Source organism: Tyto alba, unplaced genomic scaffold (genome assembly GCF_018691265.1).
Source record: "Tyto alba isolate M040663 unplaced genomic scaffold, T.alba_DEE_v4.0 Super-Scaffold_2, whole genome shotgun sequence".
Lineage (NCBI taxonomy): Eukaryota > Metazoa > Chordata > Aves > Strigiformes > Tytonidae > Tyto > Tyto alba.
Genome location: NW_024881282.1, coordinates 41,512,725 through 41,656,903, shown reverse-complemented (window position 1 = coordinate 41,656,903; position 144,179 = coordinate 41,512,725). Strand labels below are relative to the sequence as shown.

General features: G+C 36.2%; 4 protein-coding genes across 4 annotated transcripts in view; all 4 read right to left on the bottom strand.

The window, feature by feature from the left end:
- EPYC (epiphycan) overlaps nucleotides 1-878 on the bottom strand; it is a 24,294-nt gene extending 23,416 nt beyond the window's left edge. The window contains exon 1 of the mRNA XM_009974681.3: nucleotides 731-878. The gene's annotated coding sequence lies outside the window, so the exon portion shown is untranslated. The remainder of the gene's footprint in view (nucleotides 1-730) is intronic.
- A 20,184-nt stretch (nucleotides 879-21,062) lies between these two features.
- KERA (keratocan) lies at nucleotides 21,063-30,894 on the bottom strand. The gene is made up of 3 exons (XM_042793430.1): nucleotides 30,833-30,894; nucleotides 28,427-29,319; nucleotides 21,063-23,109 (listed from the first exon to the last, which is right to left on the bottom strand). Exons 2-3 carry the CDS (start codon nucleotides 29,310-29,312, stop codon nucleotides 22,937-22,939), a joined length of 1,059 nt encoding a protein of 352 aa, XP_042649364.1. The 5' UTR covers nucleotides 29,313-29,319; nucleotides 30,833-30,894; the 3' UTR covers nucleotides 21,063-22,936.
- Nucleotides 30,895-42,309: 11,415 nt separating this feature from the next.
- LUM (lumican) lies at nucleotides 42,310-53,821 on the bottom strand. Its single transcript, XM_042792638.1, has 3 exons — nucleotides 53,107-53,821; nucleotides 49,086-49,982; nucleotides 42,310-43,358 (listed from the first exon to the last, which is right to left on the bottom strand). The coding sequence occupies exons 2-3, from the start codon at nucleotides 49,960-49,962 to the stop codon at nucleotides 43,204-43,206; spliced, it is 1,032 nt and encodes a 343-aa protein (XP_042648572.1). The 5' UTR covers nucleotides 49,963-49,982; nucleotides 53,107-53,821; the 3' UTR covers nucleotides 42,310-43,203.
- A 17,493-nt stretch (nucleotides 53,822-71,314) lies between these two features.
- DCN (decorin) lies at nucleotides 71,315-112,985 on the bottom strand. Its single transcript, XM_009974684.2, has 8 exons — nucleotides 112,797-112,985; nucleotides 108,485-108,717; nucleotides 91,989-92,101; nucleotides 80,216-80,429; nucleotides 79,914-80,027; nucleotides 78,625-78,718; nucleotides 73,946-74,084; nucleotides 71,315-72,852 (listed from the first exon to the last, which is right to left on the bottom strand). The coding sequence occupies exons 2-8, from the start codon at nucleotides 108,687-108,689 to the stop codon at nucleotides 72,658-72,660; spliced, it is 1,074 nt and encodes a 357-aa protein (XP_009972986.1). The 5' UTR covers nucleotides 108,690-108,717; nucleotides 112,797-112,985; the 3' UTR covers nucleotides 71,315-72,657.
- Between the last annotated feature and the right edge of the window lie 31,194 nt (nucleotides 112,986-144,179).

The following is a 144,179-nucleotide window of genomic DNA, read 5'->3' as shown; positions in this document are numbered from 1 at the left end:
TCTACTTTGTCCCAAAATATGAAATGTAATAAAGTAAAATTAAAATGCAACTAATCTCTAGAATAAACCGAAGTATACTGGACTGTGTTTTTTTCTTGTCTTTATATTTTTTGCTTCCTATTTTTGACAGGACTGTTTCTGATCCTGCTTTTCTTCTTTGCATCATTTATCCCAAATGATTCAGCTATGAAGGACGTTATTTATTAACCCAAAATGTAATACTAACATAACTAGAGTAATTTTTCCTCTGAATAAACAATTCCTAAATAAAAAAAAATATTCATGCTTCAAAATTATTTTCATTTCACATTGCCTAGAAATAAAAGATTTTTAAAAGGTACTTGGGTAAGTATTTCATTTTGTATACATATAGACAAAACCAGCAAATATAATTATAATCTCCGTGAAAAAAAAAAAAAAATGCCTATGACTATAGGTTCTGCACTAACTTTCAGAGTTTGAATGTTTCTCTGCTTTCCTTATGTGTAATATATTGGAACACACTGTAATGATATTGGCATCTGCAGTAGCTGTAAGATCAAATATTTTGATGAAGATTATGTACTCTTCTCACAGGAAGGAACTAAGACATATCCAGAGAAAAATAAATAGTCTCAATCTGCAGCCTTTGAATCAGTATTATGCATGATAAAATAAAACAAATACTATAAAAATATTTCCAGCATTAAAATCCAATTAGCTATTCTAAGAAAGAAGTGCCAAAACTTACCTTTAGCTTCCAATCTCTCAAATGGGATGGAGTTACTCAGAATGCAGAGCCAGTGGTATCAGACCCTGACCAATGACAGTGGCATTCTGGGGCTGTGGGAGGTGGTACAGCTTCTATCCTCAACTGGAGACCTCAGCTCAGGGAGTTTCTTGGACTTCAAACACCTTTATATTTGATCTTGCTGAATTGAATTTTAGCAAGGTCAAACAAAGTTTTGTTTTAAGCAAATGGCATTTATTTCACATCACTGTTTTTTACTCCTTCCCCTCAAATTTCTTACTGCTCCTACCAATAACATTCTTATTTGCATTCTGCAAACAGTCTTTTGGGTGTCCTAATAATCTAGAAATACATATTTTTCCAACATATACTGCTTAATGCTTAATGAATTTCCACCTGCTGTAGATATTATTTGGTATACTTTAAAGGTACTTTTTTTCCTTTACTTTTTTGTGAGTACTTATGAGTCAATATTCATAGGATTTACTCTTTCCAGTATGTTTTCCTCCTGAAGGAGAAATACAACTTCCTTAATAGATATGAACTGCTATAATATACTTCAAATGATGGGTATACACTGTAGTACCATGCACTTTATTACACCACAAATAGGTTTTACAATGTTAGCAGAAGTCAAGCTATCTCTTTTTCTTATTGATGGTATTTTCTTTATTATCAGTTCCTACTTAATTTTGTGCTTACTTTCATATTACTGGTATTTTGTACAACATACAACCATTCTTCTGAAATTTTTCATCATTCCTCCAACTCTTCAATGTAATATACCTAATGCCATCAATGTCCTATATCAACAGTTAGGAAAAGGCAGAATCCATTCCTTATCTATGGAGGAATATAATATTCGTGGAGAAAATTCCAATATGCTATGCAAATATGATTCCCTTTATATAATTTCCACACCAAATTTTTTCCAATAAGAAGACCATCCTAGAAGGTCAAATTTGTATGAGACACTGAAAGCATTTTAAGAATTTTAAGCCAGCTCTCAATAATTTGAATGTCCAACATCAAAATTCTAGTGCTAGCCTAGGGAATCCAAAAGATTTGAAAGGGTTTGGCAGATAGATAAGTCAAAGGGCAGAAGAGCAACAGCTCTGTTAGCAGATGGGTAGAGGGTAGGATATTGTAGGACATATCAAATGGCACTAGGTATCATGTGCTATTTTGGAAATTGAGTCAAGTCTGCAGTACCTTACAGTACTACAACCAATCCTGGATAATGGACTTATTTCTAAGAAAAGTTCAGCATGATTTTCTTCTGTGAAAATGGGGACCTTGAATCATTAAATCAGATATTTTTAATTTCCTTATTCACAGCTCTTTACCACTGTAAAAACAGCTTCTTCCATGAAGAATCATGTCAATAAGTGCAGTGGGAGCACCACAATATTGTGTCCTTTCTTTTTCTTCAAGTCAGTAGCTTTGGCCTCAGTTTACTTCTTAAGTTAGTGATCTGTTTGCTTTCAATGCCTATGTACGCTCCTTCCTGGTATCAAAGCAAATTGCTATATCTTCTGCAAGGAAATGCATCATTTCATCTTTTTATTGCTACTGGTAATTTTTATACTGTTACGTGTTTTAAAGTAATTAACATTATTTATCTTTTAAGTATTTTAATTTCTGATGTGCTTGGTCATTTAAGATTTCCTGTACTAAAACCTCACACCCAATATTTCTTCTTCATTTATAAAACATATTCTGGATAGACAGGCCCAGTGTTCATTGTTTTCACTTGTAAAAAAGACCCTGATATTATATTCTTTTTTGAAGGAAAATTCTTATCTACAACAAATTCTTCATATCTGTATTAATGTTTTTTCTTCATTCTTTCACAACTAAGTTGATTTGGACCTACTGTGACCTGTGGCCTGAAACATTCGTATCTTTTGGCCTATAGGTTTGCTTTTTTTGTTTAATTAAAACCAATGAAGCTCAAACCACTTTGGCACTGGATCTTAACTTAATCTTGATTTTAGTGACTTACTGTATTCCTGTTAGACTACAATATGCATTGCTGGTCTTGTTAACCAGAAACACTAAGCAAATAAAATTAATTGAAGGCAAATGTCAACTTACAAACATTGAAATTGCTTCTATTTTTTTGTTAGATCTGTGAAAACTTATCTGGAAAAGGATATATTTTATACAAATCATTTTACGAGTTTATAAGCACGATGTTTCATATGGCACACAAATTTTGCCAATAAGACTCAAACAAAGAAAATAGTTTTGTTTGTCTCAATTTATGATTTAAAGAACTAGAACTTGAAGATGAGTGGCATATCTGTAGGGGACAGAACTTAAGTTGAAGCTGGAATTAATCTTTGGCATTTTGTTTGAGCTTGGATACTAGCAGTCCTGATGCTACCGACCCTAGACTATCTAGAAACACAAGAGACTCAACATTTAAGCAGTTGGAGAATATTATGCCATTAGAAGCAAAGGAAAAGAAAGACTACTTATAGTTCTTGTGGTGTTGCTGAGAAGACAAGCATTTAAAAAAGACTCACAGAAAATTTATGCTTGAGCTAAGAACTGATTCAGATCACTGCCTTGTGCCTCCTGAATCCTGTTATCGCAGAAGATAATGAAATTCCTGAGTCTGACTGAAGGACATTTGTGAGTGAGCTTTTCATGTCCTCTAATTAGTCCCTTCACTGATACTGTTGTGGTTTGTTTTTTTTTTTTTTTTCCAGATCCTCTGGCTTTGTGTAGTTTAGAGTTACTGCATACTTCCTCAGTTGTCTCTAAATCTTGCTGTCTGATTTAGTAACTTGGGTTTGATTAAAAGCTCGGTGAAGTTAATGGAGAGTTCCATCACATTCAGTAGGTTTTGAATCATGACTTCAGCTGGAAGCTTATCCAGCTGTAGTCATTGCCTAACACATTCCTAGCTAAAATGCATTCCCATTGTATAATAGCTGGCAGTACTAAATGAATTAATTTATTCCCTTGTTTTTTGAGAGGGCTTTGTTTCCATTTCAGTTCTCCCAGTTCTTGGAGGTGCAATGACTCCTAACTGTGTTCTTGAACTCAGTGCCAAAGCCTCAGGGTTGTCCTATTCTTGTTTTTCCAAAATCTTGATTATAAAGCACTAAGACTTTGATGCAGACTGTCAGCATCTACTTGATACAAATATAATTTTTTCTTTGCTTTGTTTTCTTTCAGGCCTCACAGATTCATCCCCAGGAACTTGTGATAAGAAAAAATGTTTGAGAAAAATACTAGCTTTGCCATAAAATGAAAGATCCCGTCTGATCCTCAGAAAGAGTTTGTGTATGGTACCAAGTTTCCCTCTTGGCACCTTCTCAGTCTGCCAGCCTGAACAGAAGGACAGGTCTTTAGTCTGCTGTGTCATCTCTGGAACTTTCTAGTGCTAATTTTTAACAAGGAAGACAAGTTAATATCCAGATTGGAAAGCAGTGGCAGGGGAGTCCCAAAACAAATCATTCATTTGGTTGTTTCTGCTTGGCACCAGACTAAAAGATGCTCCCAATCTGATACTATAGAGTAGGAGCGATAAATGAAGATGCTGATGTATTTTCATATAAAACATTAGTAACAAAATGAAAGATCACCTTCTTCTGGGCCAGGGACCAGTGTACATAAGGGAGAGGAAACACATGAGTGTTCCAGCACCAGTGACAGGAAGTTCAGCTGCTTGGGGTACACAGTCTCTTAAAAAGAGACATTGGGTTTCCTCCAACTCTTTTCCACTTTCTGTGACCAGAAGTGCATCTGCCAGATGAACAAAATGGGGTCACTCACATTATGTGATGGGGACAATTATATTTTGATCATATGTTGGAGGTCCATAAGTATTCATTTCTCAAGATATGCTTGGTCTCACAACCAAAATGGAGGCAACGTCAACATGTGAATGTTAGCATTAGCTTGTTAACATGAATGTTAGTATGAGGAAGTGAATGTGGGGCACTTACAAAAAAAGACAGCAAAAAATAGTCAGGTTGAATAGGTATGAAGCACTTAGTGTGAGACAAAGGCTATAGCATAGACTCACCAAACAGCGGCAAGAGCCATCTATTCCAAATAAAGTTGCTTTAAGAATGTCACCTCAGTAGGTATAGAAAACATTGTTCTTAAACTTTAAAATTGATAGTTTTGGCAGATTCTTTATATATTTAAACTTATGCAAGGACAATTTTGAGAAAAAGCAAGTTTGAGTTGTTTCCCTTAAAGCCCTGTATAATATGTAGTTTATATTTCATATACTAGGAGAGAATTCATAGTTGAAGTAATAAAATGTCATACATTGTGTCACTTAAGTTACTGATTTATATATACTATTTTTGAAATTTTCGCTCCTTTTTAAATGACTATAAAATGTTATTTATTTAGGTCAGGCTTTGGATTTTTTGGTGGTGGCAAACATGTAAACTTTGTTAATAAAATGCCCATAATGAATGATTGTTTTCTTTGACTTTACTGTAGGTAAGAGACCATCAAGTAGATGTAACTCCTGCTACAGACATCCTGAACTATTTGGAAAAACACCTATTATTGTGAATGTATAAAAATTTTATTTTACAATTCAAAATATGATTTTTCAACCAATACCCTCTGACCTGCATATATGTACCTCAACTTAATCCAATTAGATACTTTTCAGTTTTCTAAATAAAAGTAATATTTAGCACTCTAGACTATGTCTACTGAATGTTCATGAAGAACTGTATTAAGACACAAGAGCTTTCCCTTTTTGTACCTGGATCCAACTTCTTTGACATCCTACTTCCCTCAGGCCTTTAATGTTAGAATCCTCCAACATTTTCATGAATGTTATATACTGTACCAGAGAGTCTACTTCATATCTAAATGTTTTTCTCAGCTTGTTCTTGGTGTGTGATGTTATTATTTACTGAATCGTTATTTATTTTTTATTTTCCAGTTTTAAATACGTGGTCAGAATTACACTGAACAAAGAGAAACCATGATCCTGGCATTGAAGGATTCCTATCCTACAATCAAGTTCAGAGCTAAAATTCAGGCCAGTATTTTAGAGTGTTTCCTTCTGAGGTACTGGACACCCTGACTCTTCTTTCTGTTTGTTCTAAAGGCATAGTGAGAGGATGGAGAAATAGGAAGCTGCTTTGATACATCCCTTGCCTGTCTCAGTATCACTTGCATTTCATAAATTGCTGGACTGTGGAACCTTGTTCACCCTAGGACCCCAGGAAAAGGAGCACATCATATGAACCTCGCTGGGACTAGGGAACAAAGGCTAGAGAACAGAAAAACAAATGTCTCAGAGAGGAGAAAGGAAGGAAATCACGTGCCTGCAGAAGGGATTAGCATTTCCATTTTGCTCATCAAAGTTAAACAAAGTACAAAAGAAGGATTTAGAGTGCTCCAACTGTTCCATCGCTTGTGCAAATCACCATAAACATGAGGAAAAAGAGAGTTAAACAGAAAATGTGAGATAGCTACAATTGTTTTTACTAGTAAAGCCTTGTTTAGGTTTAATTATTTCTGCATAAACAGTGAATGGAAGGGAGAAAAGCTTTTTAGTGAGTCACAGAAATAATTAGAAACCCTTATATATGGGTCAACGCAAGTGCCTTATTTCTCACCTCAGTTTGCCTGATTTTTGGGTCACGATGTAGAATTCCCTTTCAATTCACATACCCTTAGAAGCTGTTATTCTTTTCCTTTAAAGTACTTTTATTGTGACCTCTTACTTCCGTGGTTGATGTAGGCAGATTAAAGTGTCAGATCTTGTAGTCTAAGACTTATTTTCCTGTCATTCAAATATTGATTGTTGTTCTTTTATACTGCCTGTCCAGACATTTTTTGTTGGTTTTTTTTTTGTTTTTTTTTTTTTTTTGTTGTTGTTTTTTTTTTTTTTTAATCTCTAAAAAAAATACGTAACATGCCTATTTAAAATTTGTCAGATGTGTGCTGGATCTGGTTAATATTGATTACTAACAGTGAAATATCAGAATATTTTCATGCAGTCTGGTCTACCAAATGATGATGTTTTTCTAAGTGAGCACCCAGAATATTGGGTTTTTTTTTGTATTTGTAAAGCCCGTATCTACTCAGACTCTGATTCATCATTGCATTCCATATACCTGGAATTTCTTAGTTTTTAAGCATCAAGCATTAGCTTTAACATGGACCATGCACATTTACAGTAAAATCAAACAACAAATCCATAGTTACAATAGCAGGAATCAATGGCTCCCACTTTTCATTTGGAAAGGATGATTTGGAATCTCCAATATATGCTTCTGAAAATATTAAACTTTTTTGCAAACCATGAGCATGATCCAAAAGCTATTACTTTTAATCATCTTTAGCCAGGCTTGCTGGTATGACTGTCCTGTAAAATTCAAAGATCCTCCTTAAATACATTTCCAGTTTTACCTCTCTAATATTTGTTTGTATAATCAGCCCGTAAGTTAAATCCATCACCACATGCTGTTCACTCTCTGTATGTTATAAATTTTCAAGAAGATGAAAAGCTTGTCAAATTATTACTGTATATTATATACAAATAAAACATATGGTTAGCTTATAAAATCAGAGAACTCTGATAAAAACAGGTTTGAAATAGCCTTTATAATAAACTATATACCTTGAACTTCTTTTTATTTGATTCAAAAGTCTTGAGAGAATTTATTTTTCTCAGGTTGTTTAGTAATTTGGTTTAGACACAACTGGCAGGTAATACTGAACTAAAATTAAATTGAGGTTGGTACTTAAGACAATATTTTTCCTTCTTCCATGTAAACATGCACAGGAGAGATGGCGAGATGCATTTTCTGAAGCTTTTGCTGAAGAAATCATAATGGGGTAGTTTTTTTCTACCTTGTTAATAATCCTTTCATACTTTTGAAATTAATTGGATGACAGCAGATGTGTATTTTGTGCTCCATTGGTCTATCAGCTATGTGCACACACACAGATATGTGCAGGTTATACTGTAGCTCGTTAATGAAGGCAGTCTCAGGAATTTCCACTGAGGCCAAAGACAGGACTCAGAGCTTCAGACTCACATACTTATATTCCACTCACATTAGACAGACTGCCATTCTTCTAAAACCAAATTTACAGTTTGCTGTTTAAGAGGTATAATTTGCATCAGTTTTGAGAAGGAGTTGGGAAAGAAATCTCTGTTCTTTCTTTAATCATAGTTGAACATAAGATAGCACTGCTGAGTATGCAAGCATGTGGTGTCGCAGAATGTTTTTTATTAACATCCATAGCTATTGTCTGCTGTTCCAGCCCAGCCTGTGGACTGGTGGTGTTAGACCCTTTCAGGAAAATGCATTTCCCGGCCCCAGAGATGGAAAACTTCAGAGTGTTTTTGCTTAGCTAAACAAGTACAGTTCAGAGCTGGGTTATCATATCTATTACTAAAAGATCTATGTTGTTTTTCTTGTGATGGAAAAATAAACCAGAAACAGGGTTCAATAAGACAAGGATTTGGAATTCACTAGAGCACAGGCTTTGTATTGTATATTGTATGTTGACATACCCATTTATTCAAAAGAAATGGTGAAGACTGTTATATTTATTTAATGGATAGAGACTGTAAAAGATTATATGTAGCATAATGAGGGTCATAATGTCCTCAATATCCTGATTAAATCTGAAATTGAGGACATGGCTTAAAGTTGTTTTTCTTATTAGCATAAATTTTACCCAGTTTCCTGTGTTTGAGTATGAAATTGTATGTGTGTCCTTAGGTTTACTTATTGTGTCCTTAATGTCTCCTTTTTATTATTTCTTCTAGAAGAAGCTAAGTTAGTGGTTCTGAGGACACTGATCTCAAGGGAAGCTCTACTGACATAATCATACATTTCTCTGGTCTGGTATTTGGTAAATATATTCATCCTCTTAATATCATATGGAATCAATGTTTGAATATAAAAGTGTCTTCCCCTGGAATAAGAAGACTAGGAAAATGCTTGTTATAAAGCTGGAATATGAACTGTAAAATATCTCCCTTTTTTTTCCTCCCAAATATTTTTACAGGGTTTTTGTTTTTTTTTTTTTTTTTTAAAAAAAAAAAGTTTTTCATCTTAAAAGCTGTTTTAATATTAAAAAAAAAAAAAAGCTATCCTGTTACAAAAGCCATGAAAATAATGTATATAATATTGGAATATGTTTCATAGGATTTTATAAAATAATAATAAAATTGCATCCCTACATTTAGTCTGCAAAGCAGATTCTTTTTCTGAGTTTAATTGAAATATATACACTGTAAAATAGAGCTGCAGGTGGTAGCTGAAGGTGACTGTAGCAAAACAGATCTGTCAAGATATCCAGAGCTGAGCTGAACTTCAGTAGGATTGCCATTGCCAGTCCAAATGTCTATCTACAATTTGTTTTCTTCCCATTGCTCTAATGGAAATGTTTTTTTGAAACATTTTTTGAAGTTTTCATAGCATAAGTTGTTGAGGTTTTTTTAGTAAATTTCTGCCTTTATTTTTTGTGTGTGTTTTTTTTTTTGTTGTTGTTGTTTTTTTGTTTGTTTTAGGTTTTGGTTTTTTTTTTTTGTTTGTTTGTTTGTTTGTTTGTTTTGTTTTTGTTTTTTTTTTTAATTAGTTTTTTTTGTTGTTGTTTTCCATAACAGCCTCCATTCTATGGGAAGTTTTCTTTTCTGTTAACTAGCAATTTCTGACTTTGAAATATTTGATTAGAAAAACCTACCATGGTCCAGATTTGCTTCACAGTGGCTGGTGTAGCACCAAGAGTTTTAGACAAGCTGTAGAGGAGGGGAGCACCTTCACCACCATGGCCCATGGGATGACTTGGGGCATCAGGGAGTGGGAAAAGGGGGGAAGGGAGAAGGTACACCAGCTGTAGTAGCCCTCCTTACTGCACCTCCTGGAAAAAGGCAGCATTCATAGGTGAGTTCATGTGAAAGAGGAAAGACTATCCTACTTCACAGATGCCTGAAGGTAGTTTGAGTGATACAATGGCAATATCCACACCATTACTAGGTCATCTGGTGGGGGAGTGACCAGGCTAAAACTAAAGATGTATTCCCCAGCAGAGCTTCTGAGAGAGTATGGATCCTGTTAGATGATACAACCTCCACTACAACACAGCATTTCGAGCTTTCTTCAGCTTTTGAATGCCTGGTTCCAGTTGACAGCAGCCAGCCAGCTTCGACTGGCACAGTTGGGAGGTACAGGAGGGACCGTGGCACTCAGTGGGGAGCGTGGGAGGTGGGTGCTGCGATCGGGGAACGTGGGGAAGAAGTGAATGGGCCGGTCACACAGAGTGAGGCAGACATAACTGGTCTGTGCCACAGCGAACTACAGCCTGACTCCAGGACCTCTGGCACTGTAAAGGGACACACCACCCTTCAGCCAATATTTCTGTTTATTTGTTTTGAATTTCTGCTTTAAACTCACTTTTTTCTGAGTAGACTTGGAAACGTGTCCTTTGAGATACTAATGCACAAAGAATGTGAGAATCCAGATTTTTCTCAAAGGCTTTAAATAAAAATATTAATTTTCTTTAGCTGTTAAAATTACCGTGGTGTTTTATCTATTATCTATAAAATAATGTGAATGTAAACAAGAATTAAATACAATGTTAGTCCGACCTCCACTTCTATCAATTAAATATTTGAAAACCATCTTTAAAAAAATATTAGCCTGTATCAAATATCAACCCAGATAGCAGTTCAGCAAAAGTTCAGACTGATATTAGTATGACAATAAAGGAAACTATCATTGATTGAAGAGCAACGTGAATTTCTCTACCATTTTACATGTCAGACATTATTCATATTTTTAAAGGCAAGTATCCAAGAAAAATACCTAAATTCTTTGTGATTATTTTTGGTTGAACTGAGGTATTAAAATGTTTCTTTTCAGTTTCTATTTGAAATGCATGTGGCATTTTGCAAAAGTGTTTTTCTAATCTATGCACACATACATACACACATAGAGACACACAGACAGATCCTGGTAGTTTCACAGGGCCTCAAGGTAGTGTAATCAAATGGCTTTAAAAGGTCTGATTTGCAGGATTGTCTTTTAGGGGGCTTTGTTTGTTTTGCTTCATTGGCTGCACAATGTGTCATTGACTCTCACTGCTTAAAATTAAACAGCAATCAACATTTGTGCAGCTTACCATCTGCAACAAGTTACCATGTGGTCTCTGCTCTGTGAGCTCTGTCATCTCTGTGTTGTCATTAACAGAAATGGGATCAGAGTTAGTCGATAAAAGACCTTTTATCTAGCACAGTCAATATAGCTGAAATACAAGTAAAATTCTTTGTTAAGTGAAATTTCACTACTATATGTCATCTAGAAAAGATAAACCAAAATTTAAGCACCAGATCTAAGCAAGTGTTGGGAAGATACACAAGGACTGGATGAGTTGCGAAAGGGAAAAGGGAAGTTTTAGAGTTCAAAGTAACTGCAGACGTAGTGTGTGTCTCAGTGTTATTTCAAGATTGCTAATGTCTTTTTTTCACAGAAAGCTGTGCTGATGAACGTGTAAGGGAATCATTCATGGGGAAGTTTCAGCTTGTCCAAATTTTTTGAAGTCAGGAAACCCAGTTTAATCCAGATTCATCCAGCTTTAGGCTGAGGGAATTACTCCAGCTCTGGTGCGGACGAAAATTCTCCATCCAAGCACAAGGGAAACAGTGTTAAATTTCATTGTATAAATGGTGCTTTCTTTCTGTTTCTGTCCTTTGATGAGCAATGTTGTGATTATAGTGCTGTTTGCCCAGATGCCCACAGTTATTTTGTTGATTCCTTTTGGTAGTCAGTTGGTCCACTGTAAGTAACCAGGAAAAAAATATCTGCTGGCACCATGGCAAAAGGGCCTACATGAGCCATGTATAAACTCAGGTGGGAATTTAGAAGTTTTCTAATTGTAAGAGCAATAGATTCTGGAGCAACTGTCCAGTGACAGTGAAAAGCCTTTGGTAGTTTTAGTGTAAAATCACATAAATTAATTAATAGGATTATGTGATTACAAGTAACTGAGATTTTTGCTGCAAATAAAGAAGTCCTACATGAGGATCAGAAGCTTGAATTTCATCAGCTGGGGAAAGGAAGTAAGTGGAAATGTTCAGATATAAGCTGGTGTGGTCAACGTGATAGGCAAAGAATATGATTTGAAATTGTACATTTTTAATATATGAAGTGTATCTGAATGATCATGTGTGAGGAGAGAGAAGGAAAAAAGTAGGCATTGCTGTACTGGAGGACAGAAGTAAGAGATTCTAATAACCAAGCTTTATAAAATACTGACAAAAGCCATGCACAGAAATAATAGTTCAGGCATAGGAAACAGTATAGCATGTAGTGCAAAATTCAGACCACAGCAGGAAGAAGGAGGGGTCCAAAAGAAGAGTGGGAGAGAAATTAATAGCAGTAAGAAAGACACATAGATAGCATTGTGGAGAATTACAGAAGAAAAATAGTAGGTTCCTATGTTTTTCCATTCCATATTCTAGTTTCTTTAATATAGCTTTCAGCAGGAGATTGGGGAATCCTCACCACAGAGGTTAAAGATCAAGTAGAGTGAATGAATCGTCTTGTCTAAGAAAATGTGCAATGGGAGATCAGCAGGTCATGGAAGAGAGTGAGGGAAGGACTAAGACCTACTGAGGAATCACCTGAGATGCAAGAGGACACCCAGGAATGGATGTTGCTGCTAAACTCATAAATAAGATGCTGAACCACTAGTTGCTCACACAGTCATTTTCTGGAAGGAAAATGGAAATTTCAGTTTATCTCTGTTCCACAGACATGTGAGTGTACATCTCATTTGTAATCTCTCGCATTCATAGATTATGTCTTCTCCTTAATAAAGTCTGAGGAATGCAGCCGTAGCTGGTGAAAATCAACAGATTTTCATGTCAGAGTGCAGATTAAATGAAAGTTGAGTCCTGAACATTTTATGGTGGCTTAATGATAGCTAATACACAAGCATGATATGCCAAAACTAAATATAAATTGCAGAACAGTGCAGCATGACCTGTAAAACTCCATTACTGAACTAAAGCCATTTCTGAGGTAAATCATTTGGAGCCCGTGGTAAGCTTAGTCTGCTGGAAAAAAGTCCTTGCTTTCATTTACACCTCTGAAACACCATTAACAAAGGCAGATTTTGGCCCACATGCTACTTTAAACAGAACTTGAGGGCAGTAAAAAAGCTAGACATTTCTATCATTAAAAAGAATCCTGCTGAGGGGACCAGTCTGTTTTGGTTGCTACTGTATAGTGCCAATGACTGTCACTGTGTCAGCTGCTAGAGAGAAAACTTTGTTCCTGTAGGACTTTCTGCGATAAAATTTGAAATGGTTTCATTTAAATACATCTGGGTAATATGTCTGCAACTTTAGATCATTGAATAAAGATAATAAAAGGGAGCGGAGGAGAACTACATAATATACTGTCTGAGAAGAAGAATAACCAAAGGCAAAAAAACCTTTCCCGTTGGCAGTTAATTTTTTCCCTTTTACTCCATGAAACATGAGAACTTTTATTATATAAAACTGTGCTTTCTTGTGATTTTTTTCCTTTAGCCTTGCCAATGAGAGATGATGATTTAATTCTTTCCAGATATTCAGTTGATTTAATATAATTTCTTTCATGTGGAACAGAAAGGGATAAATGGGCACAGGTCCTAGAATATCTATTCTTTTTCACAAATCCTTAAGGGTACATTTAATGGAATCACAACGTATTTTTGGCATTCAATTCTTGCACTAATTACATGGTGTTTGATTATAACGCTGTTTATTGAAGATCATATTGTGTTTGTCCTCTGTGTTTAGCCCTGGAATTTTTCTTTGTTTTAATGGACAGAGATGTATGTTTGAATTGAAAATACTATTTAAAACAGACATATTTGAATAACAAACCCCCTTGCCCAGGTTCTCTAGACACAGCTGTTACTATTGCAAACCCAGAAGCTTTCATGTACCTTATTCTTATTTAATTTCTCTTGAATTATTTCCGGAATAGCTTGAAGCATTGATTATGGTTAAAAGTTTCATTTTTCTCTAACTAAAACCAGTTTCATGCAAGTCTTCACTTCATAATACCTTTTATTCACTCCTGTGCTGCTTCTGCTACCCTGTGTCTTATGTGTATGCAGTATGTTTCTTTTGTGTGCTACACATATATTCAATTGGAAAACAACATACTGAAATGAGCATACGTATCACTAAGTCATGTGCTATTGACACAAAGAACAGCCCTACAACTGTGGGATTCTGGCAAGAATATGTGTAGATGTGGAGAGGGAAAGCATGATCCAGAACTTTTTTTTTCCTTAACTAGATTATGTATTGAAATAAAAATGTCGTTGTGTTAAGATTGAGCAAAAAAACAATACTGTGGGTAGAGGGGTTTGATGCGAGAGCTGTTGAGTCCTTTCTTCTCAGCTTTCCCTCCTGTTTGTTACTGAAATTCAGTCCTCAAAGATAATCTCTTTTTGCACTGTTATAGATATTGTTAATGTAGAAATAGACTTAGGGAAATTTACACAATTTTCCCTTTACCCCTTTCTTTTCCCTTAATTTTTAAATAGGAGTCCATAAGGTCACCCTCACTGCCTGGGAACAACTCCTTCACTGACTTCATAGTCCAGGGTGAGGGAACAGCTGAATTTTGTTGCTATTGCTGTCATGGCCATTTCAAAACAGTGCTGCTATTTTCACTGTGAATTTGTTGACTGAAATCCATCTGGGACAAAAGCAACCCAATATATCCATGTAATAAGCAATTCACTCTTAGCTTCCTGGAACCCCAAAGGATGTTAAGATTAGATGTTTATAAGCCATTAAAAAAACAAAACAAAACAAAACAAACCTGAAAAATATTTATCTGGAAAGGTAACCTGTTCTCCGGTGAAAAAATTCCTGTGAGTTGGATTTCTGATATTTTGCAATCTGAATTTAAATTTTAATTTGGTCCATATTAATCGAAATTAAATAACCATTTATCTACCTGTCATTAATAAAATGAATTTACAAAGCCATCCCATTTACAAGAGCAGAGATGTCAAAGATTTTATGATTAACCAGTGTTGGGACTGTATTTAGAACTTCTTTAAACATTTTTTCTATAACCATCCAATGTTGACTTTCTTCTTCAGCATGGACACTTTCTTCAGGTTTTCCTAGAAAAAATAAGGACTTTTTAATTGAATGATGTTAAGTGGAGGCTAGCAAGAAGCAAAATGTTACTTTTGAGCTTGTAGTACATCTGAGCCATGATTCAGCACTCGAAAATATTTAAGGGGCCATAGCACTTCTGAAAAACCCAACAAATTTGCATGGCACTGAAAAGTAGTAGACCACGGATATTATATCAGCCAGTGTCTGAAACATTAACTGATAAAACTAAGTACACGGAGAAGCATATGGTTTTCAGAATAAAGGTCAAGCCTGAGAACACTGCAGAGTTGATTTGCCAACTGACATTGCCTCTTCATGTGGTTTCCAACAAATCTTTAACAAAATTCATGGTTGTGGCATATTACCATATTCTTTCTGGAATTCATTCTAAAAAGCAACTTCACATCAGAATGAAACAGTGCACAGATTATAATAATGCATGATCTGAAGAAAGCTCATGGGTGTTATTTTCACATTGGCACAGTTTCTTTGTGTTTGGATAAGGCTCAAATGTTGGATTACGTATTAATCACAGTGATTTAGACAGCATTACAAATATTAAACACTTACTATTAGCTGTTGATGTCCTGACAGTTCCCAAAAGAAGTAATACTATACTAGGCTGAGGCATTATAAGCCTCAGGTTTTAGGAAAGACCACAGAACTGCTACAAGAGGTATTGTGGACCAGTAGTTTCCAAGGTTCCAGGCTCTCAGTTTTCCTCCTGAAAAACATCTGAGCAATTTGTGTCTCTTGCCCCCTCCTTTTACTGCCATGAGAAAGGATTCTCAAACAGGCATCTCTCAAGCTTCCTTCTTTTCCAAATTAGTCTTATTTTCTTTATTCCTCTGTTATCCCTCCATCTCAAATACCTTCTATTCTTTTCCCTCCCTAGTCTTCTTTTTCACATCTCTCATCCTCTCCCTTCTAGTATTTGACTTCCTTTGTCTCCTTCCTTATCAAATTGTGGTTATATTGGTGACATGACAAATGACAAATACAGTTGTTTTGTTACTTGGCCAGACATTGGCTGCAACAAGAGCTTTTTCATGTATCTGGGAGTACTGCGTAAAATTGATGCCAACTACACCTGGAGCTCCTGCAGAGATTTTTGAAATCTCTAAGAGTTCTCCCTAAACAGGAAGTTTTTCCACAATTACAATACTATAATAGGGCTTTTTTTTTTTTTTTTTTTTTTCCCAGTGGGAAAGACCATCAATGTGTCAAAAGCTAATATACCTTCCTATGTAAAGAATGCCATCCACAAACACCTTGGCTGCAGTCTATCAACTGATTTCCCATTTGTTCGTATGACTGGGCTTTAGCACATCACTTACCTTTCCACACTGTTTATATCTGCTCACAGTTCAGCATCTACTGGCAACATAAATCCATGATCTTGTGATGCAGAGGAGGGAGCACCACCTAATCCTGGCCAAGGGCTGTATGAGCTAGTTAAGTTGCAGTGACAGTGCTTTCAGCTTTTTTCGGCTGTAGAAAGCACAGGACTTCAGCATGTCTCGGTCATCTTTAGACAAGTTAAGAGGCTTTAGTCTGAGGGCTTACTCTCTTGAAAGAATAGGAATTTCCATTCCCAGGAAGCAAGTAAACTGCAGTCACCAGCTCACATGATTCCCAGTTCCTCAGTCATTTTGTTGAGTTTGAAAACAGTCTAAAAATTAAAATATGTGTCTGTGCACAGAGCACACCTGTCTTGTGCTGGATGATTTTCTGCTCTGCATGGTTATGTTAAAATATACTTAATTTAGTTGTTGAACCCCTTTCAAGTCAATTCAACATCTTCATCAACATGAGCTGCTGGTCACTTGCTTCAGCTCCTTAGGCATAGGGCCCACAGGCTGCCATTCCTCCATTGGCTCAGATGGCTTGTGCAGCCCAGCAGCAACAGGGTGTATCCTGCTCCTCCCTTCACGTACTGACATTGAGAAGAATCCCTACATCAAGGTAGTATCAAGCCAGCAGGAATAAGCCCTATGAGAGCTTCAGGAGGTAAGCAGTGGATGTCTAAATCGAGGAAAGCAGACACCACAGAAAGCCTTGAATCCCTGGAAGCACTGCATTTCCCGCACAGACATCTTGCACAAACATTGATGACAGTTGTGGTTGAAACAGCATAAAAAAGGGGGCTTGTACACCGAGGTCGCAGAAGTAGGAAAATGCAGGCATAAATCTTATTGCTGCTTTGAGGATAATAAGAAGCATGCATAATATTGCAACTGAAATAATTCTCAATTTTCTTCAATACCTGATAAGTCTGTTACATGATCACAGACAGAATGCAAATGTGAAAAAAGAACAATGGAGAAAAAAAGGAAAATCTCTGCTTGAGAACAGAAAATTGGCTTTACTGTTTGTTTGTTTGATGGACAGATTAACATAACATTCATGTTTATTTGACTAAGAATTAAATATTTTCATCTTCTTTTCTTATTGAAATGGAAAATAAACTTCAGACTGTGTTTTTATGTTGTATTTTAAACTGAATGTTAAAGAACTTTCATCAAACCAAAACAAACACATAAATGACTTTTGAACTTTTTAAAAGATCCAAAACATCACGACCTTCAGAGAAAATCTTGACCAACATTTGACCAGTAATTCAGAGGCAGGGAATTTTGGGATTCTTTGCCTGGCATCTTAGGCACATTTTAGATGTAACTCCTGCCTATTCTGCTCCTAAGCAATGTTGAGACGGGTTGCTATCGGTCTTTTTAATTTGAAGCAGTTCCAGTCATTAAAAGAAACAAAACTTAAGATTCACAAAACAAAGTGAATCTCTAGTCTGGTGCTCAAAACAACCTCCTCAGAGAATAAAATCTACACTCTACTCTGCTTCTGATTCAGACAAGGTTTTAAGCCTAGATCCTGTAATACCATGAAGGCTATCCTCACTTCCAGTATAGAGAATCAGTGACAATTTCAAGTCCTGTAACAAAGCAGAGCATCACAAGGCGATTAACCTCCTTGAAATAGGCTTCCTAGTAGTAGGAATATGATTTCAGACAAATTCCGGGGTTTCATTACCTGGAGAAGGGCATATCATGCTGCATGGATGTCTTAGTAACAGGATTATTAAATAAGAAGCACGAGCATTGCTGTAATTTTTTTTTTCCCCCATGGCTGAAACTATTTGCATATTTTTTTCTGAATTCACTAATAATTCATAAAAACTGTCATAGAGCATATTAACAAATAAATGATTTATTGAAAAAGCTTCCCTGGGAGATGTTGGTTCCACATGTAACTTTAATTGCCCCAGCCCCTACTTAGGAACAGCTTTTGTTTGTGGAAGATGTGATTCCAGTTGCTTCACTAATTTTCCTACAAAAAAAAAAAAAAAGATTGGGGGGCTGGGAGGGGAAGTCTTGGAAAAGAGATTTCCAGATATACCCCATCTACATGACAGTGCTGTGCGTGCGCAGGAGGAGGTGTGGATGCTGTGAGAACTGGGACACGCTCTTCTGCTGTGGTACGTGTGTGGCAGCTAGGACAGCACTTCCCCTAGAGAAACCCAGATGCAGCTGAACTGCCAGAAAAAGAGATGAAATCAGAGCAGCCATTAGCGCAGCATGCAGAAACAAGCTTAAGCTAAGAACCACTGAAGAAACAAAACTAAATCAAGCTGACAGGCAGATAGGTCAAATGCACATGCTACAGAAAGCAAGACAAAACCAGTAAGAGTACCCAAGCTGTTGGCAGCAGTGCAGGGGGTATAAGAAACAACTGCATTGGGAAAGGTTTCAGATTCATTATAGTAGAGATTTGTCTGAACCAGCACTGAGAGAGCAAGCACAAGACTCAGAAACAATTTTACCTCTAATGGGGAAGAAGGTAAATTAGCTAAGTCAGAACATGATTCAAATGATGCACATTGCTTCATATGCTTGACCTGAAGTGGTTAGTACTACTATCATTACAGATAATGTGGTGCCTTATAGAGCTACCATTTATGTTTAAATGGGTAAGAAATTCTGGGGAAAAAAATCAATTTTGGAGGAGACTTTCAGTCAAGAGGAGGATGTTTACTTGCTGACTTCCAACGATGACAAAGATTCTCTGCTACACATGGCAAAAGTTGGATATTAGCTGTTCAACAACCAACACAGCAGTTTAGGTGTTGCAGTAATCTGATTCCAGATAGATAATGAAACTAGCTGCAATATATTATTAGCAAATAGTTTTTCTAGACTGGAAACATGACAGAAAGTGTTTGTGGCAAACATTGGAAACCATTTGGATGTAACAAGAGTGAATGAAAATCCGTTCAGTGACACAGGATATGTGTTGGAGTTAGTAATTACAACATGCAAATTGGCTTTCTAGTTGTCTTCCAAATTTTTTACCTTTTACTGTTTGTGTTCCTTCCTTCAAGTGTCACGCATGCTGGTATGGTCACTGGTGTATCTGCAGATGATTGTTATGGTGGTAGTTTTCATTAAAAATTTTGAAGAAGAAAGTGGTAGCAAACTGTTTGGAAAATTGAGAAAGAAACAGAAAATGCCAGAGAGAGTATGGAGCAGGGAAATTCATGCATATGGCTGAATTTCTAACTATGCTGGCAGCATCTATAAAGGACTTTTCTTCCTGCAGAGCCAGCTGTGTTATAAAACCACACAGTCTTTTGATAACCCAGCATCCAGCCTCTAATCAAGCTGACAGATGTGTCAGAAATATCTGAGTATTTCTTAGTTCTTCAGCCTCTCACTTTACTTTAATACTTTTCTTTACAGAGCAACTGTCTGTACCCTGGGATGAGGTGATAGCACATCTGTGTTAATGACCACAATTTCAAAATTAACTCATACGTAATATGCATTTCTGGCAAAGCACTAGGTGTTTGTGATTTGGCTAGCGATTGACCATAACTGCATTGTGCTTAAGGTGACCTGCTTTGTTCTCAATTTATATTTGTAAATATCTGTTTCTGTATATGACATTCCATTCAAAACTGCTTGCAATATGCTCTGACAATTAAGTGAAACAAATGTCAGCTTTATGAACACAGCTGTGGGTTCAGACAGGACAGCTGAGAGAACTGTTTCTCCCTTCTTGCAGTGGAAGAGATTGAAATTTTTTCTGAACCAGGAAATATCAGTGGGGAGTCTTAGACCAACCTTGGATTAGGAAGAATTAACATCAGACTTTGAATCACAATGATGTTTTTTACATTGTTTTAGGGATACTTTTAATGGGGAAAATGACATAGTTTTTTACATTTTCCTTTATAGTCTTCTGGCATAGAGAATGGATTGAATGAGGTGTGGCTGAAAGCCTACATTGTTTAGTTCCACACAATAGTGCAATTTAAGCCTGTGATTGTAATCTGAGGGGAAATTTCACCAGCTTTCCCAGAATGTTTAAAAACATTAAGGATGTTGCAAATAGGGATGCTCATGTAGTAAAACAGATTAAACCCCAGACAGGGTTGGTTTATCTTGTGAAGGTCACTGCAGTCACATAACTAATTTTCATTCTACTTCATACTGTCAGTTCTGGGAGAGGGAATCAAGATGGGACAAATTAGCCTGAATGAGGATACTTAGGATTTTCTATTTATTCAACAGTTCCCAGATGTGGAGTCAGTGGATTGCATCAAAGGTGTAGAACACAGAGCACTTGGCAGCAGCAGCTCTTCAGCCCAATAAAAGTTTGCCCAATGATGTATCATGAATTTTTGTCTTCACTCAGATTAACTGGGGTTTGACAAGGACAAGTCTTGAGCATCAATCTGCATGTGTCCAAAGAAAGATTGCTCCATAAGATAGTTCTGACCTTTGAAGAACTAATTTACAAGGCTTTCCACCCTACAGTGGATTAGAAAAATCCATTAATATCAGGACAGCTGGTGAAAATTACTCCTAAAAGTGATTTAATCAGATTATGCGCCCCTGATTTCATCACATAATGACCCAACTGAGAAAAATTAGTACCTTGATGCTCCAGTGTCCCTATAAGATTTTGCATGTCATCCCTTCTCATATATAAGCTTGATACCTCTTTGGGGAAGGTTTAGTCTTTTGTGGTTTATAGTGCCTAAAAGGGTCATAATTTTTGGCTGGAACTTTAAGACACTTTGCTGTACAATCAGTTAGAACTTTAAATAATGCTATTAAATATGCAGATAAGCCTGTGAATATTCACTTTGGAATATGTCTATTTGTTCTTTGTTTAAAGTAGAAATTAATTTCCAAGTACAAGTACATAATTATTGTTATAATTTAATTAGTAGTGATGTCACTTTTTTTTTTCAAAAAAATAAATTATTATGCTATTATTGAGTAAAGAGCATATGTAAACATGCATACATATTGTAGAGACTTTTAAAATCTATATTTTTTCATATAGGGTGGACACAAAGGTACAAAAAATATTTTGCTAGAAGGGAAGGAGGTTCTCATCAATCACATAAAAAGAAATGCAAGAATAAATGTTTTTGTGATAGGATTTCTGAATAGGTTATTTATATGCTGGGTTTCTATGCTGGATTCCACAAGTGCACTGGAGCAGCATAAGGCCTGATTTTCAAATAAAAAGCATTTGAATGTTAGAAATTGCAGTTCTCAACCCTTTTAAAAATCTACTTTTAAGAAAATCCTTTGTCTTTAAAGAAAAAATTATACCACATGCATAGTCTTTAAATGCTGGTTACTGAGGCCAGTCTTAACATGTTAGAAATAGATGCAAGCTATCAGAGCAACTAATTGCTTCTATCTACAAATACAAGAAGACTAAAATAATATGATTGATGGATAGTCTGTTGTGCTGGCTATCAGAAGTAAAAATATCATACTCTCCCAGTGAATAGTTGACTCTAATACTCAAGTTGTGTATTGAAATCCCAATATTGTCTTATAAAATAGAAAACAAAGCAAAACAAAATAGATTTCCTAAAAAGATGCCCACTGATATCTCCCTTGTTAGTGAATTGTGAATGTTCTGTATTCTAAATACCTGGACTTCTCTAAATTCCAGTGTTATGTTCATGTCTATGAGTGAGCAGACAGCTAAATACTGCTCTGAATTGATTGTACTTGCTTAAATTCATACAATTCCTTTGCAAATATTTAGCTACTTTGGTAAATATCTGGGAGGGGATGTATCTCTTAAGTTCTTAATTTTTTCTTTATCACCATTATATTAACTAGCCATTCCAGTTTTTTGTGACGTACTTCGTCTGTGAAATATGTAATCATTACCGGTTTTGTTTTTATCTCCATAGAAACTAAAATAAACCAAATATTTGATGACTATCCCAAAGCTACAGAAAGAAAAGGTGTCAAAACTAGAAATGGAATACTGAATAATGAAACAACAGAAAATTGGCATTTTGATAGACCAAGATTTCATCTCACGTCCTCTTGTCCCTAGATTTGGGTTGGATCAGTGTATTCCAATTCTGAAATCATATGCTGAATGAATCCATACAACAATATGTATTCAGGATGTTGCTTTGAACTCTGAGCTTCATATACTTCATGCCTTAAAGTATCAGTCTTCAAAGGATGACAGCTATTTATGAGCTATTTACATGTTAAGTGGTTGTTCACCATTAGTTACTATCTTAAAAAAGACAGTTGGCAGTTCTGATAACTAGTAGTCATACAATTCATGATTTTTCTAGCATATATATTTAGCCAAGTGCACCCAAATTCATTGTGTTAGTTACTATATAATGAAACAATGAAATATAATTTGTATGTAGCAATGATGTTAACAGGATAGACATTGTAACATTTGACAAAAAAGATGGAGTAGAAAAGAATTTGCTTTGAAATATTCGGGATCTTACACAGATGATTTTCAATATATTTGCATTAGGACTTCTTAGGTAAAGTATTAAGCACATGTTTCATGTTCATCCAAAATCTCTTTTGAAATAAGAAGAATCTTTTCAGCCGTAGAGAAGATGCAAGCAAAGAAAAATCTAAAGTCAAAATAAAGCTGTTGTTTCTTGATTTATGAGTTAGAACAAGTTTCATTCCAGCAAAACTTGTATCTTATCACTCTTACAGCACAAGAGTGACACTGTAATATCTTTATATGACAACCGCTTGAAGTAGTCGGAAACATATCATGATGTCCAATGGGATTGGAGGTTGAATTTCATTTCCATCCAGGCGAAGGTATCTGAGGCGAGGGATATTGCCATAAAAACCATAGTCTTCTGCTATGGCAATTGAGACTGGGCATATCTGAGTACCGTTGACACCTGAAAATGCAGATCAACATGTGAGATGATTTCCATGGGAAAGGTTCATGAAAATAGAATTCATTCAGAAAACAAATAAAACCGGCTTCTACTGATATTTGTATCGGAGACACTTGTTCTTCTCAGAGTTGGAAAATACTGAATTAACAATTCTTTTTTGATCAAGCAAAAAAGCATCTTAACATAATACAACCTAGATAAGTAAATCACATATTTAATGTGATGAAATTATTAAAAAAGGCCACTACATGCATAATTTTACCTTGGACAGAGAGGAAACTAATTTAGATAACTACTGGGTAAGTATTCATTGAGAAATAGCTCTCTGAGAGCAGAACAAAGTTAATGCTGAGGGATTTTAAACATCTTACTGCAATGACAGTACACTAATTTTAGGTAATATTCCCTAATGAAGATCTTGTATTCAAAATGATAACAGTATTGAATCAGATGAGCTTTTAGTATAGTGTCTGTAACTTTTAACGTCTGTATTTTCCTGCTCTCAAATTCTTCATTACAGTAAGTTTTAATTGCAAGAATATAATTTGTGCAATGGAATATTTTTCTTCCTAATCTGAAAGCTAGCAAGTCCATAAAATTCCTTATAAATCAGACATATCTTCTTTCAATTAAGATAAAAGTTGAAAATATGGCCTAAATCATTACCCATTTTCATAACTGAATAGATTAGGTTCTTTATATTGACTCCCTTAATCTACCTCTGCCCTGTCACTTGGCTAAAATATTTTTTATATTTTGTCTTCAATTGTTGAATATTGAGGCTGCTGCTGCCCTATTTCAGCCTCAAAATGGCCTTATTCTAGAAAACACTGAAGTGATGTTTAACAAAGATGTCAAATTCCTTTGACCAAATTATGGAATTTAGTGATTGGCATGACTGCCTGAGGATCTTGTTGACCCCAGACCACCTGCAAAAAGTGGTTGAATGGAGTATGTGTGTCTAACAGATTTTTTTTTTTGAGTACAGGTTTTTTAGCAGCCCAGAAATAGGAAAAGAAAAGCTTTCTACCAAAATATTTCTCCCCTTACATATAGCTGTCAGAATATGAACACATCTTTTAATTACAATCCCCAAAATTGTTAAAATGTTATGATGGGGAAAAAAAAAAAAATTCCCAAAAGAAAAAAACCCACCCTATTTTGAAAAATTGGCCAGATGTTTGCAACATCTTGAAAATAGACTTTATCTTTGTCATGGAAACTGGATAAATATATCCAGTTGGCCAAGGCCTAAAACTTTTATTATATCCATTACATTAAAATGTATTTGCCTATGTTGTAAAATTCATTTAATGTTTGTAAAGCATTTGATATTCTTGGAAGAAACAAGCTACAATGTACTTTAACTTACTTTTATGTGTGAAACTATGAAGCAGGAAGCTTGAGAGTGAGGTTTCATTATGAAAGCAGTTATTAAAAGATTTACAAGTGAATCAACACTATGTAGCAGAAAATATCTGCCTTTTCAGGTCAGCACCACTGTCCTTAGGAGGCATGACAGCTTCAAGTGTGTTCTAAATATCTGTTCTCTGACATAGAAACTATCCCACTGCACTAGTTTTCAATGGGTTCATTACTTCAACCTTAAGGTGAGGCAGCATTTATCTAACCACAGGCCACCTACAAAGTTATTTCCTGATGATGTGTGGTATGAACTGGTTTGGTTTTTTTACTATTCTCTTCCCATGATGAGTAAATCCTACCCAAACCATCACAGGAGTAAAAACCTCTCTCCCCTTGTCTTGCAATCCTGTTCATGGGTATATTGCTGAATTTTGCTTAAGCGGGAGCCACGGGGCAATCTATCTACAGGGGTACAATTCACCCTACCTAAACTGATCTATGTAGAGTGTAAATATCAGTCTAAGTAAACCATCTAGACTCTGTTTATAAACTGTGGAGAAAGATGAACAGTGCCAAAAAGCGATTCACAGCTTCTTAAGATGGGATGATTTTCCCTCTGCAATTTTGTATCTCTTTCCATTAATTGAGTATGTGGCCTGCATGACTAACCCAAATTAGATACAAAAATCTAGGATAGCTAATTCGAACAAGATGAATTCCACCTGTTTTCAACAGTATTGTTAAGTGGTGTAATATTTAAAAATGAGACCCTGGAGCTGCTGTAGGGGAAAATTGCAGAAGAGGTTCTCATTAATGGCTAATACTGTATGTCTACTGAAGAACTGCAGAAAATCCTGCTTCTTTTCCAATAAAACTCATGATTTAGAAACATTCAGAAAGTAAGTTCGATCTAGAAGATAAATGTGTTCTGACATATATGAGTGTGAGGGTACCTCTATTCTTGTAACTCCTAGCTGTACTCAGTGTCCAACTTGAATAGTTGGACTCCTCTCATTTTCGCATAATACTTAACTGCAGCAGTCATGCATCAGCTTGGAATTCCGTACCTTTCTGGGCTCTTTCAGCAAACAAGCCAGTAACAGATATAGTGCAGGGGTCTGACAATATGTCAGGATGTGTAACTTCAAATGTTTCTTTCCAAATATCCTATAATGGATTCTGATAGACTGTCATAACTACTTGGCCCAAGGACTTCTCTGTTTCTCTTCACATGGAATAATATTATCTTAGAGAAGCTATCCCAGTCTCCTGGTGTTCATCTAGGGGAACTTACTGTTCACCCCCTTTTATCACTCCTTTGATAGCACTGTGATACCACCTATTTACCCTTGCTCACTTGGTACATCATTGTTTCATGCTTTCTCCTCTTTTTGCTTCCTCTAACACTCCCTTTTCCATCATTTGACATCTCCTCATAGCCTCACATGTGTACCTTATCAGTAAATATGTAAACATGTTTTAAAATGCTATGGAACAAGTGTGGTGTATATCTGCTGTAGCCATAATTCATTTTGATTTTAAGTTGATTTTGCTTCCAACTTTCAAGCACTTCTTTTTTTTTTTTCACTCTGTGCATTGAGTTCCTTGAGGAAGGGACCACAGGTGAAATCCTGGTTTCACTGAGACCAATGATGAGGCTATCTTCAACTTCACTGGACTTCAGGATATTGCCTTATAACTTCATAAATGGTCTCTGAAGAAATAAGGCCTTGGACTTATATGAAGAACTGATGTTATACAATAATATACAATTAAAAGTAAGCAAATAGTATTTACATGAAATTTTGAGCTCTTACAGTGCCAGCAGTGCAACTATGAACAACCAAGAGAAAATAAAGCAGCAATTGACAGGTGTGCTGGGGTATCTGAGAATTAATATCATAGAAGGGGCTTGTAGTGTACATGTAAAAGTAAACTTTCAGGAGGACTCTTTTGTGGAGAAACCAATATCTAGGCTTTTACAGTTACTTTTATTTCAAATCTTTTAGCTTATTTATCTTAAAATAATGACTGATCACCAACTTCCTGGGTTTAAGAAGACAAAAACAGTCTGCATAATTAATGCCACATCTTATTACTCCTGCCTGATAGAATTGCATTCCTTGTTTGCAAACCTAAAGACCCTTTTTGATATCGCCTATTAGGGCACCGTCTCATGAAGACTATGTTGTTATCCCTTACCACTTGACAATTATGCTGTATGGTAGAATGTGCCTTACATAATACTTGCATTTCATTTAAGGCCTCACATTGAGGTTGTTAATATTTTTTTGACTATTTAATATGTAGTTACTAAGAACATTTTTAAAAATTTATTTATTAAAAGCCTTGTTGCTCTTAAATTAATAATAAACTTTGAAAAGTGGTAAAGGCATTAAGGAATATAAGGCTTTTGGAAAACTATTGTGATTTAGGCTTATGCGTACTCATGTGTCATTGGAAAATGGAACTTGAGTTTGCACATGCTACACAGGTTGATTTTCATGGTTTTAACCTTTTTTGAACTTATTTAGGAAAGGAAGATAATTTGGCATCTCTTTAAATACTCTCTAGACACAAAACACTTCTTAAACTGGACAGGTTACATTCCACTGATTTAAATTTACAGTCCACTTAAATTGACAGGAGATAAAGCCTGCACCTGAGGCCCTGTATTGAAGCAATTAAAATAAAACCCTTTGTAACCAGGGGGAAATATGTTCAGTAACAACATATGTCATAAGCCCTAATCATATTAACTGTTAGACTTCTCACAGGCCACTTAAATATGTGCCAGTTGTACAAAATAGATTTTTCTTTATAAGGTTTCATACATTTGTTTTGCAAATGCAGTGAATTAACCTAAATTATTAATAGGCATCTTCCTTTGATATGTCCTTATTTCATATAGAAGCCAAACCATTATTTTTAGCATATTTGTGAACTAGAGTGACTCAAAACAGGAGTAAACAACCATTTATTCAATTAAATCACCATGACAGGAAGACAAATATAAAGACTTAGTTACCATCTGTGCAATGAAAAATAGAAAGTCATCACTCTGAGTTTGGTTTTTGGCATGAAACAAAGGATTTGGGGCCTGTAGGATTTACTGAGCAGATACTTTACCAGTGTGCCGAAGCACCACATCCCTGATGTACCTGGGTGAATCTGGAAGCAGTGCTAGATGACATGACAACAGGCTTCTATTGCCTTGGGTACAATACCTTGTTTTATTTATAAAAGTGGAAAATGTTAAAAGACGTTTAAGGAGATAAACTTTAGTAGGACAAAGCTTCTGTAAAGTCAGTTAAAAGATTTTTCATTAAGACTAAATTCAAGTATCTGCATTTTGTGCACAATAAACAAAAGATGGGGAGGCTATTTGAGCCTAAAATATTCAACATCCACATTCTAATTAGTTACATTTGAAATAGATTGTGTTGACTACAGCCAACATTTTATTTTGTTTTAAGGGTCCCTCACTTTAAGCTCCTACTACTTAATTTAGGTGGGCAGAGAGATACTCAGAAGAACTGAGAAGGCAGCAATACTCTTGTGCCCACTTTTTTATCATTGTTTCTTATTTATTCCTAGCCTTTCTGTGGGAAACTTAATTTGTTCCCACAAAATGGTTACTGGTGTGTATGTAGTGAAATGTGAATGCACAAATTCTTCTTAATCCACTCATATTTCTGAACTGCTTGTAAAGTGTTTTTTCTGTATGTATATGAACATTTTTCACATGTGGTATTACTTCCATGCATATATTTGGTTGTCATATTTTAGACATGACTTGAAAACTGGCCTGTGGGAGGTCCTCTTGCTCATCTCCCTATAATCTACATCACATTTTTAATCTCTTTATTTCAGAGAACAGGTTTTATATTTAAGTAGACATTTTAAAATAATTATATCTTGGTAGAATCCCGCACTGACAATACACACTTACTTTTGATTCTGTTGTGATCAAGGTGAAGATGCTCAAGATGAGCATTGATTGGTGGAATTTTAGTGAGCTGGTTGTGAGACAGCTGTAGATCTAGAATAGATGAAACATTAAACCCATTTGGGGGAATACCATCATCAGATAATTTATTGTAGTTCAGCCTAAGGAAAGTCACTTTGGGTATTGCACTGAAATAGTTTTCTGGTATCACTTCAATTGAATTGTTGTCCAAAAACAGCTGCAGTGTGTTAGCTGGAATACTTAAAGGCATTTTCTTGAGTGAATTTTTTGCTATGTTGAGCTGCATAAGATTGTTGAGTCCTTGGAAGGTGTCACTTTGAAGAGCGCTGTCCAACAAACTGTTCTGGTGCAGGTCTAACATAGTAAGGTTTTCCAAGTTGCTGAAGACTCCTTCTGGGATTCTGGAGATTTTGTTTCTAGCCAGTCTTAGCTGTTCCAGGCCCACTGGTAATGGAGCAGGCACTTCTTCCAATTCGTTATCTTCAAGGAATAAATAAAGCAGCCTTTTCAGCTTGCTCAGCACACCACTCTCAATTCCACTGTTGGTGATCTTATTCTTGTTCAGATTTATCCACCTCAGATGAGTGGCGTTCACGAAAGGTTTCTCTGAAACTGTTTCAATTTGATTATTTTGAAGATAGAGGTACCAAATTCTTGCTGGGATTGCAGGTATTTCTTTAAGTCCTTTGTTATCACAGTATAATGCATTGGGGAAACTAGGAGGACAAAAGCACTCTCGTGGACACTCAGAAGTGTAGTGAGACCAATGCTCAGGATCCAGCTCATCATAAACTTGTCTCACAGTTCGAGTCCACACAGAATTGACCAAGAATAAGAGTAAAAGGCTTGTACAGACTTTTAGAGTCATTGTTTGCCTTGGAAGGGGAGAAAAACAATTAGCTGTCTCTCAACAGAACTCTCTAACATCATACTAGATTAACAAAGCAGTGTTACATAGAAAAATAGTATTTTCTTTATAAACAGCCAAATTCTGTCCTCTGTGGTATTATCTATGGCATATGAAGGAAAAAATGAACAGTAGTAAGATGTATAAACAATTCAGTGCTACATGTTGAAGAACATTTTCCTGATTCAGTTTAGACTCCACATTGGCTACCAGCTTAACTGATATTCATGCAAGTGTAATTTCAAAGAACCTGAAAACACAGATCATTTTTCTGACATTAAATCAGTTCTTCTTACAAATTTGTTTAAGTTTTCCTGTATAGAGCTATAAACTACTTTATATAATGTACCATCTTCATTAAAGGTATTGATGCCATAATGATACTAATACTATTGTACTCAGTGTTCCTCCTTTTAAAATTATCCATATCCTCTTTTCTGTTTTTCCTCTCTCTTAAATTATAATGGCATCTGGATCAGATTTTCCAGGGTCTTTTCTCATCACAGAAAAGTGAAAGATCAAAGAGTGTTTTAACAGCTGTTTGTTGGGCATGTTCTTAAAAAGCTTGGAGGGAATATGTTTGAGTAATCCATTCCCCTCCCTCATTCACTCTCTCATACCCAAAGTTATGAATTTCCTTCTCTAAAGCAAACAGCCAAAACAAATGCCTGATCTATATGACACAAAAAGTCTTAACCAAATTATATCATATACACTCATGCATCTTCTATCTGGTTTGCCTACTTAATTATTTACTTTATTTAGCCTCTTCCCCCATTAAAGGTTGAACAAAATCATCAATGATAATTACTACAAGAGGAAATATCTGTGTTGCACAAAAGCAGTGCTTCACAAACTGTTAGTTTACTTTCTGATGAAGATTAGCAAGCATTTTGCAATGCAGAGGCAAGAGACAGCTGAAATTTCTGGTCAAAATTAGGAGGTTAGTTTTGGCAAAACATAGTATTTAAATAAAAAGTAAATTCTCTCATAGGGTTAATGCACCAGTAAGGTTAATAACTTAGTTAATCTGCTGCATATGATATGTAGTCATTTAACAGTTTTCAACGTTGTTGTTAGCGATAACAAGTGCAGTACTTGTTCTTCCAGGCTCAGAAACTACTATCTGGAAGCATTCCAAAAAGGACAAATAAAATATTTCTAAATAATAACATCTGTAACTTACACAATTAAATTGTACCTTATTAGTGTGTAAATATTCATAATCTTCGTAACATTCTTAAAAAGAAATATAAAGTAATTTACCTTGTTAGTCAAGTTCCTGGAGCTATCTGAAGCCAGTTAGAAATCACTGTAAATCCACAGCCTTTGGCTGCTAACCACTGTGTTTGCTTCCTGTCCTCTTAAGAATTAATAGCATATAAAACTTGAAGTACATTCTAGTATTCCCAGATGTATTACCATACACACCTTATTAGCTATTGTTTCTAATTTGACATTGCTTCAGAATTTGGGCTTACCTCAGCTTTCTTGGATCTTCTTCTCTTTCTATTGGTCACTGTTGTTAGACTGTAATAGCTTGAGTCAGGCTACAAGCCGTCTTCTATGAATACAGCCTAATATATACGCATCAGTGGCTACAGCTTTTAACCCCTAAAATAACTAAGGCACCTCAGCAACTAAGCAGGAAAAGACAGGAAATCCTGACTTTATTATCAAGTAACCACAAAACAGAAGGCATTTGATATTTATGTTTTAGCAGATTAGAGGAACTGGTCTAGATGAAACAGTTAACACAAAATGTACCTTTATTCAAAATTTTTCTCAGAAGGTACTTTACATGCAAAGCTCACTTACATCATAATTCATTCTCATAATACCTGAACTGGCCACAAAGAATTAAAAACAGTGCCATCTGTTTCTACGGAAATATTTTATTTGATTTTTATCAAATGCAGATGCTGCCATGCCATTTAAAGACATAATTCTTGATTAGGAGAAGAAGATAGCAGAAGCATTTGCTAAGAATTTTTTAATAACATATTTTAATTTCTTTAAAGATTAAACCATACCTTTTCCTTTTTGTTCAGAGAGATATTTACATATATTTCTACAAAGTTATCATATTCTCCAGTGACTCCTGCAGTGAGGTCTGGTTTTAATTATCAAGGCACCAAGTAATTATCTTGTTTTATCATTGATCTAAAGCAAACTCTTTCCAGCTAGCTTGCTCTCCAAGCCATAGACACATATTTCTCACATTAAGTATTTTGGAAGATTTTTGTTTTCTTTTTTAATCCAAACTTAAAGTAACAATTTAGTATCAGGAAAACTAGCCATGTCCAAAGCCAAAACAATGGCATAAGTATTCTAAGGAAAAAACTAATGAAAATACTGAAAACTTAAAATATATCCTGGTATGTTTTATGAGGGTATATTAGTTTTAAAATTTATTTATGTAATTATTTTAATTCAGTTTAATCTGATTTACTTTAACAATAACATCTCTGACAACTTATTTCACAATGTTTAATGTTTTGCTTCCTAAACTAAGAATGACTCAAAATAAGTTTAGGAGTAGATACAAAGAAAAGTAATCAAAAAAAGAAAAACAGCCCTTAAGTACATAGACAGCTTCCACTGACTTCAGTAAGGCTAATGTTAATCACATCATAAAATTTTTTTCATAAGTATGTGTTTGTACTACCTTCTTTTTTATTTAGGAAAAAGTGCATCCTTACTACCAGTAATTTTTACACAGATAAAGTATGTGCTTAAAAATAAGACAACAGCTTAAGTGTTTTACTCTGCTAGAACTTCATACTCTTCAACATCTCTAAGAGATTATTAGGGCTTTATAAAACCGATTCCTTTGTGCATACTAAGCTGAATATTTGAAAAGTTCCAATTAGGTGTAATTATTTTACATCTATACCTAAAAATAAAGGTTCTAACGTTAAGCAGATGTACTAATTATAAGCACAAAAATTATATATAATGTATTAACCTTTTCATTACGAGTATCATTTTAAACACCTAGGCTTTAAAACTTTTCCTTTGACCTCCCGAAGCAGACATGGTCCCACATATTAATGACAAGGAGGTTTGTCAGCTGGAGTCCACAGAGGTGGGGGGAGAGGCCAGGGCATCGCTGTATGAAGGTTAAAATAGTTGTGTGTTCAGTTGTGAGTGATTTAAGGAGGCTTCACCATGAAAAGTGCATCTATGATTCTTGTAAAAACCAGGCAGTTCAACGTAAAGCTGGTTTGAATTTGTGCTAAAACTGCACAGCATGTGTAGAGAGGATATGGAGGCACTGAGGTCTATTCACCATTAAAGAATGAGCCAAGACCTTCAAAAATGTTATAGCGAAGGGTTTAAAATACTAAGTCCTGGTGACAGCTATCTGTTGTGACACACTTAAATGCAAGATGTCATATGTTCCACATTTGACACAAAAAGAAATATTGGTTTATCATATGCTTCATGGGGGTCTGAATTTTCCCTTTAACGTACTAATCATATACAGACATTCATTATGTTATCACAGAAGTCTCTGGCAGAGGGACTTGCTGGTTACCTTGTGCCAGGCAGTGTGACTATTTGCATGAACTACTGTTCAGCAAGGGAGAGGCATGTCACAGTCTGCCCTTTGTGGATTTAGAGGCCAGATATTTAATCCTTATCAAACACATATGCTGCCATCCCATTCAAAGAAGCAGTTCTTCACTAGGAGAAGAAAACAGCAAAGACATTTGCTAAGACTTTCTTGATGACATGAATTTTCATTTCTACTGATACAAAAAGCCGAAAAAAATTATAAGAAGTGTCCTCAAAATCAGAAAGAAAGCGTGTGATGACTGCAGTATAAATTCTCATGTGCACCTAAAAGTTTTTTAAAGATCTCTGTAGGAACAAGTGAATACTTGGGTGCGCAAGCAGGCTTTACAGAAAGGCCTGCTTTCCATGAAGCCTTCAAGATTACACACATATTCTCCATCATGCATTTGTTTCGTTCAGTCCTCCATCATCTGGTGTTACTATTTATTATTTAAAGGGTGCAATATATGGTGATAAAGTTTTACAGGCTAATAAAAGATCACGGCCAAGATTTTCAAAAATGACTAATGGTTTGGGAGGCTTTTTGTTTTGAGTATCCAACCTGAGACACTTTCCAGGACCTCATTTTCTGTAAGAGGGGGATAAGAATTTAGTGTTAATGAGATAATTTTTAACTTATGAAGCTAAGCAATCAAAAGCAAATATCAGTGAAACAAAAACTTCTGAGATCATGAACAATCTCCCAAAAAGTAACAGTATGCAAGGTATTTGCATGACAATAAAAAGAGGTGGAAAGATTATTACAGTAAAAATACTGTGAATGCCCACTCAGGGAATTTTGGAGACATTTTAAAAGATACTGTTGGGAGTATTCTAGTTTGAGGAAGATGTCTCAAGCCATTACAGGATTTTTGCTCCATATGTCTCCTGGCAATCAACATCGTTAATCAATGTAATAAGAGAAACTGTATTAAAAAAAAATCAAGAAGTGAGAAGCACCAACAACTGTAGAAGGTGGTAAAATCTCTGGGGCAGAATGATGTACATGATTGAGACTAGAACAGCCCACAACCCTGAGAAAGACTGTAAGTGCTAAAAAGATAGACTAGAAAGATCCACTGGGGGGACATATGGACAACTGGGAGTGCTGTAAGAGCTGTTGTTCTGTTTCAGCATCAAAGTTGCTGACGGTGAAAAAATGCATTGCTTTCTTTCAGTAATGGTTGCCATATGTCTCAGATTTAATACGAAGCAAGGTCTGTTAAACATCAAGCTTGTGTATAGTTCATCACCAGCAAACCTAGGAGTATACTACAAGCAGAGCTAATTCACTAGCCCTGTAGATTGCTCCATGTAACAGGCTGCACTTCAGTATATCCAATTTGAGTACTACTCTACTAAAATGCTAGGTGTCTTGCTCCAAAGGACAATGAATTTATCTGAAACATGCTTTTAAATTCCCTTAATGATGACTAGAGAAAAAGTGATGCTTCAAAACCTGAAGAAGAGAGTAAGTCCAGTTTATGTACCCTTCACCATATATTCTATTGATAGTTCCAGACAGCCATGCACACAGCTTAAGCTGGGTGTTTACATTTACTCAGGGTTCAGTTTGCCTCTTTCACTTATGAAGATTGACATGTAGTGATAATTGCTCTATTTCTTGCATTACTGCTTGAAATAGAGAGTAGGAAGCTCTGAGTTTTACTCAGAGTCAGAAAGACAAAACTTCTATTTCCAAACAGTTCCCTGATCACCAGACAGTGATATATTCCAATTAATGATATCTGCTACTCCTTTTAAAAAGTAGCCACAAAAGGTTGGCAAGACCAAAGAGTCTAAAATAAAGCAGATGCATGAGCCTTTCAGGCTAGCCCAAGGGACAATGCAGACAGATCAAAGGGGCCAGCACAGATGTTCCAGACCTTGCTCCTACAGATGCATTTTACTTTACATCATTCCTGGTGAAAAACTGAAAACAAAACAGTCTTAGGAGCAGGAACTCTGCAACTCTGCTAGAAGCCTAGAATTGCCTGCCTAGACCTTTCAGTGGGAGAAATTTCACCTATTTAAATAGGCATTTCTCTGTGTGTGCAGGTAGTTAAAGGATAGTTTACCTGAGGAGCTTCCAGGTTAGATTAGGAGACACTGTTTAAAAGAACCCTGGAAAATAGTTGGGCTGTCTTAATTTGTGAAATGTGAATGTCACCTGACCCCTTGTTTATGTATGAATTAGGAAGATGAGATCCTATTCTAAAAGTCCAGAAACAAAATTCTTGCAGTTTACTTTCTGCACATCTTCACTCCTTTGTAAAAACCACAGTGAGAATTGAGTAGCTCAGCTTAAAGTGATTCTTGCAGACCAACGTATTTCAGAACAGAATAACTATGGAAAAGGGCTCAGCTTTTATGGGAAATATAGTGCTCTCCTGCATATGCTTCATTAAGGAATATTTGGCTGTCTATTCCCTTTCTCTCTCTATTTTGAGCTCTTTACCACAGTGACACCATAAAGGTTCCACAACACAATGCCAAGATCTGGTATTTATCTTGGCTAGCTAGGTTTAGTTTACCTACTATGTAAATGTGGGTGTCAGTCTCTTACTTTAATTTGTTCTTATGCTTTCAACAATTTCAACACTGAAACAAATCTATCCATTTTTAAAATTCTAGATGTATAACCATATATGTTAAATGAATCTTAAGTTAAATATCTAACGTGCATTTGTCTATTACCCATATACATTGAGTTCTTGGGCCTTCATGTGGCTATTTAGATGACTAATATTTTCCAGGCAACTAATGGTAAATTAAAACATGAATTAGTCATCTTATGCCTATTCTGTAAACCTGCAGTTTTGAATAGTAAACCATCGTGTATTAAATATTCTAAATAGCATAAAGATAGTGAAAACAGGCTGTGAAGTGTTGGTGTTACTTTTGTACTCTTATTTTGTTCTGTTGTTAAAGAAGTCCAAAAATATTTGAATTCATCTTAATTTTAGATTCTCATAATAAGATTATGAATTCCAAGAAGCTTAGACTTATTGAAAGATCTGTCCTCTAAAATAAATGACAAGGGTTTCAAAAATTACTCCCACAACTTAATGAAAAAAATATTTTAGTACCCTTACAATAAAGGTCTGCTATAGTGATCCTGCCAGATGAGAAATTCAAGATTCAGATGCTTTTTTAATATATAAAAAGAAAAGCCAAATGGCATAAGCTATATGAAAACCCAGCCTTATTTTATTTTCCATGTGATTTTTTTTTTTCTTAAACTGTCATATTGGTCATAATTTTTGAGAGCTGGCATTTTCCAAAGAACTCAAGTTTTCTTCCAAAGTCCTAACCTGAATCTAGAATCTCATTCACCATGAATACTCCAGTCTCTAATTATCCTTTCAGATGGAACATGTTGAAACTAAGTCTTCATACTATAGATGAAAGTCCTCAACACCCAGCACTTTTGTGCCAACTGACACCACCTTTTTCTCTGAAGACAGCTCTGGAACACAGATCCAGGGAGAATTCATGTATCCATCCCTATCCAAACACCATGCAGCACTCTAAAGGCCCTAAACAGTCAGGGTTGTGCTCCAGCATTGCCTACTCTTATCTTAGATGATTCCCCAGTCATCATGGTGGCTGCAGTGAATCCCAGAGGTAAACGCCTAGTTCCTTTCTGCATTCTGTATATAATATTCACCTCATCTTTTCACCTCAAGGTTTTGACTAGGAGCAACATCCTTGTCATCCTTTTGAATTTAGGGTGGGAATGAATATACTGCAGGGGATAACTTTTCTTACCCAGACTTGGTAACCTGAACAAAACCATCTAATTTTTACACATGGGATCACAAATTATTTTTTAAATCAATGCAACACTGCACATTATTCTGAGAACTTACTAGTCTTCCTCAGTTGTTTTGGTTTATTTTTTTTGGCAGCAAAACAGTCATAGTGATGAAGTCTAAATGTGAATTTCAGGAAACTTTTACTTATCTAGTTTGGAAACAAGTCTACAGAGTAAGATGGATGTCAGATGCACACAATGGGATACTGGGAAGTTGATGAAAATGGGAATTTTGAGACAGCACTTGGCCTTTATCTTGAGGACAACTTTTATTAAATTGGTTTATGAGGTATGAAATTTCTAAAGACTTTCAAGACTTCTGCTGAAGTCTTATGCATGTTTTAATAAAAGCATTATCTTCAGTAGAAATTTATTTTTCAATGTATTCCAGAGTGTCTGTAATTTTTGGAATATGTTCTCTAGTCAGGTTGACCAGACAACACTGCTGTCTTGAATGCTTTTCCCATGTTAGGAGACAAGGGATAAAGACAAAAATACTATTTTGCACAGTGTAGCTGCCCATGTAGGTAAATCTAGCAGCCTATTCTCTTTGCAGGTCCAAAAACTACATGTTAACTCCATCACATCTGTAGCTATAAACTTTTATGCTAACTGAGCAATGCAAGAACTGTCTGAGCTGCAGTAGGAAGCATAGCAGGGGCAGCAACCTCCATACTAGCATGGAACTCCTGGCATGGAAGCATCACAGGTCAGTGATACAGAAGTATCTCTCACTGCTGAGTGCTGGTGCATCAACCCCAGCAAGGAGTCCATCTGTCTATTAAGAAAATGTGCATTACCTGCCTTGCAGGCAGTGCAGCTGTGCCCAGAGGTGGACCTAGCAAGCAGTGCCTCGAGATGTGTGAGGTTTTGCAGGTCTGATGAAGGATAGAAGTCTAAAGTCTGCAAATTATGTATTATTAAGCAGCTACTTATGTTTCCTGCAAAGAAACGTGTAACAATTCAAATTGGTAACCCTGACTTAGTTTGCTTTCTCTCACCAACATTCATGCCTGTCCATTGGAGAACAAAAAAAACCCAACACTTGCAGGATCCAATTCTGACTAAATATTTGGATGACTTTTCCCACCTCCACTGATGAGATACAATAGAATACATCTCTCTGCAACCATAAAAGCATGATCTATGTGTTAATTAGAATGATCTTATGGTGGTTTAACTGTTGCAACCAGATCTGACAGAAGGTATTAAACAATGGGGGAATTTGTCATGATCATTTAAAAATATTTTTAAACATCTCATAACAATGGATTTAGACACTATTATTCAAAATGTGACTGAAGATTGCTTTATTGGAGGGAATAAATAACTCTGCAATCCTTTATATCTTTCCCTGTGAGGTGGGTTTGATTTTCCCTCTTTTGCCAGAAGAGTAGTACTTTTTCCAGAATAAAGTTTTCCTCTTGTTCAGAAGTCAGGTGTATTTGACCAAATCCCTGTCATGTGGACTATAAATAACATTTCTTCTTTCATGTATTTGCCTCATTTCTTCATTGCCTTCTAATTAAGACTTTTTTTTCTGCTTTTCTTTAACAATTTCAGAATAAAAAGATATGCTATACCACAGAGGTACTGCATAAGGGGGATTATACTTAAATAATAATTATTCAGGTAATCAAGACTTGTTATAAATGCCATGTTTTCTGATCTGCAGATTAAGATTTCACATTCTAAAAAGAAAGATAACAATGCCCAAAAAACATGTAGATGGAGTTACACCCACAAAGAATCATGGTTTATAAGACTAAAGAGTAGTAATATGCAATTTTTCATCTGTGATTCCACCCACTGAAATCCTCAGCTCCTGATGATATGCCTATACCTTCATATACATTAATGGAGGGATATAGATGCCAACAAAAAAGACCCCAAACTTCAGTGTCCTGAAGTAGAGTTAACACTACTTTTTTTTTCTTTGTGCTAAGTAATGTTGAACTGTTCGCACTAAGTAGAAATTATTTAAGAGATATTTATTAATGAAAGCTATATAGCCTACCCATATAAGTTATTTTCTTATAGACTGAGAGTCTTTTATCCAATGCCTAAATCTGTAAAAGTTCAGAACCAAAATGTCCTCCATGAGCACTCTGTCCACTGGGGACTGGAATGGTAGCTCATACACTGTTTCCCTTATTTTGTGTAGTCATCTAAGCATCTTTACCTGTGCTGCCCCACATGGGAGAGTTAGCCTTTGGCTTCACTGCCAGCACTCAGTAGCTCACAAGAGTCAAAATGGGAACAGATTTCCACAAGTCAGCTGCAGACATCTGGGCACTGAAGAAAAGTTTCCACAGTTTTTACCTATGGAATCTATATCCAAATGTTAGCTGAGTTATGATTTTGTGAGTATCATGGGAGTCAGAATTGTGGACTGGAACCTGAAACAATAAATTTTCCACATTAATTTAATGCAAAACTCTTTCAGCTGTAGAGCTAGTTATGAAAATTGATATTGTCCCCCAATGATTACTAGTATTCTTAGAACCACAAGTTCACAGAAATCATAAGTTTGAAGAAACATCTGAAGGTTGCTTAGTTCAACCTCCTTATAAAAATAGGGCTAACTTCAAAGCCAGATCAGTTCCTCAGGACACTGCCCATGCAAGTTCTGAAAATCTCCAAGGATGGAGAGTCCACAGTCTCCTTCATTGTGAATAATTTCTTTGTAAGTCCAACCTGAATTTCTCTTTTTGGAACTTTTCCTTTGCCTTCTTGTCCTTTCGTTGTGCACCCCTGAATCTGGCCCCTTTTCCTATAGTGCTCTTTTAGGTAGTGGAAGTCTGAAATAAAATCATGGAACTGAGGCATATGGTATATTCAGAGAGGCTAGGGGAAGAGACTTGGCAGAGCTTGGAAAGGAGAAGGCTGAGGGAAGTTCTCTTTGCAGTCTTCCATCTTAGTGGCTCTCCACTGAACTTCATTTTGCTTTATAACCTCACAGTCTCTACTGTCTTCAGTATATGCTTATTGCAGCTGTACATATAACGGTTCAGACTGCCTTTCTTAATGACGTTTTGCCACCTTGTTCACAGTTTTCAAAATAATTTGGTTTATGATAAGCAATGACCTATTTATTCCCTTTCAGTAAAACTGAAGGTTTGTGAGTCAGGATGGGACCCTGCCCGATTCCTTGCACTAGAAGAACAGCTGTAACCAACCACTGCTCACTCCGTTCTTGATCCATTTGACTCTGCTGGACTCTCTATAGCAGTAGAGGGCATGTAGAATTTATGCTTCTGGTGTATGTCCAGAAAATCAATTGAGTCACTGCCTGTTCCTTCTAGGGAACTTCTGTAGTTTAATCTAATATGAAAACTGTCTTTTAAATCAGACAATACTTGCTTATTTGGAAGATTACTCTATATTTGTGAATGGCTGCATAACATACTTGCAGACCAGTTCCTGAAATTTCATAGGTATGGTTTTTCTCTGTTGATTTTGTATATTGTAATACTGCTTTTCATGACATTAGTAAAAACTTTCCTTTTTATGTCTTCTTTCAAAGTCATGTCTTTCTAAAAGATGTTGATTTTTGTAAATTCTCCCATATGAAATTTCACATGAAAGTGTCATAACAAATTAATCCATTTTCAGCTGAAAGGAGGGACACGTTGTAAATAAATTGTATAGCTATACTATAGGCTGCATATTATGTAGCCCTAAGCAGAGTTTACTTCAGGCTAATTTACCCACTCCACTGTCTGCATGCTACTGCAGCTGTCTTATTATCTGTTCATGTCTTCCTATTTTTAAGTAACATGTTTGCACCTGTATACATAAGTATTTTATAATATAATCAGGTTAGGGATGTATACATCATGTTTTTCAGTACCCAGAATGCTGAGGACTTTATAACCAATGTCCATCACCTCCCCTTCCAGGAAGAGCAGAAATTGCAAGTTACAGTGACTCAGTTTCCAAAGCTCTAGCTCTGTTAATTATTCCCAATCCCCTACGTTTCTGCCTAGTGCCCAGAAAATATTAATGTAGCTTTCATAAACTGAGAATTAAGGCACATGTATATTGTTGCCTATTTGTTTCTTTAAGACATGTAGGGATTAGGAATTTAAAGTATTTGTAGTCATTTAGACCAAATCATTCACGGAGAAGCAGAAACCTGTGCTTCTGTGTCTCACAATATGAAAGCAAAGAGGCACAGTATCCCATTTCTCCTTTTGGAGAAAGACCTCCTGTTCTAGTTTTTCAGAAAATGTGAAGAGCAAGCTGTACAATATTCTCCCTCTCCAACTAACAGGGAATTTCTGAAGCATAGGAAAGAGGTGTTCAAGATAAAAATGTACTGCCAAATGCCATTTTCTCTTAGTTGTCCAAGTGCTCATTGCCAGGTGAAGGTTTCCCATTTTCTGAAGGAGGTCACTGGTACTCTTAGCTATTTTGACAGAGGCTTCCTTCTACTGTATCCCTTGAACAGAACTTCAAAATGCCTTGTGAACATCTGTGGATACTTTATTTGCAAAACATGGGTATGTAGAAAATACTCTCATCCACGGGTTTTAATCTAGCCTAGGGTGGACTGTTCTCAGTCTCACTGTTCACACTGTTTCATTTGCATAAATATAACTGGTTTGCTGAAACAAACTGAAAACAATACATTTCTGTCCTGTTTGCTAGATCGCAGCTATGTGGTGACATGTATCAGTATGTGCTCTTGAGGCCTTAGTGTTTAGTGGATTTTCCTGTGAAGAGGACAGTTGGTTAAAATCTCTCTGGAAAAAGGTTGAATGTTGTTTCCTATATCATTTTCTATTCATTGGAGTTTTTTGCATGCACTTCTTTCTTCTTCTCCTATGTTATAGTGCCTAGGTGCTATTCCATAGTAATTTGCACCCTGATGTGTTCAGCAAGCCCCAGCTTTAGACTTTATTCTTCTATGAAAATTGTAGCTTACTTATCACAAAGGTTACTTTCAGTCTTTCCTGTATGGGGATAAAAAAAAAAACAATAACACTTATGAATTCCAAAATTACAAAAATGAGGAGGGAAATATTTCTATTGTCTCCTGCATCTCTCCTCCTGTTTCTTTGTGAATTGTGTACTGATTCTGAATATCTGCAATTGACAACGTGCGGACCAAACAGTTTGGTGTGGTTTGTTTTTTTTTCAGAGGTGATAGTTTCTGCTTTTGCTACAGAAACTAGAAGAGCTTCTCTGTAAGTGTTTAAAAGTCTAGTACTTGAAAGGAAAATAGTACCTGTGGGATGATCTGTGCTTGCAGGCAAGCCATTTATGGCTTTTAGTTACTAACACATTTATTTTAGTGTGTGTTCCAATATGCTGACAATATTTGGACCATTCATTCCCACACAGAATATACTACCATCTCTCTATCATGAGTAGCTAGGCCTACATGTTACTCATTGCCTGTGGCTTCTGAGAAATTTCATTGTTCTTTTGACAATACTGAGAAACTAATTTGCAGTACTTCATAGTGCTTTGACTCCTATACCACAAACTTCATAAAGTATCAACTTCATGGCCAACACAAGTGCAGTGGAATATGTTAAATTATATGTTTACAAACATATTGAAACTTGAAAGTAGAGAAAACAGTTTATTTAACCTTACAATAAATTTTAATAATAATAGATTAGTTTAGATTATCTTGTTTTATCCTGAATTTTTTTTTTCAATTTATAAAAGACTGAAACATAGTTGACAATGATATAGACACAAAAATACTATTTGCTATGTTTTATTTTCTACAATCTGGTTAAAAGTAGCATGCAAGTAATTGAATAAAAATACTTGTATATATGACTTATTTTGAAATAACAATTATACAAGCAATGGATAAAAATCTTACCACAAAAGTTTAAAAGAAAGTATGAAAAAAAAGAAGAGTAAACAATTTTTTAACCTGAAAAATGTTTGTTTCCCTGTTATCTTTCACATAGTCCATAAATTCAATAATATCATGGGCTCTGAAAACATATTTTCATACATTTTAAATTGTTCTTATATTTTTAAATCATATTTTTCATTGTAATTGATAACAACATGAAAAAGGCATGAATAATTAAGAAAGCTGGATTGGTTAGAGAGGAATCTTGTATTTACACAGGCTAGCCCATACATCTCAGCACTCTGATGAAACCCTCCTAAATTCCATGGACATCTGGTACCAGCTGTCATGTATTGCATGTATGGACATAGATTTCTATGAAGTTGAATGCTTTTCATCAATTTACCTAGACAGATTAAGACATATTTTGCACCACATTTGGTCATTCTTGTGCTTTCTAAATACAACCATTTATAAAAATATGCACAGGTTTCCTTAAGGTTGCCAAATGCATGCTAAATATTAACAAACAGAGTGGATAATATACAGATTGACACTTTTTGAAAGACATATCCTAATTTTAAAGAGCTATCATGATGTAATTCCTGTAGCTACTGCCCCTAGAAAAGAAGTGGATGATCCCAGGTATCTCACTCCAGTGAAATCTCAGCAGCGACCCGAAGGCAGTTGTACATCTCCTGTGGCAGGTCAGCTCGAGTGAGATTGTTTCCATCCAGGCGCAAATGTGTGATCTTGGAATAGGTCATTGGCCCAACAACCTTACAGAAGCTGCTCAATGGGAACTCTGAAACAAAGAGAACATGAATAAGAGAAAGCATTAATAATTAGGACAAAATTATTATTTTTCTGCTCTTTAAATTTTATCTGGAAATTGTGACTTCAAGTTTATTCTAATATTTTTAAATATTTTGAATGTCCATTCATGTAATTCCTCATGAGTTTACTGGAACTTGAGGGGCTTATGTTAGGAGAGGTCCTTTCCATTAGCTGTGAAAGGTTCAGAATTTCAAGACCAAGTTTTTCAAGTGCTATGTGCTCCCAGTACCCATTTGATTTTTAAGACTCCATATTTTATACAGAGGTCTAATACAGCACTTAGAAAAAATAAAAAGACTGAATCTCCAGTAAGACTGGAGATGCAGAGGGAGAAATCAATCATGCTGGGTACATTATGATGGAAGGATAAAACAGTGCTACATAAGATATAGAAGGAAGTAAAAAGTCTCTGGAGAAACTGAAACCATGATACAGCCTTACCCTTAAGAACAGGCAGTCCAATGGGTGTGTGTGTCACATATTATTTTGTATGTGTCATTTTGATATGCTAGTTTCAAAATGAAATTTGGGGCTGGGGTTGGGGGAGAGTATTACATTTAAATTGTATAGTTGAACATTTCCAGAACAGCAAGATTAAAAGGTGAGTATAAATTAAAAAAAAATATATATATATATATATATGTATATTTATTGTAATTTATATATCATTATATATGTAGCCTCTATTCAGCTGAAGTATTATTTGATTCACATAACACTAGACAGGTCTTGAATGGAAAGCTATGTCTTGTATCTTATGAGCAGTATTAACTGTAAGCTAGAAATTATATAAAGCAAAGTATTTCTGTGCTCAGTATACATAAGTACAACATATACATATTATACACCTTTGTCATGCAGAGACGATCTATCCTCAAGAGAGGATGTATATGAACCTGATTTTCCCTGCATATCACACTGTGTAATTCTTCAAATAATGTCCTTCATTCTCACCTGTGTTTCCTTTGAGTCAGACAGAGGCTTAGTCTTTCAAAAACCTCTATCACTACTAAAGAAGTAGTCTGAGAGTCTCGTTCTTCTTCAGGCCACTGACATCAATTGAATTCACATAAAAAAATACTTTAAAGGGACTCCTTCAACAAACCCATTCACAGGTATGTAGATAAATTTTGTATCTGCAGTTCCTTTTATGTTGCAAAGGACTAGCTCTCATAATCTCTCAGAAATCAAGGTAGTGTTCTCAAAATTGGATGCCATTTTAACTACCAATCATAGGTCATTCATGGACTTTTGAAAACACCACCTTATATATCTATTTAGCTCATCTAAGAAAACACGATGACCAGCTCTTTAAAGCATAGAGTTTAGGTATTTTTTTGGACACAGAGATAAGATGTTGAAGTAAAGATTTGTGTATCCTTCACAAAGTAAGTTGTTTTGAGTAAGGATTAAGGAAATGTATTTCAAATGTTAGATCTTGATCACAAATGTGATTAAAGCAGATTAGAGTAATTTCCTAGATTTTTTATATTGTACAGCCTTCTTTTGGGAGGGTGAGAGATAAAACACATCCTTAATGGCACATTTATTGGCCAGTCCATATTGTGATACAGTATAATTTTAAGACTGTAGACCAATTCAGATACTCTTCCAATTCAGAATGTACCAACTGAAGTGAATTGATGATTCTTGTGAGTTAGGATCATATAATCCAAGAGATGTTTATAGGATTAAATCTACGTGGAGTTTTGCTGAATGAAAACATAAGTTCCTGAGACTTTGAACTCATTTGCTTGTCCTACAGGCTATGTCATTAACTATTTTGGTCCAGTTTTCTGCAGATAATTTTGGTGTAATTTTTAAAGATTAAAATAAACATGGATTATATTACAGATTTATTTTTCCATTTTCTTGTCATTCAGGAATGACATGGGAAGTATATTTTGTTAAAGGCAGACATTTAAAATGTTTCTAAATTTACTTATTTGTTTTTTTCCATATTGTTATTTTTGAGCATAAATACTAACATTTGCTTGCAAATCAAGGTATGCTTATACTAGTTGAGTAGATGCTTAACTGCTCAAAGTACATAAACTTCATGCATGTAAACCACACAATCTATCTGTGATACCAAAATACTCATCTGTGCTGACTATGAGACTGAAACCACTTTGGAACTGGATGCAAATCAAGTCCTCATGGAAGTCAAAGGAACTCTGTCATGGATTTAGTGGGATTTGACTCCAGTATTTGGTCCATACTCTTTGCAATTGGGTATTAATTTTTTATACAGTTCACATTATTGTCATATGTTAGAATCGTATTAAAAATGTTTGTTTTCTAATTGCAGTCTCCACTCGCAGGTGTGGGCCATGCACTTGATGTGCTGTTATGTATATGATCTGTATGGGAACTACAGTCAGTTAGACTAAAGCACTGTTGCATAAAATATGTCAGTAGCTTACTTCCTCCTTTATTACACTTATTAATGTTGCAGGTGTTAAAATGACTTCCTGAATTTATAATATTTAGGTTCAGAGGCAGTGTACCTGGAATTTTGCCACTAGTGTGGCATTCATATTTTCCCAACAAAAATCTCCTGCATGAGCAAGACATTGAGAGAATAAGGGTTAGATGAAATTAGGATTTTCATCTGAACAATTTTCCCACTAAAAGTGTCTGTCACCATAAAAAATTTCTCCTCTCCTCTCCTCTCCTCTCCTCTCCTCTCCTCTCCTCTCCTCTCCTCTCCTCTCCTCTCCTCTCCTCTCCTCTCCTCTCCTCTCCTCTCCTCTCCTCTCCTCTCCTCTCCTCTCCTCTCCTCTCCTCTCCTCTCCTCTCCTCTCCTCTCCTCTCCTCTCCTCTCCTCTCCTCTCCTCTCCTCTCCTCTCCTCTCCTCTCCTCTCCTCTCCTCTCCTCTCCTCTCCTCTCCTCTCCTCTCCTCTCCTCTCCTCTCCTCTCCTCTCCTCTCCTCTCTCCTCCTCATATACACACATACATATATCTATCTATATATAATCCCAAAGGCATCTTAAAGCATGGTACCAAAACACTGTTGTTAATACACAGAAAATTCCACCCTTAAATTACTAATAATAAGAAATATTAAAAAAAAAAAAAAAAGTTTCAACTTAGAAGTTACGGGTTAGGTTTGAGGTATGGAGAAAAGAAAGGCTTTTATAAACCTTCTATGGTCCTATGCTAATTTGAAGATCAAACTAACCTCAAGTACAGTGGATGGAGTATAGAGTTGATACCTAACTTAAATTCAATATAATGAATGTGCTTCAATTTATTAGTTCGAAATCAAAGGAGTTACTCTGAATTTGTCTTCATTCCAGTTTGCTATCCACTTTGACCACTGCTCCTTGTATCACAGATGAAGACAAAATATACTGAAGTGAAGCCAGTTTTTTCTACAAATGTTTTACATGTATATTCATCAGCTTTTTTAAAAAAAGCTCAAAGTCGTTCAAACAAGGGTATTTCTCAAACAGGTTATTTTTTATGTATGGCAATGCATGTAGCAAGCCCAGAATGAAACTTATGGACAAAAACTTAGAGAATTATTTCCTTTCTTTCTGCTAATATCAGAAGGGTTGGAACCAGATTACTCTTCCTTAGACAAATATGAATCTTAATTGCTAGCCTAAAGGTACCTGAGAAAAAAGGGAAATGGTAATAAATTAAGAACTCTGGAGAAATATATTTATGTTAGGTTTCAGTAGAAGTAAAAACTTTAAACTAAGTAAGCATAATCTGAGAGTTTATATGTTCTGTACATTTTAAGACAAATTATCATTACCACAAGTACAAAAGTCCCTCTCTCACAGTATATGTGTACGATGGGCCATTGCATGGAAGGGAAGCTGGCCCTGTTTACAGTCATCCTTACACAAATCTCTCGCAAATTTGTTTGAGGCTCAAATACTCAAAGGTCAACCAACTCAATTTTTAGAAAGACTAAGCACTCATAGGTCAGGTGCAAAGAATAATGAACTGCAAAGGCTTTGATCACTCTGTATCTGGTACTTCATTAAACTGAAATGACTATTGTTAAATTAATTTGGTTGCAAATTGTCAGTTAACATCTTGGGGAACACAATATTATGCCTGTGAAATTAGATAGTCAAGAAAGATTATTATTGAAGTCTGCTAGATTTTACGATTATCAGTAAACCAGAGTTCTCTTGCATCAGTTCATAGGGTAGCAATGACAGCACAGCAGTAGTCGGTGCACACCCACACATCACACCATTCCCCTCTGCTGCTGACTAGTACTCTAGAAATACAGCTTTCATTGCAAAAGTAAATTGTTGTCATAGTCCTCAACTCAGAAGTCCTTGGAAATGTGAATGGAAAGCAAACTTGGTACCTGGATATCTTGCAAAAGGCTCCGAACTACCACTCTAAGCAGGGAAAATTGCCTCATATATCTCATGAGAAATTAAACATCATCATATTAGCTCCTTTAGGAGAGGAAGAGTATCTGATAGAGTTCTACAGGTCAATGTACGTGGTGCCTCAGGTGGAAAGCATTAACTCATTGTTTTCCCTCATCAAAACAAGGAACTGAGATGTAATAGGAAAAAAAAAAAAATATAACATTGAGGAAAATGTGAAGCATAGTAAATACAAAACATTTCAAAAGGTCTTGCCCTCTGTTAAAATCTGCACTAAAATATTTGACTTTAAAGGCTAAATCTGTATGGACATAGCTGTGTATGGAACAGCTAACACTGATATCCTAAACCCCTGATAGATACAGGGAGGTAAACAGAAGAGAGGGTTTTATGGTTTACTTTATTCCAGCTAGTCAGATGATGTATGTCCTCCTGCAGAAACAGTGGGGTTTTTGACAGATCTACATCTCCACCAGGGGCCATCACCAACAGAGGTGCATCTGGAGAGCTTCTGACATGATGGTGAGGCATCTCCATCTCTCTAACACCTCCTTCCCACCCAGGATTAGGACAGCCTTGTAAAAGCCCTGTCTCAGTAGAAAACTCCATGATCTCATGCAAGGTGTGACATTTATTGACTTCAGAAGGTATGTTTTTTCAGATAGTGACTGAATGGAGACAAGCTTGCCACCTTATCATACAATGTGGGAAATGGGAATGAAAATTTAGAACAACAAGGGCAATTCTTTGGATTTCAAGATGTGTTTGGAGGGATACTGAATGAGAGAAGGAAAGAAAGAGAAAAAAACAGCTATTTTGTTGTATCTTTTTCACTGCGACTTGTGCCTGATACCTTATGAATTTGTTGTCTTCTCCCTCACTCCTCCCTCCATCACTTTCACTACCAGTCTCCTAAAAAGTTATACCATAGTCACATCCTCAGCTGATATCTGTCTCTTTTTGCTGACTTATGAATTCTGAATATATTCCACAATGATCAAACTTTCTCCACTGCTTTTTCCTCAATTGTGTAAGACTCCATCAGCTTCTGTGGAGTTACTCTAATTTACATAAGATGAGAATTTGTCTAATAATACCCACATTAGTATGAAAACAGAGATTTCTCTCTTTAAGGTTAATTTGAGTAGCTATCAGATAAATGTCTGCCTTTTATCAATAGTGTGGACAACAGTCAGAGAAATGTCAGTGTGCTAACACTCTAACCAGTACCAATTCTTCAGACTGGTTGATCTATCCCTTCAGGTACTTGCATTGACCATCAGTGTCTAGACTGTGGTAAATATCAATGAAAATATGCCAATATAACTCACTGTTAATTTTGTTGACTTGGAGGTAGAAGTTTTCAAGGTTCTCACTGACAGTTGGAATGCTCTTCAGCTGATTGAAGGAGAGATCCAACTCAACCAATGATGTGATATTGAAGACATTGCCTGGTATTCCAGAATCTGTTAATTTATTGTGGGATAAACGTAAGTATTGCAGGGCTTTAAAACCTTGGAAGTACTCATCAGGAACATTGGAGATCTGGTTATTATCAAAGTACAGCATGAGTAAGGAGTGAGGCAGTCCTGTCGGTAGCTTTGTAAGTCGATTGAAGCTTAAGTCAAGGTACAAAAGTGAATTCAAGCCTTTAAAAGCCCCAGAAATAGAATCTGCTTTCAGCTGATTGTTCTGGAGATGAATGACAGTGAGATTCACCAGCCCCTCAAGTGCACCGGGATTGACTTTTGTGATCTTGTTGTGGCTTAATTGCAGGTCATCCAGAGTTTTGGGGAGTGGTCCAACAGCTTCAGTCAAATTATTGTAGTTAATGTGAAGTTTCTTCAGATGTTTTAGTTTAGAGAAGACTCTTCCCTTAATTTTTGAATTTTCCAAATGGTTGTGATCTAGAATCAGCCACTGTAGGTCTGTTACATTATCAAACGTGTTCTCTTCAATTCCCTCAATCATATTGTTTCGAAGATAAAGATATTTTATTCCACTTGGTACAATTGGAATGGTTTTCAGTTTAAGATTGTCACAATACATGGCAGTAGGGTAACTTAAAGGACAATTACATTCTGGGGCACAGACTGCTGAGGATGGCCCAAAAGGATCATAGCCATAATCATCTCCAGGACCATAGTCATACTGGCAAAAAATGCCACTAATCAATAACAGAAAGACAGGTAGGGAGTTTAAAGTCATCTTTGCAATGTGTCTTGTCCCTGTATGATAAAAGAAAATAAAAAAGTTATAACTTTAATTTTTTCTCTATTTCAGCAATATTTGAAATTTTACCACTTAAAGATTGTAATTTAAAAAGCTAATTAATTTAAGTTTCCTGATTAAAGATATTAATTAAGAAAAAAAATACTAGTTTGTTAATATTGCATCGTTATTATTAGAAACTTACAGTTGTGTTATAATCTGTCTTTGTAATGCAAAATTGCAGGCCATTCTGCTGTTGTAAGTAAAACATTTTTTATATCTTCCTGCATTCATTCATTAAGTCACAAGAAGGATGATGAAGTCCAAGTTTTTTAAACCTAGCACAGAAGAGTTTTCAGTTTTGCTGAAAGCCATGTTCAGAGACAGTTCTGCCATTTAAATTTGATCAGGCATTCCTAAAATACTGATTTGCCTCATATTTAAATAACATGTGGCAATTTGACTTAAGTTTGAAAGAGCCAGGGAAGTTACAAGCTGAGGGTAATTATCTGCTGTATAGTGTGTTGTTAAGATGCCTGTAGCTTGAAATATCTTCTTCTCATGGATCATGTCCAGTAAAGCATGGTCCACTAAGTTTCATATTCACCTAAAGAACAAACTAATAGAAATATATGGCATATGCTCTTGGATATGTCAAACATCCAGCACTGCGTTTGTGTGCACGTTTATACTCTAATATGGATCTACTGTGGATCTGAAAAGACTGGATTTCAGATAGTGCAAATGTTCTTGCAAAATCTATATGTAACAATAAATGTGGTGATTACATTGTATGACTATTGTAGATCAATAGAACAATAAAACATTGACTTCACATAGCTAGTCTTCCAGTTCACATACAGCAAAAGGACGTTCAGTGCCCTTGGGGATGTTTTACTGAGTTCCAGTATGAGTGGACACACCTTACTTTTTAAGGGCATACCTTTCTCATCAGATACTCCACAACATGCTAATCTGTAAATATTAGTGTCTTGCTTTTATTTCTTACTACCTAGATAGATATTGTGTTGGAAAAGTGGGTCTAGCATCACTGAAGTCAGTGAGTTTACTTTGATTCTCACCAGTAAAAGGCAAGACTCAGTGTATTCAACTACTGTTCAGAGAGTGAGATGGTTAAGAAAATCCTTAGAACCTCCTTGAGTTCTCAAGTAATTTTGTAAAGTATGTGAGTATGTGAAGCCTTTAAACAGACCACCAGATATTGATCACAGATCTGGGCAATCTTCCAGAAGAGTAAGTTAGTCTTGCTATTGTCTTTGGTGAGTGTTAAACAGAATACACTGTAAAAATGCAGGGCCATAGCTAATTCTAAATTTCCTTGCTTTTATTGACTTGATAAAAGCCACATCTCATTCTAGTCAGCTAACAATCTCAATTAAAGTACCTTTAGACAGGGCCTTTTGATCTCATGCAGCATAGCACAAAGATTTTTTAAAAGATGTTGTCATGTTATCTCCAGTCAAACACCCACAAAGTCCCTCTGTGAGATATTAAGATACTGTCCCCTTAGCAAAGAAGATGATTGCATATATTTTCCATGGTGTTGGTTGCATCCTATTTGCCTAATTACAAACCATAGGCTAGAGCAATCATTGAAATATGAATTATCAGTGTAATTTCCTTTGTCTGTTCTTCATTACTGCATGAGAACATACAAACTCAACCTTCAGTCCCCTACTGGTATAAATAAGTACAGGTCCTCTGAAAGCAAAGGCTGCAGTGAGACAATACAGCTGAAAATCTGGTCCTATTTAGGTACTAAACATTATGGATGCAGGACTAACTGCTTCTGTATTCAAAGTATAAGACAGAGTGTAATGAACCTTTGGACTACACTCTTTGACCTTACAGTGACATTTTTACACATCTGCATCCTTTTATAGTCTTACTGATAAATTAGCATAAATATCTTATTTTAAATTCAAGTTCTATTGTTTTTCTAGTTTAAAATTATATTTGTAATGCTAAATTTTGTTATTGATATCATATGCTGACAGTTCTTTTAAATAGTATGCAACATTTAAATGCTCTGCAGAACCTTGGAAGTAATTAAAAAAGTTAGATAGCAAGTGTTTTGAATTATTTTATCAACAAAATTTTAAAATATAGGTGACAATTCTGTAGTACAAGAGCATGTGAACATGTGTGTGACATAAAATAGCACAGTAAAGTACATATGTAGTGTAGTTAACTTGTTTTATTAATGGATTTATCATTCATATATCTAAATATTTCTCTGCCAGAAGTGTAAAAGGTAAACAGATCATGTACATATTCTTGTCTCATTGAATTATTTGAAAACAAAAGATAAAATCAGAATACATTCTTAGACGTTTATCTTATAACATAAGCATGCTTGAACTAATTGTCTGTGTTTGTTCTAATCAGTTATGTTGTAAAATACCTGTGAAAATATTTGTGAAGTTGCTCAGGCAACTTGCCAAAACATACTAAATGGCAAATCCATGATTTTGGAAAAATGCTTACTACAGTAGAGTAGACAAACAACTCAAACTATTTTGGAGCTAGTCTATACTACCTTAATTCTAAAACTGTTGTGAAATAAAATAAATATAAGCTTATCATTCAATCAACTTTAAATGAAATATACCTTAATTCTGCAGCATAACAACTTACACACTTTGCAAAATATTTTATTTTAAAAAGTTTCAATAGTATATTTAAAATGTGTTTTGAAATTAACTGAAAATTTCAAAATACCTATAGTTTTCTTCTCATTGTTTATGTGATTAAGTATATAAATATCAGAACACCTTGTCTTTTTTGTAAAATGAAGCAAAATGATTTAACAAATGGAGTCTGTGGAGCTCTTACTAGTAGATTCTGAATGAATAAGTAAGCAGTGAGTAGTCTTACATATTTCTTTGTACTGTACATCAACTCTTCTTCTGAAGTAGAGCAAAACAGACTGTAAAAAACTGCAACACTGATGCACAAAATATGTGAGGTTGTTTTAAGGAAACTGAGAAAGCAAATCCACTAAGCAACTGTTGATTTGTGTTCAATTTACAAATTGGCAAACTTATCCTGACATGTTTTCCCATTACAGCTACATTTAAATAGCTGAACATTACAGTTAAAACATGCAGCAGCACTTACCTTACTGCCTTGAAGCTGCTTTCCTTAATTCCCAGAGCAGATGCAATAAGGGACTGTATCGACCAATATATGCTGTAAACAGTGTCAGGAGGTAAAAGTCTGCCAGATCCTCTGTGTTACAAGAGAAAAAAAAAAAAAAAAAAAAAAAAAAAAGGAAAAAAAAAAGCCCTAGTCACGCTGTTCTCTGAAGCTGCTATGTCATCATGGTGATCTTGTGGTGTGGCATGTACAAAAATGCAGCTCTCTAATGAAGTGCAGGTGGATACCATATTTTGTACAAGGACAACCCATCTGTTATTCCTGTGGGATGAAAAAATGATCAGTGTTCCACAAACCTGAGAAAGTTTAGACCACTAGCCATAGCCTTATACAAGGAATTTTTGTATTTTAGAGGGGAATCATTTTAGATAGATTGTAAAACAAATTACAAACAGACTTTTGTTTTCCAACTAATTTTATACTTTAGACATGAGCTAACAAATAGCACTCAGACCTCAATGCTGCTGTGTTTCTTCAGCCAAGTGACTCATTCATTTTTCTGCCTTTTTCTTTAACTATCTTATGTCCACAGTAAAATATCCTTAATAAAAGTTTAAGTTTAAGGATCAGAACGAAAGATGCAAGATTATCTCTTAATTATAACCTTTTCCACATTAAATACTGAGTTCAAAATTTCTTCTGCAAAGCATTGGAATTTGTTTGGTCTGGAGATTTTCTTTGGTGATTGGATGTATGTTTGTTTAATAAAAACACATCCCAGGAATGGTTTTTCAGCAGTTACTGTAAACTCACTTTATACATTTGTTCATTTTTGTACTTAGAGCTTTCTCCAGCTTTTCAGAATCTGGAACTACTCAGCTTTACGTTGTCTGCTTCTTATTCCATGGATATAGTTCAAGAATGCATCTTAAGGCTTGGATGAGATGTTATTTTCACCAGGCAATGCCAAAAAATAATGCACTGAGGCAATAACTGTTTAAGGTGGGTCTTAATGTTTCCATAAGAACCTTCCCGTATCTCTAAATGGTGGATGTCTTCCCTTTTAATGGGACATAAGCTCTGTCTTGTAAAGTTGGATGGGGACAAATGTGAAACATGAATATAGAAAGCATGCACAAGCCATTTTAAATTGTCTTGTGTGTTTAGTTGGTTTTGACTGCAATTGTTGTGGGGATAGATTAAGTTTTTTTTGTCTGTTATCAACTGGGTATCTTTTTGAAATGTCATGGTATAGGATGTGTCAGGATTGGAGAACCCTAGCATCTTCCTGAAGAACAGGAGACTGGATGTGGGCTTCCTCCCACATCTGCTGGATCTGATGGATCTGGATCTCCATGTCAGTGTAGGTTACTGGGAGCAAAGAAAGGCCTGGCATAATTCAGTGCCCATCACTCAGAACAGGAAAGATGTCAATTGATTACAAACCTCTGTGCTTCTGCAATAAAATAATTGGCAATCAAATTTGCTCAAGACAGAGTTCCAAGTGCCAGTGCAGCCAGTAGGGAATGGATGTCACTCTTTTGATGTTCTGACATCACTCCTGCCCCCCTGAGGTAGGAGAACCACTTACACATTAGGAAACATGCTGATGACAGACCATAACTGCATCACTGTTTGAATGATGCAAATAAATGCATGTGAAGCAGTGGGATTACGATAGTGAATTAAACTAAATAGGTGAAGAAAAGTGCATGGTATCAGAACTGGAAATGTGGAAGTGGACAAAGCTGTTGTTGTTCTGTGTGCGGACAAAAGGAGACCAGATGGAGTTTCTCATGCACAGTATGATACTTATCTGAAAATTATTTAATTAGTTTCAGCTGACCAAGGAAAACCTAAACTGTAACCTTGACTGCAAATGGGGCAACAAGCAGGAGCATTTAGCAAAATATCAGCTCGAATAAAGAATATATTTTTAATACAGAGATATTTTTATACAGTTATTTTTATTAAAGAGATATCCTTTAAAGCAATACCAAGGTTTGTTCTGTGAAGAAAGTACAGCAAGCTGAGAAATGGAGCATAATGCTTGTAAAAAGAATTTTTAAATTCACAGGAAAGGCACTAATTATGCTTTCTGTGATTAAAGATTTGTTTGGAAGGACAACCTCAATATTATAACTAATACATATTTTGATCTTTCAGTAATAGATGTAGTTCTACACTTGCAGTACCAATAGAATTGCACATTGGCTGCAAATACAGAGTAGTGCAGGCTTAATATGTTTTTGGCACAGTTATATCTATGCACCACTTGTTTATTACATTGATTTTTTGTAGGTCCAGTATACATCTCTTTTCTCATTCTATTAACAGAAATACAAAGCATGTATGTCTTTATAAATTGTAGAAAAATATTATTAAAAAAAAAGTGATGATATTTTGCAATTAACATATGGTAAAATCTTGGGTCACATAAAGTTCAGCATAGACATTTTCATTCATATAGTTCCGGTCTTGCTGACTGTTTTATGAGCTATATAAATTGCACAGTCAGGATGAAGAATCACATGCCTTCCAAGGATAAAATATAAAACAATAGATTTTTCCTTTAATAAGATTATTGCCATCTCTCCACTTAATACTGTCTCTTCATCATCATTTTATATGTTTTCTTAATCTTACTGTTCTGACTCATGAAGCGCTCACCTCATAAACCTCTGTTTGGGATAGCAGGCAGAGACTAAAGCCCAGCAAAGGGAGTTATGGCTTCTTCTGCAACAAAAGGTAGGAAAGTGGGTGGGTGATTTCTTCTTTCTGGCCCTATTTTGTGTTTTAGGGTTTTTTTTGGGGTAGTGCTCAGAATTAATTAAATGGCATGTGAATATAGTCTATCTAACTCCCAAAGAATACAGAAAATAATGTTTAAATTTACCTGTGACATCTAAGTTGAAAACCAGTTATGAATATACTTCATACCTGGCAATGTCAGGACATCTTGATATTGCACCTTTACAGCAACTGTTCCTGGTTAAGCCATCTCAGTTTGTTTTCTTTCAAATTAATTTTCTTCTTATTCCTTATTGATTAAATTTTCTTTGATATGACATGTGATCAAAGCCTATTCTCATCTGGTTTTCTTCAGCTTGTGATACATGAACAGAAATATTCCTTTTATTTGATTCAAATCTTCTTTCTTGTTAATTCATATTTTCATGGATGGAGATGGCCAAGAAGTCTGGTAGGTTGTAGTGAAAGTATCTGAAAGCAGAGCTCACTGCAAGTATATCACTTTGCCGTGGGTGAGATCTAGCCTTGAAATATTGTCTAGTTACCATGTCACTATTTTCTCTCTTCACTCATCAGTGATATGCTTTCTGCCTTTTCTCTCCTGTAAACCTATCTTCTTTATAACTTCTACACACTTCTGTATAAATGAAAACTCCTCCCAATCTGTTTGCTTTTAATCTCCTTTTTCCCAAAAGACTCAAGTCACTAAAACCTAATACATATCTAAGCCAAATGATTCCTTTTAGTCTCAAGCTTATGCACACACCTGGTACACAGATGTGTACCCTAAGAACCAAGAGATTTGGGTGTCCAAAATTAAGTGTAGGATATCTGGCTCATAGGAGCATATAGACCCGGAAAATGTACTTGTGGAACTTTTCACATGGCCACATAAAATGAGTAGTGTGGTTTTGCACTAATCACTCATAATTTAAATTAAATATTTCTCTCAAGATTAAATGAAGGCAAGTTCATTTTAATTGGCTACCTGCAGTAGAAGGTAAAGAAATTTCCATTAAGGCCATTCCATGGGTACCATACAGCAAACCACTTATAAAGAGGTAGTGAAGTGTTTATGCATGATGTTTTCCATATCTCTAAATAGTGAATATATAGACTGTTAGCCTATATATAGTGAATAAACAAAAATATGATATTGAGTCAAAATTCCAGTAGTAATTAGTTAAATGTTTTTTTGAAGTCTTGCAGCATTTTAAAAATATTACTTAAGGCTGACTCATATCAAATGGGTTCCACTAAAAACAGTTCAGTTCCAGATTCTGAAGGCTGTAGGTGCTCATTATTTTTTCATCTGAAAACTTCCATTCCTCCAAATTGAAATTTTATTTGTTCAGCCTCTACACTGCACTTACATGTTAAATGGAAAGTGTTAGAGCACATACTATAAGCATTACAAAATTTGTGGTGATCCAAATCCTTTTTTTCCTTTCTCCTAAAAAGGAAATAACAGCTTTGGAAATTTACAAAAATGGTAATAGTGGTACAACCTATTAGCAGACCGCAACAGATATTTTACTGGAGCATGAATCTTTGGTTTTGTCATTCTGAAAATTTGCTCACTGTTTTGCTTCAAACTTGACAGTGTCTATATTATGCTAGTTAGCTTCCTCTCTATTGCTTTTCACACTGTTTTTGTACTAGACTGCACTTAATTGGATTCAAATTGTCAATGGCAAAATTCCTTTGAATTGATTCAAAGCTTGATCAAATCTCTTTTATGATAAGAACTGCACAGAGGAAGGCAAGATGCTTTTTTTAAAACAGTTTTATATATCTATATATATTTACATACACACATTACTTTGTTTCATAGCATTTAAAATATTCTGATCTGTGTATAAGAGAAAGTCAGGTGACCCAGGAACATGAACCAATTAAAATAATTCCTAATGTAAAGAATGTAAGTGTATCTCAAGGAGTTGTTGAATTTGTGGGAAAGTTGTGGTTACAGGTAAAAATTGCAGTAGCAGATCTGTATTTTAATCAGTACAGATAATTTATATGAAAAGAAATAGGTGGACTTGGCAAACTTGGCTAGCTTACTGCCTATGGTTTGTATATACTAATGCTGTATCGATGTAGACCTCCTTTGAAAATCATTGAGTGCTAAACATCTTTCCCTAATCTAAACATGAGCCTGTCTGATTTCAGATCACTACTGTTTAAGACAGAAGGGATGTTGCATCATCTACCCTGACCTACTGTATAAAGCAAACCATTAAACTTCATCCTGTTACTGCTGTACTGTGTTCAACTTTGCCTACTTATGCTCCAGACAACATACAACCATGATCTAAGACATTAAAAGTTTGGAAGTTTTCTAGTTTTGTGCAAAAATTTGTTAGTTTTTGCCCAGGCTGGTTTCAGGATCTGGCAGGTTATGACAGGCACTCAGCACTTTCCTGTCTGTGGGCAGAGGGTTGCATCTTGGGGTAGCAGCTGACATAATTTGGAATTCCAACTGAATGAGGCTTGATTTATCACAGTTTTCATCCCTGTGTATGCTAATGTGAACTTGAATGCAGCAGTCAGAAGTAGAGGGCTGGTTCCCAGGCTGGTAGGAAGGAGGGTCTGCTCAGTTAGCACAGACCAGGGTATCCCCACTCAGTACATTAGTCGTCTTCCGTTTCTCCTTGAAGCATGAACACCAGAAAACTGTAGGCTTATGAATTCCATAGGGTTGCCAACTGGTAGAGGAACAGTAGCTTCCAGCTCTCACGGTGTATGGTGAGGTCATGGGGAGTTGGCTGCTTCTGTCTGTACATGCAGCTGCAGTGGGCAACAGCTGCTGCAACAGTCTGCTCTACGAGACTTCAGTGGGAGTTGGAACTGCTGCCTCCTGCAAAGCTGGTGTACTGTATCGTTCTTTTGCACGAAACACTGCCTCCCAGCGAGTTCCTACAACTACAACCCTTTGCCTAAAGTAATACAGCAGTACGGTGCTATATGGTTTAGTTTTAGGTAGTCCTGCGAGGAGCAGAGAGTTGGACTCAATGATCCTTACGGGTCCCTTCTGACTCAAGATATTCTATGATTCCTCGATTCTGCGTAGAAAGCATTAGTCTGGTGCATGGACACATATGCGTTAACTTTGAACATGATGTCCAGGCAACCAGCACACAAGCATTTGGCCTTCTGCCAGTTGATGTTACCCTCTACTGCAACATATCCACTTGGTAATAAATTGTCTTTGCCATGAAGATGGGTCAGTCTGGGAGCCACCGAATGTGCATTTTTTTAAAGTACTGCTCACTGGTATTTTTAAAATGAAATACCTCAGAGAAATCTACTGCTACTACAGAAGACTCTGTTATCTACCAATTTACAAGCTCATGAGCAAGTAAAGGCTGCTAGATAATAGCTATTATATCATTAGTTTCCTATTAGTATATATTCTGACATTAGCTATCACTAAGTTAATTACCAACTGAATGTTGTATCAGATTTTTACATTATTTTTCCTGAGACTGATGGCAGGTTAATAGCCTTGAGGTATAGGATCTACCTATTTGTAGTCTATGAGCAGTAATAATACACTGCTGTTCTGGCATTCCCAGGCTTGTGAAAATGGGCTACAAATGAACCAAAGACCTCTTACATGACCTCCTAAGACATTTTGACAACCCAATTTAGAAGTGTTTACCACTAACAAATATTATTTAGTTTTTTCCCTTTAGACAGAATATGATAGTTCTCATATGATAAAAGTCTATCAGTCTGATGAAATTACATCAGTCTACTCCTTTCCAAATGCAGAGAAAGTGTTTGCTGGCTTTTTTTTTTACATGTTTGATTTCTACCCATTGGTTTGTTTCTGTTTTGTTGTGGTTCTATAACATTACTAGAATTTATTTTCCTCACCATGAACTTCAGCTTCTTTCAACTATCTTCAAACATGCTATCCGTGCATCTGTCACTGATATCTTCAGTGCAACTCAGCTTTATTTTTGTCTTATTACTAATATGTATAGATACACCATTATATATACTTTATATTTCTTCATTCTTTGTATTTCATACCTTTTTTTTTTTTCTCTTCTAATTGCATTTCACTTTTCTACTGAAACATGTAAGCTGACTGCTAAAATTGGTCTTTCTTGTTTGTAAAATCAGGAGGTGAAAGGTATTTGAGGACAATCTCAAATTCTTTTTAAGTATAGGTATTCTTATTTTTCTTCTAATTTTTTCCTCCCAGACAAATTTGCTCATCCTTTTCCTGTTTGGGGACATTGAGATCCTCTGAAATACTGGATGGAAATATGCTTTTGACCAGATTAAACGGTCAGCTTTGACTACCACCAGATTCCAATCCAGTGATTAACTTCTCTTTATTTATCATAAGGAGGTCCATAGTGGATTTACCTCATGTTGTATGCAATACCTTTGTGTTAGGAATTGTGCAGTGTTGAGAAACTCTACTAATGTTTTATTATTGGTTGCATGGCACTGCTAGCAACATCTCACAAAATAAATTTTTCCATTAGTAAAGCTTTTTATTTCATAAGTTACTCCATCTTATATCCAATTAAGATTACTTCCACTTCTCTGTGAGATGCAGACCACCTTTTTTAATAAATTGTCTCAGATGCTGTATCTCACACTTTGGTCCTGAGAGATAGCAAACAGATGTCTACATGTATGCTAGGAGTCCAAGCATTCCTCATGGTCAATAAGGATCTAGTAAATAAAGTTCTAGAGCCTAGGGAGTGATTCAACTCTCTTACACAGATATCATAACAGTATTCAGTTACCGAAATGTAGACATCTCATATAATTTGGGGTGCTCTAAAGTATCCAGCTCATCTGTAAAGGTTATGAGAAAGGATTTAAAGGCCTGTCCCCTTTTCAAGTGGCAGCTGATGACAAATCACAGTACTCCACAGTGCCTAATAACAAGGCATCTGCATTTAGGTAATTGCTTGTTGTCAAGAGGCTTCAGTCACCTGGTGATGCAAAGGCATCTACTTCTGTCTGACATGCCCTGGACCAGAGAGCACATCCCAGTGGGGCTGGCTGCTACGACTCAGGATCTTGAGGAGACCTATCCTGTTCTGAAGTAGTGGCAGGAGGCCAGGCACATCTAAGCAATCTAGAATGGCATTAGACGCATGTTTTTGTGCCTGAACTGAGCCTTTGAAATGCCAGACCAGAAGATTACCAGTCTCCTAAGTGAAGTAATATCCTCACTTTGTGTAAACTGTCTGAAGAGTGTTTTCTCCAACTATTTTCTCTGTAGACTTCTCTTAACTGAGTATTCAGCACAATGTCTGCAAAGACATGTCACAGAAATAGAGCCAAGCAAAATGAGATGTACAATTCTGGAGACAGTCATGATCTATTCCCCCACAGGTATTTTCCATTTTCTTACCACTTCTAAACACCATAATAATAAAAAAGCCAAAATAGGGAACTTTTTGAAAGGCCAAATGAAAATTTAAAACAAAGTCCTCTGCTTCCATTAGATCATCACCTGAGTCTTCACTGAGCAGTTTTCTTTTGTTTTAATCAATCAGTGTTTCAATAGATTTCATATATAATTGTATAAGTTATAGACATCAGAAAGGAGATAAACAATTTAAGAGATTTTGCATCACAAGCTTTCATAGGCTTACTTTGAATTAATACAAGAATGCTTAAAGTCCAATTTGCTCTCAATCCAATCCAAGAAGGGACAAGCTGTAAAAACATTTCCTTCATCCTGTGTTGATTAAGGAGAATATATCACTATTCAAGTATTCTTGATCACCTTCCATAGATTTTAGACCTCTGTCTACTTAGCCTGAGTCTTTTTTCTGTAGCTCATCATAATTTTTGGACTTTAGTAATCACTTAGGAATTGTATTTGGATAATTATGTATATGTATATTTATACATATGTATGTGTGTTTGCTAAATGGCAAATTGATTTGGACAACAACCTGGAATCAATGTCTATCCCTTTAAGTTCCCAGTAGTCTTTTTGATGTTTTCTTATTATTTAAAGTTACATTTGCTTATATAGATACATTATGCTACAAAACAATGACATTTTCAAAGATGCTGCACCTTTTAGGAATAGTGATATTAAGATAACCTAGAGGGAATTTCTTTCCTCCCTTTTTCAAATGCTGGGTTGTAATTTCTTTTAGATTGTAGGTATGGAAAGTAAAACATTATAATCAAATATTGTAACTCCTTCAAACTCTCAGTCAGATCAGAACTCTATGTTACTGGCTGTTCAAAAGTATAAAAAGACAGAGATAAACTTCACCATGAAGGGCTGAAGAAAGCATTGAAACCGACTGAGAAGAAACAATAGAAAAGCATTCAGATAACAATCAAGTAACAGCATTGCCAATATTTGGGTAGATAAATGCAAAATATTATTGTCACCATACTTTATTGTATATAAACAAATGGATGACTTACCTTCTCTTTAGACTGTACCTGTACTAGTAAATCACATAATGCCCCTGGCACTGGCAAGCCATTTTTTATAGTATTAATATATCAGAATGGGCTTTTTCCATTATTCTAGCCTGAACTGAAAAATTCCAGCCAAGGTTTGGGACTTACCACTCTTAACAAAGAGTTTAAATGAAGCTACCCTGTTTCATGGGGTAAGATAGCCTTACAGTAGAGATGGCACTAAGTCATGCAAGTTGGGTCAGAGCTGGAAAATGGCACTATTTCACTTAATAATACAGTTGCAGCTTTAGACTAGAATATAACCTGGGCCATCATCAAGAAAATAGACATCCATGTTCTAAGGTCTGCTGACATTAAATTATCCACAATTTGAATTTTATCAAATTATAATTTCATTGTTTTCATCACTTTCTCACAATGTATGTGCTTGGATGTGTGTGCACATCACTCTTGCTTTACACTGAATTTTTGAAGAAGATACATGGATTATTTTTCATTTTCAGAAGAGAAACAAATATGTTCCAGACATAAGATCTGATTCCAAACTTTAGCAGAGTAATAATCTTTATGTGGAAAAACTGGTTTTGCATAGAACTGCTGACACAAACTTAGCTACAGCAGTACCGGTGTTCAACACTATAATTTAGGTCATGTTCCTATCCCATAGATAACTTTGACAATATGGCTAGCCAGCTGCGGTATAGCAAAATCCATTGCTCCTATTCCAATAACATGAAAGCAGAATGAAACCTTCTTGTTTCCAGAGTTGAGCATCACACATTTATAATAACTTTCCTCCTGAACAGAAGAGTTTTACACTGTGTTTTAGCAGTTAAATCTTTGCATTTATTATGGAACTTTTAGCACAACAATAATTGAATAAGCCTGAGAGTACTTGGAATCAGAAAACAATATAAACAAGATAATCACATTAGAAAGACTCCCACTTTCTGTAAAAGAGTTTTAGTGAGGCTTTTCTGCTTTTCTCCTATTCTACTGAGGTCTCTGTTTCTGCGACTTAGTAAGAGGGCTTTTTGAGGCATACAAATGTTGATAAATGAACAAGCTGGTTCTGAACACATGTGAGCCTGCACCTTCATGTCTCCTACATCCAAACCCATCAGACAGAGATTTGTATTTTCTCAGACTGGTGACTTTTATAGGGAACCCACATGAGGGTCATTCTTTCAAGCGAGTGGGGAACAGATGTACACGTGATAGCCCACAACATTTTGATTCAAAGAATGGTGAAGGGAAGAAGGTGTTTGCTTTATCAATGAGCATGATATCCTTCTCTTGAAAGCCACCACTAATGCCTTGTCACATACTCACATGTGAAAATATTTTAAGAAATCTGCGTTCCAAGGTCTTGGGAGAAAGTGTTTGGGCTCCTAATTCACTCATGTGATGTTGAACATTTTACTCCATGCCTGTGCCTCTCAGCCTGGTAAAGGTCATCTTTTCTGTGTCTGAACTGCCTGTTAACCTTGGAGCTGAGTGTGTCCTCAGCAAAGAACTCATTTATTTCCTGCATTTCAAGCCTGCAAAAGAGGCCATTGTAATTACTGGGGACTTCTGCATGCTCTGTATGTGACAATACGCCATGTTCAGGGCTCTGAGCACACTAACAGGCTCTGATTGGCCTGACCAGCCTCATCCACATTGTCCAGACATGCTACCTCCACCCATTGGCCCAGCAGCTGTATTTAAGATGAACCCTCAGACGTAGCTGTGTTCTGAGTATGCTGTGCCTGGTTTTGTACCTGGCATTTTCTTATTGACTTGATATCTAAGCTTGATCTTGGACCTGCCTCCTTAGTGGACATTCGTCACTGGATGGTTGGCCAGCCCTGGTTACAGTCACCAAACCAGATCTGCTCTTCTTCATTAGGTGCTGTGGGACTGTGCACCTTGATCATGAAGTTGCTGCCCTGCCTTGTGTAATCACTGGCTCCCAGCTTGTCTTCCTTTCAACAGCTGCCCTGTCTTGCTGAACCCCAACAATAAGCTCAGGTAAACAACAAGGACCTGAGCTGAAATGTACCTCCTGGCACAATGAGTGGTAGATATCTAGGTAGGCAGAGGTTCTGAAAAGATATCATCATGGCAGCAAGAGTCTCCTGGTGTATTCAGGGCTTTGGTACTGCATAGGGAATCACAGAACATTTTGAGTTGGAAGGGACCTTTAAAGATCATTTAGGCCAATCCCCCTGCCATGAGCAGGGATACCTTTTACTGAATCAGGTTGCTCAAAACCCTGTCCAACCTGGTCTTGAACACTTCCAAGGAGGGAGCATCCATAACTTCTCTGGTCAACCTGTTCCAGTGTCTTGTCACCCTTAATGTAAAGAATGTCTTCCTTATATCCAATTGGTATCTACCCTCTTTCAGTTTAACACCATTGCTGCTTGTTCTGTCACTACAGCTCCTGGTAAAAAGTCTCTCCTCATCTTTCCTAAAAGCCTCTATATATTGAAAGGCTGCAATAAGGTCTCCATGGAGCCTTCTCTTCTTCAGGCTGAACAATGCCAATTCTCTTAGCCTTTCTTCGTAAGAGAGGTGTCCCAGCTCTGACCATTTTCATGGGCCTCCTCTGGACCTGCTCTAACAGTTCCATGTCTTTCTTATTCTGGGCACCTCAGAGCTGGATGCATATCTTCAGGTGAGGGTCTCACCGGAGCTCAGTAGAGGGGGACAATCACCCTCCTTGGTCTGCTGGCCACACTTTTTATGCAGCCTAGGATGCGATTGGCTTTCTGGGTTGCAAGTGCACATTGCTAGCTCTTAGTCAGTTTTCCATCCACCAGTATCCCAAAGTCCTTCTCAATCCACTTATCACCCAGTCTGTACTGATACTGGGATTGCCTCGGCCTTCAGGTTTTTCACATATGTTCATGTATTACCACACATGATCTCACACCAGCCCAGAAGTTGTCCATGAGGTAGCCAAGTGGCTAGAAAGCTCTTTTACCTCCTCTCTCTCACTTGAATTGTAAGAGAAGGTGGAGAGGGGTAGGAGGCATCCACAGCTTCCTCCTCTGTAGGGCACACCTTTGTTAAATGAGACATGTCTTCTCCAATTCTTATTCCGCTGGGTTTTTTCTTTTTCAACTCTACAGAATAATATAAAATCATTGTGCAGTTGTATTTCTCCATAGTGTGAGTACATTCCCACTGACTAAGATGTAAGGAATACAGAAATCCTGTGGGTCAGAATTCTGACAAGGAAGTTCAAAGGAAATATTACCATTTCACAGTAATTTAGTCTTTTGACAGCAGTAAGGAGCCTAACTACTTAACTTTTTCCATAACAATCCAATTATCTACATCTGTTGAACAGAAGTTCACACAGCCTTCTCTATCTCCCTGTGACATACACATGAAGCGACTCCTACTATATATCAAAAATGACTGGCATGTCTTTAAAGAACTTGGTACTGGAAATGACCAGCAAGGCATAGAAGAGAAAAAAAAAAAATACTCCAAAGGTTAATCTTTTAATTTCATTTTAGATATGGCATGATGAAATATTAAATCTCCTGAGCTTTAGGATCTCTCAGTCATTCTCCGTTAGCCAACACTTCAAAACCAGTGCTTTGTTTCAAGATTTCATTGCAACATATCCACTTTCTCCTTCGATATTAGAATGATGCGTATGGACAAATCTCTGAAGGATTATTTTCAGAAGTGAATAAGCCTTTTGAAGCACTTTGGTGGTCTAGAGTTTCTAACATAGCCAAGCAATATTTAGAATGATTCTGTCTTTCATGTCAAGATTAGTTTATGTGTTTTGAAATTGCTACTTTTTTTTTTTTTTCTGCACTGTGGAATTTGGTTTATTCTTTATAATCTTTTGATTCCTGCTAAGATTCAATACCTTGAAATTAAAAGATGAAAGGATTCATCAGTAGAATGATACATGATTAGCTTAATTGGTTCTGGGTTTTCCTGTTGAAAGGACTTTCTAACATGCATTTAGTAGCAGACACATGGTCCCTATTTTCCATGTCTTGACATTGGGATTTGAACACTTTCAAAAAGTTACTGTGTGGAGGAGCACTAGCCTAATACATTTAAATTAAAGTCTTCATCTGGAAGCAATAATATAACTTGTCCAAACCTGAAGTTTGTAAAAATAGTAGCAAAATCTTTAAGGCTTTTTTGTTCAAGTATAATATGTAGTTTAATACACTGGTTGTAAATTAATAAAACTTGTAGATGTGTTTTATTATATATTTTATATTTCAATGCTGTTGAGTGAACAATATAAAGAGCTGGGGGAAAACAAAAAAACAACAGCAAAACAAACAAACAAACAAAAAAAACAAAACAACAAACAAAAAACAACAACAAAAAAAACAACAACAAAACAACAAACAAAAACCAACAACAACAACAAAAAAACAAACAAACAAAAAACAAAACAAAACAAAACAAAACAAAACAAAAAGAAACCAAACCCAAGCAACTGGAATTTTGTTTGATTTCATGTTAGATATGAAAATAGAAAGTTTTGTAAATTGTAACCATCTATCCAGAATAAAGCATTACATATTCTACTGTCTATTTTGTCAAATGCTAGGATCAACAAAATCTACTGATTAATGTTTGAGCACATAAGCAAAATATCATGCCATTTACCACAAGAAATCATAGTTTGCAAGTATTTGTCTTCTCTCCATCTGAATGTGAGCCAAAGACTGTACCTGGGACAAGTCGTTTGATTAAACTTTTCTGGATGGAGGTGGTTTAGATAGAGGGTTTTTTTCATTTGTTTAAAAGCTGCCTTTTGTGTTCAGACAGTGGATGGCATCTTTTGCTTAATTTCCCTTCAAAATTTAGTGTCCATCTGTAGCTTTCAGTTCCTCTGACTGAAAACACTGGAACTATTCATGTGGGTAAATGTTAGCAGATGCAAAGCCTACATCTATTATTTTCCAAAAACTTCTTCACTGTGTTGTTTTCTGCAGCCATACATGGGGATTCAGAAACATGACTACCACTGTTTCTCATCACACTGCAGATTCTGATTTTGTTACTAGTTCCCTTTTTTTATTTTTTTTTAATATTATGTTATAATGTAAAAAGATACATGCATATATATATATATATTTATGATTTAAACAATAGCATTTTTCATAGTTTTGTCTATTCATTCTGCCACAGATTTAAGCCCCAGTTTAAGCAGGCAGTAACAGAGCATTAACATTCTTCTGGTCTGATGACTTAAGACACCCACATAGAGGTAATCTCCGGAGCTTTCAAGCAGCATAATGTACACACTGAGTAAGAACATCTTGACAAAGCAGTTTTTAAGAAACCACACCTTTGAAACACAGGAAGGGAAGTGTGGAGTTTAACAGGCAGGGTCAGCAGCCCTCTCTGGTGCCTGCATCCAGGCCCATCCTCAGGCACTTGGGGTACACTAACAGCTCTGAACTTCCAGAGCAGGAAGCAGGGCAGGAGAAGGGCAGGCTGGTTTATGTCGCTTTAAATGTATCCATTGATGAGTCTAGCTGTTTTAGTGTTTGTGTTGAGTTTAAACCAAACACTACAACAGTTTTTGTGCCTTTTCAGGAGATGCACAGATAATTAGTTCTATTGCAGCTGGAGCTTGGTAATGGTTTATGCTAAAATTTATCAACTATTTTTAGTTCCACACTCTCAGTTTGAAGATGATGCACTTTACACTGGACATCTCATAGCCCATGTTTCCCCTTCAGTGCTGTACAAACTTGTCACTAACTTACTCCTTAATTTATTTTTCTTTTTATTGAATAAATACTTCCAACTAAATTAGTACTGACTAAATCTCTTCAGTGGTTTAAAATTTTGAATGGAAAAAACCCCAACCACCTAGCAATAGCTTGGTAATTACAATGGAAAATAAGGTCACATCTTTTGAAAAAAAAAAAAAATTACAGAGATGTAAGCCAGTCCCTGTAGCAAAACTGACTTTAGAGCAATGTGTACGTTCAGAGAGGATGAGCAAAAGCATGTCCATGTGCAAAGCAAGCATATTTGACCGTGGATGTACAAAAAGGCTATTGATTTCACAGCTATGCACTCTGACTTAAAAGTTAAAAAAAAGAAAAAAAAGCAAACCCAAACAGCAGAGTAAGCATGTGAGTCTGTGTAACCTCTTTTCATAAAGCCTCATAAATATCTTTCCTCCTGTTTTTTACAATAAGTGAACAGTAACTTTCTTACTGTCCCTCAGTGACACTAGATGGCACTTCAGAGTAGTGGTGGGATCAGAAAATCTTTTGTAATATTTTCTAGTTATTTTACGTATGATATTACAGATTCATGAAATTAATGCTTGCATCAAGCAAAATAAATTTCTCAGCTTTCTGCTAATTTGTATGTATGACTGTGTGACTACCTGTTTTAAAAAGTGTAGCAAACATAAACAGAAAGAGATTATAACAGAATGCTTCACTAGTAGGTCAAAAAAAAAAAAAAAAAATTATGGGTCAATGAGCTGTTGCCAGACATTGTGTTTAGAGGATTTGAGAAACAGTTTGTGGAGGGAACTGAAAAAAATCTATAGGCCTGGAAATCAGAGCAACACATTGAAGCCAGGGGTTATTAAGAGTTGATCCTTTCCTGGAAATAAAATTAGATATGATGTCATTTATACATCAGCAATAAAGTGTATGATGGCTGCCCATAACCTGGTGCACTTTATGAGAAACTAGTCAGCTCGCTTCTGGCCTTAAAAGACAAGTATGTTTTAAAAAGCTAATTGATTTTTAGTCACGTTTTGAAAAATAATATTCCTTAGCAGTATATGTGTTTGCTAACAAAAACTGTGCATGTACTTTTGGAAAATCTAAACCTGAGGGATATAACTACTTACAAAAAAAAAAAAAATAAAAAACTTGGAAGGGTTCTGCAAAAGTGAAAGAATAAATTTACAGTATTGCCATCAAGCTGCAGTAAAAACATCTCTTCTTCAAGGCATCATTTTAATTTCCAACGTGTTTAGTCAATTCAGTAGAAAGCAGAAGGGACTATTTACTTGAAAACCTCTTATAGGGATTTGAATTAACACTTTAATTAGATTCATGGCTAGGGGAAAAAAATTACATTTATGTATGTAAAAATAGCAGAAAATATTGTCTTTATCATAAAAAGATAGAATTTAAATGATATTATTAGAAAATTTCTTTTAAAAAACAAAGGCAAGTAAGTGCTATTATTTTAGGTTGGATTTTTTATGATGGTGGAATAAATAAGAAGCCACTGTATGTCAGTTTAATTCTTCTATCATTCTCACATCTGAGGAGCTGTCACTACACCTTTTCACTCTCATATGTCTTGTTTCTACCAGCTTGAATTTTCCAGTTATTAGGATACGGGTTTTTTCAGGCTCCTTAGGAGGGTCTATTTTCACACCTGAGAGACAGTCACACCCTTGCCTGCAGTGACCTCTCTGTGGCCCAAGGATGCAGGAAGAGATAAAATTCCTTAGGCTGCACCAGGAAACAAGGGGTTTATTCCTTTATGTGTTTGAGTCTTACAGTTGTGACTGTTTACTATCTTCATACTTTATGGAGGAATTGGAGACATTCTGTTGAGCCTAAAAGGCTTTCTAATTTAGCTCTTATTTCTTTCCACCCAACTGTTTATAGTTTGTTTTGTTCAGGTTTGTTCTTTTTTCCTGTCTTTCTTTTTCCTTTCCTTTCCTTTCCTTTCTTTGCCTTGCCTTTCCTTGCCTTTCCTTGTCTTTCCCTTTCATTGCCTTTCCTTTCCTTGCCTTGCCTTGCCTTGCCTTGCCTTTCCTTGCCTCTCCTCGCCTTCCCTCTCTTTTCCTTGCCTTTCCTTTCTTTGCCTTGACTTGCCTTGACTTTTTTTTTTTCTTTTGTGTGTATGTGTGTGTTTTTAAGTGGAAGAGCCATCTGTTCTGTATTTATATGAAAACAGTTTTTAAATTATTGGGCTTCCCTTTGCTTTGAAGTCTTTGCAGACACTGTGTGTGGATAGGGTCCCATCAGTCAGGCGTTATAGCTATGGCTGCACAATTTATAGAAAACCAACAGTGTGTTTACCTTTTGAATTTGTCATGATCTTGCTGAGGTTTCATGTTATAGGATTTGCTTATTCTGTTTTACCGCACAGGACTGGGAATCAGGAAAGTCTTGTTATCTTCCCAGCCCTTGGCTCTTAGAGGGGAATGTATTTTATGAAGAACAGCTTGTGCTTTAACACAGAGGGCAGCAAGTTTGGTATAGGACATATCATGGATATTACAGAGGAGGACCAGGATCAGATATTTTCTTCTGGACTTAAAGTTGCTTCTGGTTTGAAAGAAAAGACTTAGTATGGAGAGATTTTAAAGGCTTAGGGAGAGAAATGGGAAGTTTGTGTATATGTTTATAAGAAATTTTATATAATAAGTGTTATTATTTATTGTATAAATCTCTTTCTGTAAATTGTATCTTTATCTGTTAATTTGAACTATGTACATAAAAACCCTGTGGAGTTGTTCAAGATAAGACAATATCTTTGTTCTCTATTGCAGTGTCAGTGATTATCTTTCTGCATGAAGTCTCTCTCTGATTAGTAGCAGATATCCAACCAAGAATCAAAAGGAGAAAATCTAACTGCTAATTTTCTGAAGGGCTTTCCCTCCAGTGACATAAAGATATCATATATTGTTAGTTTTATTTAAAAATAACACTCAGAAAATGTGAAACGCAGAACAAAATACAGATGCAAATGGGGGAAATCGCTGGCTACATTACGAAGAAGACAGCCAGCAGTACAAACATTCTTTTCCTGTGTAATGGCTTTAGTGATTCATAATTGTTTCCAATTATTTACTACCTGAATAAATGACAGCTATAAAGAGAATATATTAATATTCTAGGAGAAATACCTGTGAATGTTAAGCATGAAAAAGTTCCTTGAGGCAAGAGAATTTCACACAATTTGCTCTTACTTTAGCTATCACTATGTCAAAGTTGTTCAATTTTCAAGAATTAATCATAATTAAAGTTCTGACATGTTATCAAAACAGAAAATAAAGACAAACACTTTTGAGTTTGCCTGTATTACATTATTCTTTAATATAAATGACATATAAGTTTTACAAATTAAAGAGATTGACCTTGGAGTATTAAGAGGCTGCAGAAGATTCTTTTAAGGTGACATTTTTATTGAGTATATGTTTAGCTTTGTAGATTGACAGTAGAAATGTGCAGCCTACCTTTGATGTGCTTGATACCCACTGGTATGGGTTGAAGAATCCCAGTTTGCAGAGGGCTTCAGATCAATCTAAGAAGATGCTTCTACAAATGATGTCCCAGCAATGTCCAGCTAGGGCTTGCAGTTATTTCACTTCATATTTCGCTATACTTATTGTTTTGCTTATAATCTAAATTCCACAAATTCATCAGATGGGGAGCCTGCATATCTCTACTTGACAATTAAAAATATTGTTTAAAAAACAAAACGAGTAAAGGATGCTGACAAATGTACAATGCAGAACAAGTGAACAGTGAACTGCTATTATTTTTTGGTTTAGATATATAGATGGATTGATACCAATGACTAAACCCTAATACCATACTCTGCAAGCCAGTCTCACAAAAGTCATTAAAACTGCACTTGTGACTAAGGTGAGAGGGACTTTCCCTAGAGAAAATTAGTTATTGAGCTCCAGACATAGGTTACAGGCTATGTACTGCAGACTACTCAGTTTGTTCAATAGGATCATGTTAAACTAATCCTGAACAGCATTGCTCTAGAAGAATGGCAACATTTAAAGAACTATGTGTACAATATGAGTTTATTTTATTTTTCCCAAAATAATGACATTAGCAACAATTTTATCTGCCTCTGCTAAATAGATACATTCAGAATTAGCTTGGTGTTATAGTGGATATTTTTAAACCTCCAGGGCTTGAAATAAATTTAAAGGAGGTAACTCTCACCTTCTCAAGTTTCAAGATGATTTGAGAGTCTTTTTTCCCTCTATTATTTTTTGTGTGTGGCTATAAAAATAACCTTAATCACTATCTTTTCTTTTCTTTTTCTTTTTTTTTTTTTTTCTTAATATCATAACTTGACAAATATTTACTCCGAATCTCATATACAGTGGAATCTGAAAACCTGTAGCATTCAGCAAACTGAAAAATACCACAGAAAGCATGCTGGAAAAGAAGGCTGAAATAAGTCAGTTTAAAGCACAGTTGGCAATTCTTTTTGATGATATGCTTGATCTTGTACATCTGTAATGATTCATTTATTCTACATCAATGGATCATCTCCACTTTAAAGTGAAGTTTCTGGTATTTGGCATTTACTGTTAGCAACAATTTTTTGAACAGGCCTATTACAACAGGTACTTTAGCTGAAACAGAACCGAACCCCATCTTTAGACATCTATTTGTAATTTCCAATCTGTACTGCAGAGCGTTCATGGATACATCGGAAAGCAGAGGGCTGGATTTCCCAGTACTGCACGGGGTTGCTGAAGAGACTCACACCGGAATAGCTAGCCTTTTTGGTGTTGTATCCCAGAGGGCAAAAATCATTGATACCAACTGAAGCAATTTTGTTGTTATGAAGATAGACCACCTGAAAAGCATAGAATGACAGAAGTGAGAAATAGAGCTACCATGGCAAATAAGATAATTGATTTGACGTCAAATACTTGGTGTATATTGTGCAATGTTATACAGAGTAACAATATAACCTTTTTTCAAAACAAATGCTTGATTCTGCTTACCTTTTGAAATACCCAGAGTATATCCAATTAGAAATAATTTCTACAGAAAGAGCAAAAACTTTGCAGGGCAATCTAATAACGTTACTATCATCTGATCATACCGTAAGTTAAAGAGGAGTCAAAGATGTGGAATCATTAATACAGTGTTGTGGTTCAGAAGCATGTGATGTATATAAAGAGTGTATTTGTTGCTAATTGGTTTCTCTCCAGCTTTAATGCTTTCACTTTCATGAGTGCAACCGTGGACTAAGATCCAAAGTAATCACAAATGATGATTTAAAATAGCTGATGAATATTACTTTGCTCCAGAGTCACCTTTTCTGATGAAGTTTCCCAAGTTACATGCAAGTGGTGATTTACATTTGGGAGTCTTCATTCTTTGAGAGCTTTCTTTCCCATAAAGTCATAGTCCAAGTGAAGACAGATTTTAATTGGCTTCAGGGGGCCTTATTTCTAGATATCCAGCCACACAAGGCTCAGAAATACTGCTGATGTGAAATGCATATGACATCTCTTTGCCCTCCTGAAGGCACAGCTGTGTGAGATACCAAAGGGAAGGTTCTTGGGGAAGGTTGCAAAATGTGACTGAGTAGAATTGAAAAAATACAACAGAAGAAATGGTTTTTGAAAACATTTTTTGAATGAAGAGGAAATCAAAGTACACAAATAATCCCATATTTGTTGCATTCCGTCAGACACACAGAGATAATGAATGCACACCTCCAGATCTATACACCTCCATAGCCACATCCACATAAAAATCAGAATAAGAGTTCCTATTGTATGCAAGTTTTCCATACCTATTCAACAGTTTATCAAACTTGCATCAAGTTACTTTTTGCACAAATATTGTATATGCTTCTGTTCACGACTGAATAACCATACAAATACCAGTCAGAATCTTTCAGTTATTGCTCTCTGAGGCAGTATGATAAACTTTACCTGGATATACTTGTGTTCACCCAGCCCACCAGGTACTCTGACAAGGTCATTGTTGTTCAAATGGAGCTCTCTCAGATGAGGTACATTGTTAAGAGAGCCATTTTCAACTGAAGAAATACTGTTGAAGCTGAGACCCAATCTGAAAAAAAACAAACCAAAACAAAAAATTATGTTAAACTTGCCCACATAACCATCTTCCTTGGGTTGATTATTTCTCTACACTACTGTTGCAGAACTGACCGGGCTAATTTTCAGAATTATGTGTGACGTAGAGTCATCACAGGGAACTAGTTTAGTTAAATATATTTAAATAAGTTTGACATCTGATGTGAACTATCATAATTATCATAATATCATTCAACTTGGGCCCATGGCACTGAATACTTTCATGAGCTGTATGACTAATCCCACTGTAAATACACACTGTGTACATCCATAGGCACCCATCCTTCTTTAAAATACGAATAAGAGTTTCTTGCATGACTTTAGGATCACTGGCTATAACTTTCTTTGTCAAACTACATAACCCAGGGTGACCAGAGCTGTTAAGTTTAAATTTTCACTACATTCTTCTAAGATACTTATGTAGAGACGTGTTATAGATTGGAAACAGGAGCTGAGTCATACATAATGATCTGTTCAGCAGGACACAGAAGTGGGACATACACATTTGTCCTAGGTTCCAGTCCAGAGCTTTCATCACAAAATTATCCTTCCTGCTTTATACATCCACATTCTGAGTTTATTAGCACAATTTATGTCTAGTTTGGAAAATCTTGTCCTGTCTGTCAATTTCCATGCTAATACTATTTTGGTTTGCAATTACTAGACTACAGATTATTTTTCAAGAGACTCTAATAAATTACAATGTTCCATATTGCAGTAAGGAATTCAGTGGTAATTCTGCAGGAGTTGTCATCATCAGGAATGTTGTCCTTTGAGAAAATGATTTCTATAAATGCTAAACCTTCTTCATCTAGTTTGCTTTATCTTTTTTTTTTTTTAAAAAAAGCAATCTTTTTCAATTTTGAGGGAAAAAATATTCTGAGATTTATTAATAAATGAATCAATTAAAGAATCTAATATAGGTAATCAGAATTCTTGTGATAACATAATGGATGAATGCTTCTAAAGAAGTACTTTTACTACCTGTAATTCTTTGTGGCTTGTGCCAGCTTAAAGAATCAGAATCTGAACCTAGTGTAAAAGCACAGAACTAAAAATCCTTTTTTGATTTTTATGGCAGAGATATTTCCAGAAATAATGCTGTCGAAGAATGGAAGTGTATTTTATAATTTTCCTTGTAAAAATAAACAATCAAAGAAAGATCTTGTTAATAGGTATTATATATAATGCAGATGGTCATATCATACTAATTTAAACATTGCAATGCTGTCAAGCTATTAAATCACAAGGGAGAGCTTCATGAGATCTCCCACTGACATCAACAGGAATTTATTTCACTCAGGAATCAGTTCACAGTATCCTCTTCTTTGCTAGAATTTGGTCAGGCAGAATTTTAATGTAAAGGGTATTAGAACAAAATTCCTTTGAGTAGTGTACCTCAATATTGAGGAAAGCTTGGAGGATTTGATCCATATAGAGCAATTTGATCTGAAGATCTACAGAATGTCTATAAAGGACTTCAGTGATGGGTGCTCATAGTGAATGTCTTTAAAAGGATCAGGAAAAAAAAAACAACATTTTGTCAGAAGGTTATACATTTTTGGTTGAGACATATCTAAATATATGCTTGCTACATATGCAGGTCTACAAGCAGGTGTGTCACATATAGGGAGACCAGCATGAAAAAAAAAACAGGTCTGACTTTCATCTTGGTCTGTTGAAGCAATAGTAACCCCTTTACACACCATAGGGATGGACAAGCTCCAACTCTGCATTAGCTCATGCAGGGAAAGCCTTTTTGGGAAAGAGTAAAATTGGAGGAGTCTGTAGAAAAGTGGATCTAACTCCCACAAGCAGTGAAATTATATGTAATTACATCTCATCTAAATATGTTACAAACCAACACTTGGTCACTCCAGGATATGTTTACAAGTGAAATAAGTCAATATTAATCTGTAAAATACAGGGTGATTAAGATTATTATGAGCGAATATGGTCTTCATCTCTTTTTCTTTCCAGGGGAAAAAAAGGGAAGAATTTGAAAAATCGCTCTTGCTTAATCTATTACTTACTGACATGTTACTTCCTTTTATATTAGTCATAGATAGTATTTTTCTAGAGATTTAGATGAGCTAGTCACAGCGTTCTAATTCATTGAAGAGCATCATCAGAAACATATCTAAAAATTGAAGAAATTCTCAGATGTTTTTTCACCTTCTTTTGTCTCCAACATCCCTGCTGGCCCATTTCCATTTTTTTTTAACAAACTTCATGCTGCTCAACTTCATCATTATTGTGGGCCTGATACAACTTCCGCTGTATGGAGCTAGATCTTTTCAGTAAAATTTAATAAGTTATATTCATAATAACATCAGTTGTGTAATGTATAATCCTGCGGAGCTCATGTAACCAGCATAGTCTTGTTTGGTTTACATTCATTAGATTATTTTTTTTTCCACTGCAACAATATATGAAGACTTTTGAAAGTCTTACAAGAAATTTTACAAGGAAAAAAAGCAACCAAAAAGGACAAATATTGGTGGTCTTCTAGAGCTCAAGAATTCAAAAGAGAATGAGTAGTAGATCTATACCAAGCTATTTAGTGAAAGATTTTACAGTTTAAAACATTTTAACACAATCAGAAGAATTACTTATTTCTCAAAGTCTAACTGTGCTTTAAGGCAGCTATTAGACTGTTGAGCATGAGTTGACATGATCCAGGAGGAAAGTGCTCTGACCCCATATTGATGTTTCTAAAGACTTAGACATGTAATAAAAGCTGGATTTCTGTATCTTGTTTCTGTGGTATAAGGGGCATGCTGCTCCTTAGATTTATCCCATATGCTGTCCTGGAGCTCTCTCATAACTCCCTCCTTTCCTCATCTGTCTGCTCTGTTATGTCTAATGTGCTCCATTTTTGCCAGTCTGTATTCTGCCTCACTTTTTAACTTTGCAAAAGAGGATTTCTGACTATGTTTAGGTTAACCTGCTTAAGCACAGGCCAGAGACCAGTTTAAACCTTGGTGCCTGTTTTGAGCAGCTCCACATTTCCACACCACGATGAACAGAGTATCTTGTTTCTCCATACAGTACAGCCACAATAGAAGCAGCCCAAGTTTAGATATTTTTAGCAGTCCCTCAGCACTTTCTGCATACAGCTTTATGTCTTAAGAGCGAATTCCAACAATATTGTCCATGTGATGTTGCCCGTAGTGTTTTCCAAGTGTGAATGTGAAAAAGCAGAAAAACTGACAGCTGACACACCCCACACCTCCCTCCTCCAGTCAAGTAAATTACTCTCTATCTGAGTAGTTATGATTTTGTTTTGATTTTGGAAGCTTTGTTTATAATTTTTCTGGAGGATGTTACATTTTATATTAAGACTCTGTCATAAACAATAACTGCTTCATAGTCCTTTAACCTATAATTATGGTATTTTATTTTTTTCATTGAAATCCAGAAGCAGAATTGTTTTGATCAGGGATGAATCTGTGATCAAATATGAACATCAAGCATGAGTTGAAATGTCTTATTTTACAAGCTCTAGAAAGCTGTTCTAAGATTTACCACTTGGAATTGCCAGGTTTGAAATATGTGTTAAGTTACTATATACCTCATTGGACTGAATTGCCGTCTAAGCTACTATAAACAGTGGTAAACTTAACTCCTGTTGCTCAGTAATATTTCTTTGATTTCTGTATTCTGCCTTCGTTATGACAAGCAGATTGATTAAGATGAAGATCTAGGAATTAGATCAGTAATCTGATTGACAGTCTTTTAGATCAATTATACTTCTGTTTTCATACAATAGTTTTAAAATATCACTGTATTAAAATACCTTGTAGTACAGGTCCATTTTACTGTTTTAGCATGTTATCTAATGTAAACTAATTCACAAGTAATTGTGTATGTTTATAACTGCTCTTTGGGAATTCTCATCACATTTTCCTACAGTTAGAGAAATTTATTCAGCAACAGATTCACAGATTATCAAGGTAAAATCACTCTGAAAAAATGACATTTTTTCATTTATATTGTATGATTTTTTTTTTGGTCATGTTCCTGGACTCATTGCAGAGTTGCCTTTCTTGAGGAACAAAAGAAACACTGTTGCAAGAAGTTTTGGTTCCCATGTGCTTTTTTCCTCAGTTTCTAGGGCAAATTGCATGAGCAATGAAGTGTCCCAAGAAACATGCTTAAACAAAAGATGGAAGTACAGTGAAAGAAGTATGACATAATTAAAAAATATAATTACTGTATTTATATTTCTTTTTTTTATTTTTTTTATTTATTTATTTTTTTAATCAAAGAAACTGTTATCCTGGGCATACATCACTCATAATTGAAACAGTTGAAAAGTGTCGTTAGAAAAAAATAAAGTCTTTTGTTCTCTTAAATCAGTACACAAGTCATTAGAAGCTTTTTCTGCTAAGTTATGTATTGCTTCAATGACAGAAATGCTCATGAAGCACAGAATGATGTGTTCTAATTGTGGGTGTAGTAGTTACGTTTTCAACTAATATTTTATGTGAAAAGAAGAAATGAATTCTTACTTTGCCAAGTTGGTGAGTCCAGACAAACCATCAGCGTCAATTTTGCTGATTTTGTTGCCATCAAGGTGAAGTTCAGTAAGGGATGGGGGAAGGCCTGAAAGAGAGAACACTATCAAGTTACTTTTGATGAAACTGGTTCACTATCTTTTTTTAAAGGACTGATATTATACTGAGGCTTTTTTTATAGTAACAAAAAGATTTTTACTAGATATGGCCAAGAAAAATTCACCGAATGAAACAAGGAACTTTTACAGTCAAGGAAATTGAAAACAGCTAGTAACAATTTATTAGACATGAAAGCTCCTAAGGTCATCATAGAACAGTTAATTGCTAAAAAATACCTAAATTAAATTCTTTTCAGATATGAATTCTAACCTCCATGATTATGTAAATGAGACATATATATTAGTGTAAAAAAAGAGCCTTCATTTTAGCCAGATGATCTACATACATAAATCTACAAATATTTGGCACCTAGATATTTAACAAATAACAGCAACAGAAAATGAGATTATAAAGATGAAATAAAATAATTTTAATGTTATTTTAGGTAGGACACACAGGAGTTTGCAAATTCTGTTTATCAGTAAAAAAAATTGGAACAAAATATTTTAACTATCTGAGGTCCCTCAAAGGAACATCCAAAACAGGAAATGTGGGATGAAAGAAATAGCAACCAGTATTAACTTTCAAAAAGTTTTCAGCTATTTCAAAACAATCTGTTGGCTGAAGTATGAATAAATTGAATATAATTTCCTCTGGATTGGAACCATTCTGTTTTGTTTTGTTTTAATAGGTTATATTGAAGTTGTTCTTATTTTGTAGCAATTTGCAATGAAGTACTTTTAAAAATAGAAAATGTTCCTGTTTTGTATAGGAATAGTATTTTTGGCTTCAAACCCACAGACTTGTGGAGTACTGATTTTATGCTTGTAGAACTTCAGTTTATTCTACATGAGTTTACATATGTGTAATGCTGATCATGCTCACCAAGCAGGGTTGGTGGATGAAAACATTCTTCCACTTTATATTTCAGCTATGAGACAAGAAAAGCGAAATAACATAAAATAGCTTACTTTTGACTGTGCACCTCTTGTGGAGCTTCTCATACTAGAAAAACAAAATTTTCAAAACCAATAAAACTCAGCTGACCAAAAAATGAAGTAGTCAAGTAATGGATACTCTAAGGACTGACTCAAAAGGCTTCCATGATAATTATTTTTCCAGCTGACTAGAAGTCACTATATTATGCCTGTGTAAATCTCTGAAATATTAATTTAATTTCTTACCTTTTGGGATGCTAGTAATGTTGGTGTCTGCGATACGGATGTAGGAGAGCCTCTTCATCCCCTGAAAAGCTCCATTTTCAATACCTGAACTCTTGATTGGGTTGGTGCCTAGTTCTGCCAACAAAACATGGTTGTGAGCTGTACTGCAGTGTAGGTATCTATATCCTTTAGGTCAAAGCTAAATTGGAGGTACAATTTAATGGAGCATTTCTTCACTTTCTACATAAAATCACTGATTGAACTAAAAACAACATCTTGAAAAACTATTGAGTTGATTTTGTTATAATTTCTTATGCTCGTACCTAAGACAATCACTTGATTCAATCCGTTAAAGACAGCTTTCCTCAACTTGGAGATCTCATTCTCATGAGCCCGTATCTCCTGAAGAGACTTCGGCATGTTTTCTGGGAGTTCCTTCAAGTTGTTCTTGGACAGGTAAAGTCTTTCCAGTTTCTTCAGGGGAGCAAAAGCTAACGGGCTTATTTTGCTGATTTTGTTGTTAACAAGGATCAATGCCTGTGGAGTAATAATGAAGGAGATCTCAGATAATCACTAGGGAAATTATTTCAGGAATGAAACATTTTTAAATTATTATCCTTTTCTAGTGTCTTTTGATGCCTTTTTATGGCCAATCTAGTGACCTGAAGAACATGCAATGGAGTACTAAAACAAATAATTAAGATCTTCTAAAACAATGCAAAATAGACAAGTCCTACATAACAAACACAAGTGTTATTTCATTGCTGAGGTATATTCAGCTTCTGTTAACAACCATAATTTATACCCAAGAATAAGTACAACCCTTACATTTGAAAGCTGTGGAGAACAAGACATTCACATAAAACTAACATTATCAGTTTAATTTGCCTTTTTTTTCCTGATTTTGTTTATTCTTAAAATACTTTTATACCTTATGCATCATCACACAAACATCCTAACCAGTTTTTCCTGCACAGAAAATTCTATGACTCAATACAGTGAAAGCACAGTCCAGCTTAATGCAAATACACATATCATCACCCTTTTCCTGTTAATCTCACAGAGTGCACTTGTTAAATTTCTGTCTGTTAATAACCTCATTTTTTCAGATGTATAAGCTATTTTGGGGGGGGTAAGTGTAAGTTAATATGTAAGGGGAGCAATCTGAAGCATCATGCTCTAAGTCCTGCAGTTAGGGATCATGCAACATGCTCATTCTGCCTACTATGTAGGTGTCTACTAGTTCCCAGAACAGTTGTGATATCTAGACTCAAGGTAACTCTGAGCAAACTAGCTACCTGTAATAGGTGGTCTCTGTATGCCTCTGAAATTTTACATTACTGTTAACTCTCTTACTGATCAACCAACCCTGACATAAAAAAGAACAAAGTCCCATTGCTGTTAGAAAGTAACACAGCTAATAGAAAAGATTTCACATATGATACATATCAGAATGAATCTTATCATTACATCTGTTTGCTATCTACTTATCAGATTTACAATTCTGCATGTATGTGAAGTGAATTAGGTAGAATGGGTTGTATAAATATAATATCTACTTATATTTATTACTAGAGAAGCTATAGAGCATCTTTGTTCACTAAATCCATTATGTTGTTTTCAGAAACAGAGACAACAGTTGCTGCTAAACCACAAATTTTTATACTGCATATGCTATAGATAACATTCAGTGCATTTTAATATACTTCTAGTATTTTCAGAATTACATTTTAATCTGTTTCTTGGAGGAAAATTGAGCATTCAACTTTTTCCACAATCAGTTAAGTATTAAAACTATGCCAAGAAATGTATCAGCATCTGTGACAGCACTTCTCCATCATGAAAACTGAAAAGGAGGTGAGAAGACAGTTTGAAATGGTATTTGATGTGTGGTTTTTCCTTAATCGACTCCTCTTGCAGATCATCCTGAGCAAAACAAGCAGTATGTTCTGTACATAGTTTCACTGAGTACATGTAAAGCTGAGCATATCTGGTTTTAATTTTTTACGCTAGCTAGCAATAATACATTTTCAAAAAGAGGTAGAAAAGTTCACTCACAGTTCAGCAGAGTATTTCCTAAGAACAAGCCTGTCCCAAAATAAATATATTGGTCAATGGAAGCCATGGCCCCAACTATCTTTTATTTGAGCCTGAGCTATAAGAACTGCCATGAGGACACATGGGGTACACACGGAGTGTGGTTACCTGAGCCATCATTGCCAGAATTGTGATACAGATGTAGATTTTGCCCATAGTGTAATACAGCTACATGCACAATATGTCCTACATGGGAAACAATCCAGTTATTATGAGGGCAACATCTTGATTTATGAAGACGAGTCTCTTTTATTGCTTTTATCATAATAACTGAATAACTGAGTGTGCTACTGCTAATTATATTGTTTGTTTGGGGTTTTTTTCCCTTAAATTTACCATGGATTTTTTTTCCATAGATCTCTAAGTCAACATTCAGTGAGTTTAGACTCATCAGCACTCAAATTTTTTATCCTGTATCCTGCTTTGTACTGCTTGGTCATTTATTTCAGATAAAAACATGCCTTATTTCTCTTTCTTTTTTATTTGATATGTTTTACCTTTGTTGCCTTCTAGATAAAAAATGTTTGGTCTGTGATTATCACAGCTGATGATATGATGTAAAATATTTCTTTCTGGAGGCAGATAGGTATACATTCAGCTATGCACTGCAGTGTAAATATTCTCTGAGTAGTTGATGTTAGTAAGATTGTTACAGCTCTTCAGAGCAGAACCGATAGTCTTGACCAAAACCAGAAATTATCTAGGTATCTAGGATTAATCAGTTCTGCTTTGACAATGCTTCATCCTGAATATGATCATGTTATCTTGGGGAAACATGCAGAATTGTTGTTTTATTCGAACATCCAGAAAGTCTCTCTCTTAGAAATGATGATATCTATCAAAGGTATGTTGAAAAATACTGATTTCACAATGGGAACATATGTATAGTGGTACAAGGTGGGAAGGTATCATAAACCTATAATTTTCAAATTTTTTGTACTAGAATATCATTTCCCACTTACACCTCTCTCTGTAAGGCCCTGCTCCTCCTATTTTAAACCTGCATTATTTTTCCACGCTGTTGTGCAGCTGTAAAGAAAAAATAAGCCCACACATCAGAAATTGCAAGAGAAGTTTTACTCTATCCCAGAGCAACAGCAAATGATGAGGATAACACACCAGCATAACACCTGGCAAGCCATACCCCTGGGTTCCTTTCCCAGTTCACAATAACTCTATTATATGCAAGACTTAAAGAACTAAGTTATTAGCCTTGGAGCAATGTTGTTTACTTTCCTCAGAATGTGCCCCATATGGTTTGCATGTAACAAAAGTTAAAACAAAACAAAATAAAGTAAAATTAAGAGCTCAGGGGAATTTAGAGGTCAGTGAAAACAGGAACTAGAGAAGAAAAACCTAGGGAAAACATCTGCAGGCAGTGATACAGAGGAAAGGATGTCAGGCAAAAACATGCCACATGGACTAGTTATCCTGAATAAAGCCCAGATGGCATGATGGGGCATTATATTCATCTTGTTAAAGGACATGTAAAAATTTTGTACAGGGAAAGAAATACATGGAAGGAAAAATAAGGGTCAACCTGAAAGTGCTGAAAGCGCTGGAGCCCTTGGCAACTAACAACACTTGTGATGATGCTAGTATGAAATGATTTGGCAGAAATCTGAAGGCCTAGAACAGAGCCACAGGAATTGATACTTTTATTCAAAAATCTATCTTCTTCCATAATTATATTTTTAGTAGATGAAAAAAGAGATTTCTTTTAAAATAAAGGTACTCCCCCCCAAAACAAAAACAAAACAAAACAAAACAAAAAAAAAAAAAAAAAAGGAAAGAGTTGAAGTGTATCACCAATTCAAAATACAAAAAGGCTGAGGACATGAAATACAGCTTTCAGCATGACTCAGCGTGGGTGTGAAGATGTTTAGCCATAGGTAAGAGGAAAGAAAAGAAGGAAAAAAAATAAAAGAAAGAGAGAGAAGGAGAGAGAGAAAGAGAGAAAGAGAGAAAGAAAGAGAGAAAGAGAGAAAGAAAGAGAGAAAGAAAGAGAGAAAGAAAGAGAGAAAGAAAGAGAGAAAGAAAGAGAGAAAGAAAGAGAGAAAGAAAGAGAGAAAGAAAGAGAGAAAGAAAGAGAGAAAGAAAGAGAGAAAGAAAGAGAGAAAGAAAGAGAGAAAGAAAGAGAGAAAGAAAGAGAGAAAGAAAGAGAGAAAGAAAGAGAGAAAGAAAGAGAGAAAGAAAGAGAGAAAGAAAGAGAGAAAGAAAGAGAGAAAGAAAGAGAGAAAGAAAGAGAGAAAGAAAGAGAGAAAGAAAGAAAGAAAGAAAGAAAGAAAGAAAGAAAGAAAGAAAGAAAGAAAGAAAGAAAGAAAGAAAGAAAGAAAGAAAGAAAGAAAGAAAGAAAGAAAGAAAGAAAGAAGAAAGAAAGAAAGAAAGAAAGAAAGAAAGAAAGAAAGAAGAAAGAAAGAAAGAAAGAAAGAAAGAAAGAAAGAAAGAAAGAAAGAAAGAAAGAAAGAAAGAAAGAAAGAAAGAAAGAAAGAAAGAAAGAAAGAAAGAAAGAAAGAAAGAAAGAAAGAAAGAAAGAAAGAAAGAAAGAGAGAGAAAGAAAGAGAGAGAGAAAGAGAGAGAGAAAGAGAGAGAGAAAGAAAGAAAGAAAGAAAGAAAGAAAGAAAGAAAGAAAGAAAGAAAGAAAGAAAGAAAGAAAGAAAGAAAGAAAGAAAGAAAGAAAGAAAGAAAGAAAGAAAGAAAGAAAGAAAGAAAGAAAGAAAGAAAGAAAGAAAGAAAGAAAGAAAGAAAGAAAGAAAGAAAGAAAGAAAGAAAGAAAGAAAGAAAGAAAGAAAGAAAGAAAGAAAGAAAGAGAGAAAGAAAGAGAGAGAAAGAAAGAGAGAAGAGAGAGAGAAAGAGAGAGAGAAAGAGAGAGAGAAAGAGAGAAAGAAAGAGAGAAAGAAAGAAAGAAAGAAAGAAAGAAAGAAAGAAAGAAAGAAAGAAAGAAAGAAAGAAAGAAAGAAAGAAAGAAAGAAAGAAAGAAAGAAAGAAAGAAAGAAAGAAAGAAAGAAAGAAAGAAAGAAAGAAAGAAAGAAAGAAAGAAAGAAAGAAAGAAAGAAAGAAAGAAAGAAAGAAAGAAAGAAAGAAAGAAAGAAAGAAAGAAAGAAAGAAAGAAAGAAAGAAGAAAGAAAGAAAGAAAGAAAGAAAGAAAGAAAGAAAGAAAGAAAGAAAGAGAGAAAGAAAGAGAGAAAGAAAGAGAGAAAGAGAGAGAGAAAGAGAGAGAGAAAGAGAGAGAGAAAGAGAGAGAGAAAGAGAGAGAGAAAGAGAGAAAGAAAGAGAGAAAGAAAGAGAGAAAGAAAGAAAGAAAGAAAGAAAGAAAGAAAGAAAGAAAGAAAGAAAGAAAGAAAGAAAGAAAGAAAGAAAGAAAGAAAGAAAGAAAGAAAGAAAGAAAGAAAGAAAGAAAGAAAGAAAGAAAGAAAGAAAGAAAGAAAGAAAGAAAGAAAGAAAGAAAGAAAGAAAGAAAGAAAGAAAGAAAGAAAGAAAGAAAGAAAGAAAGAAAGAAAGAAAGAAAGAAAGAAAGAAAGAAAGAAAGAAAGAAAGAAAGAAAGAAAGAAAGAAAGAAAGAAAGAAAGAAAGAAAGAAAGAAAGAAAGAAAGAAAGAAAGAAAGAAAGAAAGAAAGAAAGAAAGAAGAAAGAAAGAGAAAGAAAGAGAGAGAGAAAGAGAGAAAGAAAGAAACAAACAAAGAAAAAGAAAGAAAAGAAGAAAGAAAAAACATCAGGTATTAAAGACATGATTTAGTCAGGCTTAGAGGGTTCATCGCAATTTCCTACGGGTAAGAGAAAAATTAGCTTCTATCCTCATTGTCCTGAGATAAAGCCTTTTTCCCTTGACATATATAGCATGTATAACTTAGCTGTTATAATATTGCACTATGATAATACTTATGGACCGACTTATCATGAAAATCAGTTTAAGTGGAGCTGAGATAAAAGAAAAATCCAAAATCCAAGCTTTGCTGCAAAGATGGCTTACTTTTTACTGAAACACCTCTGGTGGTAGTGTAGTCAGAAAAAAAAAAAAGAAAAACACTCTATGACAGGAATAGATGCTGGCTTCGCTGAAGTCAGCAGGAATCTGGCCATTTAGCTCTCTCTGGCCTGGTTTCTACCTCAAATATTTATTCTGAGAACAAAAAAGAGGATTCACAATTCAGGAAAATTTTGGAACGCTTGTTGATAGGCAGTTGTCAAAATACACCTTGACAAACTGCAGAGGGAGTGTGTGACAGTCATGCAGGGATGAGCATCTGAATGGTTTGCATCCCTGCTTCTGTTCTTCTTAGTCTGGAATAGTTTGAAACAATAGACTTGCCAAAATCAGAAGTGAACCATAAAATGATCAGTAAATTGTTATCAGCTATAATACATGTTGATACAACTGTTTTACCAGTTGGGGATGGTACTCTTACCTAACATCAAATCTTTAATGATGCATGCGTCCTTCAGGCTTTAAACTGAAAAGTCAATCCACTGACCCAGTGGAATTTCTTTAATTTCCTGGGTTATATATTACATTATTACCTGGGTTTTATTACAGTTCTGCTAGGAACAGTAATGCCTTAAGAATTGGAAGCTCAGGAGTCAGGCATCCAAATAAAAAAAATAATAAATTTTGTCCTTTTTTTTCGTCTTATGTTTTTAGTTGTTAAGTCATACTCATAACCTGGGCTTATAGTCAAGCTTTTCAGGCAAATTATTAGGAGTCGATGTACACTTGGGGAAAAAACAAAACAAAACAAAACAAAACAAAACAACAAACAGCAGCAACAAAAAAACAAACAACAACAAAAACTAAAACAAAGAACACAAAAAATATAAAACAGAACTTGACTTCATTCTCTAATTGTGTTGTACCAGGAGACAGAATGCTACAAAATAAGTATTAATTTTAAAATTCATTTAAATAACCATAAACATTAGTAAACTTCGAGGAACCAAGAGCCCCTGAATCCAAGGAGGTCTCTGAACAGAATTCCAGATGTTATGTCTCTTGAAGGGCCCATGTTCTTCAGTTAAAGCAGGAAACGGATAAAAAGATATTAAAAAAAAACAAAAAAAAAACAAAAAAAACCATGATGGTGCAATTATCTTTATTTGTTGTTACTTAAATTCTTTGGTAGGGTTTGGCAGGGTTACTGGATAGGGTTACTAGGGTGAAGTGGACATAGCTAAGAAAGTCAAGGAAAAAGGAATGACATAAAAACAATAGGGAGGAGATGAATGAACTCTGAGGGAAGGAGATGGCAAGGAAGTGAAACAACAGCCTGTCAGTATAAACGAAAGAAGACTGTGGAAGGCAGTTTGATCACATCCACAGTACCTTGTTGAATAATCTCACAAAGCCAAGGATCCTGCTGCAGATCTAGTTTGCCTGGCATCTGAGCTCTCACTGATAAGTCTCATGTAACATGACTTGCACAGATGACCAGAGACCTGGCTCAACATTTTCCTGATCCAGCAGAAAATAATCCTAATGCTCTGGAGTTCTAGAGAATCCTTCAACCCTGTCATTATCTAGTGAGGCAAGCATTTTGGTCAAACATTTTATCACAATTTACTTGTTTATTTTATTTTTGTATTCTATAATTTCTTTTTTCCATTAACTTAGTATGCTCACTCTGTCCAGAATTTTAAAGACCTCAAAGTATTTTCTTCTGTTGTTTTCCTCACATGAAAATGTCTGCACATTAAAAATGTTTTGCATGCATGTGGTGTGTTGAATACTTGTTTCAGTGGAAAATCTTGTTGTGTGTTAAGCACAATGCAAAGGAGAGCCTGAGGAAATGACAACTCTATAAGAGGGTGCTTAGAGAGTTTCTGAAAGGTTATTTTTTTTTATTTATTCTTCTCAGAATATTTGTTAGAAATATACAGCTGCACCAAGAGGGAAAAAAAAAATTAAAAAGGTATCTCTCAGTCCTGTTGTCTGCCATTAATGATAGTGGGAATTGAGTTCAGAGGGAGAAACTGGACGGAGATATCTGTCTTATGTTTTCTACAGTATTCCGGTGGTTACTGATTCTTCATTCTGTTATTTGCAGAGCATTATATTTACTTAACTTCTCTTTTAATTATGCCTGGTAAAAGGAAACTGAAGGTGTAATGCTGCAATGAGTCATCAGAAGACTGTGTTCTCTCATTAATATTTTTTGATCTGTTAGGAGTTTTTCTGTATCCCTGGAAGATGTTCTTAGAATTTTTTTCAGTTAATCTGGGCTCTTGTCCTTCCATAGGGAGCCTTCTTTTGATTAAAAAAAAAAAAAAAAAAAAAAAAAAGGAGTGCATGAAGCTTTTCTATTGCAATACATTATTTTTCCACTTCATATTACTACAAAGAGCATTTCAGTTTATTTGCCCATACACTTAGTGTTGATAATCCCTTAGTGTGGATATGGTCATAACCCTAAATCCCAAGTTTAAAACTTTTATCTCTTTCATGCAAGTCTTTTCTGTCAGTATAAATATAACTGGTTTTAGCACTGTTGTATGTCCAACCGTGGCTTAGCATAGTTCTGCCAGTTTAAATTAAGCAATGTTCCATTTGATTTCAAGCCAGTAGTGCATTTGTCTTCTTTTGCTGTACTAACACTGTGCCATTGAAAAATTCCTGTTGGAAAAGCATGCGGTCACTATCCTGTTGTTTGTGCTGTTCTTACAGTGATCTAATACACAGTAGTTTCTTTTACCTCTTTTTCCAAGTGCCAGGCATTATGCTGGTTTGCTTTGGCTTTGCCACACAGCATGCAACTCCATGTGCTGTTTTTGTAGACTCCTCCTTCACTCTGCATGAGGGCTTACTCATGTAGTATTTTGGATTCTTTATTGTGTCCATGGGGTCAAAGTACTGTACTCTATCCAGAAGTGTCAGTCTGTCTGGAAAATTCTGACAGTTTCATAGAAGATTTTTTCCTGGCTTTTCCAATAGTGCCTCTCTGTTTTGCCACAGGTCTAAATCATAAGCAAGTTTCTTACATAATATCAGACAGTTTCATGAAATCACAAACTCAGTCCTCAGCCCTAAAAAAAGACTGTCCTCAATCTTTTCCCTATTATCCCAAGTCCTCTGGTAAAAAATCCTTTTCTAATTGCATCCTTTTCTAATTGCTTGCCATATTTCCACAACTGTAAATTTTAACTGCTCTTTTACCTACTCAGGAAAATTTCTGATATAAAGATTATTTTTGTAGGTACTAATTTCTCTTTCATTACTATTTCCATGTATTGTGCACTCAGTGCATAAGCAGTTTAATTTGTGTTGAAAGAGAAGCCACAGGCAAGATATAATTAGATCTTTTCTCCTTATTTCATCTGTTTTTTAGTACAAGTTGAACTTTAAGTTCAACACAACTTGCCCATGAAAATCTCTTCTAAATCTATTACACCTATTGTTTGTTGGTGATGTCTATAAGAATTAGGAAGGAATTTAAAAGGAATAATCAAAAGGAATAAACTGAATATACTGTTCATTTTTTTCAAGTTCTATGAAAATTGGAATTCAAATAATTGTTTCCTCAAGTAATCACTTCATGCAAGAGGTTCACTGCAGTTGCTGATAATTTTAGATTTTGGAAAAATAATACTGATAATTTACGTAAATCTTCCCATTTTAGTAGAATATGAGAAGGTTTAGTAAACTCTAAGAAGTCTAGAAACTTTTGAACATCACACCATCAAGTGTAACACTAACACAAGCCATGTTTACCAGGGAATATGGTTAAAAAGCAGGCAAACATATATATCTCCTTAAAACAAAAGTGACAATGGAGATCTGTCAACAATAAAGCTTTTGAGTTATATTTATCTAAAACTAAATTCCCCTTTTATTTTGACTCTGAAAAATATTTAATTGCAAGTTGGGGAATGGGAATCATTCCCAGATATTACACAGGAAGAAGAATGATGCCTGCTGAGAGTAAAGATGGTGCCTAGTTACATAAATGTACTGCATGACTAAATTATTATTTGGGGAAAGAGATGAGAATATCAGGTTTTCTTCTTGAGTAAATCCAGGAGAACTGCATTGTTTTGAAGGTTATTTGTTAAAACTTACATTACTGTTGTCATTCTTCTAAATGATTTCCACTGGTCCCTAACATGTATTGGGTACTTTTGGGAATAAGACAAACAAATAATCTCTTCCCTGAAGAGTTACCTATTTAACTCACCATTAAATTATACTTGTTGTTATAAGAGAAAAAAACAAAAACAAAACCAAAAACAACATAGAGTTAGCCTCAATGAGATGACATAGTTCACAACATCTTAAGTCACAGCAGGAGGTATGACAGACTTGAGCTGAGTGCCAAGTAGGCAGAAGTCACTGGGGGCAGTGCTCTTCATCTGCAGTACCATGATCTGGCTCATTTCAGAGAGCGTCATGAAGAAGGATTGCAAAAAGATTAATTTCACTGACAAGACATTTATCTTTTTTAGCACCTTGGATATGATCTTTACCAAAAACACTGGGACTTCTTTCCAAGGTGGAAGAAAACTAAAACAAGTGAGCAGGAATTAAAATGTCAAATCTGTTCAATAGCCAAGCAGAGGAATTAAAAAAAAATTCTGGGGCACAAGTCATCTCATTCTAAAACCACATCAGATGAAATGTTATGTAGAAGCCCCTACTTCTCTTTGTTGACTGTAGAGGTTATCTATGGAACTCACTCAAGTATAGACACCTATGTTAAAATTAGATTACATGAACTTCATCATGATTTACTCGTGCAGCTCCCTCCATTATGGACAGACTGTCATTACGCCTATTCCTAGGAACTTTTAAAAACATTTCTTCTTGCTGCTGCATTAAAACAACAATTTAAGAGGGAATTTGGAAGTAATTAAGGAGATAAATGTTTATAGGATTTTTTTTTTTCTGAGTATAAGTGTCTAAATGCAGATTCTTTTTTGAAACAGTGCTTGTTTGGGTGATGGCATTGGCATTATGAATACATAAAATATGGGAGTTGGCTTCTTAATTGTGAATGAAAACATTACAATAGAAAGAGGCTGTGAAGAGCCAGGAAAGCAAAGCCAAGGAGTTTATATTGGTTATAATCAAAAAGGATAGAATGGAATAATACACAGAATAAACTGAGTTGGTAAAAGGTTAGAAAAATAGTATTTTGAGAAATATGCCTGAATTGAGGTATTACTTTCAAAGGCAGTGAAGTAATATCCTTTTTCTGATCTGGAAAGAGATATTTCAACAAAATTGAGGCAAGACTATGAGGTATGAATTTTAAGATGTTGATAAAATGTATAGAATTAAGGGAGTAGGACCTCAGACAGAGAAACAAAAATTTAGAAACACAGGAAGGTAGTTGTCTGATGGAAACTTGGAAAAGAAGAGATGAAACAGAAAAAAGGGCAGTCACAGAAACCAGGGAAGGAAAATATTTCAGCAAAGAGGAAAGCAGACAGCAGTGTTGGAAGAGACTGGCAAGGTAAAGGAGGATGAGGATGGAGTTTTATTAGGAGAAGGTTATTGAAAAACCACAGTTTCATTGTAGTGCAGGGGGCAGAAAATTGATTCAAAAAGATTCTTAAACTAAAATTAGTACAGAAAAACTGCTGTCAAAAATGGTATATACAAATCTCTCAGCTTAGAGGTGAGAGGGGAAAGAGTACAATAATAAGAGAGGTGGCAGGGTTGAGATGGATCCGCTTTTTAAATAGAAATATCCAAGTAACTGTGCCAAAGGGACTGAAAACATAAATAAATAGGTGAGAGAAGTTATGATGGAGATCAGGAGACTGAATGGGCAGGAGACAGGTATGAAGAGCTGAAAAGAGACGAGAAACTTCTGTGGAATGAGAAGAGATCTTGCAGGAGAGGAATGGGAAAGGAAATAAATAGTCTGGGCTGATGGAGGAAGATCAGAGAGTATTTCATCAGTTTTCCTTAAAAACCTGAGTACCAGGCCAAAACCACATTTTTCCCCATTTCTTCTTTTTTTTTTTTTTCTTTTTTTTTGGCAAATGCTAGTTCATTTATACACTTACATGAAGATTCTTCAAGTTCTTGAAATCTCCTTCTTTAATTTCAGTGATTTTGTTGTTCTGTAAGTCCAGCAGAGTTGTGTCAGGAGGAAGGTCTTTTGGCACTTTTTCCAGACCTAGGGACAGTGAAAAGAATAAACAATTGACTTTGAAAGAAACTTTAAATAGGGGGTCAGTATTTTTCTTAACTGCATTTACCTTTCAGTAAACACCATTTCTAGAACTCATTTCCTGAAGAAGCTTATGAAGACTTATCTGAAAGTATTTCTGTCTCCAGCCAGTCAAAGGGAGTTTTATTTTGCTATGTCAAATCAAAATTTATTTATTCACATCTCCATTATGCCCTTTTCTGAGAATGTATCTGAGTTATAGCTTGAAGCAAAGGACTGAGTTTAATTCCACTGAATTCCATGTTTAATTCCACTGAATTGTGTGAATAAAAATTGCTTTCAGAAAGAGGTATGGTATTTATTAATTTCATTGTGTGTTAGCTTTTGTGGACAGAGAACACTTCCTGCTATTTAAAAGGTAGTAGGCTTTTTTTGAAAGAAGTACGATAGTTAATTATAATCATTTCCAGAAAAAATACTGTTCGTTTGACAGTAACTGAATAACTTGCAGTAAAGTCCACCTTAAAAAACAAAACAAAACAAAACAAAACAAAACAAAAATAACCCAAAACAATCCTCCTCCCCCCTTTTCCTTCATCTGAAACTATGTCCAAGTTTTCTGGAGAACAAATCTCTTGGTTTCATTACAACTGCCAAAAGAACATCAGACAGTTTAAATTAAAGACTCTCTTTGGGACTATTTTCTGAATAGCTGATATGTAAGTCCGATGAAGTCATGGAAATGAAATTATTTAGTGTTAAATAACACTTGCTTTACCCAGCTTTCCTTTCATACTGTGACTTGGAATAGAGCAAATCTTTTATAATCATTCTGATTTACCACAGAATTAAAATGTTCTTTCCTAACTAGCCTTTTTTTTAAAAAAAAAACAGAATGTGAAATGCTAAATGAATAGTTGGTAGGAAAAATTTATAGACAATAATAAAGTCTCTATAGAAGTGGACTCCTCTAATAGAACAGTCTTTTTACCAGTATAGTTTTTAACAAATATTTCTGAAGCTATATTTGAACTCTCCTGGGAAAGATCTGTCTGCAAGTATCACCAGTGTCTCTCCAGTATGATGGTGGACTGCATGACATTGTTCTCAGATGAAAGTTATGTACCTACACATATTACCTCTTTAAACCTATATATTTTAATCTCAAGCTTGGCATTGCAAACACAGCGATATATGAGCTAAGATATGCTCTGCCCACAAAGGCTGTGAAGTCTTCATTCTTGGAGATATTAAAAAGTTGACTGGACACAGCCTTAAGCAGTCTGATCTAGCTGACCTTGCTTTAGCAGAAAGATGGACTAGATAATTGACCTCCAAACTCAAGTATTCTGTGATTCTGTGGTGTTTAAGCTCATCACAAATGTGTTTTCACACCTGGAATGTAGGTTTCTCTGTCAAAGTCCAATGATAAGCAAAACCCCTTCTCTTTCAATCCTTTTTAGAATATGTATATATATAAATATATATATGTAGAATAAAAAAGATGGTTGGCTCTTATTTAGAATGATTAAGACAAACCATGAAAAGAAGTATATGTTTGGTACTATGCTTAATCCTTTTAACCTACATAAAGAGCACGGTTCTATAGTTACTACAGCAAAACTTTACCATAAACTCTAGAGAAGCCACAGTGACGTGTACTGGAGCTTTTTACTACAGTTAGTGATGTAGTAAGTTTTCATTATAGATTTGGCCATATTCTTAAAAATATCTGCATGCAGATGAGGCCTCCCATTTTTCTTTAGGTATGTGGTCTGAATTTTCCAGTGTTGAGCATCTCATAGATGCCACTGGTATCTGTTACTGCTGTCCAGTGCTTAGAAAATGCTGGAAACAAGATTGCTTGTTTAGTTATCTGTATATGGGTGCAGGAGACCTAAACTTTTGAAAAGCATTTCCTTCTTTTAATCTTAATTCTGAATTGACAATATCAGTCTATCTAGAACATATCCTGTTGTCCTACCATCGCAAAAGTTTGGTTTCTGAATTTAAAAAACATCCCTCTCTTTCAAATTTATTTTCCCACCCATAAATTCTCTAACATTAGCTAAAAAAATATTAAAATATTTAGATCTGATATTTATTAATACTGACTACAATGTGGATTAACCTGGCTGAGTTTTAATCACACCAGCATCCAAATCTTTTAAAAAGCACAATCATTCATCCTTGGATTAATTAATAAAAGCTTCTACTGTACATAAAACAACAAGAGTCAAAGCTCAGATCTCATCCTGTTTACCTTACTGATACTCAGTGCATGAATATATGATACAGATTAAGATTCTTCATATTGCTAAGATTAACTTTCCTCATTCAGACATGGACTTCATTTTTACTAAAGGCAGTTGCAAAAGCTTCATTACTTTCAGAAGTGTAGGACTAAAGTTCCAAATATATAAAAATGTGATACCGTATAATTGGTATGTTGGTTGTCTTTGGATAGTTTCTGTCCTCAGCGGAGAGGAATGATGTCAGTAACTAAAAATTCTTTCCCAAAAAACACTACTTTTTCAAGACCATAATTTTGTTACAAGAATTTCTTGCAGTCTAGCAACTTTTATAGCATTTTTCACATATAAATACAAAAAAAAAAAAAAAAAAAAAGTTTAATTACTTGTATTCAGAGTCATATTACCATGTGCTGGTTGTCAGTACATTTATATTAGTAGACTTCTATCTGTAAATAATTGCTTATGGCAGAACCTAGGGCACATGGGAGATATACAGCTGTCCTTTATGTGATGTCCTTGGAACATACTTTGTAAGAACACTTGGGTTGCCAGTAAAGGGATAATTTGCCAGACTAAACTTCAAACTAAATTTCCAATTGCACATTTCAAGCTTCACATGTCAGCTTCTAAAAGCTCAAGTGTTATCCCTGAATAAGGTAGAACTGAAAGTTTCTCAAATCAATCAAGTTAAACTTTAAATATTTATTTAAAACAATAAGACAAATTTAATAATCAGATATCTATTTGTGAAAAGTGATTTATGAAAGCTTCCCATCTTGTACTAGAAAGGATAAGGACATACAAAAAATCATTAGCTTTACATGCAAAGAACATATAATTACCATCCCTTAAAGTGTTAAACTTGTTTTATTACCTATCTCATGTATATTCTGTTATGAATTTCCTGAAGCTGCTTTTAAAAATGTTTCCGAAAACAGCTACAGAACTTATATTTGATTTTTTTCTTGACTTGTCTGAGTTTTGAAGAGTAAACCATAGAGGAGTAGAGGATGCACCCTGTGTGCTGGAGACACATTGCATTATCAGTAAGCTGTTTAGTACATCCTCAAGCTGAAAGCTACCGGAGTTCTCCAGTGGAGGAAACATTTATAAATGGGTGGATCTGGACACTGCCTTGTAAATTCAGCAGCTGAATAATTCAGGATTAAACTGTATTTGAGGTGTGGAATGGATCCAAGTGTTTCAGCAATTGTCACATCAACATTGGCTTCAAGAGCTGTGCTTCAGATTGTGGGTCCAGGTCTCTGTAGGTAGTTCTATCTTCAGATAGATACATGGAGGAGGAGCATTGGTGTAGAACAAACTAGTCCTTGTGCTGGGGATTCCCTGCCTGGAGAGCAAACCTTCCAAATTTTTGGGTTAGGACAGGTCAATAGACAGCCAGTTCAGATGAATGGGGGAGCCTGGATTGGCATGACAGAATTTGAACTGAATCAAGCAAATTGTCATCCCACTAAAAGCTGAAATGGCTCTTGGATCCTGACATAGAATTTCTATTTCCCAGGAGGATTTTTTGATTCCTCTGTCTGGGAAATCAATAACTAAGAGGGGAAGTATGGCCTGTCCCCTAGTAGACATTTCTGAGAAACTCAAGTGATGCCCATATACTTCTGAAGCCATGTTGTACAGTATGACTGCATGTCATTACAAATGCCTTTCAGTGAAATTTATGTCATACCAACTGAAAAGGGAACTGTTGTTGGAAAATGTCAATTGAGGCACCTCTTAATCATTTTAAGAAAAGTTTACACAAGTATTCCAGCACTTGGTTCTGGTTTTTTTATACATTAAGTATTGCTTCTTAAAAAGCCATATGAAAATCTCTCATAGCAGTCTGATTTTTTATGTGAATAATCAGTGCTACACAGTTTCATATTCAATTCCCTTGAAATATTTCAGGCCTCTGGTTCCTCAGATTATCTTATCACTGATTAAAGTTTTAGACTCTTCTGCCTTTCCCACTGTATGTTACATTAAAAATACACAGGTCTTTGAACAAAACTCAGTCGTTATTATTTAAGTTCGTAAGTAAATTTTTAAAAATTCTATTTATTCACAAATAAATAGAAATGGTATAGCTCCACTCTTCCATAATTCTTGTTTACACTGAAATTAAGAGCCTAAAGATTATGGAAATTTAAGGGATTTAATAAACCAGTTCATGTATCTTTAGTCATAAAGACCGTTTCAATTTGCACTGAAATATTTCTTTGAGAGAAATGATTACTTCCTTGTAGAAGCTGAACAGCCATCAGTTTGTGCAGCACAGGGCAGTTCTATATTATTCTCTGCAGATTTCTATAAGTAGAAATTTTATTCTGTTCTACATTATCAACCTGTAGCACTCAACTGTTACCACCAGTGTACATGTATGTGTGTAAAAATGCATGCATAGGAAAACACATAAAGAACAGAATGTGCCACAGAAATACAAAATGGAAAAAAAAAAAAGGTGTGAAAGTAAGCTTGAAATGTTTCCTTTTGTTAGTCAGTATCAGCTGAACTTCTATTATCTCTGGCAGAGGTTTTCCTAACTTTTTCTTACACTATTTGCTACACCACAGATTTTTTGAATAATAAACACAATCAAAATGTATTCATCAAAATCCAGCAGAGATGGATCATCAACAGATTTCTTTCATGCTGACAACAAGGGCCCACACTCACTTTTAGAAGTACTTAAAGGCTCATCTACAGTCACCTAGAACACGTTTGGTGGGGAGAGGTTAATAGGATCAGGAATCCCTCCTTAGTGGGAGGATGGGGAGTAGATAATTTTTACAGAAATCAAGCCTATCTCTGTGGGATCCTTTCTACGTGGTGTGTAGATTTTTCTCATAATTTCATAGGCAAATTACAGTGTCTGGCTCTTTAGCTGCGATTGCCTCACCTCCTGGAGAGGACGGAAGGCTGATGGGTCTGGAGATTTTATGAGACCAGAAATTATGCAGAGAAGATCCAAGGCTGGTATAATTCAGCCCTTATCCAGTCCCTGAGAGAGCAGCAATCAGTGGCCATCCATCTCCTGCGCAGCACTGCACCAGTCCAACTAGTGTATGCTGCCATTTAGCCAGCCAAACAGGTGTAGGAGATGTAGCAAGGATTTGGGAATAGCGGGAGGACTAAGGGTGGTTGGGGGGGTTTGGTATAAAAGACAGGCTTTATTACTTTTGCAGCTGGGGGAATAACCTGCTCAGCTACAGGAGCTGTGATCAAGTGGTCGTGGAATTGTTTAACCCACAAAAGGAGAAGGGTGGCTTTTGAACCCTCCTTGCTACGAAGGGGTTTCAGTTCACTGCTCCAGTTTCTCAGAAGTGAGAGCCACAAGTTAGTCTGCAATTTGGCATGGAGCCACATTTCTGCTGAAGCCATACGACTATGCAGAAAAGGAATGCCAGATTTATGGGGCCAGTGAGGGAGACTAAGCAAATGGGAGTCTGAGTCTGTAGCCCAGAAATGAGGCCACTTCCATGAGAATTGCATCCTTACAACACTGAGACCACATAGTCAAACTAACAACTGTGTAAACAGTGCCAATTATAAACAACTTTAACAATGCAACAGAACTTGTGGTTTGATTTTTTATTTTTTTTTTTGCTAGTTCGGGATATTTTGCGTTGGATTTTTTCTATCCATTTTACAACAGGCAGGCATGGGGCTTACTCCTCTGAATAAATCTTCCCTTCCCCAGCTGGAGAGAAGGGGCCAAAAGGCAGAGAGAGATCTGAACGCTGCAGCTCAGATACATGTGTTATTACATTGCAACATTCGCGATTATTATCACAGGGGCCATAAAATGGGGCTCTTTTCCAGACTTCTTCAGTTTCCACAAACAGCTGCTGCCAACTGAGGAATTTGGGCTGAGCTACATGTAATTCCCAACCGTGATCATCAGCAGCGGCTCTCCCGGCGGAGGCAGCCTCCCCAGCAGCTGCCCGCGCACGCTGCTGCCTGCTCTCCCCTGCTCCAAGCCCTCCTCTGCTGCATCCCACCAACAGGCAGCAACCCTCCCCGGGGGTGAATGCCCTTAGTAAAGCCCTGAGGGGACTCTGGGGTGGAGGCAAACGGCAAGCTTACGGGGTCAGGATACTTAGTCACGAAAAATAACAGGACTCAAGGACTGCTTTCTGGAAGGATGGCAAGGAGCTTAACACAGCTTTGAATGCTTTGACTTAGAAAAGTTCACTGACACTTTCCCAAGCTATGTGCCTCAGTATTTACTGGAAATTTGTTCTCTATTGTGTGGGATTTGCAAATAGGAGTAATTTCATTATTTGCATCCTATCATTCATAAAACAAGAAATAATTGTCTTTCTCTACAAAGAAGTATCTGCAGCCTCCTTCTCCCACTTTCAAAGTAAAAATTTGTTCTCTACCTTCCCTTCATTTGCTATGAAATCAGCAGTGATTTTTTTTTTCTTCTAAGAGATATAAAAAAGCAGTGTCCATTGGAATGCATGAAACTCTTAAAATACATCTTCTTAAAAGTGATTAACATCCATTTTTCAGACTTTTCTTCTACTCTTCGGTCTATAAGATTCATCTTCCATTAAGATCCATTTTGAATTTATTTTTATCAATTATTATTATTACTACTACTACTACTACTACTATTATTATTTAATTCTGACCCATCACATAGGAAAGAACAAGAAAATTAACTCTATCCCCTGCTGAGGTGGCCTCTCACAAAGGTAGACCTACTGATATGTTACTGCACTGGGTTATTTTTTCCAAAAAATTAATGTTTCTTCCCAGAGCAGAGTGAGGAACATGGAAAAACAGAAACAAATTCACACATTATGATCAAATGTGTACTTCTGCATTATGATAGTACTAATATTATAAGGCCACTAGCAAAGATTTAGAAATGAATGCACTGCTTTAACTGCTCTTTTCCATATCCACCCAGTCTGTAGTGAACACATATTTCAAAGTGTAACGGATATTGCAAGCTACAGATGTTATGAATTATTTTTCAGTCCTCTTAGTCACATTTTTGGTACACATAGATTCAGCCTCCTGGCTCCAAAAGCTAATACCTAAGAGTAATGATTCTTGAAACTAAAAATCAAGCAACTTTTATTTTTGTGTTCTTTCTAACTGACTTTTACTTTCAAAGGTCTGGAAGGTATATGCCTTCTCAAGAAGCACTGAAGTATTTTAGAAAGGCAGAAAAATATTCTAAAAGAATCACGAGACTTCATGGATTAAGACACTAAATTAAAAAAAAAAAATCAAGTATTATGAATTTTCTGAACTCCTAGAATTGCCAGCTTTACATTCCTCACTGTCATGGTTACAGACATTAAACATCCCATCAGAGAACAGCAACTGTCCTGTGTGATTCATGCAATCCGCCAGCATCATGTGCACAACAGCTTTAGTCAAAGTGGATACAATGCAGACATACTATCTATGAGTACTCATGCATTAAGATGAAACATTTATTTTTTACGAGTATTTTATAGTAGTCAGAAGACAGCATTTCAGTGGCTCAGAAAAGTGAGCATTATCTAACAAATTACATTTTAAATGATCCTTTGGAGTAATATGATTTGATGTTTGCCTGATTCACAATTTAAGCAGCAGGTAACAGATGAGAATTTACAGATAGTTCACTCAATCTTTACTTCGGGATTTACCAGAATTTACACTAACAAAATGTAGTAGCCATAACGAGCCATTTCAGGGGGGGGATCTTCTCTGGTTTCAAGTAAACTTACCCCTTCCTGTTCTGACCACATGATTATTGCAGAGCCCTAGTTTTATTATGACCTGAGGGGAGAGATATATTCCTGGTTATTTGAGGTACTTCTAAACATAACATGGCCATTTTTCATAGATGGTGTAGGATTGTTTTCAACTACTTTTATTCAAGCAAACAATGGAAGGAGATGTTGTGACTATGTCAGGACATAGTGAATAACATTTAAATGAATGTTGGGAGAGAATTTCCTGACTGAATAGGGGAGTCTGCACACTGGTTAATTTGCTCTTTCTACTAGATGATGTTGTATATATCCTTGTAACTCAGATATTTTTGCTTTGTTACTTATTTATTTTGTTCATCATTTAGTGATAGATCTTACCCAGGTCAGTTATCATTGTAACAGTCATCTCCAGCCCAAAGGATGTAAACTCTCTGCGATAGAGTGAAAGAATATAGAACAGAAAATACATTTTTCCCTCTAACCCTGAAAAGAGTAAGATTTTAATTCAATCCTTATCTTGTTTGTTCTACTTTTTTTCCTTTCCTGAATCTGAAACTTTCTATGCATCTCCTTTTTTAATAATTTCTGTCATAGTTTCCCTTGAAAAAGTAAGATTTTCCCTTTCATGTTCATATTATCCCTTCTTTCCTGTTTCTTTTCTGGGCTGCTGCTACTAAACAAACCTTATTAGCACTGTTAGCCTTTCCTTTCCCATTCTTACTTCCCAGTGGTAAAGGATCAGTACAATCTTCTCAGTTTGAAGGCATGGAAATCAAAGGTGAGGACCTGATTGAACTTATGGAAAGAAATGGCATCAGAGCTGAGTGATAACACAGATTTTTAGTCCTGTTTGGCTAACTCACTTATGCCTTTGCTCCTACACCTCTTAAGTAGAGATATTCAGCAAAGAGTTTGGTTATTGCACCACTACAAACACTCTTCATCCATGTCACCCTAAAATATTAATACATTGAGAGCCTGTTTAGTTTCCGAGGCCCACATTGGAGCAGTAGAAGGGAAAACATGCACTCCAGCATAGAAACTGATGTCATCCTAGTCTTTCACTTTTTAGGTGGTGCAGGAGGTGCAAGCAGAAACTGGTTCTGGGATGACCTAGTGCACATTTCTGTTGTGCTAATGATGTATTACAGAACCAGACTGTAGCCCCATTTACATTTGCATATGTTTTAAATGATGTAGCATTTCTATAAATAATCTGTCCATTTATTGTTTTGCCATTAAATCCCTGAGGTTGCCATGAAATTACATGAACAGAAAAGGTTTCTTGTTTTCACTGATTTTTTAAATATGAGTATTTATTGTGTTCCTTTTCTTATTGAAATTAAAACTGCAAGCATCCTCTCTTTAACAGATTTTTGTAGCAACGTAAAGCAGTCTAAATAGAATCCGGGAAACCAAAGCGAAGCTGTTATGGGATGCTCTCCTGGATGCCTTCTCTCTTAAGGCCATACATGCGGAAAGTACACAAATTCTTTAAGTAATGTTTTTTCATTGTTTTCATTCTCTACTGACTGCCTAGGAAGTTTGCAGTAGAGTTGCCTATATAGCAAATGTAACCCTGCTAACAACAGGGTCATTTGTGCAAAGCTGTTTGAGTCCCATAATTGGTCCCATAAGTTGAAAACAACTCAAGCCCCTCACTCCTGAAAAAAGAAAAAAAAAAATACAGGCATGATCCTTGGTCTTAAGATCCCTTCGTGTCTGTGTTCATTGTTTCCAGCTCTTTCCTTTCAGAGAAGCCAATGAGCAAGTTCTACTCCATCTATCTACTTTGCTTTTATAGTGTGAAGGACAATAATGCTCTGTGTGAATGAGGCCTTAAATATAATACAACTGGAGAGACCTAGAATTCCAGCATTTGTCAATTTTGCTTGTCAGGGAAGGCATGCAAAGCAGGATAAATAAGTTTAAAAAAAAATTGTTATGTATTTTGAAGGTTATATTCTTAGATTTGAACTTTAGGAAAAGATAAAATTATATTCAGAAAAAATACTCTTTTTTTCTGTAACTTGATGATCTTCTTTTGGCCCATTTCCCTTTATTCACATGACAGATCGAGGACCTGAGTAAACCAAAATACAGACCAGTGAGTTCAAAGTTGATAAGGAGAGGACACTCTCAAATCTGTATTAGAGGTGTTTAGAAAATCTGCTTAAAACTAGAATCTTTTCTAAGTATCGTGGTAACTGGACTCTGCGAGCAGAGTTTCCCTGAGTACCTGGAGGCTAGTATTGGCAGTTCCTTGCTGTTATCGTTGGTGGTTTCACATAGGACCCAAATTCCTAGGTCTCCTACCCGTTGTAGTGGGTACTTAATGAACATTGGGAAGGACCTTTTGGACTCTTTAACTATTCCTAAGAATTTGTTGAGAGCCTTTCATAGCTGAATAGCACAGGCTTTATGTTGTGAAAACACAGATAGTTTTCAAATAGTTATGTCTTAGCAAGTAATACACCTATAAATGTGTTAAGAACATAATACACATACTATAGATGTCCATAACCCTAGTAAGTGTCAGCAGTGATTATTTAGTATGTTTTAAACACTGTAATCACCCGCCATGACTTCTAATTGACTCACATTTTAGTAGCTATCTATTAACTATTTATTTGTGCATTGGGAAATTTTAGAAATTAACCCTTGTCACAGTGCAAACCAGAAAACAAGTCACTTCTTATACCACTTGGACTTGGCTGTCAGGATTTTCATGCCTGCCACTAGGCTTTCTTAAATGGCATTTTCTAGTCTGAAATAAGCAAACAAACCTTAAAACAAAACAAAACAAAACAAAAAACCCCACAGAGTTGATAACTACTACCTTGGAGTGCGCAGCTAATAAAGAAAGGATGCATTTAGAGTGGATTAATTTTCACCTAGAAACATGTTTATCAACTGGAACTGGAACATTAGCAATTCAGGTTGAGATGCAACAAGGCCTGCTTTTTACTGTTACACTGGAAAAAGCTAATGACTTTTTGTTAATATAAAGCAGTCTATATCCAGGCCAATATATTTTTTTTCTTAACAACTTTTCAAGAGTGTTTTCTAATTATTGGGTTCTTGACTTAACAATTTTTCATGATGTATTGAGTACAGGGCTTTGATTCATGCTTTCTTTAACTTCCAAGGCATCCCAAAAAATTGTATCTAAGCAGAATATATACAAAAATGTTAATAATCCATGGCAAATTTATTACAAAATACTGCTGGCAACACAAGTTTATTTTTTCCGTGCTTTAATTTTATCACACATAACTTCATTAATCTGAAAGTAAATTGTATAACCTTGAGTGGTCATTAAGGCCCTGTGTTGGCAGTCTAATTCTCCAAGAGTGACATATCCTTTCTCTCACTGACATCCACCTTAGACAAGATGAACTGCCCCATGGGGACAGTCTCCCCATGGCTGTGAAAGGAGTCCAGATGACTCTTAGATAGCTAACATCACTTGAGATCACTCCTACATTACAGATAATATCTGTATTCCTTCATACAGATCCTCCAGTCCACTTTCCAACTTGTTAGAGTATTACAAATCACCCAGTTAACATATGTAAAGCCCAACAACTTGTATTTGATGACAGCATAATTTATGTTTGGCTAAAGAATGTTGTCCAAAAAGCCATTTAGTCTTCAGTTTTAAGGCCATATGGTATTGTGGTGCAGAGGCTACTCTCAGTATAAGTGACAATATACTTTTCCAGGTTTCATTTGATTTCATGGTTCCATTTTTATAGATAATATTTTTGTTAAATGATCCTGTTCCATGAAGTCAGGGGATTTCAGCTTCCATTAAACACAAAAGTATTGTCTCTAGTCCTTACTGTTAGAAGGAACAAATGCATAAAAAATGGAATAATTTGTCCTAAACACTCAGCAATTATGATGTAAATTAACAAAAACTTTTTTTATTAAAAAATTGTATTTGTTAATGTCTGGATATTTAAGGATCCATGTCTTCTCTTATTACATCTTTAGAAACCTGTTAGATTTTGAGCTAAACATTTAACTTTAAAAATTATGGTTTTGAAAGGTTGGTAAACATTTGAATAATGGCAGGGATTCTAAAACTAAGTACACAATAGTAAGTAATCCTAACTGTTTTCTTGAACTCATAAAATGACTGAGACCTATGACCAATGAGTTATGTATTATTTTTCTTAAAAAAGGTTTTATTTTGACAACAGAAATTCAGGTCAAGATATATCCCAAAGGAAGTAATTTCCCTTATAATGAGATATGAGGTTCCCAAATGGAGTAACAATCAGAAAATAGATGTTCAGATGTTTCTGCAAGATTTTATACAATGAGTTAAATCATCTTTTCTCAACAGATTTAGCTGTTGTCACCATGGTTCAGGTGTTGAAGAGACATCTGAACTGTATGTGTTCAGATAAACTCCCTAATGTTACCAGATCCCTGGAATAATGCTTTACATATCTGTGAGCTTTACACCCACTGATCTCAAAGTGCTTTTCAAACACATACTCCAACACCCATCCTAGGCATTAATATTCCTTTCTTTACTTTATAGCTGGAGAGACTCTGCTTTTCTGAGCTGTGAGTAAAATTCCAATTTAAGCTCTAATACTGCTTGAACTTTGATTAGTGACATCCATCTCTCGCACACCTTTTGGACACCATAAAACCTCCACGGATGCTCACAGCAAGAGGTCAGGAGGGATCCCTCTATGTCCTGTGAAGTCTCCAAGGAAAGCGATCTCATTGCATCCTGCAGACAGACACTGCTCACTTCATAAGGGCTGCCAGACTTATGTGAAGGTGAAATAAAGCTCTGACAACCACCTGAATGTGCTTATGGAGCATTCTGCATCCGCTGCAGGGCTGAGTAATCACACATGCATCCTCCTGCCTATGAGGGTGCTCTGGGAGGGACCTTTTCTTGAGACTCCCTTTGGGAGGATGAGACTAAATGGAACAGTTAATCCTTGCTAGGGCTTTCATGAGACATGTTTGCCTGGCCAACTGACTGCACATCTTCCCTGTATTTATTATTTTACAGCATGAAGAGCAGCCTCTGGCCAGCTATATCAGCTACTCCCCACCTGTAGTGTGTGCTAGTAAGGAAGATGTTTGTGATTTCTATGGAAAGTCTGGCTATAGCATAGTAATGTCTTATACTGAGGCATGATTAAATAAAGTGAACCTGTGGCTCCCTTTTAGCAACAGGAGGTAGATTCAGAAAAGGCAGTGCTTTATAAATATAAGGTGGTAGCCTCCGTTGATGATACCCTTGAGCCTATTGCACAAAGGTAATGCATCTCATATAAGGGAGGCACATGGGGGATCTGCTCTTGATCTGTCAGTAACCACAGCTCAGAGACAATTCTTCAGGGTGTGAGAAGACAGTGTTCTTCCTGCTAACTCAGCTCTTGGCTTGGAGGCAAAATAATTTAATTTGGAGGTATGTGCTTAAGAAGATGTGACTGAAGCTTAAAAGAACAGCAATGCAAAAATTCAGCTGACAAGAGTGTAATTGGACCACTGGCTGTTTTTTTTTTCACTGTTTTTATTTAATTTTTATTATTTTTTTTTATTATTATTATTCCCATCCAGTGCTCATGAGACAAGGGGCAAACCTGATCTCTGGACCCTGGCTGTGATAGTTCTGTGATTTATTCACATAACTCTGTGTCAGATAGCTGGCTTTTTCCTTACAAAGCAAGAGTTTACAAATAGCAAATGTCCCTTTAGGCACAAAAAGAATCATGCCAAGGAAGAGGAGACGTCTCCATAAGTAGTCCACATTAGGGTCCTTCAGCTGCCTTGCTCTGACATGCCCTCTGCCCCCATGGGCTTGTGGCTGAAGAGTCCTCCTTCCACGCCAGACAGTGAGTGGAAGAAAGGATCCTGATCCAGATTTCAACTTTCCTCGGTGGGACTTAATTTAGTAAACTCTTAATCTACCCCTGGGAAGATTCTTGTTATTGCTTGCAATTTTTCTTCAATTAGTGCCCATGGGACTAGGTGATTAAATTTGATAATTTTGGGGAGAGGGAGGTAGATAATTTAGTTGGGTAGGAAATGCCTGGAGCTGAAGGGAAAGGCGGGTCAGGATCAGTTAACAGGGAGGTGGAACTGTCACTGCTGGCTTCATGGTTCCCATGTGCACATTGCCGTCCTGATCACTGCACCCACACAAACACCCTTCATCCCACAGCCCAGGGGCATGCTAGCTCATCCCGGCAGGACCTCCACAGTTTGCAACAAAATTTTGAGCTCTTGGGGCCAGCTCCCGGCTTTCCTCAAGCCTGAGTCTGAGTCACACAGAAATAGACTCAAGGCGGGAAGCGAGGAGAGAGGAGGGCAGATTTGCCTGGGAGCAGGCAGCACACACAGCTCTGCCCTGTCCCTGCCCACAGGGGCAGCCATCAGACCTGCGCCCTGGTGAGCCTCCCACTTGGGCCACAACCCATCAGGGGCTGTCATAGACACATGTGACAAGGATGGATGAAACTTAAGGCCGAGGCTGGGGAAATCTGAATGATTACTACTTCCTTGAGCACTGCCAGGGATTTTTTTTTTTTTTTTTTTTTTTTCAGGGCTGCATATTTTAAGACCAAGGAGATCTCTCTGCCTTTGTGCCCCAGAGGCTGGATGTTATCAGCTCAGTCACTTCAAAAGCACAATCTTTTCATTGCAGTAACTGCAGCATGTGCATTTAAACCAAGCTTAACATACATCTCTTTCTTATCACCCCTCTCAAAATTATCTGGAAAACACAGACCTGGGTCCTTAATTGCTGTATTTCTGAGTCTCCTTGTCAGTATGGGACTCTATTAATCCAGAAGCATCTGCAGGCAGTGGACTGTAGTGCAACACTTTGGAAACCATGTGTGTGAAGGAGAACAGAACGAACATGAGAGCAAGGACAGCAACAAAGGATCCCTATGTGAATATCTTGACTTTTTTACAAGTGAAAGCTCCTTACGTTCTGCAGAACTGAAGCAGACCGGGGACAAGTTCCCAAAATAGCTTAAATTCCATCAGCATTATCCACTGTAACAACAATAAAACCTAAGGCCTTCATGGCATGTGGGGCAACCTCCTCCCACTATCCACCCCATGTTTGCTATTATCTGGCACCTAAATGGTAAAAAAAAAAAAAAACAAAATATCTTTCAACAGGGACAGTACTATGAAAACTTCATTAATGCATGGCTAGATTAGTCCATGCTCATTTGTACAACTTGGCTTGCATTGTTCACTGGGTCTTTGCCAAACATATCTGTTGCATAATTATGTGGCTTGCTTTAATAAAGTCACAGAAGTTTCTAGGGATGTAACTAAAGTTTCCCCCTCCTTTCTGTAATTATATGACACTCACTACAATGAGACCCAGGTCCTAATTGGTGCATTTCTGCCATGATTTACAGTAATTATAAAAACCAGTGCTATAACATAGGAAAACAGAAACACCCAGCTATACATTTAAGCAGCTGAGAGAAGAATTTAAAAAAAATAAACTCTATAAAATTATAGGAGAAGTTATTTATCTGTCCACTGAATAAATTGCCTAATATCCTTATGAGCAAAACCAACTTTAATTGATTTTCTGCACTGCACACTAACTTTGACTGAATAATACTGGCTTAAACCAAGAGCACTCTCACTGCAGTCAACTTCATTACTGGATATTTCTTCATGGGAAAGTAAAATACAATGATGGCAGGCATGGCTTCACATCCTACTGCACTGACTGTGCAGACAAGTCCTTGTATGTGAGGGAGTAAGGGGAGTTTGTGAGAAAGGTTCTTATGGTTTCAGCTTGAGCAGTGTCTAAGAAAGATATTTAATAAAGAGCTCCAAAATGTGTTCATTGTTTTGGAGTGTTTCCAAGGTCTTTCCTCCAAAGAGCTGGTTCCAGCATATATGATTCAGGGCTAATTATTCCATGCTCATGTATTCCAATGGAAATGGGATGATTTCTATGTTGAGGTACTATATAGTATGATTAAGGGTGTTGGATCTTGGACCATGCAATTTAGAACCTTTTAAAATGTTTCCATCCCCACATCTGACCTCACTGAATTTATTTAATATGCATTTGAAGGAATAGCCTTGAAAAGTTTTTTCTCTGCAACAGAAACCTGTGGTCTTTCAAAGAACAAATGAAATGTACATACACAAAATACACATTAAAAAATCAAACATTCTTCATGTTCACAACAAATGTCCATCTTGTTAGGGCTTTATGGCCTACTTCATACAGTACATTCTAATTAACAGTAGCTGTAGCATATTTATTTGACAAAAGCCCGATTATAGAGTGGCAGTACATAGCAGTCTCACCATCTCAGCTGTAAATCCATGGCTAGTCTGTAAGTATATACCCTACAAAGATACTCTTGGCTTACCTAGGTCAGAACACTGCACCACGCGAAGATGGCATTGACAGCGGAAGGGGCACACTGGTCCAAATCCAGATATGACAGGATCGTCCGTTGGAGGCATATCGGCCGACCCTTCATCCTCCAGCATGAAGTCAAAGAGGCCCTGCTGGTGGAACGGCTTGGCCAAGCATGCTGGCAGCAGTAGGACAAAGAGAAGAGCCAGCTTCATGGCTTAGTTCATTGACTCTGGGCAGAACCTGGGGATCAACACAGGAGATTTACAAAAAAAGTATCAGTTTCCCATAGCTGCACAGTTCCTACTGAAGGAGGTCCAGCATATCCACCAATTGCATAACTCTTCCTTTCAATAAATGAAAACTAAATTGTGAAAATAGGACAGTTATGTGATAGGAGTCTGGTAACTTCTTGTCAATAGGCTTTTTTTTTTTAAAAAAGTGCAGTTTAGAGGCAACTGTAAACATCTGTTTGCATATTTAGAGTAATATTTATTAGGAACAGGCAACGTTGTCAACTTTGTTATGCAAAATAGTCAAAACAATAAGCCACATTTTCCATGTGTCTGTTTTCAGCCAACATAACAGTCTATTTGATTTCATTAGCATTTGTTTCATAGCAATGAGTTTGTCCCCTGGGGACAAACCTGAGGTTCCCAAACTCACTGTAATGCAGTATTTCATGTCTTGAGAAATATTTTTTTAAATTGCCAGCTTGCTGTGTGTTTTAAATTATAGCCTAGTAAAACTGACTGAGAAAGAGTAGGATCTAGTGATGGGGTAGAGAGAGAGGGGAAGATCTTTAGTTGTTTAAATGAGCTATACTTTTTTCCCAGTTTAAACACCACAATAAAATAGAATACAATGTTATGTTATATTGGATATTCTCGGCTTTCTTTCCAAATTTTTGGCTAGGAGATTTTATGATATAAACAATGCACCCTGAAAATCCTCTGTCTTGTACTGCATAAGCATTTGAATTGATGCTTGTATTATTATCAGCACACTTTCTAATGGGACTTCATGGCCTCATTCTTCAGACTTTCATACTCAGGAACAACTTTACGTAAGTATGTAGTGCCATAGACTTTAACAAGGAAAACTGTTTAAATATGTGTTCTCAGGACCTAGGCCTAAATATATTTCAAGACCCTGTACATCGTGCTACCTGTGTTGTTGTGGGCTAAGGAGAAATTACAAAACAGCTGTTTTCAGGTTTTGTATCAAGGCTGTATAGATCAGGTACTTTTCTGAAAATTATTTTCATTTATGATTTTATTTATGTAAGGAAGTTTAACTTTTATGAACCTTTATGGGTCTAAGAACAACCCACAAAAAAAATATGAAGAAACCTGCCTTCAAATTGCCAAGTGTCAGGAAGGCAAACTTGTCATTTATTTAGGAGCATTTTCTTAAAATGGATGACATAGTCCTTAATACAGATGTTGCTCTTTGTAAGGAAAGCGAAAATGTCCACTTGATTCTTCAGGTCAATAATTTCCAAAATACCTTTTCTGGGCACTAGTTGGGACTAAATTTTTTCTAGAATAAATTATCTGACAGTTAAGGGCGTGGTATAGCATTTCTCACCTCCATATTGACTAGTGAAAAGATGAAAAAATGGGGGAGGGGCAGAGGAGGAGGACTGTCTCCCTCTCTACATTGACATATGGAACCTACTAGGTAGATGACTAACATGGGCAGCTTGATCTGGTACAGCGAGTGGTATATGATGTGGTATATGAGAGTGGTATACTGAGGCCTCTCTTTCTGGAATACCACATCCAGGTACTCTAACAAGAGTGATTAGGATAAAAAAACCTAAATAAATAAAAAACAGAGGCCTGGAATTAGATACAATCTATATTGTGCCTGGGTTCAATTTCCTTTATGAATTTCTACCTACAGATGCCAATACTGCAATCCTGCAGAAACCTCTAGGGCCCAGTCTTGAGAGGATTATAAAGTTACCTAATAAAATATGCTAGTGTTTTAAAATCATAGCTTACATTTTTGTCATCTACCTAACAGGAAGACAGGTATCTAATATTTTCAGATGTCCCAAAGACTTCAAAGTGACTTCACATGGAGTAAACCACCATTTCTGTTGCCTCTTTAAGAGAACTGGTTGGTTTCTTAGTTGGACCTGAAAGTATTTTCTATTCCTGGAGCAGACGTATTATTAACTACATGCACTGAGAGGTTTCACAGACCCCAATGTCAACTAGAGGGTCAGAGCATTTTAGCAGGTCCTGTTAGCCCAGCTGAGTGCTGTGCAAACTCATGCCATGTAGCAGAGGCAGGCTGTGTCCCCGTGTGAGCCATCCTCCCATGCTTCCTCCTGCCCTGGCCCCTCACAGGCATTGGGGCTGTGTCCCAACCCCAGCAACACCCCCACGATGCGTGCAGAGTACACACAGACAAGTAAGGATGTCACAGCTAAGTGGTGTTAATACAAGGTGGTGAGTTCTTACCACTGTTTAATCTAAGCCAAGATTTTTGAAATAATCATTATTATGTACAAATTACTGTAAAATAACAATGTAATTTATTAATAGTCTGAAGCGGGAAGATAAATTTGCTAGATCATCACCATTCATTGTAATAAGCTGCCTTGTGAAAACGATCAATAAAACATTACCCCAGTGCAAATTATTTTTCAGAATGTACATTAATGTTAATAAACATTGGGAATACTGCACACAAACCCTGGTATGGCACTGGCAGTCAGTACTTTTTAAAGATCTTCCCCAGCTCTTTTTTACATATTCATATATTTAAAAAAAAATTTAAAATATTTAAAACCGCTTGTATTCCTCCCCAGGTTAACTGCTGAAGCACCATCCATGCCAAAAATGCACAAACAAGTTAAATTACTACCTCTCAAAATACAAAGGCACTTGGGAAGTGTCTTCACACTTTACTTCTTGTTTACATTAATATTGATGACTTATCTCAGTTAAACCCTGTAGTAGGCCTCTTCCTTTGGTCCCTGTTTTGTCAAAACTATAATAAAATCAGTAAGAGCTGTGTATAAAGGAAAACTGTAGGACAACAAAGGATATCAAGAATCTAATCTGGGGACACAGCAGAGAAAATAGCAGACACAAGCTACATATTAATCAGGAAATAGGAACAGATATGTGTCTGCATATCTTTATTGGTATACATATTTGTACTGAAGGCATACGTATCTGTTCCTATTGTTTGAATGTGTAAATGAACATAAACAGAAAAAAAAATATATACAAAACTGTACCAGTAAGAAATGTTTACATTTCACTTACAAAAAATGGAGTGGGGGAAAAAAAATCTGAATTCTTAAAGGTCTGTGACACAATATTTATGTCTTCAGGACATAACTGTTTAAATTTGCTTTAATTATGTGTTTACAATGAGGAAGACTTTTCCACAAACAGAGGAAACTATACCATAGACTTGGCCACATTTCAGTTTAAAATACCACTGGAAATATGCTTCATCAGTTCACGTCACCACTGTATTGGTGGTCTTCTTGTCAGTTTACCTTAATATTAAGTTTTAAATATTAGTTCACCTACAGTCAGAAATCTCTCAAAATGCCACAAAAGACAAGTTAAACAATATGTGAAGTTTCAAAAAAAGCCCCTACGTTTTATGTTTTATCCATTTTGAGCAATAAAGTCTAGATGTGCAGTCATAGGAGTTGGAAGTTTTAAAGAGATTAAAACCCTGTTAACAGGAGTTTCAAGTCCAGGAATTTTCTTTTCTACATTCATAGGAGCCTTCTTTAAATGCGAGTCCCTTGTTTGTACACTGAAACATAGCACTTTCTAACATTACAAAGGCATACACTGAGCCCGTTTAACTAACTACTATGTAATTTTTTCTCTGAAAATAAAATTATATTCATTAATGTTTGGAAAATATATGAAGAAGTCTAAATGAAAAAGAAATCACAGAGTGCAGTTTAAAACAGAAATGTAGGAACTCACACATTTTTTACACTCACTACATCACCGATTCTAAACACTGGATTGCAAACAGAGAATATACTGCTGCAAAAGTTTACAGTAAGGAAGAAGAAAGGACTATAGCAGTGCTTATACAAATCAAAACAAGAGACAGAACAGTCAAATAAACAGTAGGAAATCTGCACAATCCTTGAGAATGCATTCTCATGTTCCCAAGAAACAAAAGTGCTGGATACAAAACTTAACATTACTAAACATTTAGTAGGATTTTTTTCCTTGCTTCTCTTAAAATTCAACTAGTTCTTGCCGTAGACTTGCCTGAAGTTTTATTAGTGTAGCATAGTTCAGGAGAATTACTGAAAACCGTACCTTTTAATCCAGGGATTTGCAACAGGAGCTCTCAAAGCTGAGATGTAATTAAACTAAATATTCAACCCAGGCAAAAGGCTTTGCAGGTGTGGAAAGGAGGAGGGGGTAAGTTCAGCTCAGTGACTGTCACTTGGTGGAAAACCCTCCTGCTTCTATTCCATAGCACAGTTAAAAAATAAGGTTTCTCTCAATGAACACAATCCAGGCTGACACCCACATTAGATCATATGGTAATGATATGTCTCCTGTATTGTAGCCAGAAACTTTATCAGCTCTTTTGCTTTCTTTTCCTCCTTTTTTCTTTTACATTTGCTTTATTTCTTTTTCATCTGTTTAGATTCCCAAGCTACTTGTACATTATAAGACAGATGCTTAGCTGTAATTCATTTTACTTTTTATATTTATATGCCTACAACATATATTTAGGAAAGTTTTCTTGCTTTTAACTATTTTTTTTTTTCTGACTCATTACTGAGAAAAATGTTTGGCTGTTCCTTTTGTTTATATTATTTGCAATTCAAGGAAATGATATAAAATTAATCTTGGAGTTAGTCAAAGTGGAGATTAATATCAAAAAAAGGGGGTAGCTTTAGGTAAAACTATTTAAACAGATATCAACCTGCCTTTGCTTATGTTATAATCATCGTCAAACCAAGTAGTATATAGTGCAATATACTATTATCCTGTCTAATAATAGAGTTTTTATTTATTTCTTCAAACTACAGCATGTTTTTGATATATATGAAAATCATGTTTTCATTAGTAGAATGATTCTAACATTTGTGGTTAGAACTGCTTTATATAAACTTTGCTTTTTTTTACTGCTTTCTCACCAGGACAGCAAAGCAGAGGGGAAATTAGCTTTAACAGTTTTTTTGGGGTGGGGTTTTTTGTTTGTTTTTTTTTTGTTGTTGTTGTTGCTGTTGTTGTTGTTGGGTTTTTTTGTTGTTGTTTTTTAAGAGACAGTGGAGATTTTTTTAAAGCATGAAAGGAAAAGTGTATCTGACCATTGTTCAGATTTATATTTTATATTAAAAGTATCTGTTTTGATGCAAATATCAATGGAAGCTAAAATGCAGTTTCTCTATTCCTGCACAAATTTAAAAGTCTACCAAACTGAAAGGAAAGCAAATACAATAATTATTATTTATTTAGTAATCCAAACACATTATGAACATGTATAGCTTCCCTGTGCTGTTAGCTGTCCTGCCTAAATAGTGGAGGCTTGTGTCTCTGTGTTTTGACTTGTATCCTTTTATTTCTGCCCCTAGGCTAAGACCAGGTGCAAATCTGAAATTAAAGCCCGTAAAATGTGAAATGATGTTTAAAAGAAGTCTGAATTTTTAGAAACACAATAAACTCTTGAAATTTTAAGTCTTCTCTTCATTTAATTTTAAGAAGAACCATTAAAACAGCTCTTATAATTGTTCTCCTTTAGTGAAAGAAAACAGTAGAATAACTGACTGCTAGTTTTGATCACTGTAGCACAAAGGTGTAATCACACATCTTGCATTACAGCTTCTTTATATAGTTCACTCTAAAAGTTAAGGGTCATGAATTCACCCCTAGTCCTTGAGTTAACTTTTTTCCTCTGCCTCTCCACTGGCTTCAGGACTGCTAATAATTTTTGTTGTGACATTTTTTCTACATATGATTAGTGGTGTTCCAAGCTTTCATTCTTACAACAAAGACTTATCTTTGTCCAGAAGTGTCACCATGAGGCTTGCTGAAATCTTGGCTGCATCTTAGTAATGTCAGTTATTTGAACCTTGGTCACCAGCTGCATCTGGTGTTTAAAAACATTTCAAAGCAAGATTTTGATGAGGAACAGGTCAGGGTAAACTTGTTGTCAGCTTGCTTCACAAAATCCATTCATATCCTTTCCCAGTAAAACTGTAATAAATTTGTTTTTATATCTCTTATGGGGTTGAAAGATGTTATAGTTTAATAGTTTAGTCATCTCTTTGGAGGCACAGGAGGGGCTGAACAACCACCTCTCCACCTTCTTTGTCTTAGGCATTGGGGAGAGTCAAACAAAAACATGACGATCAGGGTGGGAACAGGTGGAATATAGGGTGCCTGCTGGGTGGACTGGGGGCTCCCAGTCTGCCTGAAGAAGAACTGCTGCCCCTAGCGACAGAATTTTCCTACTTTTTTCTGTAATAAAGTTCATCCCAAGAAGCTCAGAGGGGAAAAGATGTTAACACCTTTAGGAATTATGAAAACACTTATGCTGCTGGTGGATACCCAGAGGTAGAAGGGGTATGTGTTAGGTGTCTAAGCCCTCCTGAAATGCAAAGTGGAGTATGTGGAGGACTGAGCAACTGAGTGGGAGAGGACTCACGACACTGAATATTGGTGTAGTACCCTATTCATTGTTTTGAGTCATTTGTGTGCTCTTACGGAAATGTGGGATCACTTCTGATACAAGTGTTTCTTTAACCCCACTCTTTGTCTCTGTTATGTCCCTCAGAAGATAAACAACTTTTTTTAAAAACTAACTTAACAACAATATTAAGTCATTATGTAATTTTAAGGCCTATGACCATACACAGAGCCTGGTATCAATAAGCTCTCCTTCCCAGTCTGACCTACTTGGACTACAGCTTAGTCAATATGAAAAAATAATGATTAGAACAATCTTGGTTTCTATGTGATTTTGCTACTCAAATTTAACAAACTTACAGACCTAAATGCTGCTCCAAATACTGATCCACATAAAGTTACAGGCAACTGCATATTAATGTTATTTATATAACAGTCTTTTTATTAAATTTTGATGGATAGCATCTGCTCCATTTGCTCACAGCTTATTTTGTGGACCTTTGATAGGACAGTGATGGGAGACAAGACAGGAAGCCTGCCTGCCTGCTGTTGACAGCTCTGCCTGGGTCCAGAGACGAGCAGTTGCCCTGTAAGGAGCAAATATCCCCTGGGGGAAAAGCTCTTGGAGGATGGGGCTGGGCTGGGCTGGGCTGGGCTGGGAAAGAGGCACGTCCAAGTTCAGCAGGCACCCAGCACTGCCAGCACAGGTTGCAGACTTCTCAGAAACACTAGGAGCCGACATAATCTGCCCCTGGGGGTAGAAAGAAAGGGGTTTTTTTAAGGAAGCCTGAGAAAAAAAAAAAAGGATAGCATTTATTACAATACAGAATATTACTGAAATAAAAACAAAGCAGGAGGATGGGATCTGTCCTGCAGGAACATGATGGCCCAGAAATTCAGGTTCTTCTTCATTCAAAGTTTCCACTACAGAAAAAGGCATTTTTCTTGGTCTGTCTTCTAATAAATCGAAGTTTAGATGATCAAAGACTGATTAGCGTTGTTGTGGTAAGGAAGAGGGGCAGGCAAATCTGCCTCAAAGTCCTCATGAACCAGCTAGGTAAGTGCCAATCCCCATCAGGAAGGGATGAAACCAGATCCCCTGTTTGACTGCCTCTCAGGGGCCCTCTCCAGATCCTCTATCTTTATATCGCATGTCTGGGCTTTACTAGCTCCCTAGCATGGCATCCTCCATGTTCTCTAATATACTACTGCCTGTCTCTCCTCTCATTTATACACTGTGCATAACAATTTCTTCCAGTCACCTGTAGTAAACTGTTCTTTACCATAGCAATGGAGTTCGTCTACTGAAAATGCAAGTAAATATTAACCCAAGCTTAGTAAACACTGACCCAGGTAAATATTGACTCAGGCACAGCCTGACAAGGTAGCTAAAGAGACAGAAATGTAATTTCTGGATATTCTAAGTATTAAAGTTTCATTCAGTGCTCCGTGACCTCATAAATTATAGTCCCAAACTTATTAATATTTCTGCAGATGAAAATGACCAATGTATCAGATTTTGGACAATGCTACCAGTAGCATTATTTTTTGTGACTGTGAAAACACTTCTTTAGCAACTGTTTGAGCAAAATTCAATCAAACTTCAAAAGAGAGAGCCCTCTCTTTGGAGGAATAGTCTCTTCTCTCACTGTGCCCCCTTTTCTCCCTTTTCCACTCTGCAGGAGCATGTACTGTGTACCCTTCATGGTCATCTCCCTGCTGTCTTCTGAAGGCAGTCTGTGGGATCTACAAGTCACTCTAGGAAACAAATTCAAATTGTTCTCAGCTGAAGTATCCAATGTGTGATCATGTCCTTTACTTTGGTCTCTTTTCTTTGGAAATGCCAATCTATTCCTGTATTCGACACTGGCTTTTCTTTCCACTGGCATTTCTATTCTCCTCTGAATCAAATCATTCTGTCCAGGTGTATCCTGGATGCAGGGACTAAACATATCAATGTAGCCTTACTTACTGCTCACAGTGATTTCAAATGCTCTGGAACTAATTTCCACCTTTGAGGAGGAAGCCTGTCTTAAGTATTCCTCACACTTCTGTAGTGTAGACATACATTTTGAGATCACTGTTACCTCTTTCCCTCAAAAATGCAGCAAAAGACTAAAACTAGTCTTTGTACGAGTCCTCCCAGCTCCCAGACATACTAGAAACAAAGAGCGAGAGAAAAGTAAAAGTGATGGTGGACCAAAGATCCCAGCACCTCAGTTTGACTTTACCTCTTCACCTTTAATTAATAGTGAAGAAAGCATATGCAAAAAATATTTGTTATCATACATACTGATATACTTATATATACCCCAGGTACTCCATTTGCTGTGTTTCAGTGATAAACAGCATTACATTTTGTTCCTGACTGTCTTCTGTGTGAGTGTCAGCAGTCTCCTGCCCTCCAGAAAAATCTCTTACATGAAGGAAAGAGTGTGTTGGCAGATGCACCTCATCACAGGTACCAGGAGGCTATAACTCCCTGTAGAAGAGACCTTCCCAGGAAAGAGTGTCACTCAGGGAGTGTGAGCCATGAAAGAGGGAGTGATGGCTAGAGAGGAGAGAGGATTAGTTTAGGTAAGAGGAGATGAAATTTCAAGTCAGCAGCTGTTTCATCAGATTTTGGCCTTTCTTTATATTTTGCAGTATCCTGAGTTGGAGTCCAACCATTTTTAAGTTTCAGATGAAAAATCCAAACTTTAATTCTCATTTTGATGGCCCTTAGATCATGCTCTGGATAAACCTCATCATCCCAGCTGGATTACACAATGCCCTAGAAAAGGATGACAGTAATTCATGCAAATGTTGGAACTATACTTCTTGCATGTCCTCTGTTAGTCAGGGGTTATGAACCAGCATTCAAAATGAGACACATCCTGTGCAGCTCTGAACAGCCTATTCCCTGATTATGAAAACCATCTGAATAGCCAGGTCATGCTTGATTTCCAGTTTAGTCATCACAGAGAGTAAACTTTTTCAGGGGAAGCTAGTGACTGTATTACTGAGGAAAGTCCTGAAAAAAGGAGTGGAATCAGAAAAAAAGGACCTTTAGAGTAGGGTTTGTGTCTATGTCTATGTATTAAAATGCTCATTTTTGTATGTTAGCAATCTGCTGATGAAATAAATAATTTCTAACTTCATCTACACATATGAAATGGTGATTTTAAAGTTATAAGCAATGACATCACAAAACTTAACAGTTTTGTTTGGATTGTGTGATCTCACTATAGAGAGGAACTGTTGAGAATCTTAAGGTGGATGGTAATGAGTTACAGGCGAACCAACCCTGTCTAAACAGGGTGTGCCCTGTGGGGTTCAAATGAAAAAGATGTGCTTTTCATAACTCCTGAACCTTTGAAGTAACCCACTGCATTTGAGTCAATTTAAAAGCATAATAAAGAAAAATAATGATGTGGGAGCAGAATTCAAACAGCACAGACGATATCTAGCATTCAGGATAGAGAAGTGATCATGAGAACACTATATACCGTATTCAAATTTTACCCAATTTGAGACATGGAAAAGTAGAATACAAGCCTATTCAAGAAGAGTGAAATGGAATTTTGGAAAAAGGGGCAGTAGGAAGGTTTTAAATTAATTTTCACACTATCATGGCTCATAATAATAATAGTAATAAAAAGTATTGAATATTTTAGAAATTTTTTTCTATCAGTATAGAATCAGGTTTCTTCCACTTCCAAGATCACTTGGAATTAAGGTCATCAACCATTAAATACTTCCAGGTTATAGTATTGTTCAGGGAGCAGTCTTTAAAATATCTACTGCATTTTATGCAAGATACGGCCCTTCTTTTGACTACTATTTAAAGCATATTCTAGTTTTATTCTTATAAATAAGCTCTTCGGCTCTTCTGACTGAGTAATTGCTCTGATGTTCCTCAACAGTAATTCTCCACAGTCAACCTGGATAAAACAATGTGACGTTTTCTAAACAAAACAGAGCTTAATTCTCCATGGAAAAACTTTCAACATGATGGCAATTCCTTCAGCTATTGAATTACAGTGGAATGTTTACTCTCTTGGTAATCAGAAAAAATTAAGGCTATAATTTTTCTACATTATTCATTGTTTTATTTCCTTCTTTACAACATGATTTTCCGTTACTACTTTGTTCTATACTGTGTTCCTGGAGCAACCTTCTGTTCCAAAAAGATCTGCTACATTTTAATTTAGAGGATAACACACATGTTGATTGTATTTCAACTGAATAAAAGTTACTTTGATAATGAATATTCTTTGTTTGCATTTATTTGTCTCACTTTTGTTTTTTTGGTTGATTTTATTTTTAGATCTGCATATGTAATAGATGAATATATGATCATGCTGAGACACACCCCCAGGAGATATAAATCATACCATCTTACTGAAATTGCATCATCCTGTGATTTATGTAATTTCAAAATTTAGCCACTGAGTTTCTTGACTCATCTTCATCTATCATAATACACCAGGAACACAAACCCTTAGAAATCTAAGTCAGTGTTTGGAAAAATGACTAACAGTTTTTAAAAACATCTCTAAAAGATCTGATTTTCAAAGGGACATTCAAAGAGCAGTTTTTGAAAATCAGGTATTTCATAATGCACTGGAGGATGGACACAGAAAACAGCCAGGCACCCACACCAACTAATCACTTTTGAAAAACTCAGTATTTTGAACTAGTTTGAATCTACCAACTAAATTTAAGGATGGAGTTAATTTGCCTCACATGTAAAAATTAAGTAGGATGTTTCAAAATGAATGTATCGTCTTTTTATAACAAGATGGAAAGCTTGCCTCTGAAGGAGCCACACATACACTTGTAAGCAAAAATCTATTCAGAGACTGTTCTTTATTTATAAAACTAAACCCACTGAAAATTGGATCCTGAGACTTGGACAGGTTAGAACAGTCATTTGTTATGTTGTTAAAGGTCTTCCACTGTGTTCCTGCACCCTGTATCTCCTCCAAATTGTTTGAATCAGCTCCACAAGAGGAATTACTTATCTTTCAGTCACAATTATAAAATTCAGCTCTTCAGGGAGGACTTCACACTGTATGTAACCCATTCAAAGACTGCAATGACATTTTTGTTTCGCTTTAAAATGAGAAACATTTGGAAAAATAAACAATGGAATTAAGTCACAAAAATAAATAATTATTTTCCAAATTATAGGATAGCAGAGAGAAAAACAGTTTTTAAAACTACATGCAAGAAAATTCTAATAATTTAGAGGACTTTGTAGAATCTTTCAGGCCTCACAAAAGTCTTGATTTTGTGGCTTTATTGTGTTTTCTTTCATCTATCCAACTAGGTTATAGTTTAGATTATATTGTATCCTAAAGGACAGTTGCTATTTAGTTTGAAGTGCCTATCTAACAATTATAATTGTTTGTCAAGTGCACATCCAGGACAGAAAACTGTATGGTTTACAAAGAGTCCATTTTGCAACCTCACTTCTCCTTCTGGGTTCTAAAGACGTTGCATTCCCTTAACTCCAACAGAATAAACCTCTGGATTATGGATTACAGCAGATTTGCAGGGGCAAGTAAAGGTTAAGACTACTTACATATATTTTTATTCATACATATTTATTACATTCATACATTTTTATTTTGTTTCATGGCCTTGAAATGCTAAACTTGAAGTCACCTAATGTCACTGGGATCTCTTATACCCTTTGTTATAAGCGTTATCAGGACATGCAGGAGATGGTACTGCCAGGCTGAGAGGCTCAATGGCCTGAACAGTCTGATGAGCTCAAGTATTCAACCATAATGACAACAAAATATGTCACTCTGGTGGCAGATCTCTAATCCCTTGCTACCACTTCATATCCTCATTTCTCAGTATGCTCTGACTCCTCTCCACAAACATTACTGGCCCACCATTTTACATAAATTTAGTACAGAGTTATGGAGCTCCCACCATCTCCTGAAATTCACCTTCTTTTCCTGCAAGTCTCCTCACAACCTCTCAGATCTTGTGTTCATTGAGACAGTTTGGTGTTATTTTCCACAGTAAGCAGCTTCTTCATATAGTTTCTTTTTCAAGTAGTGAATTGATAATTTATTATGGTATGTTTCAGATTAAAGGAGAACAAAATTGGTGGCACTAAAAAAGTACAAAATGTATGAAATGTAACTGTCAAATATGCTGGACACAGCAAAATGGTTTTTGCAGTTTTTAAAAATATTCTTTGAATCTTGAAAGAAGGTTCAGCCTGTCTCAGAGTATTATTTTTTTATGGCTTCTCCTATAAGATTATACCTCAGGATATTTTATTTTTAAAAAATAAAACCATAATATGACCTTCTGTTTATAATAAAACATTCGTGGCTGTAGAAGATGAAAATTTACATTCTTGTATTTCAGGTCTGAAGCTTTTAAAAATAATGTCAGATACCTCTCATCAAGGGAAAACAGAGTCAAATTACTGTTTTATAACAAAAGTTTGTACAACGTTTATTGTAGCTTGAGTTAGTTTCCTTACCAGTGCAATAATTGCTTGGCCTGTTCTGAATAAAATGTGAATTTATATTTTTACATATTCCCATTTTTCACCAAGACAAATGTTTAAGTGTGTATTTTCACCTTGTCCTGTTAAAAAGTGATTTGCACTTAGGGATTTGCCATTTTGTGCTCTAAAGAAGAAGGAATAGCCATTTGATACTGAGGAGAGATAAGCCTTGTGCTGGGTGCTAAGTGCGACTATAAAAAGTATTGTGATGACCCTATGATTCCTATGACTATAAACTCTTGAGTCAGGGCACCTGGCAATTATACAGCAAATTAGTACAAAATATGATTTAATTAAATATGTTATTTCCAGACATCCAGAGTACATTACCCTCTTTTTTTTCCCCGGTTTCATCTTGTTTGCATAGATCTGGTGAATGGAAGTGACTGATGTGACATATGCAACAGCTTTACCAATCCCTGACCTACAGTGTGCCCTTTGCCCAGACTGCCCAGGTTTATCTTAAGTGTAAAACCTTGATTTTGGTTTATATCTACTGCTTACTGAAGTTTGGATTTCTGTGTTAGCTTTTCTGAAGTCCAAGAGACAGTCTAAGACCCATCAACTCATGATTACATAAGGCACAGAAAACTGCACCAGTTTCTTAACTCTTTCAGTCTCTTTGCTTTTGGAGAACAGTGTACTCAATACAGGCAGTAACTGGACACAACGATATTCTCTGTCACCATGCTCAATGGCTTTACATTCACATGTAATTTTATTTAGAAGCTTAAGAATTAAATTATTTTATCAGAACATCCTTTTTCTTGTCTTTATAATCATACAGCTCTTTGAAGAGAAAAAGACCCAAAATCATCAGATAGGAAATTGTCTGAATTGTGTGTATGAAAAAGTCCAAAAGTATTTAATAGGAAACAAAATTGGCTTTGTATAGTATTTTTAAAACAGCCAACACAATCAAATGGAAGATTAACATAAAGTTATATTCTTACTATACAGCTCTGTTCTACATCCTGTTCCATGTAAAAATTCTGTTGAAAGAATATCATTTATTACTTGGTTCTATTGGGTTTTGAGTCATTTCTATAAAAGCACGTTTATTTTATTCCTATTTAACTCAAGAAGATTTTTCAATAACAGTGACTGCAAGATGGAGTCCCACATCTCTTTTATTTAAAAGTACACCAGTCTTTAACCAGCTATATATTATATGGTAAATATGACAGTGTTTACAGGGTTGCTAAGCATAATAGAGTGGTTTCCTTCAGTGTTCATTAATTTCCAGGAAAAAGGCACAGTCTATTTAAGTTAAGCTAACACAATTAATTTGACACATGTCCTGGGTTGCAGGTATGTAGAAACTATAGACACAGATGTGACAAACACTCTTTTGACACTGATATGCTTTTGAGCTGATAACCCAGCAGCACTTTATAGTATATAAACTGTATGCTACATCTCTGAATTCAGAAGCTCCAGCACACATTTTCTCAGTAGCGGTATTCCACTGCAAGCTTGTTACAAAGTGCTGCATGAAACGCATGCTGATAGTAACAATGTAGCAGAAAGAACAAAGGAGTCCATTTAGTCCATCTTCCTGCTGTGAGGTGTCATCAAGTAAAACACCTCTCAGAGATGCTGATTCTCCCCCCGTGGCTGCTCCTGTGCCTGGCACCCAGGCAGATCCAGGAGGGCTCCAGTCACCAGAAGTGAAGCCTGTTACTCAGCTCTACTGATGGTTATTGAGGCTTTTCCCAATATCAAACATGAGTCTCTGCTGCAAATTAAGCCAATTACTCTGTTCTGCTTCATGTGGGACAACTCACCACAGTCTTCTTCATAGAAACCTTTTGCATGCTTGAAGGATGTCATTAATTCATTCCCAAGACTTCTCTAAACGACTGCCAATGCTCTAACCATTTCTTTTGTTATACTTTTTTCCCAATCCTCTGATGATTCATTTATTCTCACACAGATTCTCTTAATTTATTCTTAAAATGGTCTACCTGAAACTTTATATGAGTTTCACCAGAGCCTATAAGAATGGAGCAATCACTTTCTCTGCCTTGTCTGCTACACTAGAAAGTCTTGTGTTTTTATCTCTGTGGAGGTATTTATTGATGGTAAAGAATTTTCAAAATAATTGACTCTTGCTCTAGTTACCATTTCCTTGAAAGTGATTAAATGTCCTGTTATTTTTAGACTTAATAAATTGAAAGGGAAACTTGCTGGTTTATGAACAGCCTTTTTTTTTTTTTTTTAAATGAATCTTTTCTCAGTGTTATGTTCTCTTACACATCTTCAAAATATATGAAAAAGAACAAACCTCCATCTTCATATCCAATACAAAGGCACCATACCACCTACCATGTGAAAACTACAAATTATCTCAGACTACTTCATTACATCTTGTAGCTTGGTTTCCCCTTTTATGGAATAATAAATAACACTGACTTTCTGTGAAAAGTATTCTTGATCTTGCCAAGGATTTTTACATGCTGGTGGCATCATAATCACATTTTAAAGAATTGTGAGGTCGATTATTTGAATGATTTGCCTTCCCTCACAGTCTTTAACCACCTGACTTACAGTAATGAAACAAGATCTACATCCAGTGGATAATTCTCCTACTTCAACATCCAACAAAATAATTCACAAATCAGAAAGAATGGTTTCTCTAAAAATAAAGGTAACCGCATATTCTGAAATGAGAAGGAAGAGTTTTCCTTGAGGGATTGCAGACTTGGATTTCTTCAGTTTGTCTCATGCAAATATTGCAGATTAAAATTTAATATAAGGCTATGTTCAACCTATTATAACCAGGTTTACAGCAGTCATTTAAATTGGACTGATTTATTTCTTTTTACCCTTGCAGAGATCATTTGTAAGTATTTCATGGGAAGTACGTATTATTTCAGAGAAATCTTGTGGTTTGTTTAATTTAGTCCAAAAAAATGATCTCTATCTTTTCATAGGTGTCTGAAGTAAGAAATCATGGAGTAAATTTGCAATGCCATTGAGCCTGGATTTTCTTCTTCACTGGTACAATAAAAATGTGGATGCAAATTTTATAGCAACCCATTTCACATGAATCAGTTACTGAGGGAACATATTAACACTGAGACACACAACGATGTGATTTGTAGACATGAAAGAATAGCCAGGCAACTTTAAAATTGCAGTTCAACAGGACTATAGAGTCATATAGACACAGCAGAGTTTCTTCTGGCACTGAAGAGACTGTTTGCAATCCAGATATTTTCTTGTGAAAGCCATTCTTGGAGGGTGGATATGGAAAAGACAAAGTAGCTATATTCATTATATTTTGTATTGAATTATACTAAATGTAAGACAGTCCAGCATGCAAAAATGTGTATCCCTTGAATAACTGAAAACTTTGTGCTCTAGCACATAGTGCTACAAATAAGTGGTACCTGGGAATGATCATCTCTTGTGAAAATGGTATGTCACTCATATAAGATTAAATGTGAATATATAAAAGTGCTAAATAAATTAAAGGGGAAAATTAAAAAAAAAAAAAAAAAAAAAAGAGACAGAAAAAGGGAGGAGAGTGCTAGATGGAAGATGGAAGATTAGAATTCAAGCTACGCCTATTGCTCTCCAGACTGAATCACTTAGTTTTCCTCCCTTAGCACATATATTTTTTCTGACATCTTTTCCCATTATTCACCAACAAGACTTAAGAAATACGTACTCTTGAACACTCCCACATAGTTATACTTCTTTCTACTTTCTCTCATGCTGAGAAATTTCTTCAGTCACTTCTAGGAAAAGGAACCTGTATTGTTATAAGGCAAATTATTCTATGTATGAAGTTTCTGAATTTAAAAAGTGGGATTTTTTAAAACTGCTAAGTGAGAGGTAGAGTGGATTGAACACTGTAATAATATGATTAAGAGCTAGACTCGCTTCAAGATTGTATGCCATGCAGAGGCTGCTGAAAGCAATCTGGCTGCTCACTGACCACTGCCAGGCAGGGCTCTACCTGGATATTTCAGCTGGGCTGCCCTGGTGTATTTGTAGGGTTATGCAGAGTACCATAAGGGCAGAAGAGTAAAGTCTGTCAAAGACATGTTGGAAAGCTTGTGTACCCTATCTAGGAATGTCCCAGAGGGAAGCACAAGGCTCACAGGCATTCATAAATTAGTAGGAAAATCTGCTTATTAGATATGTACTGTGTTTTAAAAATTTTTATTTGTTTTATTTAACAAATAAGGTTCCTCACTGGAGCAAGTTGTTCAATAAGTGAGGTTTTTGCCTCCAAATTCATTCAGCTTTGCACATAATTTAAAAGAAGATATCTTTTTTTCACAAGAAGCAGGAAGTTCTAAATGCTTATTTAAAAGAGGGCAATGAACGCTTCCCAGTATGATGTAAAAGTAAAATAAATACCATTCTCAGTCACACATTGTTCAGACAGACAGAGTATAAATAGATTATATGAGAGGCCGTGAGAAAACTGTCTGAATTAAAGGGCTGAGATATGAAAATAGTTGAATAGTATTATAGTGCATTTACTCAAGGGTATTTTAATTTTTCGCCATATACATCTCTTTTGCCGTATGATAGAACACTGAAAAGCAAGAAATTGTTTTCTCCCAAATAGTTTGTAAGGAAAATTCAGTGTGATATTTTGAATAAGAAATATTGTAATATAGAGATTTTTGCCACTTTATCAGCAACCATTGTGGTAGAAAACAGAAATACATTTTGCAAAATAAGTGCCAATGATCAGAAATAAACATTTTCCTCCAAATCCAAACTTTTTTATCAAATTATGATTAGGCATTTTAAAGGTTCTTTTGACAAACTTTTGTTTGAGTGGGTGCCTAGATTTCAAGGACTTAGCAAATTCCTTCATCTTACTGCACACAAGGGAATTAATTTTTTATTAATTTCAGTGGATGTTGGATATGACCATAAATTAATAGGTCAATTTTGTGCATCAACTCAGTTGTGTTTGCTCATTGGAGATGTGGAAATTCAGCACTTATAAAATGAGGCCACATATCTGGACACAAGTATGTATTTTGGGAATTGTATTAGAGAATTTAAGCTACTGTGAAATCATGTATGAATAAAACATTATGGGAAGAGTAAGCAGATATTTTACCTACTGAAAAAAAAAAAAAAAAAAAGTGTTGGCTCACATACACTTTAATAAAGATTTGTATTTTACTTCTGCAGAACACATTTAGAAGGACCACTAATTTCACTAATATGGACCTCGTCCATGCTGCATATTTCTCCACTAATGGTAAAAACCATTTAGCATTTCCCAGTTCCCATATCTAACACTTTATCTTTCCTTGGCATGGGATTGGGCTGACATTCTTCATGTAGGAATATTTGGGAAATAGCATGAAATACACTGCTATGTCTTAGTTACTGCTGAGTTTTATTTTATTACCACACACATGCAGAGTATCAGAGTAGGCAGAGTACCAGCTGCTGCTAGTGAATTAACGTTCAGTGTATTAGCCAGACAGAATGCACAGGCTTCTTGGCAGCATTCCTCTTTGCTAATAATATCACTTATAGCTTTTTAATGTACTTGGAGTACTTCTAAGTATCAAGTAGAATAGTTTTATATGCCAGAAAATATATTTCTGCCATCTGAAAAGTTGATATAATAGAAAGTTTGAGGTTGTAAAGTTTTTGATTCTTTGACTAGAAGTAGGTAGTTGTTAGGTATTTATCTAGTAACAGGAAAATAAAGCTTATCTGTCACTCCAGGTCTCTAGGAGCTATGGTATAAATCTTAATGTTAAAACGACATGTATTTAAGTGATGAAAGACTGATTTTTATGTTCCAACCACATGATCTTTTTGAAAGGGGGCATTAGATTGCACTTATCAGCACTCATGAAAGTACAGGGAAGTTGACAAAAGCAGCAATTAGAAAACAACAAATATCACTGATTTTGAGTAACTTATTTTTGGCAAATAACTTGTCTTTCAAAAATGGACCATTTTTGCATTTGAATTGTTCACTGTCTGATTTTAAAGTATACTGACATTTGTCATAATTTCTTTTGAGCAAAGTGTTGAGAAATTATTGGAGGTAACGTTAAGATATTAATTTGAAACAACTTTCATGTGTATGTAAATTCAGTAAAAAAAAAATACAGAAACCAAAAGGAATGTAAGTTACAACTTGTATGAATACTTGAAAATACTTTGCCTTCATGTGCATCAAAAGGTAGTGATAACTCAGAGCTTGTCCCAGTGTAAATACTCTTTACTTCCAGTAGGTATATGAAATTTTCAACTCACATGTTTTCATATAAAGATTTCCATAGACAGGTGCTGACTCTTTTCTTAGGGACAACTTTACATTTTCTGAATATTTTTACAGCTGTTTGAGATTTTGGATATGATTCATGGAGTCAAGCAATCTCTAGGATCCTACAGATAACTTATTGCTTGCATTATTCTGGGTTAAAATTATACCTTATAAAATGTTCATAAATATTAGTCAACCCACTAACTGTAAATATTAGGTAATATACTGGTCTTGACATACATGTTCATATTTCTTGATATACCTTATAGATACATCCAAGAAGTGTGGATGTAATATGGAACTGAAATTGTTAGCAGGGAATAATTTTATACTCCAGTAAAAGAAATTGCTAAAACGCAAACCACCTGTTATTAGGTATATTGTCTGAACTCTTAGCTCAGTACTGTTTTGCTCATTACTAAACAAACCTGCTGGACCAAACTCTTGAAGTCTCATTCTTGAGTGCAATAACCAATAGTAAATAATGAGAAGGGGCCAAGAAGCTACAGATCCTGTAACAACCTCATAAAACCTTTCTGTTCCAGGCATTGAAACATTTTCCAGAACTCCCAACTATGAAAAAAATAGGACAATATTCTTTATATCTGAGTCTGATGTTATTTCTTAAATAAACAAGCATCATCACTTGCTAACCATGCATGTCTCCCGTGCAATGATTCCTGGCTTATGGGTAAGACCCACAGTTTCTCTTCTATGAAGCAACCTGAAGCTGGTAGGGATTCAGAGACACCTGGTCCCAACCCCCAGTGCTGAAGGACAGGGCAGGCGGTAGCCGTGTCCCTCTCAAGCAGCCCTCGCCAAGCCCCAGGCACTCGGGCCATCAGCGGCAGAGGTCCTACAGCTCTCCAGGCAGCCGCCTCCAGCAGCACTGAGGTGACCTTTCCCGGCAGGCGGAAAGGATTTTTTCCCACAGTCTACCCCGAAGCTTCCTTACTACAGCAAAGCCCTTGACTTCCTCTTCTACCACCACTGAAAAGGACTTGAGACTATCCATTTTGTAATCTCAGTAGTTTGTAGACCTGTTTCTGTGCAGCTTGTTCTTTTTTAGCCCACAGTTCTGTCAGTGTTTCCTCACAGACCATGATTTCTTGTCCTCTGATCTTTCTCAGTGGTATCTTCTGGCTTTTTCCATAGGTCCACATCTTTATTAAAATGTAGTGCCCAAAACTGGACTCCAGCTGATGTTCTCCCAAAGCTGACTATATCTGTAGGTCATAAAAATTATTTTGTATATTTCACAGGCAGTATTCCTGTATACATATCACAGATTCTTTTTTCTACTTTTTTTTGCTTTTCTCATATAGCATGACATACAGCTGACTCATGCCAAGATATTGTTCTGCAAAATTAGTACCGAGTCATTTGCTCTCTAGCCAGTGCTTGTGCTGTTGTTAGTCCTGTGTAAGTCTGGACTGTTTCACTCAATGTAAACCTGTTTGAATCTGATAATTAATGAATTTTCCTGGGGTTTACTGATAGTTTCCTAGCAGATGAGTACAACACTGAATGGATGGTTTATCTTTATTTTACATAAGAGCTGTTGAATCATTCTTCAGACTACTGTGACCACATCAGTGTTTGTTTAAAAAAGGTGCTGGGTGAAGAATTTAATTTATATCCAGGTCCGTAACACATAATACTCCAGCTGTGTACCGCCGGTACAGATATGAACTGTCAGGGTGTACCTTACTACTAGAAGCATTTTATTTTTGACAAGATTTGGCCAGTCACCATATTTTCCCCTAGTTCCTTTGAAAGTCTTGGTAAAATGAGGAAAGCTGGAAAGGTAAGAGCCAGGGGTCTCCCCAAAAACAGGGTTTCCTAGCTGTGCAAAGAGAGAAGGAAGAGTCAGAGGCTCAGCTGGGGGCTGCAGAGGGGCGCAGAGCTGATGCCACGTGCCGGGGCACCCTGAGCGGCACAGGAAGGGGGTTCCTTCACCTGTGGGATGTACGAGGCTGCCTGGGGTTGCCTGAACCAGGGGCTGCATCTGCAGAAGGTAGATGAAGTGAAGGTGTTGCACCCATGATGGTGTTATGGCGGGCAGCCACTCGTGGCACAGGGCAGGGCCAGGGCTGGGAGACACCATCCCGTGCTCTCTGGGGTCCCTTCACATGGGCAGTGAAGTGCAAACTAAGCAGCCAAAAGATTAGAGCCTAATTCATGCTTTCTGGGCAATTAGGAACAAGAAACTGGAAAGTTTTTGTATTCATTTTTATTAGGTGCCAACTGCTTTTTTACACCTATTTCAGAACGATAGCCTACTTCTATAGCCCATCCGAAAAATTAAAATCTGAATAATGTGGAGAGCCACATTGAATGCTGCAAATTATTCTTGATTTCATTAAATATATACTGCATAAATTTTGCTGATAAATCTCACAGACAGTAAAATGCCTGGCTTAACACTATTAGCACTGCAAATATGCTATCTTTATAAACTTCCTTTGGAAGTGTTTTGCTGCTAATCCTACTGAACCTTCATGAACATCATTCATAAATAGACACAAAAGGAAAGTGTTTGAGCTTACTGAACAGTGTTTGTGTTTACTAACTAAAATTATATTAGCATTCTGTATGCTCCTTTAAAACTAATTAGGGAACAGACAGCTAACAAGCTAAAAGTAAACCTAAAAAATTCAGAAGTATTAACAGAAAGCAAATAAAAGGCAATTTTGTTCCTCTCTAGTATAGAGGAGTAAAATACAACTAGTACTATGGCTGTTGCTTAAATATTTAGCAGAATAATGCAATTTATGCATGAGAGAGTATAAATATAACTACAGTCAGGAAACTGTACAACAAGAAAAAGAACTGAATTTAAATTGAAGCCAGAAATATGGAGAAGTTCCATTGTCCTCTTTTCCATTGGGGGGCTGTTTTACATATGCAGATACCAGCAGGGAACCTTGGCCTCTGCATGGGTGTAGGGGTCTGCCCCATTTTGTCTTTTTTAGGCCTGGTGTCATAGGAAGTGAGCTACTTCATCATTTAAGCCAAATACTTTTGATACTGATTAGTGATTCAGAGTTGTCTGTACTAAATGTAAAATTTTATCATTTCACCTTTTCCAATGTATACACAGACAGGTTTCCATTGTTTTGTGTTACTATGGGAAATAGGATAATTTCGTGTTTCACCTATAAGAGAAATAAGAAATTAAAAATTGCAAAGCTATAAATAATGGAAGCAGAGTAAAACTTATTTTGACTTCTTGAAGTTAGGTAGGCTTCAAATGAATATTGCCTCTTTAAGGCCAACATTTTTTCCTTATTTCAGCTAAGGAGGAGCATTAATAATAGCTAATGCAGTGAAACAGTTCTTGGTTTTGTGCTATGTTCCAAGTGAGTACAACGATCAGAGTTTCAATATCTTCCTTATCAAGAAAGGATTCAAGATAATAGCACTACTACCCAAACCTGTGAGACTGACTTTGGTGCTAAAAAGAAGACTGAATTTGCATTACTGGGGGGGGCGGAAATGTTATTAAAAAAACTTTTGTCACAGCAAAAGTGCTTCTTTCAGAGTAAGGCCAAGGGCATTTCCGGTTCTGTGGGACGAAGGGAATTTCAGCAGCAGTGACAAGCACTGTATAAACTCCCTAACCTACTGTCCCAGAAGAGTCAGCTTTATTTTCTTTTGCGTCTTGTCTCAGGCTTCATATCTAGTTGCACAACCTTTTCTTTTTCTTTTCAGAAAAACAACATAGAATTTAGTTTAAAAAATATGTGAACTGAGGGCAAATTGGCAGCCTTAATTATGAATGTTCTGCCTGTCTGTTTATTGTTTTAAAATATTTCCTGATGAAGTATAAAGACATTTTGTGCCTCAATAGCATGAGTACAATATTCATTGTTTTGAATGACTTAGATGTCAGAGGATTGTCTGAGCAGCTGTAATTTGAAGAACATATGAGAAAACACTCTCTACAGAGTAACATGATATCTTTAGACAAAAAAAGTTGTTTTAAATGAAATTTTCAGCTGATTCCTGCATATTGGTAGTCAGATCTCAAGCCAGTCAGTAGAAATGAAGGCAGAAACTCCAGTAAAGACAGCAGCATAGGCATAAATTCTTTGTAAATACAGTATTATGCAAAGCCAAAGGAAAAATGTGCTGTTCTCACTACTTATACAGCATTTTAACTCTTAAAAAAAGCTAAATAGTACTGTCGTTCAAATGCTGCACTATCATTAGACAATTGAGTTTGAAGTATTTTATACTGAAGAAAAAGAGGGTGGTGTCTGCTACTGTTTTTAGGAACTCCCTCTCATCTACTGTTTGCTTATATAAAGTTGCTGAACTACCAGTTTTTGAAAGGAAGGAGGTTTTTGATGGAAAACCATTGAAAAATAAAGGTAAGGCTAACATATCAAAAGAGAATAAGGAAAAAAAAATGGTATAAAGGCAGAAACTGATAACAGAAATTCTTATTTACTTGGTCTCAAACTAGCAAAATTTATTCTTCTCAAGCCAGAATTTGGACTCACTACATTAAAAACCTTGGTCTAAGTAAGAAGGGACATTGCTGGCTGAAGGGAGCAAATCACTGACACAGAAACAGATTGTTGACCTTTGATCCTGTCCAAGAAACTGTTACTGTGACATGAAGAGGAAGAAGAGGAAGAAGAGAAGGAGGAGGAAAATGAAGCGGCTGCCATGTGGCAGAGTGCCACTCTCCAAAGGTGTGAAGAAATGAGAGCTCTTAGTTAAGAAATGCGTCCTCTAAAGGCACCAGAAGCCATCTGTTGCATTACGCTGTCTCACAGCCTCATACTCAAAAATTGTATTAAATGTGGATAGTTGTTAGATACTCAAAGACAGGAATTTCCAAGGTGTTAAGCTCTTATTGCTACCAGCTGAATTCACAAGACTTGTGGATACTACATGGTTATGTGAGGAGGAATATCAAATTAAGCAAAAGCTTCTATAAATAATAAAGCATAAATAATACCCTCTGCAAGTGCAGTGCCTCATTTCTCCAGGACTATAAGAGGAATCATATCTACTGCTCTCTTTCACACATACCAATATGAAAACAATAACTAGAGGTGTGCTTGAAACACATTTGTCATGTGAAGAACATTGCATTTCAGTGTCAGGGATTTTTATTCTGTCTTTAAAATCCCATTGAAGTGTTTCCAAACAATGGTGCTGGGGAGCATACTGAAACTGAGAAAAACAGGAGAGAAAATGGGGAAAAGATTCATAAACAGGCAGACAATCACACATTCATTATCAATTTGCCACTTGTATTTTTAAATAATTTTCAATTTGCTATGCCACCAAGTACTATTTCCTCTCCTGTCAGCTAGAAGTGCCATTCTTGCTAAATGGATTGAAAGAGTGGGGTATGAGTTTGCCCAACAGTAATCACTCTTCTTGCATTTACTAACCTCTTTTCTTAACATATTCCACCTAAAACGGTTCTCTAAAATCACTAGTTTAGACTTCAAATATTGCTTTAAAATGCCAATGTATGAACAAAATGTCCAGTCTAGTTGTACTGCCTTTCTATCAGAAGAGCAATTTTGAAATTTATCTCCAAGTATCCAAAAATGAATTTTTCTATAAGGATTAAGTGAAGCAAGTATGAGGACATTATTCTTACTGTAATTAATGAAATACTAAAATTTTTCTTTTATTTTTCTACTGCCTCTGATCAAAGAGTTTGCTAGTCATAAAGGCAATAACCACACATACTTGCACAGGTTTGGGCAAAGCTGCCTGCTGGCAGATAGTATATTATCCTACCTATAAATTGAATAATTTCTGCCATATTCTTCCATCCTAAACTGATTATTCTAATTTGTGTTATTTCTGAGTAACATTGTTACCATGGTTTCTCTTTTTTCCCCTTGTGTAGCTGTGTGACTATGCAGCCACAGGTATCCAGGCACACTGCTTACATCATTGGCTGACATTTAAAAAATTATATTTTAAAATGTACTTCAAACTATCTTTGCAAACAGTAAGGCAGGGCAAAAAATATAAAGCCTACAGCCTTCTCAAGTCTTTCAAAACTATATACAAAAGTATTTTTTTTGTAAAAAATAGCTAATATAGGAATTCCCAAAAATAAGTTTGCCAAAGAATCCCTCTTCTAAAACTGAAATATTTAAGTTGGTTAGTTCAGATAGAAGAAATTACTAGACATATAGAATTCCAATTATTCTATTACTGTGGTTTATAGTATGCATCTTACATACTAATAGATTGATACTGGGATGTTTCTGAGACATTACCAGATTCCACAATTCAGCCTAGCATGACAACCTACAGACGTAGTAATGTGGCCCCTACCAGTTCTTTGGGGGAGGCAATGAGAACACTAACCTAGATGTGGAGCAGATATTAGTTTCTATTTAGCATTGAGGAACTGACTGCACACTTTTAACACAGAGCTGAAGAAGAGGGACTCCATCTCCTCGAGAAGGTGAGTGATCTTCTCAGTGGTACTTGCACTCACTGAGATCCCAGACCCCTCATATCTTCTTCAAACCACTAAAAATGGTTTACTGAAAAACAAGAGTAGCTCCAGATCAGTCTTTCTGGTTGTGCAAAGCTTTAAGCAATGTCCTAGAGATCAGGGTACATAAACCTGAATCCCATCAAACTGAAGAGCATAAGTCTAAATCTTCCAATTTCTTGTTGGACTCAACAGTATCCCTCAGGTTTGCTCAGATCATACCCACCAGGATGGGCTTCCCAGAGACACTGGAAGACCTTTTTCTAAGTGATAGTTGAGTTTTGACATAAGCTAAATTTTGAGAAGTCATTTCAACCAAGGATGTCTGCTCAGACAAGGCACATTCTGAGCTACCTAAGAAGTTTCTGTATTTTGCTTGGTGTTCTTTTTGTATCTATAGTCAAATAGTGCATTGGCCATGACAGGAAAACCAGTGTGAATATCCCCTGCATTCACTTCTCTGCACCTCCAAGACCACTGATGTAATTAGAGTGAAGAGTAAAAACATTTTCTCTTTTCTGAAAAGTTATCTGTGGTAGTTACATTGAGTTATTTGACAGCTTAACACTACGACCAGTTGCAACTCTACAACTGAGGAGATAGCACAGGAGAGGAGTTAATGACCAAAGGCAGTACACAGGGTGTGGGAACTTCCCATGCTGGTTTTGCAGCTGTAGCCACCATCCCATGAATCTATATTCTTGTTCCCTTAGTAAACTTTCTATTTCTGTGCAAATTTCTCAAAATGCAGACCCAACATGCCCTATGAAGATTTTTGGCACAGAGCAAATCTCTTCACTGCTTTCTACATGCTGTCACTGCTAATTAAAAGAAGATAACCCTCTTTTCCCAAAGTAAAACCAAGAATGTATCCTAAAGCTGCTGATATTCCAGTTTAATCAAAAAAGCATACATGACACTCTGTTTAGCCTGAGTTCTTTGCATTAATGCACAAACCATCTGTCATTCAAACCTCGAATTTTGTTTTCAGAAATCTCTGGAATTCCCATCTGCCATGTCCACATGTATGAAAACCAAATTTCCCAGCCACATCTGGAGGATAATTCTCAGACATTTTCTCATAAGTTTTTAGGTGTTAGGAACAATTCACACCCTGAAAGTGGACATGTTACTACAGAGAAAAAATATTTTAATTAAGGATATGTGAGATTTGAGAGATACTATGTTTATTTCTCAGATGATGGTTGGATTATGTAACTAAAATTACCTTACCTTTAGGTTTACATTACCTTTAGGTTTAACATGCTGGAAGCAGAAGAATTGGGCCACAAATATTATATATGGACAATCTGGTCGCAGTCTGGATTTTGGAAGAAAGTAACATGTTAAAGTTGATTGCTATAATTTGGGATTTTCAGAAGTTGTGAGACCCTAAAACCAAGAAGATATGTTGGAAAAATAAGGAACGCAGATTCCGCTATTTAAGAATTCTTTAATGTGAAGAGAGTGATAAGTGAATAAAGCAATGTGGCCCTATAGTTCTTGTGCCTTCCTTCCTTCCTGTCTATTGGGGTCTGGTAGAATGCCTGGAACTGTCCATTTTCTCCATTACAATTCCTAGGTCTAATCTCAAATATACTAATGTATTGAATCAAAGTGATAGTATCAAATATACCAGGCACTGGAATTGTATGCTATTTTAGCAGTGTAGCACTATACTTCTTTTCTCATGTAACTTGGCAACAGAGGCACTGTGTAAGAGAGGTCTCAGCCAGAGAGTCCTATAAATCCCAAGAGCATTGTCAGGATCTTTTGGTTAATATATCTCCCTCTTGAAAACTGAGGTCTCTAGCCTGTTCTGTAGGACTGGTCACCACCAAGGTTTCCATGGTTAAAAAGTATTTACAGTTCATTTGCCTATATTCAAATACACTGTATCTTCTCAAACAGTAGGAGATTCTGAAGTAAATGATAACATTTAATACTAACTGCCAAAATCTACAACAAAAAACTTATTAAGACAATGGAAACAGTGGAAAATTAACACCTACATTAAGAAATACGCTTGGGAAATTATCTTTTCTATTATTTCATCATATCTAACTGTATTAGCCATAAAATAAGACATGTAAGGGGACTCTAGGACTGAAAAAAGATTGATTTCATGTTGACTGATGCCTTGTCTATTTATGTTTTAACAATGGAGAATGACTATATATTAGCATCAACCTAGAAGGCAGCCCTGGAAGAATCTCAGCTGCAGCTTGCTGAAAAAGCATCTATTCTAATCGGGCAAGACAGACTCCTGAGTGGGTTTGATACCACAGACATGAGCCCTGGAGTGGCAGCAGATCTCAGGCTGATGGTAGCATCAGGGAGAGGGGTGATACTTTAGATGAAAACACAAAGTAAAAGGAAAGATAAGGAGAAAGGGGACTTTGAACGGAATGGGATAATCAGGGTAAGGGGAGAAGGCAAAAGGGGAGGCAGCTGTGGCTTAGATGGAGGTGGGTCAGCACATGATAATTACAGGTCCAAATCTCCCCTAGGTAGGAAGTTCTCCAAACGCTTAAAGAACCCTCCTTATGTAGCATCTGGAGCTGCCTTGTAGCTGAAGTTTCTGACTGGATCTTCCCTCTGAGTTTCACCTTGGAGGATGGGTAGGAAAGGAGGAAGATGACTTAACTTTTAGTTTTCCCCAAACTCTCTCTTTCATGGTTCTGGGATCAGATTGATACTTGGGAGAGTAAAAGTTACAGCTGGGCCCCATCATATCCTTCTTCTCCAGGACAGCTGCCCATTCCATCTGGTAGAAATGTGGTTTCTACCTCACACAGTCTCTCTCTCACCACACAGTTACTACAGGGTCTGTTTATTCCACTGTTGTAGCATATTCCCTTCACTGCATTTTTCTGCTCCCACCCATCATTTATTCCTAACAGATGACATTGTTGCTGGACAAATATATGGTGGAGGTGTATTCAGCCTGTGTAAAAACTCTAAAGCATGTGCAGAAAGTCCATTGAGAGACTGTTCATATTTATTAGCCTAGGTTTGTAAAAAGCCCTCCCTCTCTGCCTTTTACTGTTTCCTTTTCCTTTCCTTCCAAATATCAAAGTCTGCTTAGATGTAACCCAAATATTTAGGACCCCAAGCTCTCAAATGCAGTCCATGCCTGTTCATTTTCTTTATGGAAAGTAAGGCTGTGATTAGATGTGAAATAACTGTAGCTAATAAATCTGCTCCCAAGGACTGAGTAATCTCATTACAGGTGGGAAATGATGGCTTATTCATCAACATATGGAGTGTTTTAGAAGTGCTGGAATACCCAAACTAATATGGAGATGCAGGGAAAGTCAGCTTGAAGAAAGCAAGGAACCTCCAGTGATGTTTTACATATGTAGCAACTTAGGTGGGAAAGAATAATGTATCCCATGTTTATCCTGAAAAATACTTCAGGCTAATTGCAAAAGTAAAGATCTTTGGGGTGCAAGACCTGCATAAATGTTTCCCATTAATCTAATAGGTTAATTTTAATCTTAGTAAAGATGAGAACATATGTTATATATGGTGGAAAGGAGGCATGTCATTTGGAAGTGCATTTTCTTTCTGCTTGGAAAAGTCAACAGACCTTTCTGGCATTGCAGACCTTGTGGTGAGGTGTCAGTCTGGTGTTATGTGAAATGCAAGATTTACTTCCAAAAAAATGGGTTCTCTTTTGAGCTAATTCTGTTTTTGCTGGTTTAATTCAATTTGGGAGAAAATGAAAGCTCTGCAGTTTTCCAGAGAGGGAATCAATCTTTCTTCAGAGTTCATTTCTTCCTTTCCTGATTCAATGCAATGCCTATAATGACAGCTGTTTCCACAGAGTGGGAAGCTACAATATCAAACCAAAAGAACTTGTAACTGTCGACACACAGCATGGCTTTGAGAACCTTAACTGCCAAAATAGAATGCTTAATTATCACATTTTTTCTCTTTTCATCTGTGAAATGTGTGGGAAATTTTTTAATTCACACAATGAAATCTGAACAAAAATCAGGCCTTAGATGTCTTTTGTGTATTTTTTTTATGACTGGCTGTGGGGGAGTTTGCTTCTGGAGGTCAGAGGTAGCATTCATTCATCAGCTGTGCATGAATTGAAATGTTTAACTTTTTCATTGGAAAATAAAGTGCAATGAACATCTCTCTTGGAGCTAAATGAAATGGCAGCTTTATACCTGTCAGCCTATATGTTTCATACACTAATCACAAAGATGTTCTGGAGAGCTGCCAGCAAATATGTTTATAAACTGTGAATATATGAATTGTTCTTCATTCTGGCCAAATGGAAGAAGCTGTTGAGCTCCTATCCAGAACAAGACAACTGACACCCACAAAACCAGAGCTCCAGATGTGGGCAATGTCTCAGCAGAGGTTAAGTAACATGGGTGGAGCTGTCCCCACAAAGTGATTAGAGTACAGAATTGGGCATTTTTGGGTTGAAAGTGTCTTTGTCAGAGGCAGATAGCAATTAGAAGTCTGGAAACAGAAGAGAAACAGGTGTGGCCCTGGGAAGGTGCTAAAAGAGGAAAACTGAAGACAGAAAATTTGAGTGAGGAAATAGTCTCCATCTACCTCTTATTCTCAAAACAAATGGGACTTGGTAGACTGTGTTTAAGAAATTTCTGTCTCATTAAATCATGTTCTCTTTATTAGTGGGAAAAAAAAAAACAACCCAAAACTATGCAAAGTTATGAATATTGGCTATCTGCTCGAATTTCATGGGACAACAAACGTTTTTACAGAAAGTAGTAGAATAATGAAACAATGTTGTCTAGATTTGCACATAACATTTCTTACACAACTAGAATACAGAAATAAGTAGATCAAAGGTCAAATGAAATTTAGAGGACAACCAGCAGAGAAGTTCCAGTGAGCACTCAACTGAATTCTAGGAAAGGGAAGGAACAGAAAATCTTGTCAGGAGGGAAGGCAAATTATCGTCCATGTTTTCACAGAATCACAGAGTGGTTGAGGTTGACAGGGACCTATGGAGCTCATCTAGTCCACCTCCATAAAGAGCAGGCTGCTCAGGGCTGTGTCCAGTCAGGTTTTTAATAACTCCAGGGATGAAGACATCACAACCTCACTGAGCATCTCACCAGGCAACCTCTGTTTCAGCAGTACAGACAGATTTGAATGAAGCAGATAGCTGTCAAAGTGAATATTAAAAAGGGCCTGTATGCAGGACTAGAAAAGACAACTAAAGATGTAGGAAAAATACTTAGACATATCCATACAAGGCTCTGAAAAGAAAGAAGAATTCTTGAAAAAAGTAATTTGATGGCCTTACAATATAAGGATATAATTAAGGCCTTGGTTCCTCTGTAGAAAACAGAAAAATTCTCAATTACATCCAGCATGGAGAGACATGACCCTAATGTCTGAGAAGAATATACATAAAAAGATGAAAATAATGTAGCAGTGGTAAGGCAAGTACCAAAGAAACATAATCACCAGAAAAAGGAGTTCATGCATTACAAAAATTTCAGCCAAATGAGATCACACCAAGAATAGATCAAGGTAATATTTTAATATGTTCCCATTAAGCAAATAATCAGGGACACTTTAAAGCAAGGAAATAGACAAGACAATGTTACCACCGTGGCACTTCTGAAACTTGCTAATAAGAAGTTCCAGAGGAAGTAGAAAAAAAAATAATTCCAGGGAGAGAAGGAAACCCCTGAAATTAAATCTCAAGATGTAGACTAGCTGATTGAGATAATACTGCAGTGAGAATGTTTACAGCACCCTGACGAGCTTGTTTTGTCCATATCATCTTCTATCCCAGATTAGGAGAGGGCAGAATTCAAGCACAGGGGAGAGAGCCATGGGGAACTGTGGCAAAATGAGGATAGCTTTTGTTAAGCCACAGTAAGATGTGTTTGAAAGAGAAAAGGCTCATTAATGCCATTGCATAAGGAAGTTCTTATCAAATCCAACATCTGAGACACCTGAATACCTGACTGTATTGTCTACCAGGTTCTTATGAGGGGTGGTCATCATGGTATGACAGGTTAAGATGTCACAACAGTCATGAAGGGTTCAGCTGTGTTTAGTTGAGCTGAAGGTGAAGAGAAACCATAGCATATTCCAGGTGTCACTCCACTCTCCTTCAAAGGTCCATCCTACTATATATTCTTATACCTCACAGTGTTAAGAACTACAGTCAAACCTATTTTGGTACCGGAAAATCCTCCTTTCCTCCCTACAGGTGTATTGGCAGGAAAGTGAACCTTTACCCGAGTGAACCGAGCTGTTTAATGCCATGGAAGCACAGTTAGTAGTAACATAAATCCAGGAGGCCATGAAAAAAGCTGGATGGAACCAATCATCTGGACTACCTGAAAGGCCTCAATAATAAATGTATTGTTGCAGAGACTCCAACCTTATTTCTAAACATGAAATTGCTAGTGAATTGACAGATATTAAGAGTGAGAAGAAATCTAAAGCTGGATCCATGTTTAAATGTTTAAAGTCTCAACAATTTTTTGTGTGAGCATTGAACTAGAACCCACATTGCCTGTGAGTCCAATAGATGGTTAAATGTCCAAGCCTTAAATAAGGCACTGCTGTTTTTTCATAAAAATTCAAAAAAGCTGAATTTGGAAAGACCACTCAGAAGCAAACATGCCCATAAATGCCTTGTATAAACTGCATATTTCATTGTTATATGCTACTGATAAAATTTAAATTTCTTCTTGTTAACTTTTAAAGAAAAAAGTATCATTCTCCTTCTCAAGGATATGACTGCAAAATGGCTGATACCATCAACAAGAAATGAAATTGTAGCGGAGACTCAGGGTTCACAGCCATAATTTTTAAAAAGAAATACTACCTCAAACTCTTTTGCATTCATGCCATCCTTTCACTCTTCCTCTCTATCTGACACTGCAGTGAATGCAAAACTCTGCTATAAATTGTCTTGAGCACAAATTCAATAGGGGGGGAATATGCTATATAATTTATTTTTATTTCCTTTTTTTTTGGATATATCAGTAATCCTAAACAGTCTTTGTCAAACTAAAGAAGTTTTAAAACCTTTTAAAGGTCCCTAAGTCTGATAAAACGTCCTTTTTCACACCTACAGAAGTTTCACAGGTCTGAGGTTAGCAGTTTGTAACAACAGAGTAGTGCTGAGGTTCAGACTCAAGCCTACAGGACACAAGAACAATAAAAACTAAAAAGAAAAAATATCATAATCCACATACTATATGAACAATTTTAATTGGTGAAATAATCCCTCAAAGAAAGATAGGGTCTCTTCCACAAACAATTTCTTAAAGCTTTTAATTTATAACAGGGTAGAAAGCAAAATTAATTCAGAAATTTGGAAGGTGTTTTATTTAGTGATTTGTTAAGAGAATGCTGAACCAGTACAGAGTGCAGAAGGATATGCTGGCAATTACAAATGCAAACTCTCTTGTTTATGAAATAAAAAAAAAAAAAAAAAAAAGCTATAAATAAATGTCTGGGAAGTCCTGGTGCTTACAGCTTAAATGCTTGAACCAGTCTAGGCAATAAATAAATAAATATTGCTACTCTTTGCCAAGCTGACGGGTAAAATGCTCTCACAATGTTTCCAGTACTTTATGCCTATGGCTTGGTCATAGACCACAAGTAAAACTTTTCCATGAGCATTTTGGAATTTCCACTTCTGCACAAGATTGGGAAATTCAGAGCCACCAACAGCACAGGAAAAAATGGATTTTTAAGAAACTACTACCAAACTTCTGCACCACAAAATTGTTGGAATCTTTGAGTCATTTTGTCTTCATACAGCGTGTGCCAATTATAGCACTCCATAGCTCATTATTGTGACAACACAGCCACAGCAGCATCCACAGCTGGGCAATCCTGAGAACTTCTAATCAGATAGGATCTAGAGCCTTCATGAAAAGAAAATGTCTATGGCTGTTCCACAGGATCTCAGAAAGTGAAGAAATGGTGGAATGGATCAAAGTGGAGTCTGTGAGGGAAGCAGAGGGTGGCACATGAGAGGGATGGGACAGCTACATGGCACAGAAGGAACAGGGAAGGGTTTTGTTTCCTCTGGCATCAGAGCTACTGGTGGGAGCTTTGGTCTGACTTCTTGGACAGCTAAGACAGGGAGAAAGTGCTCTCTCTCCTCCTGAAGAGCTTGCTTTTCCCCATTTTACTGGCTATGCCCAGCTCCCACAGTGTGTGGGGGTGGCAGGGGAAGCCATGGCCCATGTGGGCTCCACAGAACTGCAGGGCAACAGCACCCTACTGCTTGGGACACCCATAGTGATCTTCACCAACACCACATACCATGGACAGCTGGGCTGCTGCGCTGCTGGTGCTCCCTCTGATGACTGTCTTGACTGCTTTGGGTATCATGGTCTCCAAACCCTTCACCTTTTCAGTGCTCAATCTCTGCTTAATATCAGGTAAAGTCACACCTTTAGAAACATCCTTCTTGTAAAACTGGCAGGTTTCAGGGTCTGCCCCCCAATAATGTTCTCTTAGGGCAACATCATAGAAGCAGGTGGCTGGAAGGTGCTTCAAGAGGTCAGATGTTAAACCCATCCCCATGTTTGGGAGCAGCTTCAAACATATCCATGCCATACAGACATCTGTGCATTTGAAAGAACATTTATTAGATGATTAAAGGGATTCTGCAACTTCTCTAAGTAACTATACCAGTGCTCATTTAATGTTTGATCTAAATCTGTTTTGCTGCAAAATAAGACAGTTTCTGCATGTCCTACTCTCCATAATCCAGGAATCTAATCAGTCACTGTCTTCTGAGTAGATGTCTTGGCATACCTGTTATCGTTTGCCTTTTCAATTCCTCATTTCCAGACTAAACAAACCCAGCTCTCAGCTTTTCCACATGTCTTATTTTCCAAATGTCTGTTTAGTAGGAAACCACAGGCCAGCTTATAGGTTTAACTTTGAAATCCAGAACTAAGCTTCTATTATCTATACACTACAAATAACAAGATAATATCAAATACTGCAAGATAACAGACAGGAAAATTCAGAATGGGATTTCATAGTTTGATAGCACCTAAAAACTTCTTATGTGTAAAGGGGTTTAGTGCTCTGGATAGTCTCAGAGTGGTAGATGGTGAACATACAAAGGAACTCTGGAAATACCTTGTTTACTATGTTGAAAAATAATCTCTTCTCCCAGATTCCTGTCTCTCTATACAGCTCTCTGGACAATTTCAGTTGTACAAAGTAAAAGAAAATTTGAAAGCAGAAAACTGAAAAGCTGGAGGATTTTATAGGTTCTTCCTCAATCTGCCCTGACGCTTCACATGCTACAGCAAGTGTCTTGCTCAGCATTTGCAAAGGTCACTTCACACTTCATGGCACCATTGCACTTTTTGCTTCATAGAGGGTGGTGTTTGTCACTGATATTACAACTAATGTCAGCAACTAGCTGTACCGGCAGTGTGGAGCCTTTACTTATAGTCCTAATCCGGATGTGTTATTTTTCTCATTTGAGATCTCCTTTCACTGACATTTTTGATCTTGCTCTTGTCTAGAAACCATGTGCAGCAAATGGCATATGTGCCCATATTGGCAAGAGCTGAGAGAAGCCCTCACGGGGCTGCAGCCAGCTGCTTGCAGATGCAGGGCTGCTCGCAGCCAAGCCTGCTGTGTAAGTTTTGAAGATGGCTGCTTGCAATAAAACTGTGTCAATCCACAACACAGCATGCGGTGTCTCCGGAAGATTGCCACGGACACCCCAAGCTTTCCGGAGGTTGCCAGAGAGCTTCCCTCGGCATGAACGGAGCTTCACGCCGG

Excerpts from the sequence above, each read along its gene's own strand:
- LUM (XM_042792638.1), bottom strand. The coding sequence starts at position 49,962 with ATGACTTTAAACTCCCTACCTGTCTTTCTGTTATTGATTAGTGGCATT. Across the intron at positions 43,359-49,085 it reads CCAAGTCAACAAAATTAACA|AGTTCCCATTGAGCAGCTTC; the intron begins GTGAGTTATATT and ends TCTTTGTTTCAG.
- KERA (XM_042793430.1), bottom strand. The coding sequence starts at position 29,312 with ATGACTCTAAAAGTCTGTACAAGCCTTTTACTCTTATTCTTGGTCAAT. Across the intron at positions 23,110-28,426 it reads TGATCACAACAGAATCAAAA|GTGTCAACGGTACTCAGATA; the intron begins GTAAGTGTGTAT and ends CTGCATTTTCAG.
- DCN (XM_009974684.2), bottom strand. The coding sequence starts at position 108,689 with ATGAAGCTGGCTCTTCTCTTTGTCCTACTGCTGCCAGCATGCTTGGCC. Across the intron at positions 80,028-80,215 it reads GAATCAAGTGATTGTCTTAG|AACTAGGCACCAACCCAATC; the intron begins GTACGAGCATAA and ends TTTTGTTGGCAG. Across the intron at positions 78,719-79,913 it reads CATTACTAGCATCCCAAAAG|GCCTTCCCCCATCCCTTACT; the intron begins GTAAGAAATTAA and ends TCTCTCTTTCAG.